At 55.9% G+C, this 139,421-nt stretch overlaps 2 protein-coding genes across 3 annotated transcripts; one reads left to right on the top strand and one right to left on the bottom strand.

The window, feature by feature from the left end:
- Positions 1–14,417: 14,417 nt before the first annotated feature.
- TSC22D3 (TSC22 domain family member 3) lies at positions 14,418–30,426 on the bottom strand. 2 transcript variants are annotated; one of them, XM_059482960.1, is made up of 3 exons: positions 30,035–30,426; positions 16,234–16,285; positions 14,418–15,663 (listed from the first exon to the last, which is right to left on the bottom strand). In XM_059482960.1, the coding sequence occupies exons 1-3, from the start codon at positions 30,355–30,357 to the stop codon at positions 15,418–15,420; spliced, it is 621 nt and encodes a 206-aa protein (XP_059338943.1). In that variant the 5' UTR covers positions 30,358–30,426; the 3' UTR covers positions 14,418–15,417. The 2 variants fall into 2 exon arrangements, with proteins under 2 accessions (XP_059338943.1, XP_059338944.1); XM_059482961.1 differs by lacking the exon at positions 30,035–30,426 and adding an exon at positions 16,572–16,769.
- A 45,599-nt stretch (positions 30,427–76,025) lies between these two features.
- Positions 76,026–139,173, top strand: MID2 (midline 2). The gene is made up of 10 exons (XM_059483092.1): positions 76,026–76,092; positions 91,273–91,994; positions 118,453–118,548; positions 122,201–122,308; positions 124,437–124,585; positions 124,993–125,120; positions 126,101–126,244; positions 129,647–129,808; positions 134,424–134,631; positions 134,801–139,173. Exons 2-10 carry the CDS (start codon positions 91,329–91,331, stop codon positions 135,201–135,203), a joined length of 2,064 nt encoding a protein of 687 aa, XP_059339075.1. The 5' UTR covers positions 76,026–76,092; positions 91,273–91,328; the 3' UTR covers positions 135,204–139,173.
- Positions 139,174–139,421: the final 248 nt, after the last annotated feature.

Raw genomic sequence — 139,421 nt, 5'->3', positions numbered from 1 at the left:
GTGATGTCAACATCTCTGTCCACCTCCAGCAACATCTTTCCCCATCTCAAAAAGTTGAATGAGTTGTAGGAATCCCATGGAAAATATGAGTCTGGGCTTTCCTGCCTGTGAGAGAAGTTTGGTGGTGACTCAGTGGCTGGTAACCAGGGCAGCAGCATACAAACAGGCAGTATGGAGCACGAGGGGGGCAAGGGGGTGCTGGATGGAGTAGGAGGAGTGCTGGAGACTCAGGGCAGCTGGCTCCTTGCCTGGCAATAAGGAGGCTCGGGGTATCTGTGCTGCTCCATGATGGCATGGGGGTTCAGGGCCTGCTTGAGAGCCACCAAGGAGAAGGTACTTTGTGATTCAGAGGAGCAAGACAAAGGTTTCTGGAAGCCTGATGCTGCTGTGTCCCGGTATGGGCACAACAGAGATTCCCTGGGATAGTCCAGGCCCTCCCAGCTGAGATGTTGAAGCCCAGGGAGAGTCAGGGGCTCTGGAAGCAGCTGTCCCTTTGTTTGGGTGCATTCAGTGGGTGGCAATGGGCAGCAGTAGAGCAGCTGTGATTTTGGGCCTGGTCTTTTCTTTGCCTTCTCAAGAAAACTGCTCCTGAAAAGCATCACAGCACAGCTCTGGTCTCACCTCCCTCAGGATTCCCCTGTTCACGAACAGATCAGTTTTAAAACGCCTTCAGCAGGTTCTGGGTCTGTGTGCTGGGACAAGCAGAGAGACCCTGGGGTGCCTGGCTGCGGGGGACACTCTCCCAGGAGTGCCCCTGTACACCCAGCTCTGCAGAGGCAGTGTGGGGACAGCCCAGCCGGGGGACTGGCCCGGGGCTGGAGCTGGGGAGTTGGGGGAGTTCTCCAGCAGAGCAGGGCTAGGGAGGGAGAACTGGGCACAGGGAGTTTTATGCAAGTTTAATAGAGGGGGATTAACATTCTCCAGAGATGCTGTGAGGATTTCAGGATGGCTGATCCTTGGGAGACATTGTTTGTACCCCCAAACCCACTCTCCTGATCTCTCCCCTGGCTGGTGAACCCTGGATGACTCCAGCTCAGCATCTCCCTGGATGGTCTGGCAGTGAATCAGGATTAACCTGAGGGTGCTGGGAAGCGTTTCACCTGTGAACAGGATGCTTAAGGGCAGCAGCGTCCTGGCCCTTGCTGGATGCCCTGGCGTGCTCAGGATGGAAAGCGAAGGAGGCAGAGGGAGCCTGTGCAGAGGTGGCTCTGCCTGAGTTACTGTCACTCGCACAGCGGGGACACTGCCAGGGGAGCTATTGGCTAATCCAGAACCGGGCTGGAGAGCTGGGGACACCCCATCTCCGAGCCTAAACGTGCTAATCGTGACCCAGGCTGCCGGATGGGCGTTCTAGGAAAGGCAGAGATGCCCAGGCATGGTGAGAAGGGGAGGTCGGGCAGCAGGCGGGGCCGGTGGCCACCTCTGAGTCACGGCCGGCTGATGACGTCGTGTCACCCGATTTTGTGGGAGGAAGCAGCAAACGCTGAGCTGTCGCCACAGCAACTGCTGTTTTCCTGCCCGCCTGGGGAAATGATGATCCCATGGGATGTACGTTTTTGGGCTGGACCCTCTGCCTTGCACACACTCCTACGTCTATCTCGGGCTACTCGCTGGGCTGAGTGGGCAGCGGTATTTTAGGGCTTTTTGAGCTATTTTGGGCCGTGCTGTGCGGGCAAGCGGAAGTGACAGGTGTTGGTTCCTGCTCCCAGAGCAACGGCCGCAGTGGGGATGGGGCGGCCGGGGCGGGGCAGGGTGGAAGGCAGCCAAAGGAGAGCCGGGAGGGCTGGAAAGATGCTCATGGCTGGGCAGCATGGTGGGGAGCTGGGAGGGATGCTGGAGAGGCTCCTCAGCCTCCCAGGAATACCGCCCTGGTGCAGGAGCTGTGGGATCAGCTGCTGTAGTGCAGCAACTTGTTTCTCAGCCCTGGGGATTTTTGCACTGTGTTTTGTGAGGTGCTATTTCAGGCAGGCCAAGAAGCGGGTTGTTTTCCGAGAAACTCCCTGGCTCCAGCAGGCAGGCATGTATGTGAGGGGACAGTGCCATCTGCCTGCTGGGAGAGCCGGCAGTGGGGCGGGGGCACCGCCATGGCACTGGCAAGGGGCTGCAGAGCTTCAGCGTCAAGGACGGACAAAAGGAGCTGCTGGGCTGATCCTGTGAGGAGTGAGTAAAACAGCCTGGAACGACCCGCTTTGGAGCAGCACACCCGGGTCTGTTTCCGCCTCTCCGTGTGAGCCTGGGCACATCCCTCCCCAGCACTCCCTGTGCTTGGCAGGGGCCAGCAAGCTCCCACTGCGAAAGCAGAAGTTGGCCCTGGCCAGGCCTGGCACAAGAGGAGCGAGTGGCAGAGGCAGCTGCACGTGGGGGCACGCTGGGCAGCGCGGCCACCGCGCCACCAGCCTCATGCTTCTACTGCTCCCACCCATCTCGGTAAACAAGTCCCGGGAACAGAGATCTGAGTCATCATCCGCCAGCTCAAAAACACCCAAACATGGTCATGGCCAAGCAGCAGCTCCTCTGTGGGCCAGGCGTGGAAGGGGCTGCAGCAGTGGTGCAGTGCCTGGGCACAGCGGGGTTCTGCAGGACCCTGCAGTGAGGATGCAGCAGCCCTTCCTGGGACAGACAGAGTCATCAGTGGGACAGCCCGAGGCTTGAGGATCTCTGTTATCCCATGGCTGTGATGCACCCAGCTGGACAAAAATGGGGATGGCCCAATCCTGCCAGCCCCCGGCATGTGGTGTGCATCAGTCCCTGCGGCACCAGGGGCACCTTCCGAATCTGCTCCTTGTCCAGGGAAGGATACAACAGACATGGCAAACACATAAAGAGACCAGTTTAAATAATTTTTTAACAAAGTCCTACTCTGCATGACTGCGCTCAGCAGCAGTATAACCCTGCTGGGAACAGAAGCTTTTTGGGTGTCCTAAGGCATGTCAACTTGGAGACCCAGTTCATGGGGTCAGAGCAAGGTAGGGGTGGGTCTGGACTGGGATCCAGCTGTCTGTGTCCACCTTCTAAAAATACAGGGCATAGCACATCTGGGCTTTCAGCCCAGGGGCCCTCCTCACCAGACTCCATCTATGCCAATGAGGCATCATCTGAGGGATCTGTTAGACCTGAAAATTGGGAGATTCCCAAAGGAAACAGTTTGCAGAAGCACAGTGCCTCTTTCCATGTTTACGGTTCATTAAAAATAAGCACTCATTTCTGATGCAAAAATTAAGCTTGAAACGGGAAGAAAATGTTTTGCATTTGATGTATCTGGGAGTTGATCCTTCTTGGAAGAGGTTTTGGCTGGAAAGCCCCTTCAACTTCTTCCAGGCCCCAGTGCCTTAGTCAGTACATGTGAGGACATGTGTTCCCCACTTGCACATGATCCCTCACCAAGACATCTGGATGGGATGAGGGGGATTCAGCTGAGGGGGATTCTGAGGACTGCGGACCCAGCTTTAGCAAATACCCTGGAACAGATTGCCCTGTGCTGCTCACAGCCGGTGGCAGAAGGTGTGGGAGCTGGTGAACAGACCCAGGCTGAGCAGGGCAACTTGCAAGCTCGTGGGAGGAAGAGGAGGAGGAGGCTGAAGGCTGAGCCCTGGCAGCATAACCTGCTAGTGATGGGAGCATCCCAGGATTGGGGTGCAATGAGATAGGCTGGAAGCAGGGGTACCAGGCCAGCCTCAGGGTTTGGTTCCTTCCCTCAACCTTTCCCATGAGCTGTCCACCACCATCTGTCCTGCTGCCCTGTGGAGGTAGAAAGGGAAAGGCATTTTTGGCCTGGTGCCCTCTTGTCACTGCGATGGGAGCAGCAGGCAGAGAGCAGCTGTGCTTATTTAGTGCACTGTGCCTGGCTCCTGGCACCTGCCTCCTGGACACCACAGGGCTGAGTGCACTGTGGTGATAGGCCTGTGGCTCGGGTGGGGGTCAGATGGCCATACACCTCCAAGCTCTCTCTTCTCACGAAGCCCTGTCAGCTTTCAACCCCCAGCTGCTGGCCCCTCTTGGCCATGGGGACTGAAATGTCCCCAGGGTGGTGGCAGGGGCTGGTTCTTCCAGCCCTAGGCAGAAGTTGGTGACCCCAAGACACAGGGCACAGATGCAGCCTGAGGGTGAGCACACTGGCTGCCAGATCCAGGCCCTGGTTAGACACCCACCTCCAAGAGGGGAATTTTGTCTTCTTGCCTGAGTTCCTGCAGCCCTGGAAGGTCTATGCTGGCCCAAAGCCAGTGCCTGGATTAATTAGTATGTGGCATTCCCGTGCTGCAGCAGTGCTGTTGGCAGCAGCCTCTGGCTGCCTAATTGCGCCCAGTGTGTGTGCAGAGTGACCCTTGCCCCTCTCCCTGGCCAGCCCTGCCACGGGGCCTGTGGGTCGCCTGCCAGCAGGGTTTTTTGTGGGGGGCAGGCAGAGGGGAGCAGAGCCAGGTCAGAGCTGTTAAAATGATGCGTTCCTTCTCTGTTTCCCCAGTACAGGAATTCTGAGCGGTCACAGTCTCAGTGGTTCAGGTACTGCTGCCCCTCACAGTCAAGGCACAGGTTCTCCATGTGTGCCCGCATGTCCCCACACTCCTTCTCCTAGGCAGGACTGCGTGGACTGCAGGCAGACCTGCTGCTGCCACAAACCCCTTGGTGTAATGCAGGCCTGCCTTGGAGCAGGGATTTGCTTCTGAGCTGAGAAGGACCTTCTTCCATTCCATGCAGCGATACAGTGGCAGGAGAGGTGTGAGCTCTGTCACGGCTGCACTGGAGGTGGTGAGGCACAGCTGGGGCTGCTAGAAATGCTGCGGGTGCTCCCAGGGTGCTCAGCCCTGTGAGAAACAGGAACGGCCCTGCTCCCCCATGGCATCCTGAAGGAAGCAGGCAGCTGGGGCAAAGCAGGAGGGATGGGTTCCCTCACTGGGTGCAGGCTGTGCTGGGTGTCTGGGTGGGTGCTGGGTGCTTCTCTAAGTGTGAAATTATAGAAGACTGAGCAGTTACAGGAAGCTGGGGAATGTTTCCCTTTGTCCAGGACAGCTGCTAAGCTTTTGGTTAATATTAGCTCCCAGGCACTGCTTCACCACCCCAGGAGTTTTGGCGCAGCCGTTTCACTACCTAGGAGAGCTGGCAGTTCCAGCTGTGCAGCAGAGCCCCTCCAGGACCTGGAGGTTGAGAATGATCAGGTGGCATGGAGGGAGAGAGGTGGGCAGCATTCCTGCTTCAACTTCCTGAAGGAGCAAAGCCCGGGCCCTGTCAGCTGGGCTGGGCTCCAGCACTTTGGGTTTAGCTCTCTGGCAGCACCAGCTCTGGCTGGAGAGGGGCTGGCACCAGACTGCTGTCCCAGGGTAATCCCTGGCCCTCTGCAGCCCACAGCCCAGGCCTGCTTGCTACTCCAACCCTTAATTCTCTAATTCTCTAACAATCACTCCTTAATAGTAGCCTTTTCTGGGGTGGGAGGAGAGCTGGAAAGCCACGTGGGCCAGTCCCATGACCAGGGCATCCTCCCTGGCAGAGTTGTGAGCAGCGACACCCACTCTGGCTGTACCCCAAAGGACAACACACCAGGCTTTGGGGACAGAGCGAGCTGGTCCCTGGCAGGGACTGACCTGGGGAAGAGGCACAGCCCTGGGAAGAGCAGGGAGCTTTGGAACTGTCAGCTCATCTCCAGACCCATCTGTCCTCTTCAGTCCTGGAGCATGTGTGGAACAGAGCACAGTCCCGGGCTGTGGGCCCTGGGGCGAGGGGCAGGCTGCTGTGAATACCCTCAGAGAGGGACAGAGGTTTGGCCATTGCCTAAGGCACTTCCTGCCCTGGGGCATCGCTTTCCCACTCCAGTGACAATGGTGATGATGCCAGCAGTGATGCAGTGGCAGCCAGCTGTAGCTGTTGCTGTTATTGTAATTACAATAATAACAATAATAACGATAATTACCCAGCTAAGGAGCCTGCATCCTCTGCTGCTCAGTGCTTTGCCCTTCAGGCTCTTTGCCTGGGTCCTGGCCCTGCTCCCCTTGGTCCCTGAGCCCTTCTACTGTGGAGGGACCAGAGCTCTGGGTGGTGTCAGCACCAAGGATTTCTGCCCCATATCTGCCACTGGACCCAAATTCCCAAAGTGCAGCTGCAGCAGCTTGCAGCTCTGCTCTGTGTGCAGCAGGGTCTCACCTGCACCTCCTGAGCCTTCAGCCACCCCAAAGGCTGCCTGGGGTACCTTGAGGCTCTGGTCCCACTGCGCATGGAGCCAGGCATGTGCCTTAAAGCACGTGTGTGTATGTGTCAGTGCCATGGCTGCAGCGCTGAGTATGTGTCCCTGCGTGAGTGCAATGTCCCACAGTGCTGGTGACACCAGGGCCAGCAGCAGCACCACCACTGCCATAGCCACAAAGGCTCCCTCTGCCAGGTAGCCCAAGCCCATGTCTTATGTGCCCCCAGAGCTGCCCCTGCCTCCTGGCACTGACCAGGGACCCTGGTGTTTGTCCAAGCACTGTCCCACTCAGCCCAGAACACCTTTGAGTCTGTCTCCCTGGAGTCACACCCCAGAAGTTTTCTGCATCCTCCTGGTTAGACAGCACAGATCCCTGCCACTGTGCTGTCTGTCTGTCTGTTTTGGGCTTGTGGGAGTGCAGCTCCTGTGTCCCGCAGTGACCCGCTCAGCCCGCCCGAGGCTGCCCTCATTCCTGGCCATCAGTGCAGGCTGTGCTTGTGAGCCTTGCTTTGGCCCCTGCAGTGCTCCTGTCCCTGCTCCACCCCAGCCACTCTCAGGCCTGAGCTCTGGCGAGGGAAAGGGGGCGCTCAGAGAGAGAAGGCACCTGACTCCCTGGCCCCAGCCCCATGGGGACCCCGGCCATGCTTGCCCGTCTTCCCTGCCACTCCCTCTTTCTCCCTCTTTGTGCCTGGCCAGGGTCGTGGGGACCTGAGGCAAGAAGGGCTTTGATGTGCAGCTCTGCTTGGTGCCACAGCTTCTGGGCACAGCGGGCTGGCACCAGAGGGGCCTGGGCCAGGCGGCCACTTCAGAGGTGCCTCTGGCTTACATCCCAGCATGGCGCTGCCTTGTTTGTGCCTGGTGAGGCCAGGACAGTCCCCCAGAACTTGGCTCCTGCTGTGATATGTTCCCAATAAGGCTTATGGAGAGCAGCAGGGCCAGGGGAAGCACTGCCCCGGGAGATCAGGCCTCATGTTACACAAGAGAGCAGGTGCTGCCCTGGGGATGGCGAGGGCATCGGGGGGACAGGGAGACCCTGGGGGTGGCCCAAGAGGCCGCACAACTACAAAGCCTCTGGCTCCTGCATTGCTGTAGCCATCCAAGAAATTGGTTTAATTGGGAGCTGCCAGGGCAGGAAGCTGGTCCCAGCTGGAAGCCACGGCGCCAACACGCAGCCCCGTGCCCTCGGCCCCTTCCTGCTGCCAGGCACGGGGCAGGGGCTGCTGCTGCGGCCGCGTGAGCGCAGCCCGGGCTGCAGGAGCTGCTCTGTGCTCTGGGCTCAGTGCTGGCCTGGAGACACCCACAGCGAGCTCTCCTGCTCTCTCCTCTCTCTGTAGCTGTCGTTAGGCTGATGGAGCCCCTTCACACCAAGGTGGGATTGCACTGCAGCTTGGACCTTATTGGGACAGAGACAAGGCCCTGCATGCCCTGTGCTCACAGCTGCTCACCCTGCACAAGCCCCTGTGCTGTGCATTCACCCACGGGCGTTCCCGGCCTGGCAGTCACCTCGCTGATGGAGGCCAGACAGACAGAGCCCAGCCTGGACTCTGCCTTTGCCCCTGCCCTCTCTGAGCCTCGAACCTTCCACAGTCCAAAGGTTCCCTCCTGGAGAATGAATTACAGACTGCTGGCAAGGCTGCAGCCATCAGCCTCACACTCCTCGGAGCTCCAACCCAGCTGCAATGCCCCTGCCACCACATCACCTTTGTCACTCATGGTCAGCCCATGCTCTGGGCGGCTGGAGAGGAGGCCAGGGCAGCTGAGGGCTTCCACACCCACAGACAAACCTTCCTACACCCTGGCTCAGGCACCTTGGGAGCTTCTCCCAAGTGCACGGGGCTATTCAGCATCACAGCAGCTCTGCTGTGATGACGCTTCTACCAGAGTTTGCTCATTGAAAATGGGACCATGCTGATGTTCCATGTTCCAGAGCACCAGAATGCTCCCAGCAGGTCAGGAGTCCCATTTCATGCCTCTAGGACCTTTGAGACAGGACATTTAGCTATGTTTGGCTCAGAGGTGGCCAAGGACTATCTTTAACTTTGACAGTGTATCTTCTGCTGTGGGCACCAAAGAATTACTGAATTGACTGATAGGAGAGTGCAGGAAGGTTGAGAGGGAAGTTTCTCCAGGGGTGGAGAGGAAGAACTGGAAGTGTTGTGCTGCTTTGCACTGTGCAAGTACAAACAGAGCCCATCCATTCTCCAGGAGAGCAGGGGCTTTTTGCAGCCCACTTTTTGCTATGTCTTCCAAGACCTGGGCACCCCTGGTGCCTGCTGCCGTGAGCCCTTCACCTGAGGTCCCCTTCTCTGAAATGCCAGGGTGGCTGCACAGCAAAAAGCAAAGGCCAAAAAATCGCTCTGGCTTGTGATCCCAGAGCTGGGAGATCTCCTGCCATGAAGCCAAGCCCCAGCCCTGCCGGGGTTACAGCCACCAGCTGCAGCAGGCCAGGCCCAGGCAGGGCAGTGCGGGGCAGAGCAGGGCTCAGACATGACAAATAAACTTGACCACTATGTGGCAGAACCAGCTGGAGTGGCCTTATGCCAGGGCCCTGACCTCCGGTGCAGCAGCCCGTGACCTGTCCCGTGGCAGGGGCCAGTGTCTCCAGTGGGAGCAGAGGGGCCATCACATCTGACTCCCAATGGCAGTAAGATCTTGCTTTTGCAGCGGCAGGGAGGGCCTTGGGGCCTTCTGGGGTTCTGCTCTGTCCCACTGCAGCAGACCACCAGCTGGCAGTGGGGTGGCCCCACACACCTTGGCTGTCAGCAAAAAGCTGTGCAGAAGTTGTCAGGACCTGGCACCCTGCCTCGGCCAGCATAGCCAGTGTTTACTTGGGGGTGTCATTTGTGTTCTGTTACTGTCCTGGTGGCTCTTGGGTAACCTCTATCCTGAGTAATCATTGACTGGCCTGGGAAGACTGGCAGGAGACACTTCAGATACCAGAGAGACCTGAGTGCTGAGCTCAGGGGAAAATGTCCATGTCACTGTCTGGAAACGGTGTAAACCTGGCACAGGGCTGCCCCCAGTGTCGCCCATAGCAAGATTAGGAGCTGTCTATGCCTGCCTCAGCACGGCCTGCAGGCAGCCCTGCGCTGGAGCGGCAGTGGGATTTGGAGGAAGTAGACGGAGAAGTTGGCCTTACCCAGGGTGCAGGACAAGCCTTGTCCCTCTGTTCTGCCCTCTGCTCTGGGAGCCAGGCAGTGTGGGCAGCTGCTTCTGCAGGCAGGGCACCACCCAGGCAGCTGGGGACTGAGACAGGCCATGGGCAGCCCCCAGATGTACAAGATAAGCCACTCATTTGCAAAGCCTTCTCCAATGGAGGCAACCCCTTTGTGACTTGTGTTCTCTTGTAAGCCCTGGCAAAGTCTGGAGCCTGGCGCCCAGATTTCCCACACTGATTTTCCTGGGGATTATGCTGTTTCTAATGATCAATTAAAGCAAATTGGCCAGGTCCCCCAGGCCCCTAAATCCCAGTTAATCCCTGGCACCTTCTGTAACTCCAAGTGCTCATTCATTAAATGGCAGTCCCATGGGGAAGTGTTTGCTCCAAGCGTGGCTCTTCCCACATGAAACCTTCCGGGTCTGGGTTGTTTGTCTGGGTTCGAGAACTTGCTGTTTCTAATTGTTTATTCTGGTGCTGTTTGCTCTGAACCAATCTCCCTTTCTTGGCTGGAATGAGGAAGTTCACTTTCTCAGGAACATTTTACTGCTTAGCTGCCTCCTTATCGCCACTAATGATCCCATTAACCTCCTAAGAGCTGTTGTGCTGGCTCTGGCATGGACAGGCAGGAGGCATCTCAGGTTGTTTGTGCCTTTTGCACTCTTGTCACCCTCCTGCATGACCCACCTGTTTTCCACCTGCCTCAGCAACTTTTGTCGACAGTATCTCCTGCTTTTCCCTAACACAATCCGACACACTCCATCCCCTTCCCTCTTCTCTCATCCTCTAAGCTTGTCTCTTTGGGGCTGTTTGACCTTGTTTCTACCTGGGAATCTGAAGTCCTTTTGCTACAGCAGTCCCACTCCCACAGCTGTCCCAGCCCTGGGGAGTGTCTGTCCCGAGGATTACACACAAAGCCACCTCACCACGGGTACAAAGCTGTGGCTCCCTGTGTGCTGACCCATGGCAGAATGGGGGCAGATGGCTCCTCACTGGGCTCCAGCTGGGTGGAGGTGACAGAGCAGCCAGCATGTCTGGCTCCCAGAAGCATGACACCCCTGTGCCACAGCTGGACCCAGCCAGACCAAAGTGTCACAGAGTCATGGAATCCCAGAATGGTCTGGGTTGGAAGAGACCTCTAAAGGTCATCTCCTTCCAGCCTCCTGCTATGGGCAGGGACAACTTCCACTAGACCAGGTTGCTCCAAGCCTCCTCCAACCTGGCCTTGAACACTTCCAGGGATCCAGGGGCAGCCACAGTCACTCTGGGCACCCTGTGCCAGGGTCTCACCATCCTCATCATAAAAAACTCCTTTCCTATATCCCGTCTAATTCTGTCCCACTTGTCCTATCGCAACAGGCCCTGCTGACAGGTTTTTCCCTCCACAGGACTTGACCAGGCTGGGGACACAGCTGAAGCCCACAGGGCACAGGCCATGGCATTATTTTTATTTTTGCCAATGGGAAAACTCATCCTGCAGCATAGGAGGATGTAGAAAGGACACCTGAGGACTGAGAGAATGAGCCAGCTGCTCTCCTTAGGCATCCCCAGCAGTGCTCAGGGCAGGGACAGGTGCTGTGCCAAGGGCAGCTGGTGGTGGTGAGGTGTCAGCAGGAGTGCAGTGCACCCTGTGTGCCCAGCACGCTGGGATGGCTGCGGTCTTGCTGCCAGGTTACTGCCTGCTGTTTGTTTCACTTCCTGATACCAACAAATGTCTGTGGCTGGGTGTCAGGGCAGGGTGCTGGGGACACAAACTGCCAGGGAACACCGAGTATCCATCCCAGCAGCCCTGCCCCGGCCCCTGCCCTGACAGGGAGCCCTGGGCACAGGCAGCCCCTGCCCTCTGCAGCGGGCTGGGCTTGCTCCAGCAGGTCCCCATCCCGCTGGGGCTGTGGGGTTGGCAGTGTTCCTGGCAGGGGGGGACAGCCCTGGCACCTGTGATGGGGCCAAAAGCCCTGAGGGGGCTGTGGCTGGCACTGCTGGCTCCTGGCCCAGCCCTAAGCAGAGGGCACAGGCCTGGGCTGGCTCCCCAGTTATGTAAGGGCGGCATGGCACTGGGACAGCACCAGCTGCTCCGCCAGGACTGCCTGTGCTGTTTTGGGATGTGCTGCCACTACCCCACAGGTGCCAGTGCCCGTTGGGCTGGCAGTGCTGGCAGAGGGCACAGTGCAGTGTGCCTGTGGTGGGCAGCCCTGCCAGCAGCTCCTGGCATGCGTGTGTGCTGGGAGCAGCTCCCTTGCCTCTGCCTGGGCCGTGGCCTGCCTGAAACCTCCTACCCAGCTGGGACTGCTTGGAGGCATGCTAGGGTCTCAGCCTGACTCGACCTTGGGAAAACCCCCTGTACAGGGAATGTGAACAGAGGGGAAACTGAGGCACGGCAGAAGGGTGGGTGAGCTGTGGGAATGGGCTGGACGAGGACCCTCAGCTCTGGTGCAGCTCCTCTGTGCCCTCCACCCACCCTGCTGCACAGGTTCTTGGCGGGTGGGCTCTGCATGCTTGGCTTGTTGCTGGAGCATCCTCACACTTGCATCTCGCCCTCTGCAGCTGTCCCAGCTGGGGCAGGGTCCCAGTGCTCATGGAATGCTTGTGCAGGTGTCCTGGGAGGCTGCTGCACACAGAGTTCCAGCACCGTGGCTGCCTGTGTAGGCTCCAGCTGGGTCTTGCTCTCACCATGCACCAACCCCCATGGCACTGAGCTGTGGCTCGCTGGGGCTGGCACCACGGCTTGTGCCACTCTCCAGTGAGAGCCTCCACTGTGCAGCACAGCTTCCCCTTTGAGAGGGCCCAGGCCTGGGCAGCTGTGGGGGGCTGAGCTGGATCCATGGGGGTGCGGGCACCAAGGAAAATCCCACACATGCATGTGTGGAAAATCCCACACATGCATCTGTCTGCACAGCTCCCGCAGGACTGGGCTGGGCTGGGACATGATGTTCGATTTGAGGAGCAAGGAAGCACACAGTGTTTGAGACACAGGGAGGGATGTTGCATAAGGCCCTTCTGCCTGGCTGGAGTGGAATCTCCCCAGGAAAACACAGTGAAGGAGTGAGAATATGCAGGGCTGGGGATGTCTCCCATATATCCTGGCCCTTGGGCAGACCCTCAAATTCTGCTGCCCTCCCTGTGCTGCTTCAAACCCCCTCCCAGGTGCTGCTCACCCGCGCTCGCTGCACTGAGCATCACCCACACAGGCTTCCCACCCTCTGCAGCAGCTTGCACCTCCCGAGCCCTTTTCTCTGTCATTCCCCTGAGCTGAGCCAGTTGAGGTGGACCCAGGGCTGGGCTGGGAGACCCTGGGGGCCAGGGGAGGCCGGGTGCGGGATGTCAGGGGGTGCAGGATGCCGGGGTGCTCGTTAACCCCTGCAGCACCGTGGGGCAGTGGGGAGGTGGGGGCCCTGCAAGGGCTGCCCTGTGCCATTGGCTGGCACTTTGTCACACCACGCCACAGGACGGGAAAGGCTCTGCCTACCCGTGGGAGGAAGGCTTTGCTCTGAAACAAGTGGTTGGGAGCGGGTGGCTGCAGTGAGCGCGTTTTGCCACAGCCTGTCCCCGTCTGCCTCTGTGCTCTGCAGGACCCCAAGGCTGTAGGGACGGTACAGAGGACGGGGAGAGGCAGCAAACGGGACTTCCAACACCATCACTGCTCCCCTTGAACACAGCTGGATTGAGGGTGCAATTAAAACAAATGTGGCACAGAGCTCATTGCTGCAGGCCAAAGCTTCCCCAGCCAAGAGGGGCCAGGATGGCCGGATCATTTCCCAGCACCCACCGTAGTGACCTGGACAGTGCAAGCACAGCTGGATCCAGCTGCCCTTCCTGGAGCAGCTGTAAAACCTGAGAGGCTGGCAGCACTTGGGGGTCTGCTGTGTGTGTCCCCTACAGGCTGCTGCAGTGCCTGTGTGTGCAAAGGATGTGTATGCACGTGGTAGAGGAGCCTGAACCTGTTTACACACACACAGAGGAAAAGTTATTAGACACACAGGGAAAGTCATCACACACAGGCACTCACAGGGCACATGTGTGTGCCCTTGCACTAGAGCACTTGCAGGGCTGCCTGCACAAGGCTGCTGTGGGGTCACCGTGTTGAGACAGAACAAGGAGGAGAAAGCCACCCAATAGTGATTTCAAGCCTGTAGCCTGTGTTTTGCTGTTTACCCAGCGTTTCCAGGGTGCCAACCACCCCCAGCTCTGTGACTCACACAGGGCTGGGACTGAACCTCCCTCACAACAGCAGAGACACAAAACTGTGTGGAGCTGTGCTGCTGCAGCACAGGGTATGGCCAGCTAGCTGCTCCCCAGCCCCAGGCACTGCTGGCCCAAGGAGGGCTCTGGATGGCCCAGATGTGTCTCTAGAAAACCCCACGGGAGGATACTGCACCTTGCTCCACACATCCTGCCAGCCTGGGGCTCTGCACAAACACCTCCAGGCTTTAACCTGCAGTAGCCATCAACAGCCCCAGAGATGGAAGGTTTGCACATTTTTTTGCCCTCCCTCACATACCCCATGGGGTTGAATCAAAAGCTGGCCGTGCCCTAGAACAGGGTTGGGGGATTCCCCACCTCTGTCCAGCACTGTCCAATCCAGATGACCCAGATGACTTACTCTCGTATTTTGAGATTATATCTAATGTCTTGAGATAGCCCAAAATGAAAAAAAAACCCAACCAAACAAAAAATATCAATGATGGCTGTGAGAACAAGAACACCAGAGGAAGAGCACAGCTGGGGGTACATACAGCTCCACACAGCCTGACAAGAGCCTCCTTTCTGCTTGTGCCCCCAAGTCGGCCCTGTACAGGTGAGACACAGGGAACAGAGACCTGCAGGTTCACAACACTTTTCCCTACCACACATCCAGCCCCTGGAAGGGGCTGCTGCCTGCTCACATTTCCAAAAACCCATCTTGGCTCAGCCAGGATCATCTTAGGGGAACTAAACCCCACTGCAAAGGTGGGGAGCTGCCAGGTTTTCTCAGCTGGAGAACAGCATCAGCCCAGTATCCTCACCAGTCCCATTCCAGCAATTCCCAGTCCCTTCCCCACTGCCACCACCCTCCCGCCCCTTCCCAGCCACAGACACAGCTTGGGGCATGGGTATATATAAAAAGTAGAGTTTATTGCCATTTCTATCTAGATTTACACAACAGTGTCACCGCTTCTGACATCAAAAGCAATGTCCCGTCACATCCCAGAGAACGGGCCAGGGACAGAGGGGAGCCCAGGAACACGGGCTGGCTCCTCCACCCCGGTGGGTTAGAGCACAGCCTGCCTTGTGGCTCTGCCCAGTGCTCAGTCCAGATCCTCCCAGTGCTGCCGCATGGTTCTGTCAGGTGGGATGCCAGAGAGGAGTGAATCTGCCCCCTCCTTGGTGCCACTCTCAATAGCTGGCTGTCCACTGCCAGGTGCTCACCATCCCAGTCCGCCTTCGAATGCCCCAGATGTTGAGATGGGCATGGCTGACCCAGAGCGGGCACCCCACAGCCTCAGAGGCACCTCGTGCACATGTTCATACATAGATACAGCTACAGAAGATGCCCAAACTAACAAAACAAGCTTTTTTCCTTGTAATCTCCACACTGCTGTGCGTTCAGCCATGGTCTACGTGCAGCTGCCACCCCTGGTGCTGCTCAGTCTGGGTTGGGTTCCAGCAGGCTCCTGGGTGGCTCACGGGACACATCTGCTTTGCTCACTAAACATGGATTTCCCTCCAGTGCCAGGCTTTGCCAGAAAGAGACACCCCCTGCAGCATGCAACCACGGCCTGGGGCCTGGCGTGCGCTCCTTCCAACCGCAGGTTACCGTCATGGTGCCAAAGACTGCCCACGCCTGCCGGGACAGGCACCCCAGATCTCCTCCTGGCACCTGGGGGGCGGCTGGATGGGGAGGGGGGGCCAGCTGCCCCTGTCTTCCTCGCAGAAGAGCATCCTCATGACGGAGATGGCCACTGGCTCTGTGGGCTGGCCAGGGCTGCCCGAGGGGCACGGCGCAGTGCCAGGGTCTGGCAGTCCTTCGTGTGAGATGAAGGTGGAAACGATTTTGCAGGAGATTAAGTAGAAAGAGTTCTGTGGCTCTGCCCACCCCGAGGACAGAGCCACCTTACACCGCAGAGCCCCCGGAGTGCTGAGCCGGGGCAGCCACCCCGGGGCTCTGCTCCTCAGGGCACAGCACCTCTGCTGGGAGCCGCGACTGGAACTTCTCCAGCTGCTCAGGACTGGCCAGGGTCTTCAGGAGGCTGTTCTCACGCTCCAGCTGGGAGTTTTTCTCCAACAGTTCCTTGATTTGCTCTTTCAGGACCTCCACTTCCTCCCGCACGGCATACATTAGATGATTTTTCACGAGATCCTGCAAAAGGCCAAGGAAGAGACCAATTAATGGAGAGTTAATGCTCAAAGGGTTGATCCCTTCTGTTCCCAAGTGCTGGGACAAATGCCAAATGGTGCAGAAGCTTTTCTCAAGGACCATCCCTCCCCACCCCAGTGCACTCTCGGAACCCTGGCCAGGGCTTGGTGCTCATCCAGCATAGCTCCCTCAGCCGCCATCTCTTTGGTCTCTCTGCATCCAGAGGCACTTTCCAGCCCCCTCACCTACTCCGGCATTTGGGGGGGGCTGAAGCTCCCGAGCACCCAGGGAACGGGAACCCGGCTCGGGCAAGCCCAGACCCCGAAAGTTCCCCTCCACGTCCACCCTCGCTGCCGGCGCACTGCGGAGCCGCTGGAGCCAATGAGCTTCGCGGCGGTCGCAGACAAAGAGGAGCTGTGCCTGGCAGCGCCATGGGGAGCGGGGACTCCGGTGGGCAGAGGGACCCCCACCCTGGGCCGAGCACCCCCCGGGAGCGGGAAGATCACCCCCGCGCACAGCACCCGCGGGGTGACGGGGAAGGTGCGGGGAGGAAGGGGCAGAGCTGCAGCTCACCATCGCCTGCTCGATCTTGTTGTCAATGGCCACCACGCTGGCTCCGGAGGCGCTGGAAGAGAGCGAGAGGCCGAGGGTCAGCACCGAAATCCTCCCTTCCCCAGGGGTCCGTGCATCCGCGACACCTCGCCCCCAACCAGCGGATCGGGGCGTCCTCCTCCCCAAGGGAATTCCTTAATTCAGGCACCGGTCGCGTATGTCCTTTGCTCCCGGAGTAGCGATGCCCCCCCACCTCATCCCCGGGGGTCGCAGCAGCACCCTCGGGCACTGGGACGCCCCTTCCCCCAGATCTCCGCGGCGAATGGCGGGGACGCAGGGCGCACCGGGGCCGCCCCTACCTGTTGTCGAGCTTCACGGAGACTACATCCCCCCCGAGCAGGGAGGAGAAGAAGGAGATGGAGAAGTTGTGGAGCTGGTAGACAGCCACCTCCATGGGGGACTGGTACATGCCGGTGCTCATAGCTGCGGGCGCAGGGACACACACTCGCACAGACGGAGCAAAACGCACTGCCAGGGCCTTCCCGCCGCCCTTGCTTATATTGGCGGCGCCCGCCTTGCCGGGAGGGGCGAACGCGGCGGAGACCGCCCGTCGCCCGCAGCGCCGCGCCGGGGGCTGCGCCGGTACTGCCCCCTACTGCCCCCGGTACTGCCCCCGTACTGCCCCGGTGCGGCACATTGCCCCTCAGTACTGCCCCCTCACCCCGGGTACTGCCCCCGGTACTGCCCCCCTACTGCCCCGGTGCGGCACATTGCCCCTCGGTACTGCCCCCTCACCCCGGGTACTGCCCCCGGTACTGCCCCCGGTACTGCCCCGGTACTGCCCCTCAGTACTGCACCTCTCTGCAGCCCCTCCGCCCCTTCCAGTTCAACCACAGCACAGCGCCGTCCAGCGCAAGGACCCTGCGCTTCAGCACCGTCCCCCCCAATCTGCACACCATTCCACACCCCTCGTCTGTTGCAAGCAGAGTCCTGGGACCCCCGGCACCCCTCGTACAACCCCCCATAGCCCACAAGCCTCAGCATCCCGTTCCTGTGCTCCTGGGCATCCAGGATGGGGATTCAGTCGGGGGGACACATGCATCTGCTTGGGGGCCGGGAGAAGGGGTGAACCCGGTCTGCATTTGGAGATGCAGCCTTTAGGTCCCGCACAGTAAGGCCCCGTGACTGTCAAAGAGAGGCAGGAAGGAAAGGGGAGCCATGGGCATTCAAAACAGAACCCGGGTGGCAAAATAGAAATGTGAGAGAAAAACAGAAAGGGGCTGCTAAAAACCGGGGTGAATAAGAGAAACAGGTATGTAAAACAAACGGAAACAGGAGGGACAAACAAGATAAACGAGAGCAGAGAAACAACCCAGGCGTAAAAAACAACTCCAGGAGGAAAAATGAAAGCCTGCACGCAGAGAAAACCCGGGATGCAGAACCAACCCAGGGTATACAGAACACACCCTGAAGTTGCAGAACAGCTGCGGAGTGCAGAACAGCCCCCAGATACAGAACAAAGCAGAGGTACAAAACGAACTCGGAGTACAGGGCAAAACAACCCCACGGTGCAGAGCCAAGCCTGTCTGCAGAACAAGAAATCTACGGTGCAACACATTGACCTTGGTTGCACAACAAATTCGGGCTACAGAACACGCCCTGGGTGCAGAACAACAACTAAGGGATGCAGAGCACACCTGCGGTCCAGAACAAAATCGGGCTCCGTAACAAACTCGGGAGCACCAACCACCACCAGCCCAGGGCGTCAGAACAGTCCGGGGTCACAGAACAGCGACACGGGGCGGGGCGGCCGCGCGGAGCCCCGAGCGCTCCGGGCACCGAGCGCGCCCTCGGCCCGGCGGCCCCGCCCAGCGTTGCATAACCGGGCTGCGGGAGGGCGCCCCCCGGCGGGCACGGCCGGCACTGCAGCGGCTGGGGCGGGGTCCGCAAGGCTGCGCCGAGCGGCGTCCCCGTGCGCGCGCCCTGCCCTGCCGCCCCCGTGCGCGCGCCCTGCCGTGTGCACGACGGGTCCTTCCCGCGTTCACAGACAGATTTATACACAGAGCAGGTGGGTCTCCTCCGAGAAGTGGAAGCAGCGCCCCTAAAATGCCCCCAGCACCCTAAGGGCTGGGCTGGCACTGCCCACCCCGTGCTGCCTCCACTGCCCTTGGCTGCCCACTTATCTCTGCCATCTGGATCTGGGGGGACTTTGCTCAGTGGCTGCCTGCTGCCCCTGACCCCGGGACCTCATTCCCTGCTGGGCGTGGCGAGGCTGATGCTGGATGGCAGACCCCACGCACGGCACAGTATCCAAGAAAGAGTTAGTGCTGGCAGGGCATGTGCACTCCAGGGATGCTGCAAAGGACACTCAGCACCCCGATCCAGGGGGCACTGAATATGACTGGCACTTGGCTGTTGGGAGAGGCCAGCGAACCCTGACTTGTGGGTGTGCTGCTGTGCCCCTTCCTCGAGCAGGGAGGGAGAGCAGAGTGGAATTTCCCCATCAGAAAGGGAAACTGAGGCACAGTGCAGCACACCTGCTGCTGGGAGCAAGACCTAGCCAGGCAGCTCCCCACAAACCCCATCTCAGAGCAGAGTGAGGATGCTGTGCCATCTGTGAACTGCAGCCGGGGCATATGTGGGTGCCCTGGGACATGCGGGTTTGATGTGGGGATATGAGAAAGCATTTTCTCCCTGGTGGGCCCATCTGGGACCTGGGGGAGGAATTGTGCACATCCCCCTGTGTCAGCACTACTCCGGCCCCTGCAAAGCTGCTGTGCAGGGGCTGAGCAGGGTGCTGGCACTGAAGAGAGTAGGCAGGTGTCTGTCCCCCAAGCCCTGAGGCTGGCCTGTGCTCCTCCCCTCACCCACACCAGGCCCGACTTACCAGTCCCTCCGTCTGAAGAGGCTCGGGGAGTACGGTGGCTGGAAGGCCATGCCACCCTGACCCTGCTCCAGCCCCTCTGCTCCAGATGCTGGCTCTGCCTGTGGCTGCGTGCCCCCAGCTCGCAGTGGCAGAGACAGCCTGGGTGTTGGCTGCATCCAGGGGCTCCAGCCACAGGGTAAACACGCTGGGAGATGACCTCAGCTGCACTCAATTGGCCCTTTCAAGGCCAATGGCCAGTGTGCCATCCCGAGCTGCGCGGGTGCCCCCCTCCCTGGGGAGATGAAAGGCCTCTGTGTGCACTTGCCCCCAGAGTGGCCGGTGGTGGGCTTGGTGGCAGCCCCTGGAACATGGATTTGTCCCCCCGCTGGTACAAGTCCAGACCACCCACACCAGGGGATGTGAACTGAGTTTGCCACGGCAGCTCATGAACCGTGCTGCTTTCACAGGGGAGAAGACAGGAGAGATGGGGAGAGCATTTTCTCCTACAGTTGGGCCACCTCCTGTCTTCTGCAGAGAGCTGTCAACAGCAGGGAGCTGGGGTGGCTGGAGCCCAGCCTGCCCCAGCCCTGGCAGCTGTGCCTCTGTGTCACACCTCCTGCAATATTGCCCCCCCCAGTCCTGGTTCAGCCTCCTTCCCAAAGGAAGCCCTAAATCATGAGTGGCAGGGACCGAGGGCTCCAGAGCCAGCACACCAGAGCCTGCCTGGCAGTCCTTGTCTCACAGCTTGAAGTTCCTGGTCCCTGCCTGGTATCTTTCTGATGCAGCACTCAGGCACCAAGGACTGAGAAAAAACCCCGGATATTTCTGCAGCTACTGGAGGGCAGCTAGAAAATGCTTTGGGGGAGATTACGTCAGGTCTGCCACCTCCAATATTTTTCCCATGGAGCTGGGACTACTGCAAAAATAAACTGGACTAAGTCACCGATTTCCCTGCAGTCCTCCTGGGTCTTTCCAGCCAGCACTGCTCAGGGCATGGGTTCTTCACTTAGGCTGGGCAGGATCTGTTGGCCTTCGAGAGGCCGCAGCAAGGGATGCTCTGGAGGATGAAGAAGCAGAAGTTTCTTTCCTGGCATTCAGTTAAATGGGGGATCCCTACACAGGCGATCAGGCTGGGCAGGGGGCTGCAGCCCCCTCGCAGCCCCACACCTCACATGGGGGCTCCTGAGTGTGTAGTGGGGTGCACACAACCAGGGTGCACCTTGCAGCCCCTACAAGCAAGTGCTGCCTGCACATGTGCGTGCACACACAGCACAGCCACACACCCATGTCCCCTGCATGCACACGTGTGTCTGCAGCCCACACGAGCGTGTGCTCTGCACACAGGGGCACACCCTGCACATGCATGTGCACCTTGGTGCACCCTGCTTGCACACATGTGTGAGCATGTTAGTTTAGTACCTGGAGCTGATGATCTTGAGGGTCTTTTCTGACCTGTGACTCTGTGACTCTGTGACACACACTTTGTGCTGCTGCTCTGCGTGAAGATGCACGAGCGCTGCTGGCACCCCCTGCACACGCTGCCCTGACTAACAGTGATGCCCAGCCCTGCCTGCACACCCTGCCAGCGGCACAGGGCACAGCGGGAGGGCACCCCCAGCGCTCAGGCATCACCTGCAGCCCTGCTGCCTCCTCCACAGTGTGAGCAGCAGGCTCCCAGCTCTGCTGCATCCTGCTTGGTGCCAGCTCTCTCCAGGAGTTCCTCTGAGCTGCCCCAATGCCCCCACAGCAGCAGGGTCCTACACGGGGCTCCAGCTGCACCCCAAGTGGTGAGGGGGGCCCCTTCCTAGCACACCACAGCCCTGGCCCTAGCCAGGCTGCTAGCAGCCACCTCCTCTCCCATCACCTGCTCCTGCTTCTCCAAGCACAGCAGGGTGGGCAACACCCACCTTGCTCTTCCCAAGGAGCAGGTCACCATGGACTCCCAGTTACCCCATGGCACCAGTGATGGGCGCTTGGAGCAGGCTGGGCAAGAGGGGACAATGGTGTGAAGTGCATCCCTGAGGCAGCAGCATGGCAGCTCCTGCATCTGCACACAGTGACAGGAGGGTCATCAGGCTGGGCCCAGCTTGTGTCTGTGGTTATTTTGGTAACAGCGACAGCAGCCGCAATACAGGGCAGTTGTGACACTAACTGTTGTGCTCTCTGGGGGAAAAAAGCACCCACAGTTGTCATCAAGCAGTGAGGAGAGGTGGTGACACCAGCCAATGATGATATCACCCCAGCAGTGGCCCTGCAGGACACCCCAAAGCTGCCAGCAGCCCCTCAGCCCTTACACAGCCTGTTCCTCAGCCCAGAAGGTGCCAGCCCCCCTACTGGGTGACACAAAGTGACAACCCCCTCCCCAGCAATGGGACTTGGAGCTCTGCAGCCACCACAGAGCTCCGCCAGGCTGGAGCAAGGGGTGACAGGGAGGAGGACGAGGGGATTATCTCTTGCTGCCTGGCATCCTGCACCTGCACAGTGCTGTGGGTCAGGGGACATGCCCTCTCCTCACAGCCCCGGGGACAAGCTGTGCTTTTGTACTGAGCCCTGTGTGTTGGACCTGCTCCAGGCATTGCAGAGCCACACACTGAAGGATGCTCCTGTCCTGGTAGTGGCCAATGGAGCTGGAGGGGTGGCTGGGGCTGCAGGAGCAGCCCTGGCTCCCCAGACTTGGCTCTCCCCCTGCTCCAGGCTGTGCTCATGGCTCCGTGGCACTTTTCCTGGCTTGCTCTCTCCCAAGGACTCAGCTCAATGGGAGGAAGGCCCTTCAGAGGGTCTGAGGCGTGGGAAATGTTTATAGCCTGGCCTCAGAGACACTGGAGAGCAAACTGGGAAAGGCGCAGAGCCAAGGCTGCCCAGGCTGCTCTGCAGAGCCAGATCTCCTGCTCCAAGGGTCAGAGCAGAGTGGGAGAGGAAAAGCTACTGCTTGCAAACACAGCTAAGAAAACTCTGCCTGTCACAGCCCCAAATCTGCAACTATGGTGGTACCAGCCAAGGGGCTGGGAATGCCAGCACCAGGGCATCCCTACCATGCTCTGCAGGAACGGGGGAAGTGTGGCTGGGGACACTGGTGATGGCTGGGGCCTGTGGGTGCCTCTGGCAGGAAGGGCTGGCTGTGGGACAGGGCCGAGGAGCTCCAGGTCTTGTCCAGCAGCTCCATCCTGGTTCTGGGAAAGGAGAGGTAGTGCTAGGGGCTGCCCAAGGGCAAACAGGCAGCTGAGTCTGCCCTGGAATCCCAGGATCCTGAACAGCAACTGCCTGCCCTGTGGCACTGGCGTGGGGCTTTTGTGCCAGTCCCAAGGGCTGTGGACCTAGCACTGCCAGAGCACACCGGTTGTCCAGATCTTGGTTTCCTCCTCCTGGGGATTCCCTGGCTGAGCTGCTCCCTGCAGCCTGGGACTACCCTCCAGCTCAGCTGGTGCCTCCTGGGAACTGTGTGAGACACACAGGAGCCCCATGCAACCAGGAGCCCTGTGACATGGGGACCCAGGACATGCCCATCAGAGCCTTGGAGGGGTCACAAATCCCCCAACTCAGGGCACGTGCTGCTCCAGAACAGCAGGTAACCCCTTCTGGGCACACCTGGATGTGCCTGGGCAAGGATGCACCCCCTGCCTGCAGAGCTGGTGCTGGTGGCCTTGCCTGGTCCCAGTCCTAAGCCAGGGGACACCAGAGTCACGTGCGGCCCATACAGAGGTGGTGGCCCCTGCCACGCTGGGGAAGCCCAGAGACGGTTTCAGTGAGGGAAGGCCAGAGGGAAGCTACCCTTGGGAAGGCTGACAGGGAACATGTCCTCCTTCCCTTCATGCCCAATGGAGGCAGAATGAGCTCTGTGGCCACGGGCAGGGGACACAGGTGACCCACCCCACCAGGCAGCAGGCATGGGCAGGGATTGCGGTGTGGAGACTCCTCCAACCTGTCAGGCTGGAGGCAGTGTGGGGTGGTGGAAGGAGCCCTGGTAGGCTCCTGTGTCCAGCTGTGGGGCTGACTGCTTCCTCTGATAAAGGTACTTGGCTGTACTCCCAGTTCTGTTTTTTTCTAGCATGCGAGTGCACACCCTCAAGCCAGCCTGCTGAGAGCTGCAATTTTTCTTTAACTTTGTCTCTGGACCCTCTTCTTCCTCCTGTGCCCCTAGCAGGAGTTGCCTCCCAGCAGTAGTGTGAGGACGGGAGGTAGAGAGGACCCAGTTTCAGCCATGTTGGAAGCCAGAGAGGACCCAGTTCCCTTCTCACCATGTTGGAAGCCCCCAGAATCACAGCTTCCCCAGGCATGCTGGTATAGGAGAGGAAGAGGAAAAAAGGCTCATTGGGTTATTACCAGCCCTGGATCCTGTGGCCAAACACCCTACCTTGCTGGTGTTTGTCAACACCAGCCCCGTGCTGCGCTGCCAACCCAGTGCAGACACCCTGGTGGGTACCCTGCCAGGGACTGTGGGGCACCCTCGCTCCTCACTGCTCCCCCCAAAGGGTCCCACAGCTGCCAAGTGCTGAGGTGAGAGTGCCAGGCATAGCACAGCCCAGTGAAAACCCTGCAGCTTTCTCTGAGCACCACGCCAGCTGTTGGGGCAGTGCAGCTAACCTCCACCATGCTACCGGCTCCCATGGACCACAGATGCCCAGCCCCAGGGAGGATTGCAGGCTGAACCCTTGTCAGAGCTTTAATCCACAAATCTGTCTGCAGAGCAAAGTGTTTCACACCCAGGGGCCGGGCTGGAGTGCTGTCACTGAACTCAGTGTTATCGCTCCCTGCCTACCTGTGCCCTGCCCCGGCGCTCCTGCCAGCCACGGCTCTGAACTCAGACCTGTCCTTGCTTCTGAACTTACTGGGTCATCCTGGAGAGCCCCAACTGCATCACCTCCATGTCCTGGGTGCTCTTTTCGGGTCCACTTTCAGGGCAGTGGGGATAGAGCATAGGTGGCTGCAGCACTGAAGGGACGTCCCACAGCACAGGGGCTGGCGGTGCCCTCGCACCCCACAGCAGGCACGCAGGGGCTGCCAGCCCGGGCTCTGCCCCCCAGCCCCTCCTTCAGCTCTGCAGGGATCCTCAGCCCAGAGAGGAACCCCAAAGCTGGGCCTCTGGCATTCTCCAAAAACAGTCCCAGGCCCCTTTTCAGGCAGGAGCAGGCGCTCCAGAGCCCTGCTAGGTGCTGGCAGCTGCTGCCCTGCGGCGTGCAGGAGTGCCCGCTCACTAATTGGGAGGCAGCTCGTTATGTAATGAGGACGGAGGCAGGGGAGCTGCGGGAGCTGTGCAGCACACCCCACGCTACCCAAATCTGCTCTTCCAGCCCAGAATAAGCCCTGTTTATGGAACCCCTCAAGCCCTTCTCTGGCCCCTTCCGCAGGTGCTGGAGCCTGGTGCTCTCCTGCCTGGCCCAACGCTCGAGGGGAGCCCCAGCAGGAGCCCCAGCAACCCCTCAATAGCCGAGGGACAGCTGGACCCCAGCCCCGCAGAGCTGACCCGGCAGGGGCTGGGGCAGAGGAGCTGAGCTCGGCTGGCACCCACAGCAGGTCAGGCAAGGACATGGAGGGCAGCACGGCTCCAGCAGAGACAGTTATTAATACCCTGCCTGGCCTTTGCGTGGAATCCCGGGCATTTCAAATCAGGACCTTCACTGAAACCCTGCCGTCACTGACATTTCAGAACAATAACAACGTGAAAGACAATCGGTTCCTGGCAGGATGCATACCTGTGGTGCTGCCGAGGCTCTCTGTGTGCCCAACCTCAGCAGCCAGCCATCACCTTGCTTGTGCCAACCCTTGGGAACAGCCTGAGAACACCCCCTGCCTCCAAACCACCCGGAGCAGTCCTGCTCCTTGTCACAGGCATATCACTGTGATGGTCTCACTAAAGGACATGGAAATGTCTTGTCCTGCCCCATGGCATCTACCACCCTCTGCCAATCTGGACAGGGCTGCCATCCCCAGGGAATTGCAGGTGAGGCAAGGACTGGATCCCACCCTGATCCTGGAGTCTGAAGGGCCCAGAGTTTCTTCTCTGCCACTAGAGTTGTTCTGCAGCAAAAGCCCCCTCAAATATATATATAAAACTCAGCACACAGACAGAGGATGATGTCCTGTCCCAAAGCCAGCCACGCTCAGCACCTGGATAAATATAACTCAGAGCTCATTTGCAAAGCATCGGGATGGGTTGTAGCCTCTCTCGCCTCTCCAGCCCTCTTCCCCCAGAACACACCCTGGGGTAAAGTTGGAGATGATGACCTCAGGAGTCTTTTCCAACCTAATGGGTTCTGTGATTCTCTGCCCTCTACCAACAGGGCCTCAGTCCTCCCCAAGGGCAGGATCCACCTGGAGCCTCACTGGCCTTGGCAGTGCACATAAAGCACATGGACCCATACATGGTCACGTCCCCTGGGCACACACACAGCTGCCAGGCTCTGACAACATATATCCCAAGCCTTTCCAAGCCCTTTGGTCCCATGCAGGTCACGATGCTCCCCCAAAGTACAGAGTCAGCTTTAACCCTCTTTGTGCTGGGCAGTGGCCAAGGAGGTGGCCTCAGGTCCCAGCACAGACGGTCCAGAATCAGGCCGTGTCTCACCAGGAAAGGATAATGTGATGCTGGAGAGAGGAGGCATGATGCTGGGATCAGGGCAGAGCCCTGCAGCCTCCTTCAGCTCCAAGCTCTTCCTCATCTTTACAGTTCAAAGCTGGAAAAAATCCTGTCCAGCCTTTTCCCCATAGGGCCATGCTGTCATCCCTGCCTCACCTTGGGACACCTACTTCTGCCTGTGCAGAGCCAAATGCCTGCCCTAGCAGATGGGTAGTGCTGGAGAATCCCCAGAGAACCAAGATGACAGGCTGCTGGGAAGCTGACGTTGGCATCACCAGACTGGCTCAGCTGTGCCAGCCCCCTTGGCCATAGCCTTGTGGTCAGGGGCAAATGATTCCCTCCCAAGGGGCTGGAGGGGCTGAGCATGGCTCTCCTGTGCTCCAGAGAGTACTGAGAATATCCTTCTGGAGGGAGCTGGGTCTTGCAGGAGCAGGCAGGGACGGGCATGGTGCATGGCATGGCACAGGCTGCTGCCAGCCCAGTGTGCTGTGGCACAGCCCCTGTGAGCCTGGTCTGCTGGGCCGTGGGGTGGGGGTCCCAAGGTATTGAGATGCCCATGGTGGAGACCAAGCTGAGCCAGCTGCCTGCCTGACATCTTCCCGAGGGTGGCAGCATTTGGGTATGCCAAAGTAAGCACCTCCCAGCAGTACAAGCTACTCCCTGCCACTGAAACAACATCTTCCCAGCACCTCAGTGGTGTGCAAGGCTTGCAACCAACACTGCAGGCCACAGGTCAGGCCATGTGCATCTCTGTCCTGTGGGAGCAAAGCAAAGAAAGCCCTGGTGCATGGCTCTGGAGGGCATGGGGACCCCTCCTGGCCCCCTCCATGGCAGAGCTCAGAGCTGTCCCAGGGCCAGAAGAAGGAGAGTAGCACAGCTTGGTCCTACACCCACACCTCTCTCATGCTCACTCATGGCCCCTCTCCCCATCAATGTGTCCTTGTTGCTTCAGCCCACTCGACCAGCTGGAATGCTTGCCCTGGCCCTGCCACCTCGGGATGCCCTTTATGCCCTGGCTGCTCTCCTCCTGCATTGCTGCTGCAAAGTGACACCCGACAGACAGGAACAAGTGGTGCTGTGACACAAATGCCACGCTGCTACTGCTGCCCTGGCAGCTCTTGCTTGCTGGCCTGCCCTTAAATTGGGAAAGGCAGTGCTGCCCTTGCTTTGCCCAAATTTGTGCTTCCCCCACCCCTCACACAGAGCTTCCCTGCCTCCCCGTGACTCCCATGGCTTGCCCAGGCCTGGGAGAAAATTGCCCTCAGCTGCTTTCATGGCTCAGACCAAAGGATGGGTCACTGCCCAACCTGTTGGGTTGGGCAGCAGCTCTGGCAGTGCCTACAGATGCTGTGGCTATGCAGAGGTGTCCCCTCACAGCCTGGAGCAGGATGGGCACAGGCTGGCCAGGCTGCCACGTGTTGCCTAGGAGTGGCTGGTGTGTACCTCCTCTTCCCACCCAGAGCCAGGCAGGTCTCGCCTGGATCACAGGCTAGCACACATCCAGGGGGCTGCTTCCCTGCAGGGCCGACCTCCTCCCACCCCCCTGGCTCCCCTCAGCCACCTGGCCCAGGAAAAGGTGGTCATGGGCCTGCTCCCCTGGCCTGCACTCAGTTGGGCTTGTGTTTGGGTCTGGGATAAAGTTGGCATTACAAAGGGATGGCAAAGAGGCACTACAGAGGGACAGCTTTCTGCCCACTTCACTGGCACCTGCAGGGAGAAGGTGTGCCCAGCCAGGGTGGTGGCAGCTGCCCTCCCTGTACCTGGTGCTTCCCTGGCACTCCTGAGACTTCCCTGGAAGGCAGTTTAGGATGCCCTGTGTGAGGACACGGTAGGGAGAAGCCCTTTCTGCACAGGATCCTGTGCACTCCTGAAACAGCAGGGCTTTCTGCAGGAGCATGAGCCCTGGAGGCAATTGGTCCAGAGCATGCCTTCCTTGTGCATCCCTAATAATATCCCTCCTGTGAGCAAAGGGTATGGAGAGCCTGGCAGGGACCACCCAGCCAGAGAAATCCCCAGAGACAGGTTAGACATGCTGAAATGTGTGTTGTCTCAGAAGCCCAGCACTGATCTGACTCTAACTGAGTTGTCTCCAGCCAGGCCCAGAGCCAGGCTCAACTCTGGGTTTAGGATCTTGGGCATCCCATGCTGTCCTGGATGTCAGCTACATGTGAGGATGTGTATCCACACATCTTTCCCCTCCTCCTGTGCTACTGTAGGAGCACGTCAGCCAAAACAATGGGCACCAAATGGTTTGGGTTCCCTGGTGCCAGCAGCAGGGTGCCCTTATCAGGCATGTTATCGGGGTGTTCCTCTGGCACCCACAATCCTCCGCTGCGTATGCTATCTCCTCTTGGATGTGTTGGCTCATTCCCCAGAAGGAGAAAGTTCAGGCTGCAGCAAAACAACTGCAAACACAGGTGTGGGCACACCTAGCTCCAGTGCCCGGGGCCATGCACCCAGCTCCCCCATGCTGTGCCACCTAGGGGTGGCAGGGGATCACCCAGGCAGCCTCCACACCGAGGTGCCCGGACACCGGGCATGACAGAGGGACACAGCTTTGCACCACAGCACAGCACAGCCCGTGACAAGCACAATGCATGGAGCTTCTTGGGACGCATCACACAACAGGCAGCAAGGAATGCCAAGGCACACTGACAGCGAGAAATCCCTGTCCCTTGGCATCTCTGCTCACTCCCTGCCTCACCAGGAGCACCACAGGTGCTGCTCCAGCAGCGATGAGTTTGAAAGCAGCCTGCAGTGCCCGTATCAGTGGCCTCTGGCCCACAGGCACTGTCACCGACTGCCCCAGCAAGCCGTCCAGGCGCTTGGCTCTGACCCCAGCCCTGGTAGCCCGTGCTAGGGACAAGGTCTTGCTTCCCCCTTCACCCACGGTGCCAACTTGCTGCAGCCTCCCGGGGAGGAGGAGAACCTCTCGCTCCTGTTCCTTCTCAGCGGGGCAGGTTCGCTGCTCCCCGTCCTGGCCAGGCACCGGAGCCTTGGCAGGTGTCCCAGCTCCTCCCTTCCCACCTGAGCAGCAGCTCGGCGTTATGTAAGTGCAGGAAGAGCAGGGCCGGCTCGAGGCAGCAGCTCTCGGCGTCAGACGCTGCTGGGCGAGGAGGCGGGAGCGCGCCGGGGCGGCTCACACGCGTGGGGCAGCCACGTGGGAGCCCACCCGCTGCCGCGCAGCCCGGGAGCGCGCCCACGCCGCGTGTGCTGGGAAGGGGATGCTGAGGTGTCTCTGAACGCCTGGGTGCCGCTCCCCGTGCGCAGCACCCACCCATGGCGGAGCAGCAAGCCCCAGAGCCGCTGCCCGCCGTGCCAGCCAGGCAGACATCTGTACCCGAGGCACCGATGGGCCACAGGTCTCCTCAGGGTACTGGATGTGTCCCACCTGCTGAAGACACTGGAAGTCTCGGGCACCTGCGGCACTACTGGCACAGCTCAGCTCTCTCGGGCTGAACTGGGGAGACCCAGACCTGCTAGCCCTCACACATGCTGCTCCCACACAGGGTGTCACCAGAGCCAGCCCCATACTGCGCCAGTGCAGGACCTGAGACAGCTCTGTCCACTCCTCCCCTCTGGGGTTCACCTCATCAGGGCTGGGGAGCCTCCAGAGTGGCAGCCCCCAGGACCCCCCGTTCAGCCTCCTCTGTTCTCACTGCTAGAGGAGGGAGCAGGGCAGACCCCGCAGTTCTGCCTCCTCAGTCTGCCGGGGATGGATGGGAGCAGCCCCCAGCACGTTCAGTTGGGGGACACAGGCAGTCTGCCCAGAGCAACCCCGAGACCAGCTCGGATAGGGCAGAGCCACTTTCCAGGCACGGGAAGCACCACTCCAGGCCAAACCTGTGTCCACTCCGGGGGAGGGCCAGGGGAGCTGCTGGAAGGACAGGAGCTGACATTGGGACTCTCAGACTCCCTACCCAGGCTCTCGGTGACACTCAAGATGGCTTTCGAGGCAGCACAGCTGCTTCCCAAGGAACCTGCTGCACTCTCCACGCAGGATGGGGCCGATGCCTGTCTGTCGCTGGACACTATCCATGCCCCTGCGGGCACTGTCTGTGTGGACAGAGGTAGCCAGGGAGATGAGCACACGGTCCAGCGGCCAAGACACACAGCTGGGGGCTGTTGTCACTGCCCGGCAGACACAGGGCACCACAAGACAGGCACGGCAGAGCAAAGCCACCCGGACCCGCACCCGGGGACGGGCTGGCACCACGCACAGACTCCGTGCCAGACGCGGCCTCTCCCCACCCAGATTCCACCGCCGCCGACACCCCCGAGCCCGGGGGTCACACGAGTCCCCTTCTCTTGCCAGCTCGGAGCCCGCTGCCCCGGGGCACTCGGCCCCCGGCAGCTCCCGGGCTCCTGGCGGTGACACCCACCTGTGGAAGAGGAGGAGGATGGAGAGCAGGGTCTGGTCGATATTCCTGTTGCAGATACCCTGGTTGAAGAGGTAGCAGGGGTCCCGCACGACGGGTTCCAGCGAGTCCTGGCGCATGATGGAGCTCAGCTTGTCGGTGTTGAGGTTCTGTCGGACCAGCTGCTCCCGCAGCTGCCGGAAGCTGCTCACGGTGGGACTGCCCGGGTTGTTGTTCTCGCCCCCGGCCCCCTCCTCCAGCCCGCTCCGGTTGGCCAGATCCAGGCAGCAGCTGCAGCAGTCCAGCCCCACGGGCGACCGGCACTCCTCCGTGGGCGACGAGGACATCCCGGGGGGCCCCGTGCCTGGCCACGGCGGCGGCGCCGGGGCCGCTCCCGGGGCCGCGGAGGGCGAGCGGCTGCAGGACGTGCCCGGTGCCGAGCGCCGCGAGCGGCCCCCGCCCGCCCCGCTCCCGTTCCGCCCGCCCCGGCCCCGCCCCGGCCCCGCCCCGGCCCCGCCCCGCTCCCGTTCCGCCCGCCCCGGTTCCTTCCCGGCCCCGCTCCGCCCCGCCCCCGCTCCGCCCCGTCCCCGTTCCGCCCGCCCCGGTTCCGCCCCGGCCCGGCCCAGCGCATCCTGCCTCCGCTCCGCTCCTCGCCGCTCCGCCCCGAGCCGTCGTTCCCCGGCAGCGCACCCACCCCGCGCCTGGGGCCGGGAAAAGCCGGCCAATTGTAACCTGAGGTGACGTGGGGTGACGAAGGGCCGCGGTGCCCCTTTCCCGGTGGGGATCCTCGCCCCGCTCTGTGCTTTCCGGGGGTGGCGCGGGCGCTGAGGAGGCTTGCGCTGCCCGCGGCATCACTCCCTGAAGCATTGGTGCGGGCAGCCCGCATGGCCCCGGAGACGGGACAGGAAATAGAAAAAAGGGGATTAAAGGTCCCAGGATGGGAGGAAAAGCCAGGAAGGACCTGGCTTCACTGCTGGGAACGTCTGAGAGCTGCCTCGTCCGAAGCCAAGCCAGGCATGAGTGGAACGCACGAAGCCTGGGGGCTGTGGATGTTGGGCACATTGAGAGTCTCGGCAGATGCCTGGGGGTCGGGGATATCCCAGGGGAAAAGGGACTTCTAGAAGGAGGAGAAGTGGCTTCCCGGCACTGCTGCATCTCAAGGTGAACACTTCTGCCACCACTGAACCGCACTGGGGGCTAGTGAAGAGTGAAGAGTGATTGGGGCACATGGTGCTGTCCTGGTGGGGCTGGGGTATGGGACAACACCTCAGGGAGGTGGGGACCACTGGCCCAGGACCCTGGGAATGAGATCCGTGAAGGCCACAAGGTACTGGCTTTGAAGAAGTGCAGAGATGGGGTGAGAGGGAGGCCGCGAGGTTGGGCTGGTGGTCAGTGAGCCCCAGGGACCAGCCCAGGTAGCCCTCACCCTTGAGAGAGATGAGCAGCTGGGAGCAGGTGGGGAAGGGCTGGGCAAGGGTCCAAGGAAGCAGAGCTGCCAAGGGGAGGAGCAGGCAGGCTGGGGAAGCCCGCCAGGGGCAGGCAGGATGTAGGGACAGCAGGTGGGTCTGTACAGCAGGGTTGCAACAGGGCTGGCGGAAGGAGCTTCAGGAAGCAGCAATAGGAGGATTGCAGCATGTCTGAAGGGCACAGGATTGATAAGAGGTAAACCAGGTCAAAATCTGGCCGGGAAAGCCACTAGAGCACTTGAAGAGCAGAGGTCCCGGTGGCAGCGCAGTGCCCACCAGCGTTGTTAACGGGGTAGCTGCTGCCACTGAAGAAGTGGTGGGAGCATCCAACTAACATTCCTGTTCTCTGCTTAGCATGAAGAAGGAAGATGCATGCCATGAGGATGAAGCAGTTTCCAGGCCATTAGTAACCTGGAGACTCATGAGACTCCCAGATCCACCACAGATCCACAGCTGGGATAGCGGCCACGGCGAACTTGGGCAGGGTTTCCCATGCCAGACCCCATCGGACCTGGCGACCGGCGGGATCCGACTCCCGCTGGAGGTGGCACCAGCCTGGGCTCCAAGTGTGGGCAGGGGAAACTGTAAGCCCTGGAACGATGCTGAAAACAAGTGAATTCCTAAAGGACGGACAACCCACAAGCTGCTCCAGGAGTGTCCTCTCCTTCTATGCGCTGGTGGATGCTGAGGGCTGTTTTTGAGGTGCTTCCTCAGCCCTCCTTGTGGGCTATGAGGGAAGGAAGGGAATTGAGTCATACCCATCTGCCCTGTAGCAGGGGCTAGTGATGTTCCTGGTGACCCCATTGTTGCGAGGACCCAGGGAAACAGGAGGGCGCTGAGATTTCTTCCATCCTTTGGGTTTCAGAGCGGCCCCCGCGAGCTGCGCCCCGGGCGGAGCGGAGCCCCACGGTGTGGGTGGGTGCCCGCGGGCCCGCGGGAGGCTGCTGCCATCCCGTGGGCACACAGGGAAGGGCGAGCTCAGGGCTGGCACCCCTTCCTCGGCCCCAGCTCCCCCAGCGGCTCTGCCCCGGGCCCCGACAGTGCTGGAGGTGGCTTCGGCACAGGTCGGTGACTCCTCCAGGCTCCTTGTGCCTTCTGGCTGTGCCTTCTCGCCCACGCCCCGCCAGCTGCACCAGAGCTGCCACACAGGGCTCGGGGCTGCTGCCCAGCCATCAGCTCCTTGCTCCTCATCAGCAACCAGCACACAATCATGGGCTACCACCTTCTCACGTGCAAGCCACGATGAGCTCTCTAAAGCCCCAGATCCGGGAGCCACATCCTGGTTCAAGGTGATCAGCTAGTGGTGGCAGCTGGAAAGTAGGTTTCCTATGTTTAGCTCTGGCCTTTTTGGGTCCTGCTGTTCATGGGACTGGGACAGTGCTAGTTTCTGCACACCTGCTTCCCTCAAGGGCACCCACGGTGCTCCACACTCACACATGTCATGGCAGCCCTAAGCCACAACTGGCACAGGGTAGCATGCTGGAGAGAGTGAGGACTCAGCTGGCTCTGGGGCAGGGCAGGGACAGCTTTAGCCCAGAAGCCTATTGCACTCAAAGGGGCTCCATGTTAACCCCTCAGCTCTGAATGGGATTCCCTACCCCTGGCTGAAATGCAGGGTGTTCTGCTCCCAGCTCAGGGCAGGGACTCCAGTCCTGCCTCAACTTCTCCTGCAGCCCCCTGGACAAGAGGGGGTAGTGGACTGGGAAGGAGAGAACAGGGGGAATGTGTGGGGCTGTGGGGGCCTGGGTGCAGCCAGCCCTGTGCCAGCCATGTCTCCAGCCATGTGCCATCTGTCTGTCTGGTGCCTGTCCAGGTCCCCCAGCCACAGCCCCTCTCCCCAGTGCTCACTTTGGGAAGGCCCTCCCAGTGGAGAGAAGAGGCAGCACCCTGCCCTGTTCTCAGGTGGTATCCAGATCACCTCTGCTCCTCAAAGACCCTGCTGCAGCTGGCTCAGAGCCAGGCAGGGCTCTGGGTGCAATCTGCCTTCCCTGTTCCTTGCCCGTTGGTGAGGTGGTGAGAGCTGGCTCATGCCGCTGGGCCATCTGCTCCAGGGGAGCCCACCAGTGCCAGGCCCCCTGCCAGGCGAGCCCCCTGCGCCTCCACGGGTGCTAAGAATAACCAGCGCCGTCAGCAGCCTCGGTATTTGCAGCACCGCCAGTGCCACCCCCATGCCAGCCTGCTGGGCACAGGATCCATCTGCTGCCTGACGTAAGTCACCAGCCGTGGGGGAGATGGGGGGGCAGTCTTGGGGGCCATGTGTGGCTCTGAGGAGGGGTCCTGTCTGCCTGCCCCCCCCCCCCCCCCCCGAGCTCAACAGGAGGCTGTGTGGGACATGGAGGTATTGCTGCCCAGCACCCAGCATGGGGAGCTGCCTGCCTTTCTTTAGTCCTGCTTTTCCCAGTGTTCCACAGACACCCTGTCCCCAGCTCTGCAGCACCCCTGGGAGATTGGGGCAGCCCCCAGGGCTGGTGCCAGTGGCTCTGCCTTCCTGCCTGCAGAGGGATGGGGAGCCAGCAGGCTCAGTCACCTGGAGTCTCCATGAAGGGAGATGAGCCGGCCCAGAGGTGGTGCAGAGCAGTGTGTGGGGCAGCTCCCCTGAGCACCAGAGCAGCTCTTTCCCCTGTGTGTGGGGCCACATGAGCTTCATGTGTTGGGCAGAGATCTGCAGCTGGCAGAGGAGTGGGCTGGGGATGGCTTTAGCTGTGGCCACTCTGTTATTGGGGGGTCCCACCTGGACTATTCCCCAGGAATGCAGAGCTACTGCTTCTCCTCTGGGACCTATATGAGCTGCATTTGCCCCTGTGCCCAGGCTCTGAGGAGAGGATTCTGCAGGGACACTGTGCTCCTACCAAGGGCAAACAGTGCAGAGCCTTCTTCCCAGGCAGTGATGGTGAGCCATGCAGAACCAGGCTGGGATGGTTTCTCTCTGTGTGACACTCCAGTAAATCATATAGGATATGCTGACAGCCTGGGCCAAGGCAACCTGTGGCATGTGGGGCTCCTTGCTCTCCTTTTGGCATGGGGACTCACACAGCCCCGGGAGTGGCCCTGGGCACAATGGTAATTGTCCAGGGGCATTGCCTACTGAGACAGAGGGTAGTGAGCTATTCCAACACAAGGCTTTTCAGCTCATTGAGGAGAGATTAAAACCAAGCTGGCATTTCCACAGGATTGATGAAAGCCTGGGGTTGTCTGGCAACAAAGCGGTAAAACTTGCTGTTCATCCGCATGGCAAGCACTAATTGGCATCGAGAAACCATCTTCAAGCTCTGTGAGGAGCGCAGCAAAGGGTCATAGGAGCTGCAGGGATGCACTGGGGGAGTATTGAAATCATTATGGCACCCAGGAGTGTGGGTGCTGCTGGGAGAGCATGGGGTGGGCAGGCAAGGCTCAGCTCTGTGCCACTTCGCCTGTTTGGAAATTGGGGTTTGGAGTTGAGCAATCTCTGCCCGTGGTTTGAAACTGGGGGCACTCCCTGCAAAGGACAGGTGAGGTTTGGGGTAGAGGTTCAGTAGGGATGGAGCCATACTGGTCGTTTGGGCATTTTCAGATTTAAATTTTTTTCTTTTGTAAAATAGCCTATGCTTCCCTCTGGTGGGGAAGAATTGCTATGCCAGGGGAATAAAGTCTATGGATGCAATTAGACATGTCATACCACAGTGAAAAGCCCTCCCTGGATGCCCACAGTGGCTGTGGGTGATGAGCCACCTGTTGTGCCACCCACAGGTAATGCCCCTGTCTCCTGTGCCTGGAGCTTTGCACCTACCTACTTTCCTGCCTTCATTCCTAGCCTGTGATTCTCAACACGTTCCCAGGCGTCAGGGAGGTTGCTCCCCTCGCTGGTTTTTTGTTCCTGCTTGGCCCAGGTGAAATGAACCCAGAGGGCCCCAGAGCTGTTGGCTCTTGCACCACTGGAACAGAGGACACGGCATGGTGGAAGCTTGGGGAGGAGGTGGGATGGCAGGGTGTGGGATGTGGGATGCTGGACCCCACTAGGATCATCCCAGGTCAGGTGCAGATGGGGCAGCTGAGTTGTTGCAGAGGATACACAAGGTGGTGGGAGCCATCCCTCCTTCCTGCAGCGGACTCAGGAGCACACAGCCTCCCAGGCACGAGTGTATGTGTGTGTGTATGTGTGTATGTATGTGTGCATACTTCCCTTCCTCATCCTCACCTCTGGGGGGCTTCTCTGTGCTCCAGCTGGTGTTGGCAGTCATGGCAAGTACCAGGAATATATTATTTTTGAAAGAATGTACAAATATTCAATGAGACATTACATCTTTCCTCCAAGACTCGTTACCTGCCTCCCCACAGCAATAAACTCCAGTTTTGAACGTTTTGAATTAAGAAGTGCTTTTGGCTGTGAGTCCCTCTTTCCAGCCCTTTTGGGGAAGGAGGAGCAGGGTGTGCTCAGGAGGTGAGTGCCTCAGGGCTTGCCAACACACCCACCCTGCCAGCTCAAAGCAGCAGCAGTGGATTTAGCCTGAGGTGCTGTTGCCTGGCACCTGCTGGTCCTGCAGGTAAACCCATTACTGGTGCCACCACAGAGTGGTGATGTCCCACTCCTCTGGCAGGGCTGCCTGGCATGTTGCTGGAGGTGAAGCAGATACATCCCCCTCCAGGCTCATCTCTGGGGATTGAAGGGTCACAGGATGGGAGCACAGTGGGCTGCAGGTATGTTTGTTTGGACTGTCCTGGCTCCTCCTGGCTGGGTACCAAGCAGGCCCTCAGACTCTGAGCCTTGTCTGGAGGGATTTTGGGGATGCCACCGTGCTCAGACCCTTCCCTCAGCCTATTTCTTTTGCCCAGCCTCCTATACCTGTCCTCAAATTCCCATGGTGGGCATGCAGCAGGTAGGGAGACCTTGGAGACCTTCTTGCCCTGGAAATCTGTGGCAGTGTCTCAAGGAGCAGTGCCTGATTTGGCCCTCACCTGTGGCCACCCTCGAAGACACAGGAGCTTCTCCTTCAGTCCCTCTTCTCCATCTGCCCCGTGCTCACAGCATGCTGGCACCAGGCAGGGAATGGTGTTTGCTCAAGGCTCAGTGTAAAATAATCCCCCCCACCCCTCTCCTGGGGTTGATGAGTGCCTCCACCTTCAGTTTGTCCTGTGAAGGTGGAAGAGCCTCAGTGTCAAAAGTTGCTGCTGGAGGAGGTGTGACACAGCAGCTGGGCTTCCAAAAACACCTAATTTGGGATATTAAAAAATAATCATCCCTGCAAAGCAATTCATTTCTCTGGAAAGCCCCTGCAGTTTTGGAATCGTTTCTTCCCTACACTTGTTAATTTATGGGAGACATTTTAAGTGTTAATTTACAGGAGAGATTATAACTTATCACAAAGCAGAAGCAGAAAAGCCATGGTTACAATTTCCAAGTCTGACTTTAATTAACACCACTGATGGGCTGCCCAGCTGTAGCAGTACCAGGATCTGCCACACAGTAAATCCTGCCTGAAGCAACTCACTCGAGTGACCGCAGAAATGTGGGCTTTATTAATATCAATAAAGTTGCTTTATGGCAATTTAACAATTTAGTCGTGCTCAATGCTTATCCAGTGGATGGCCAGGTGAGTGGAGAAAGTCTTGCCCGTGCCAAGTTTTCTATGGCCAAGGATGAAGATGGAGGCTGGCCAAGCTGTGGAGATGAGCTGGGCCTGTTCTGGCTGCAGGAATCGAGCACTGACCTGTGGCTCCAGCTGCCTGCCCCAATGTGTCTCGGTGCTGGGGTCTGTGGGGACGGTCCCACTCACAGCCTGGCCAGGGAGAGGCAGCACTGCCTTGCTGTGGTCACAGGGAGATGTTCCCTGGCCGCTCACTCCCTGAGACGCAGCCTCAAGAGGGGCAGCCCCGGGTGTGTGCAGGGACCTTCTCGGGGGGCAGCATGTACAAGGGGCTCGCAGCTCCCTGCGTCTGGTGGCTGTGCCCTGGGTGGTTCAGCAGCAGCACAGCACAAAGAACCAAGGCAAAGGAATAGAGAGGAATCGCTTGAGTTCCAAGGAAGTTTATTTCCCCAGGGGAGTCAGGGACAAGCGACCTCAACTGAGGCCAAAAGAACTGCTTTTAAGGAAGGGAGGGAATAAGGGGAGGACACAACTTTTCACCTACAGGAAGGCATTAGGGCAGGGGTGCACGGTAAGGGCTATCTAATAGAAGCCAAGAAGGGGAAGGAGCAAACCTTACAATCCAATCTTACTTTGAGGAAAGGATGAAGGACAGGGAACATCCAGAGTAAAAAGGTGTGCTATCTTTGACAGACAGGGGTAAGACAAGGGAATGAGGGAGGTACAAGCAGACTGACAGGGGGATTGACATACACTTGGTGGGAAAATCTTGGGGTAAACAACTCAGGATTGAACCATCAGGGAAGCCAAATGGGGTACGAGGAACGAACCATTACAAACTTATAATAAGGAATATTACAGAAGAACAAACTGTAAAATAACAGACTACCACAGAAAAGTAAACCTGTCACCCCCAGATCCTTACATGCTGAGCTGGCTGGCGTGGGGCAGTGCCATGGCAGAATGGGGGGCCTGGCTGCACCAGGGCAGTCGGGGGCTCCGAGCAGCAGCAAGGGTGGACAGTCCTTCAAGGTTACATAGAGAAGGAGCTGTACTAATTAATGATGTCCCTGTGCTGCTTTTGGGGAGGGAATGAGTGGAGCTGCGTGTCCCATCAGTGCTGGGGCAGTCTCCCACCGTGGAGATGCCTACGGTCATCCTGGGACTAGAAACTCTCTGCCATCTTCTTGGCAATGACACCAGAATGCACCCCTTGGAAGATGGGTAGGTGGCAGGAGCTAGAACATGATACACACACTGAGCTCTCTTCTGGAGGGTGCATCCCAAACCCTGCATCCAGCTGCAGAGTTGTTGTGGAACCAGCTGTGCTCCAGTGACACCCACATGGCTGACCTGTGCTGTCCCCCACCCAGATCCTTCTGGGAGAGGACATCCTGCTCTGTACAGCTCACCTGTCCCCAGCTGCAGGTGGTGAGATGAGCCGGGACCCGTGACGGCCAGCAGGTGCGGCAGGTTTGGGGCAGGTCCCTGTCCCTGCTCACAGCACAGGAAGAAGCAAAGACGCCTGTGTGCAGACACTGAGAGGCGTGCGAGAGCAGCGGCACACGGGGACACGGACACACGCGGGGGTTCCCCGTGCTGGTTCCCCGTTTCTATCTCCATCCCCGGGCAGCAGCCACGGGATGGCAGCAGGGCCCAGCGCTGCCGCCAGGGCCGTGGCTGCAGGAGCGGCCTGTGGGGCCCTGGGGAGCCTGCGGGGACCAGAGGGGGGGCCGGGCAGGCCCAGCGGCAGTGTCCCGGAGCCAGGGTGTCCTTCGTGGAGCCCGGTGGGATCTGAAGGGGAAGGATGACTGCTGGGCAGCGATAAACTGGCAGAGCCGGGGACCAGAGGCAAGGAGCAGCCTGGAGGCCGGACCAGGTGGGCAAGGACGGGTCCCAACCTCCCCAGGGGCGGGGGCACAGCACCCACCTGCCCAAAGGCGAGGGCTACGAGGTACCACAGTGTAAGGGATGCGATCATAGAATCATAATTTTTGTTGGCAAAGACATCTGAGGTCACTGAGTCCAACAATTAGCCCCGCACTGCCCTGGTCCTGTTTGGCCCACAAAGCCTCCTGAGCCTTTGATCCCAATCATTACAGACGTAATGAAAGCACTCCGGCTGCCATCCCTCTGGTGGCCGCCTGTGCAAACACCAGGGGGGAGAGCAGCCCTAAGGAATTAAAGTCTTCCCACAGATTCTCTAGCAAACGGCTTCTGATCCTACAGATGGCCTTTGCACAGGAGGATACCTCTGCACAGGCATGAGCGCAACCCCCCAGTCTGATTCAGATGTTTCACACCTCTATCATACTTCTGGACTTGGCAGAGAAAATAAGGTCCCAGGCTGTTGGCTGCTGGAACCCAGGAGAACATGGAGCTCTTTTGGAAATGCTTCCAGTGAATGAGGGATGCTGCTGGCTCAGCTGCAGAGGGCTCTTTGGATGAGAGAATGAAGGCTCTTTGCATCCATTGAAATGTCCCAGAGACGGTTCTGGGGTGATGACGTGCTCTCACAACTGAGAAGGGTTGGGAAAAGCACTCAGGGCAGCTGTAGCTGAGGACAGCAATGACAAGAAAGATCCGGGCCAGCATGGCAAGGTTGGTCCTGCTGGCAGCAGAATCCCTTGTTCCCATGCTTTTGAAAACAGGAAGCCAGTCCCAGGGAGATGGTGGGGAGGAAACCATGAGGGAGGAGCTCTGTGGACCCCTGGACCTTTGCAAAGGGCTCCTTGTTCCCACCTGGATTTCTGGTTCTGCTTGGACTCTGTGAGCTGCTGAGCTCTTTTTCTCAGGCAATGTCCCTAAGCCTCAAACAGGAATTAATGGGCTCATGAACGGAATGTGAGTCTGAGTGGTTTAGGGAGAATGTCACTTCTAACAGCTGGCGTGGGAACCAGGTACATGAGTGGCTGCAGGAAGGTGGTGGGTGGAAGAGCAGAGTCCAGCCTGGCTGCAGCTGTGTGGGATTCACAAACAGCCCCAAAGTGCTCATGAGGTAACTGGGGCACTGATGGGATTGGCACACTGTTAGCAGTATGGGGATTGCAAACTCCAGGGCTAAGTAAACCAGGTAGCACAGGCTGTGCTGTGATGGGCTACTATTCAACCAGCTGGGAATTGCTCATCAGAAGCTGGTGCAGAGCAAAAGAATAAACAGCATAAATAACTTTAGAATGAGGTAAAAGTTTGTTATAAGTTTAATGTAATTAAGGTAAATTAGTCATTACATAATGGTGAGACATGGACATGTAACAATGCCCTTTGGGTCAGTCTTATTTGCGTGGCCTTTATGAGTAAGAGCTGCTGGGATCCCTCTGTGGTGTAAGTGGGTGCACGATGAGGGGAGCACCTGCACCCTAAGTGATTGGACTTGTGTTCCTGAGCACAGCCTCTCTCACTCTCCAACATCCAGGCTGGGTTTCCTCAGGGACAGGAATAGTCTCAGCACAAAGAGAGAAGACAAGGCAAAATGCTTTCCTGTCAAAGCCTCATTATTCAAATTCAAGCTCCTCTTCAAAAACCAGAATGTCAAGAAACAGCACAGCTCAAGCACCAGTGCTCTCGTGGGAGAAATGTTAAAAGTGGGATCTTAAGTATCTAGTTTCTGTAACACAGGAAAGCCTTAGGTTGGTTGTGCCCTGATGGATTCCCCAGGATGACTTCAAAGGAGCCTCCCTCCCCAGCCCCCAGCTCATCACCGGTGTGGGGTTTCATCTGAGGAGCCAAAGCCCAGGAGACAGAGAGGAGCCCCTTAGAAGCTGAGGTCCTGGGAGGCCTTGGAGGGGTGGTTTTGGTTTCAACAGCACATGGTAAACCTCATGCTCAGCCCTTTCCATTTCCATGCTGTGTAACAGTCTCCCTGCTGCTCGCCTGAGTAGCGCAAAGGTGCCTGGCCAAGGTAGTGCCCCCAAGGTGGGGGGGGCACAAATGACCTTCCTTACCCCAAAGAACTTCTTTCCTTGAGCACTGCTTTGGGAGATGTGTGAGCAGGGAAAGACAGACCTGGTCCCTGGAAGGACAGCCCTGGTCCCAGACCCTCTCCTTGGAAGAACATCCTGCCTGCTCCCTGTTTGCTCCCTGGGGGACAAATAGCCCTGTTTGTCTGCTGCAGCCTGGCTTGTGCTAGATATCTTGCAAGGCCTCAATTTAAACAATGAGGGACTTCTGATCACAACCTGACACCAAATAAAGGACAAACCTCATACAACTGAGCTGGGCTGTATGTCCATTGGCAGTGTCCTGCCCTTGGGAGGCTGCTTGGGAATGCGGGCACTCCAGGGACAGCAGGGAACAGGGTGGCTCACAGGTGGATAGTTGTCTCCACGGGAGGACAGAATTCCCAGACCCAGACTGGTGCTAGGGCTCTGGCTGTCCCAGGGCTGTGTCTGGACTCAGCACTGCTGTTGCCCACAGGAAGGGCCTTGTTCCCAGGTCTCTGCTCCCATATTTCAGAGCTGGGGTTTTAAGCCCTTGCAATTTCCCAGTGAAGGAAATCCCTTGGCACCCTGATCTTTGGCACCCTTTGAGTGCTTTGCGGCATTCCTGGGAAGAGGGGTACCTGGCTGGGAAATGAAGATGATTTTTCTGCACTGTGTTCCTGTGGGCTCACATAAACCCATTCTAAACTCTCTGAGGATCCAGAGACAGGAGTGAGGAAGAAGGGCAGAATTCAGCCCTACCATCAGAAACAGCCCTTGCTTGGATGTATTGTCAAGCATCCTCAGGGCTCATCAGGGGTGGGAATAACCTGCTTTTCCTTCTCTACTGCTTCCTTTCCATTAGCATCAAGTTTCAGCAGTGTGCTGGCACCATGAGCTTTGGCTGCTGCTGTCTGGGACACTCCTGTGTCCATGTGAAGTCCTGCTAAGGCTGACCTGGAGGGGACTTCCTGCCAGAGCATAAGGACATGGACCTGAGGTGACAGCAGACATCTTGCTGGGTGAGAGCTGCCTTGGTCAAGGTTTGTTCAGCACAGATTGTTTTGTCCATTAATTGCTGGTGCATAACCAAGGCACATTCAGCATCAGGTGTATCCCACACAAGGGGCCTCAGGAGATGCTGATGGACCTGACACATTGAGCAGAGTCAGCCTGGTCCCTCTTGCCCCTCGTGATGTTGGTGCATGCTCTGGGTATGCCTTCCCAGTCTAGGACTCCTCCTGGCTCTCCCACATCTTCTGGTGCTAAGGAGGGTGTCAAGGGCCACGCTGAAGCATGGGGCAGACTCCCAGTCACCTCTGCCTCAGAGCAGTCCCTCACTATTGTCAGAGTGCTGCTCCGGTGTCGCTCCTGCAGAGCTGCGTGCCCCAGCTGTGTCCAGCTCTGGGGGCACGTGCCCCCCGGGGACAGGCTTAGGAGGAAGGAGCTGGTGATGCCAGGAGAGAGACACCAGCTCATGCTGCCAGCTGGATGCCTCAGCATAGCCAGAAAATGGCACCAGCTCCCAGCACTGGGCCCCCACCCCATCCTGGGGCACGGCTCCAGCCATCCTTACAGTGTAACTTTCAGGCTTTTAATTAAATGTCCATGAAACACTCATTCGAGATGCTTAATTTAAAGTGAGAGCTAATTAATTTTATGGGCCTTGGCCACCTCTGTTTCATTTCTGAGTTAATTCCTGGGCTGTGCTGGTGGAGGTGCAGAGAGCAAGGAGTCTCTGGCTCCTGGGACAGTCTAGACAGCCCTAGCTGTGAGTGTGGCTGGTAGCCCAGGCAGAGCCTGGTGGCCCTGTGTGGGGCTGGTGGCCCTGTGCAGGGCTGGTACCTCACTCAACCTCCTTGCCAGGCTGGCTCTCACTCCAGCTCAGCTGAGCAGGAGGAAAATAGGGCTGAGTTGGGCCCCTGTCCCAGCTGGTCCCACAGGGCTGGACTCACACCCAAGCACCCCATTCCAGGGACAGGCTCTGCTCTGCAGCAGTGTCCCTGCTTCCAGGGACTGGCTCAGCATGGCCTTGCCTCACGCATTGTTTGCCAACCTTGCAAGAACCTTTTCCCCCACTTCAGAGCGGATTTGCTTTCTCATGGCTGGCCTCCCCAAGACCCCCAGTACCTTTGCAATGATTCCCTTGGCCATGGGAGCTTGGAGGAGCTTCTCCAGCAGCATCTGCTCAGCTTGGGGATGCTCAGAGCACTCTGTCCAGCCTCCCAGTCCCAGGGTGTCCCTGATTATGATCTCATTGGGAAAAACATAGAGGGGCAGCCAGCCTCCACCTGCTCCCTACACCTGTAAGCCAAATGGCCACCAAGGGGGACAGCAGTGGCACTTGGCAGAGCCCCTTGCTGCTGGCTGCAAGGACGCTGGGAGCCAGCCCACGAGACCTGGAGAGCAAAGCTCCCGCCACGAGCAGCCCAGGGCTGAGGAAGGGACAGAATTCCCTGCTAGAGCTGACACCATGCCTGAGGCATGGGAGGAGAAGGTAGGAGGAAGGGGTGGCCTGTCTCTCCCATGCTTCAGACCCACTGGGAAGGGGCTGTGGGTGGCTCTGGTGAAGGTGTCCAAGTATCCAAGTACTGGGGTCCTGCTGGAGCCGCTGGCATGGTGACCCCATGCCTGCAGAGCTGCATGTGCTGGTGCCTGCACCACAGGGAACACAGATGGGTTGTTTTTGAGGGCCTGGCAGACCTGCAGTCTCCTACTTTATGGCTGACTGTAAAGGGCCTGCTATAAACTGTGATTGAAAACATGAATCATCTCACTAATTAAACAGAGTTAATTCCATGCCAGGAAATCTGTCTCCTTGTCAGGATCTTTGTTTTCAAATGGGAATAAATCTCAGGCAAAGCTAAAGATTGGCTCCTGAACACTTTATCACCAAGCAGCAGTGATTTATCCTGCGATTTACCATGGCACCAGAGAAAGAACAGAATTAATAATAAATATTCATTTCTAAGCCACATGTGATAGTTTGAAAGACAAGTATCTTCTAGCGAAGGCAGGAACCTCCCTTGGAATGGAGAATGTAAAACCCCCCTCTCCGAATTATTATAATTTTGAAATTAAGGGGCTCTTAGGTAAAGATATGAGCATAGGGATAATAGTTCTTTACTAGTATGTATAACAAGGCAAACAAGAGGGCATTCAGGGTTCAGGATTCCCGGGCACTCAGGGTTCCGCATTCCCGGGGCACTCAAGAGTTTGGGATTCCCGGGGCACTCGGGGTTCGGGATTCCTGGGACACTCCAGGTTCGGGATTCCCGGGGCATTCGGGGTTCGGGATTCCCGGGCACTCGGGGTTCGGCATTCCCGGGGCTTTCGGGGTACGGGATTCCCGGGGCACTCGGGGTTTGGGATTCCTGGGACACTCCAGGTTCAGGATTCCCGGGGCACTCGGGGTTCGGCATTCCCGGGGCACACGAACAGATGTTGCTCGGTCCCTCAGGGCTGAGCTCCAGCAGTGACGGTGATTTCTCCCCGCAGTAAGCAACAGCCTGCCCGTCCTCCTACGCCAAAGAGCAAGAGAGCAGCTGCCCCAGCTCTCTCTTTTTACCTGCTCCCCATCCTAGCGGTACCTCTGCCCCTCAGAGAGAAACTTTCAGAGAAAAAAAAAAAAGGTATAGTCAGATGCTCTATTCTTCTTCGGACTTCAGACACAGTCTTTTGTCTTTTTTAATTACCCATAAGTATCCGTAAGTACCCACTAGTTAGTTTCTTAGCAACTTATAGGAAAAAAAAATCTGTAAGTAAAATAAAAAGAAAAAAAAAAGGAGGCAAAAAAAAAAAAAAAAAAAAAAAAGAAACTCAACCCCCAACACCACACCAAGCCTGGAAATGTCTAAACACCCACCAGAGCAGCATTACCATTCCACGTTCGATTTGGCTCTGAGAGCAACTCGCCAAGGCCAGCCTGGTGTGGTGAGGAAGATGAGGGCACTTTGGCCACTGCCCTGTCTGGCAGGCTCGGTCAGGGGGGGTTGTGTGCTCCTCCCACGTCGGCTGGTGAGGATGACAAGGAGGGCCACAAAGAGAGCTATTTGTGCTTTAGAGCTTGTAGCAAAGCATCAATCGATGTGCTGCCCTACTCTGCATTGCACTGGTTCCTGCTGAGAGCAGTTTGGGTAAGGGGGGCTTGATGCTCATATCCCCTCTGAATCACCAGACTCTGGGCATGGCCTGATTCAAGGTGGGAAGGAGATTCTCTGGATAGCCTAGGTTTCAGGAGAGGTATGCAGGTAGCCCAAGTCCCCATCCTGACCAGGTCTTTGTTCACTGTGGCCATGAGCCTCTCTCCTCCTGTCCGAGCAAGCTGGGACTCATGCTGTCCTCATGGGGCATGGTGTACCCACGCTCTTTGCAAAGAGCCTTGGCACTTATGCATGACAGTAAATCCCTGCAAATGCTGCTTGCAGATTTCTTTCCAGTGCTGGGAGAGCTGGAGGACCACATCACAACGGTAATGTTAATATCACAATGGTAACATCACTATGGCTGCAGCACTGTGCAGGTACAGCAGCCTATGGTGGGCTTTTTCTAGTGGGGTCCTGTGGTGGGACCACAGGTTCTGCCAGCCCCCAATCCTAAGGCTGTGCCTGGTCCCACCAGCTCCCATTTGCTTGTAGTGCCTCATTGGTATTTACAGAAGGTTTCCAGGGAGTTACCTCACATCCACCAGTTAGTGTCTCAACAATGACAGAGGCTGCATAAACACTGGAACAAGGCACGAGCAAACAATGACAAATAGTGCAAGATGTTCACCTAGGAAGATCCTCTGACCTGTGTTAGCAGCATCTGCACAAGGCAAGAGAGGATGTGGAGCAGCTCAGAGCAGTGGGTGCTGCAGCTGAAGCCAGATGTTCATGTTACTACAATGAGGGGGAAGGAACCCCAGCCCTGAAGGAACCTCCTTCTCCTCAGCCTGCGCTCTCTGAGTGGATTTATTTGCATTCATGTCTTTGCAGCAGCTCAGCCAAGCAGCCCACAGCATGCTTGCAGTCATGCAGAGTGGACTCAGCAATGGCAGCAGGAAGGACCATTATGGTGGGATGTGACTCTGTGTCTTAGGTTGGAAAATGCAAGATGTGGCTGGGGGTGTGTATTCTATTACCATCTGTATTAGACATGGGGCAGTTATCCTCTGTTAATTGGGCCACCTGTTAAAACCAGGTGGGGCAGTTTTCTTTCTCTCTCCCACACCAACCCTCCCTGCAGGAGATCTCTGCTGTCCATGGCCACTGAGTGTCCCTGCAGGGCGGATCCAATGCCAGCATCCCATGGGGAGCTGCTCCGCCCAGGGGAGGAGCCAAGCATTCCTGCCTGGGCACAATCTGAGCCTGGCACAGCACAGCAGCCTTTGCCCCCTGCATTGCCAGAGGAGCAGCTTTCTGCTGCCCTGCATGGCCAGAGGGAGCCCAGGCCCATCTGCAGCAGCCCTGGAGCTGCAGAGGAAAACTCCCCCCTTGTACAGGATCCCTGCTGCAGCAGAGCCACAGCTGGCACTGCAGGAGGGCTGAGCCCCCATGGTATGGGGCTGGGACACCGCCCTGGCACACAGGGGACAGGGCATGGTCTCACTCTGGCAATGTTGTCTTGTATTACTCACATATCTTTGCCAAGATAGAGAGCTCCTTAATTTCAAAATTGTAATAATTTGGAGAGAGGGGGCTTGCATTTTCTGTTTCAAGGGAGGCTGCTGCCTTCCTTAGCAGACACCTGTCTTTTCAAACCAAGGCACTCTGGGATGCCAGAAGAAGCTGCTTACAGCTGGGGCTGTAGTGCAGTTGTCGTGGAACATCCCCAGATTGGCACATCCCCAGATTGGCTTGTCCACTGTAGATGTGGCCCCAAGCCCTCATCTGGTTTATAGAGGGTACCAAGTAGGGATGTCACTGCCTCAGGACCATAGGGCTCACCAGGATTCTGGTGGTGCATCCTTGTGCACTGCTGTGCCTGTATCCATCACTGCTTGAAGGCTGTGGAGAGACCAAACCCCTCTCAGCTCTGCCGAAGGCTTGGGGCTCCATGGAGGACCTGCAGAGAGGACTGGGGGACGTGCTGTGTCCCCCACTACCTGTTTGTCCTGCAGCAAACCAGGTTGGGATCTCTTCTTCACAGCCCAAAATCCCAGCACTACCCCAGTTGTTTTCTGCTGCCTTCAGAGCACTGGGGGGAAGGATGGGGGCTTGTCATTGTCAAAATGATGTTAATTGGCTGCTCAGACTTCCTTCTGCAGCCCACTCAGACTTCCCCTGAGCCACTCCAGTCCTGACAGAGTCTGCAGGTGCACTCAAGCCCGCTTTGGGACCTGGGGTACATCTCCATCCCATTCCAGAAGGGAACTGGGGAGCAGCCCCCTCTTGTCACTGCCCTGGGTATGACTGGGCACCTCAAGACTCACACTGAGAGAATGGGAATCAGGGAAGGGTTTGCACCCACATCCACACCCATATCTACACAGATGTGAGTGAGTGTGCTGTGACCCACCATGGCCAGTGCAGGGACAGGGATGTGCCACTGGGCACGGGGACGAGCATGTTTTGCTGCAGAGCGTGGCTGACATGGGGCTCTGCAAACCAGCTCTGCCATTCCAGGTGCTGGGTTTGCTCTGAGTGTCTTTATCCAGCAGCAGCAAACAGCAATGAGGTAATTAGAGCTAAACCATGGAGTGCAGCAGAAGAGCACTGCCCTGCGCTGCCGGGAGCTGTGCTGTGCTTGGAGTTGCTCTTCCCACAGAACTAGGCCTTGTCTCCTGCACATGTGCTGATATAAAACCTGCTCCCTCGGTGATTCTGAGTGACAGGAAGAAAACAACTTTATTACCTTGAAAAACCACCAGCACTCATCACTTCTGCTGCAAGGCAGATGGGCACTGCCAAGAGTGAGAACCAGCTCAGGAGCAGGCAGTGGCTGGGGGCAACTGGAGAGAGATCTGGCAGTGCCCTGGGGCAGCAGAGCTGTCATCAGCAGTGCAGGGAGCTGGGGGGCTCTGAGTTGTGCCTGGGCTTCCCAAAAAGCCCTTTCAACACCTTACTCCCTTTCAGCTCAACTACCTCCAATCTTCAATCCACAACTTGTATCACTGCCAGATGTTTTCTCCTGCTTTAAACAAGGGATTTTCAAGGAGATGATTTTCAAAACCCATTTGTATAGTGAAGAGCAGTAGATGAGAATATCACTGACAGTACAAAAGGCCTGGGAAGGATGTGAATGCTGCTGGAAAAGTTTTTTAGGTGAGTAGATGCTCAGGATTGTTTTGCCAATGTTTTCAAAGCATATGCCATTTATGCACAGGGTGCTCTAAGTCAGCTGTGATGGCCCTCAGGGGCTCAGTTCTTGCCTCCAAAACACACAGAGGGACTTATTAGAGAAAATTTTAACAAACACTTTTGATGGTTTCAACAGTTTCTTGCTGTCTGGGAGACACATCAGTGTGTCCTGGCCAGAGCATCAGGCAATACAACCTGCATTTTTTGTTGGCTACTACTAATAAAACAGCTTCAGAAACGGTTCAAAGGGTCACAGTCATCAAGAGGTCACTTGTGTTGTTCTAACATAGGTCTGGGGTGAAAAGGAAGGTTTGGGACCCTGGGGATGATGACATCCTAGTGTGCTGGTGAGGACTATGAGGGCTGTGGGCCCTATAGGTCCAGGGGTAAGTACAAGGATGATGCTGTGTGTGGCCAGGATGATGCTGTGCATGACCAGGAGGCTGCTGTGTGGGGTGCAGGGGGGGATATGGCTGCAGCACCAGTTAGGCTGGGCTCTCTGGTCTCAGGGTGCTGGCAGAGCAGGCTGACCAAGTGTTCTGGGGACCTCCACAGCCCTGTGCTCACTTTCCCCCCTTCCTCTGCACCCCATCCCATCCCTGTTCTGTTTCTGTCAGTCTCCGGCTGTTTCAAGCTCTTTTCCAGGGTGGGCTGTCAGGCTGGCTGTGGTTTGAAGCAGAAGCTCCTGACATACCATAAGCACGTGGTGAATGGAGAGAGTCTGCAGGAGCAGTGGGAGATGTGGTGAAATGCTGCGGGAGCAGCTTTGAGCTGGCAGCAAGGTGGGAGCCCCTGGAGTGAGGAGTGGGCTCTGTGCAGTGGCTGCATCCCCTCAGCACCCTGAGCAGGAGCCAGCTGCTGGGATACTGAGAGGCTGGGCTGGGGCTTGTGGAGGAACTGCAGCATTTGTAAAACCCTGGCAATGTCCTTTCTGTGGTGAGAGCCATCAGCCTTGCCTTCACCCTGCACCCACTTGTACCTCCATGGCGACTGGTGGTAGCTGGGGACAGCTTTACCCTAAGACCAGCCATGCTGGGAGGCAAAGCTCCTGCACCTACAGTGCTGGGAATGTTGCTGCCCTGTTTCTGTGCTTCCAGCAGGCACCATGGGCTCCCTGCAGCAAGAAGGGTAGCTAGTGGTTCTTCTCATCTCCTTCCTGCACAACAGCATGGATTGGCAAAAGTGGGTCAGTAAGGGGGTGAGATGTGCTGGTTCCTCTCTTCTGGGCTTTAGCTCAGCAGCTGGGAAGCCCAGCACCCTCCGGCAGCCAGAGCCTCCCGTGGCTCCTTGTGGGCTGGGGGAGATGGAAGAAGAGCAGCGAGTTCCAGATTAATTGCAAGTTCAATGACTGTGTACATGAATATTTAATTATCTACATCTGCCATGAATATGCATGATATGGAGATGTGAATGGGAGTCAGCAGAGAGGTGGGTTTAGGCAGGAGAGCAGAAGAGGTCTGGAGTGGGAGGAAAAACTGGAGCCAGCAGCACCAGCTCCCAGGGAACCCACTTGTCCCTGCACTCTGGCACACAGGGACACCAAATGGGTGGAGCTGTGAGACTGCAGGGGACAGCCTGGGGCAGGCAGCATGGCACCAGGGTGGTGTTGGCACCAGGAGTGGTGTGTGGCACCAGGGTGGTGTGTGGCACCCAGGGTGGTGTTGGCACCAGGGTGGTGTTGGCACCAGGAGTGGTGTTGGCACCAGGGTGATGTGTGGCACCCAGGGTGGTGTGTGGCACCAGGGTGGTGTTGGCACCAGGGGTGGTGTGTGGCACCAGGGTGGTGTTGGCACCAGGAGTGGTGTGTGGCACCAGGGGTGGTGTGTGGCACCAGGGGTGGTGTGTGGCACCAGGAGTGGTGTTGGCATCCAGGGTGGTGTGTGGCACCAGGGGTGGTGTGTGGCACCAGGGGTGGTGTGTGGCACCAGGAGTGGTGTTGGCATCCAGGGTGGTGTGTGGCACCAGGGTGGTGTTGGCACCAGGGTGGTGTGTGGCACCAGGAGTGGTGTGTGGCACCCAGGGTGGTGTTGGCACCCAGGGTGGTGTGTGGCACCCAGGGTGGTGTTGGCACCCAGGGTGGTGTGTGGCACCAGGGTGGTGTTGGCACCAGGGTGGTGTGTGGCACCCAGGGTGGTGTTGGCACCCAGGGTGGTGTTGGCACCAGGGATGGTGGGTGCCCGCGCTGGTGAGACCTGCTGGCTCACACACATCTGCACTGTGCAGAGCAGGCTTATTCCTTTTGGCAGGGAGAAGCAAGGACACATTGAGAACTTCCCTTTGTGTTTGAGAATATATTTATATTTCCCAGCCCTCCTCAAGGACAGGATCTCTCAAAGAGCTCCAGAAGTGCCCCAGGTCACCAACAGCCAGCAGATGCTCCACAAGCCAGGCACCCCAACACCGCAGCCCAAGGCATTGCTGCCAGATAAGAATAATCTTCTCACAGGAAGGAATTCCTCCCTGTGGGGATGCTGAGGCCCTGGCACAGCATGCCCAGAGCAGCTGTGGCTGCTCCATCCCTGAAGTGTCCAAGGGCGGGTTGGATGGGGCTGCAGTGAAACAGATGCAGAGCAAGGTATGCCAGGGAAAGCCTCATATCCAGTTCCTGTGGGATTGTTATGGGGATTGGTGTTGCTGGGGCCAGGCTGACAGAGGTGGGTACTGGGGTGCTGTGTATCTGTCAGCATGGAGCTTTTTATTACTTGTAACTACAGCATGAAATAGCTTTGTTTTGGAGTTTTTTCTGGCATTAGGAAAAACTATTATGATATGGGGACGAGGCTGTTACTCTCCTTAATTTTCTCATCAAGAACACTGTTGGTGGCTCCTGGGGCAGAAGGGCCATGGTGGGGGCACATCTGTCACTGTCCCCTGTCTCTCTAAGACCGCCCAGCACCTGGGCATCCCCGTGAGGTGGCTCTGTGCCAGCCAGGTCTGTGCCATGGGGGGTGTTACATCTCTTAAGCTTTCATGAGAACAGCTCAAGAGGAACAAAATATACTGCCCCAAATTCTCTGGAAGGATTATTTTGGTTTAAAACAGCATTTCACATCAAAATACATGAAATATATACTCTAGCTTCCTCCCAAAGAAGAAACAAATGTTTCCCCCAGCCCAAGCTTTGGTATGAATGTGGTGGTGAAGAGCCAGTGCCTCCCCAGTTCCCAGCAGATGGGGATGTGCAGGGAGAAGCTGGCTCTGGAAAGGGCTCCCAGCCGTTCCTGGAGGATGGGAGGAGAGCTTGTCTACCGACACCCCAATGCTGCTGCTTTTCCTCTCCAGCCCCTGTTTGAAAGGGATTAGCTGAGAACATCAGAAGCATTTGCTTTCCAGGACTGTTTGATGTTCCCTGGGGCTGGCTGTGTGTTCCCTCTGGAGCACACAGAGGAGGGCACCCGTGTGCTGCCTTAGCTCCTCACAGGGGCCCTGCTGGGCCGCGAATTCGCTCTGGGGCTGCAGCTGTGGCCACATCCACTCCCAACCAACAGAGCCATGAGAGGGTTGCAGTGGAACTCAGGGCTCACTGGTGGCTGCTGCTGTGGCAGAGGGTCCCACCAACCCCACCATGGCCACTCGTGCCATCCTCCAGCCCCTGTCCCTCCCAGTCCCACCAGGGAAGGCATCTGATGGGTCATTGTCAAAGGGACTCTTGGGTTAGGTCTCCTTTTCCCTGCTGCTTTTGCCAAGGTGTAGTAGGCAGTATTGATGCTGAACACAGTTCTTGGATTCTTTTAAGCATTTTGTTTCCCTGCACTGCACAGATTGCAGCGCTAATCTTCTGTTCTGAAAAATCATTTAATATTTCTGAACCCACCATTCCCCCACATTTCTTCTCTGGAGTCCTTGTTCCTCATGATGTCCTGTCACATGCACATCATTTCTGTAGAACAACAATCTTTGAGAAGGAAATAAATTACATCCTTTCAGTTCTTCAAATAACAGGAGTTGCTCTGAGAGTTCCGGGATTATATTTCCTCCTTCAAGGTTTCTATGCAAAATGATGTTGCTGAGGGATGGACACAAAGAGGAAAAGGCATTTGCCACAGAGTGTGCACCTGGCTTGGGGCTGGCAGCAGCAGCTCACAGGTGAGCCCCAAGGGGTTTAGAGAGTGCCAGCAAGCCCAGGGACAGGGCAAGGGCAGGACCACAGCTGCTGGCAGCTGCATCCATCAGCCCTGTGCCATTACATCAGCCCTGACCACCAAAAAGCCTGGAACCTTGCAAAACTCCTCTGCTGAAGGATCTGGGGCCACCTTCCCCCAGGAATGTGCCTGTGTGACCTTGTAAGGACCCAGTGCCAGGACACACTGGGAGTAGAACTTGCCTTTCTGCTTTGCCCAGTCAGCTTTAACCCAAATCCTCTGCAGTGTGTTTGGGGATACAGCTGCACACCAATGCTGCAGCAGCAGGGCACAGGGAGGGGACAGGCAGGACATTGAATGGAGTCAGTCAGACTGAATGGACGATGCTCAGGGGGAGACCTCTGGCCTGAACCAAGGGCTTGGACTTTGCTTCTGTGTTTGATCTTTCGCCCAGGGAATCAGGGAGGAAGGGCAGGATTTTCTCTGGCTTTGGCAGCTTCTCTTCCTGCTTTTACAGATCTAGGTTAATAAATAAATCAGTGCAGCTTATTTTCCAGCCCAGATCTTCTGGTGCCCTGGTTTGCTACACTGATGGGTTTGTTCCCATCAGTGAGAGGTGGTAGGTGAAGGGCAGTGCACCCATGGGAGACCAGATTCCCTGTGTGCCCTTGGGCCAGACCAGTGACTCGGGATGTGCTCAGGAAAGTGTCACATGGATTAATGGCACAGTGGCCCTGGGGTTGTGTCTGGAGCGGTGCTGTCCTCTGCACCCCTGCCTTGGGAATGAGGGTGTCCATGGAACCCCTCCAGCATCTTGTAAACTTGCAGCAACAGCACCTCTGGTGCTCAGGTGTGGCTAAGAGGATGAACACACCTGCTTCTGCCTCTGGAAGATTAGGGAAGAGGAGGACAGGTGCTCATCACCAGTCCCTTGAAAGTGGCGGGTGCAGAACTACCTGCACTGGTGCTGCAAAGAGCCCACCTGCAGCACAGAACCACTGGCCCTGAGGAGCTCAGAGAGCTCAGCACGGAGCCTGTCCCCCTGTTGGGGTGCAGGAGAACAGGGCTCCCCCAGGGGCTCCCTTCCATGTGCCCAGAGCCCAGCTTCCAGCCCAGTGCCACTGGGGTACCAAAGACCAAACCCATGAGACCTTTCTCAGCTGGTAGAGGCTGCTTGTGAGCCAGAGGGGATCACACTGAGGGGACACATTGCAAGGGGACGCTCTCCTTGACTCAGTGCTGTCCGAGTGCTCTGTCAGTGGGCTGCAAGGAAAGAGGGGGGGATTTCAGGCTGCTGGGGTTTCAAACATCAATAGAAACATGGCAGATGTACAGAGTGGTGGGAGCCAGAGGGGAGCAGGACTGGCCAGGGTGTGGGTGCAGCTCCACTCTGTGCAAAGGATCCAGCTGCTCCTGCCTTTGCTCCGGAGCCAGGACGCCTGTGCCTGTCCTGTGCACGGCAAGATGCTGAGGGGTTGGGAGAGGCTTGAAAGCCAGTGACAGGAGGGTGGGCTTGTCAGGAGGACTCACATCAGCCTGTGAGAGCACAGAGGCACGTGGCAGGGTTGCTGGGCTCAGCTGACCATGGGCATCGCTGCCTCCAGGCTGCTGCCGCCGGCGTTCCCAGCGCTGCTCCTGCCTCTCGGGCTCCCTCCCGGCTCCGTCTCCTCACTGGAGCTCCTGGGGCCGCCTTGGCTGGAGGAGCACAAACCCTCGCTCAGGGACAACAAGACTCCCTAGAAACCCATCCTCTAGAACACAGGAGCTGTACGTGGGGCAGAACTGCTCCCTGCTCCCAGAAAACTCACCTGGGAGGAAGGAACAAGCAGCCCACATGACCTTGGTGCAGGGAGAAAGGTTCTGCCGGGTCTGGGAAGGGGCTGACACATGAAAAGTGCATCTCTGGCCCCCAGTAGCATCATGTTCTCTTACAAAGGTCTTTAAGACCTTTTATTCAGAGATTGGAGACAGATGGCTCAGTCCACTGTGCTATCAGGGAAGGCAGCCCGGGGGGCGGGGGCCAGGACACAGACCCTGGTGCCACTGGTGCTGTTGGTTCCAGGCAGTGACGTGGGCAGCAGAGGAGCTCAGGGGGCAGACAGCTGCTCTGAGGCTGTGCTGTGCTCTTTGTCTCACAGCAGCACAAATGCTCTCTCTCTCTCCTGCTGCTCTCTCACCGGTCACTGACATCAGAGCCATCAGCACTGAGAATATCAAAAGTTTGGGAAACTGCTGGGGTGGGAATGTTGGGGATGCTGGTCGGAAGGGTGGGGATGTTGTGCAGCACAGCCCTTGCTGCCAGGCTCAGCTGCTAACATGCCCCAGCAGTATCCATCAGTGATCAATGGGTTACTTCAGTGTCAGGTGAAGGAAGAACAGGATGGGACAGAGTGGAGAGGAAGCCCCACACTGGCCTCTTGTGCATTAAATCATGCCACGAGTCCTCAGCAAACCTCTGCTCCACTGAGCATGGCACCTGGGAACCTCAGTGGGTAAATTGCTGCCCTAACACTGCACATCCCATCACTTTTTTTCAGGACCTTGTGAGAGGTCATTCAGTACCTGTCAATGCTGAAAATGTCTCTCCTCAGAAGCACACAGCACGCCTGCTTGCAGATCCCACCCAGGAATGACTGCCAGGGGATGTGGTGGGAGGAGGTCACAGATGACCAGGACTGGGCATCTGTAACCCATGAACTGTGCAGGTAATTGAGTTCCTTCACAGCTGCCTCTCCCTATGGACAGGGATAGAGGTGACTCTTGGCTCACGACCTGTGCTAGAGTTTGGCTCAGCTCCAGCCTATGGGCAGCTCCTGGCTCCAGGCTCTGGGCTGTGAACAGTCCAGGAAGGGGGAGAACGGGGTCAGTGCAGAACAAGCCCTGCTCACAGTCACCATCTCCTCCCTGTCCTTGGACCCAGCCAGTACAGATTGAACCAAGCTGAGAAATCAGATGGCTGAAAAATAACCTTTCTTTCTTGCCTTTCTTTTTCTTTTTCTTTGGGTTATTTCTCAGCTGGGTTTGTCCCTGCTCTGGTTCACAATGCTTTGCCCCTGCTGTGGGTCACAAAGGATTGGGCACAGCAGAAGAACAAACTCCTCAAACTGTCCCTGGAACCATGGGAGGTCTGTGCCAAGCTGTGTCAAGAGGAACAGGCGCATGGGCTGGGGGCCAGTGTGATAACCCCAGAGCTTTCCAGCCCAGCTGACACCCTTGTGTCCTTCAGACAGCACTGAGGGAATTCCAGAAGGGATAGGAGGCTCTGAATCTGGGCTGCAGGCAGAGGCAGAGCCAGTCCTTGGGGCACAGACAGCAAGCTTTGGGGTTTGTACCCTGGGGTATTGGAAGCTGTGGCTGCCCCATGCCTGGAAGTCTTCAAGGCCAAGTTGGACAGGACTTGGAACAACCTGGTCTAGAAGACAGTGTCCCTGTCCATTGCAGGGAGGTGGAACTGGATAAATTTTAAGGTCCCTCCCAAACCAAACCTGTCTGTGATTCCATGATTCTATGATTTGTATAATGGGATTTGTACTCTGTATTATTATTTGTACCCTGGGATATTGCTGTCTGAGTTTTTAGACATCCAGCCTGAAAACAAGGAGAAATACAAGTGCCCACCATCTGTTACCAGCAGCATCCTTCCCCTGATTGTTTGTGGTTGATGCCAGTCACCAGTTACCCACTCGACATGTAAGTGACTCTAATTGAAATTTGATTCTATTTTATGGCTGACATAATCCATATGTGGTTTAATTTTCTATCTTCTTTTTCAGCTCCAACGATTAAGTCAGGGCTGGGGAAGATTTGAAGCAAAGTGGCAAATATTGACCCTTCTTTCCTAGAGCCCATCCTGCCCTGAGCTGGGTCCCTGCACGGCCAACCAGGGACCTCAAGCAGCCAAAGGAAAAGAAGGTTTTTGTTACCTGAACAAAGTGTCTGCTCAGCTGGGTGTGGGGTGACCGGGTTTGTCTCCCAGACACAAGGGGACTCCAGCAGCCCTGGCTGAGGGCTGATGACCATCCTCATTCTGCTCCTGCTCTGACAGCGTGGCCAGGCTGGGGCCCATGGCACTGTGGAATTCCTGACATGTTCCCAATGTTTGTATTTTCTCAGAGAATTCAGTGAGGGCGTTAGGTGTGAAGAATGGATCTGCCTTGGAAAGGGAGGTGTTACCAGGATGGTGATCTAAAAGGAGTCAGCAGAAACATAATCAGAAACCAGACTGGAACTAAGCTGAAATCTTTTTGGTTTTAACCCTGGGGACTGCCATGATGCTGCAAAGCAGCTGCTCTTCCTTGGGAAACAAGGAGCCAGCTCTCCTGTATCCTGATGGAGAGGGATCAGTGCCAGGATCACAGCAGCACCAGTAAAGAGGGCTGGTTTTTGGACTCTCACCCAGTTCTCTGATACTCAGTGTTCCTCTAGACCAGGGACATGTAATCTGGAGACAGGGGCAGCATTTCCAGCGGGCTCTTTGTGCATGGTTCCCGGGGTTCCCTGCCTGGCCCTGGCCCCAGTGCAGGTGTGTGGGATGGCCAGTCTGACACAGCAGCTCCACAGCCTCCATCTCGCTGTGCCATGGACCAGTGTGGAGGGAAACAAACCCAGTGTGGGCGAGCAGCAGAGCCAAGGCCAGCACTCCTGGGTTTTGCTTTGATGTGTGTTTATTTCCAAAGAACCTGGACTGAAATTAAAAACCTGGATGGAGGAGAAAAGGTTTTTAATAGCAGTGGGTCTGCTCTCTTCTGGTATTACCAGCACTGGCAGAGATTTGGCCTTCCACACAGGCTGCCCAGCAGACTCACAGCCCTTCCTATTCCCCGCTGCCATGAGATATTGCTCTGGTTCCCAGTGCCACATGCCAGCCCAGCTGTGCCTGGTTATGGTGGTGGCAGCTTTCTTTGGGAACAGATGGCTGACTCCCTCAGCCCTGGTGGCATTAGCTCCCCTGTCCTCCTCACTAATATTCACGTGTTTTCCCCTCTCCTGGGGCTGCTGCCCCTCCGTGCACTCCAGTGAGGGCTCCCAAGGGCTGGAAACATTCACAGCCCACTAATGAGGACCCTTGTCCCTGGTCTGGCTAACAATTAGATCTTGCTTCAATTAGTGCAAGAGAGGTGACCATAGCTAGTCAGGCCTGAGTCCTGATGGCAATTTCCCTGCTGGCCAAAGGAGAAAGGAAACAGAGGTGCCAGGGAATCCCTTCTCTTCCTGCACACCTTATCCAAGCAGCCCCAGCCACATTGCCCTCCCCAGACTTACAAATCATTGAGCAATGGGCACAAATTCATCTACTACATCAATTAAAACAGCACTTCCTCATATTTTTTTCAATTGCAGAGAAACAAAAACAGTGCTAGGAAGGTATATAATTATGGCTTATGATGGCAAATTTTACATCTCTAAATTGGAGTGTTTAATTCAATTAGCCGTTATAAAGCTCTCATTTTGCCCTTCAGATATTAATAAACTCAAGAACTTACAACTCACTGTATTTGCAGCTCTCATCACCCCAAACTGCTGTTATTTATATGTTTCTAAGCTGTTTCTAAACAGAACAGATTTTTATTGCTCTCTGGCCCTATGCCCAGAATGAATGGGCAAAATTTTGGGGAAAAAAATTGAAAACTGAAAACTTCTCTTTCTGTTTTTATCTCCTTTGCCCATTTCACTGAGGGGTGCATGAGCTGTGAAAAAAACCCCAGAGGTTAATGCAGTGGGGTTGTGTCTGAAACCATTCGGGAATGTCAGAGAGGAGCATCCTGTGGGAGCTGGACAGGAGCACTGCCCTCACCCCGTGTCTGCCATCATGACACTGCTTTTGGGAGCTGCTTCTGGAAATGGGTTTTCTCTGACCCCTTTAGGTTGTGTGCTGTGGGGCAGGGCTGCAGCACACATGGACACAACCCAGCCCTGCCAGCACAGGGGCCGAGGTGTGCAGGCAGAGTTCAGCAAACAGGGTTGCCAAAGTGTGTGTTTGTTCACACTCTCTGGGGATGTTGGCTCAGCAGCCAGGCCCCAGAAGGATTTTATTCCCAGGGCTCCGAGATGACCACAGGGTGATCTCTGGAATGACTCAGAGCATGCTTGGCTGAGCTCAGGCAGCTGTGCCCAGCTGAGCTGTGCTGTCATGAGATACAGTCCTGGAGGTCTTGTCAGCTTCTTGTTTTTACTTGTGGGAAATTGGGATAACTGGGGGAACCCAGGCTAGAAACCATCCGGAAACCATCTGTGATGCTCCTGGAAGGCTCCCTGCCGTTCCCTGTGGCTCACCATGTCCAGTCCCTGGGTGCCCACACAGCAGGATGCTCAGGTGCAGGAGGTTTCCCACACACACTGGTACAGTCAGGCCCTCTGTCGCCCCTGAGGAAGGCAGTGCTGCATTAAAACGGAAAGAGGGAAAATTCAGGTTAGATATATGGAAGAATTTGTTCCCTGGCAGGCCCTGGCACAGGTGCCCAGAGCAGCTGGGGCTGCCCCTGGATCCCTGGCACTGCCCAAGGCCAGGCTGGACACTGGGACTGGAGCACCCTGGGAGAGTGGAAGGTGTCCCTGCCATGGCAGGGGTGGAATGGGATGAGCTTTAGGGTCCCTTCCAACCCAAACCATTCCATGACTCTCTGTCCCCAGAGGTGTGTGGATAATGGGGGTTTTGGAGATCACCTGCCTCGCAGAGGTTTTTGGAGCCTGGTTTTGCCTGGTTCCCAAAGCTACAACCCTTACTGGCCACGCTGAGTCAGTGAGGCCCCTGGTTTGATCTGTGCCTTACAACTGAGTCGAATGGTGGCACGTCTCAGGTCACTGTGGCTGTGGGCAGGTGTCAGGGCTGAAAATGGGGGCAATCTGCTGTGTGCCAGTGTGGAGCCCCAGGCAGGCACTGCCTGCACAGCCCCACACACTTGTCTGGGAGCAGCGCCTGGCAGGGCAGAGCAGGGGGTGGAGATGTTTCATAACCAACAGCAGTGGAGGAGATGAGGAGTTGGACACACATTGCTTCAGACATGCTTCTGACAATCCTCTAGCTCCAGACTCTTTCAACTTTAGCTGGAAAAGGTTGAGCTATTAGTTCATGGTGCAGAAGAGAACTGCCCAGGGCTCGTGGGGCCAGGAGGGTGATGTGAAAGTCAGAGAATTCTTTTGTATAAATGTTCTTTATTTTCCACTCTTTCCCTAAGTCCCTGAGGCTTTTCAACTTTTAAATCTGTACTCTTGTGTGGCAGCTGCATTGACCAGCTCTGTAGTGTCAATAACCCATGTCACACAGCATTCTGGAGGGCTCATTGGCATTGGGGAACACAGCAGCTCATCCTGGTGCTGGGATCCACTTCCAGAGTTGTCTTCTAACCTAAACTGACTTGCATGCATAGGATGGGAGCAGTGGGAATGCTGAGGACTGGAAAGAAGGATCAGTGTCAGACCAAGCTGAGGATCCAGGTGAGTTGGAGCCTTGTGAAAGAGCATCACTGCTGTGAAAACAAGCTGCAGAGAGGGGCTGGGATCCAGAAGAGCAGAGGAATATGTCAGTCTTGGCACAGTGAGCTCTGAGATGGGCACTGAGTGTGCCCTGGAAAGGCTCCTTCCAAGCAGGAGGCACCTGTGGCACTTCTGTATCCCTGTTTGAGAGAGGCAAGTGTTCTGAACCAATGTTGAACAGGTTCAGTAAGAGTATCAGAAATGAGAAAGCACATGAGGACCAGTGATTTGTTTGAGGAGTTCAGGCAGTAATTCTGTCGGCAGGTTATCAGAAAAAAGTGCTTTGATTTGCAGAAATTCCTTCATGATTCTCAGTTATTCAGAGCGCATTGTGCTGCCTCAGCACTGCGGAGGGAGCTCTGTGCAGTGCTGGCTGTGGTGGTGCCCTGGTCCCATCCTGGGGGCTCAGATCATTGCCTGACATGGTCCTGTGCAACAGCTTCTGACCAGGACTCCAATGCAGTGAGGGGAAGAGCAGCAGCATCCCATCCTGCCTGAAGAGCTTTCCTTGGGATTTCTCACACCAGGGATGTGTGACCAAAAGTGTGACAAATGATTGAGGTGATGCATGTCTGCTGTCACCCCAAATGGTAAGCTGGTGCGGCTTTCTGAAGTGGGAAATTACCTCTGAAGTGGGAAAACCTGCTTTTACAAATGTTTCACAGAAGGAGATTAGCAAGTAAGCTGGGGACATGAGGTACATCCAGCTGTCAGAGCAACTGTGGCTGCCCCATCCCTGGCAGTGCCCAAGGCCAGGCTGGACAGGGCTTGGAACACCTGGGGACAGTGGAAGGTGTCCCTGCCATGGCAGGGGTGGAACTGGATGGACTTTAAGGTCCCTTCTGACAAAAAGCATTCTGTGATTCTGTGACACCTGGGAGGGGCTTTTTGCCAGCTGCATGGTGGGTCCAATCAAAGCTGCCAGCTACAACCTCAGCATGCACAGACCAAGGAATTTTTAAGAAAGCTGAATAAAATGTGCAGCATGACCATTGCCATTCCTGAGTCACACGTCAGTAGCACGGCTCTGAATCCCAGCCTCTGCCAGATGGATGCTGGGCAGTCTTGGTCAGCACCACAGCACTCACCTCTGTCTCCTTCCTGAGCACCTATCTCCACATTGTGTGAGATCCTGGCATTGTTTTTACTTTGTTTGCAGAGATTTTGCTAAGGAATCCCCAGCAGTCGAGTGCTACACAGAGCACTGGGGTGAGCAGCTCATGGGCATCAACTCCAATTGGCCAGGCCAAGACACCCATGAGGGCTTAAGCTGCCAGCCCCAGCTGCCCCACAGAGAGCTTGAGCCTGCCCCACACATCCTCCTTGAGGGCCAGACTTTTCTGTTGAGGCCCACTCACTGTCTATCATTTTTGACACAGCCACGAGGACATTCAAAAATGCTTTTCAATGAAAACAAAACCCAGCATTTTTGTTTAATCTTTTGGTGCTATCAAAAGCTGCTCACTGCCCTATTTTTAGCTCCCCCAGAACAAGCTGCATGAGCTGTGAAAGGAGCAGCATGTTGATGAGGGGCAGTTATTGAATGCCAGCCTCCCACTGCTCCCCCACACAGGCTGAGCCCAGCAGGGCTCCACACTGGGAATCCCTCACTCACAGGGCCCCAAATGGGGGTCTTGGTCTCTCCTTGCTGTCAGCATGAAGGGCGAGTTGGCAAAGACCTCTGAGGTGTATCTAGAGCTCTTGGTTCCTCATCAGCATCTCCCTGTTGGCAGAGAGCAGTCCAGTGGAGCCCAGCATGCCAGGGCATTCATGGATGTGCTCAGCCCCTGCTGAATTCATTCTGCCTTTGGCTCAAGGCTTGAGCTTAGGTGTGCTGGGAGAAATTCCCATTGTGAGTCCTTGTTTGGGAAAGAGCTGCTCCCTGGAGAGTTTTGTCCCAGTGAATCACCCTGGAAGGAGATGGCAATGAAGCACAGCTGGATGTTGGGGAAGGGCAGCACTTTCAGCTCCCTCAAATATGCTACTGAAGAAGGAATAAGCTTGACCCAGATACATGAAATAACACGGTCCCTGAAAAAGCACTGCAGCAAGAGCTAGAATTCCACATTTATTAAAAAACCAACTTACTTGCTGTCCACAGATACACACCCCAGATCTAGGAATGCACTGGGATACAATGGCATCAGCATGGGCTGAATCCAGCTGATGCACTGCCATGGCTCTGTGCTGGGGCTGTGCCAACACTGCTGCTCCACTTGCCCTCAGCATTGCATCTTTTTTTCCTCTTGAAGTCCAGTTTGGGCAGAAAACACAGGAAGCATCTCCTATGCCAGACACCTGACAGCCCTGGATTAGTGCTGGGCATGCAGACTGTGCACTGGAACTGGAGACAAAAAATGCCTCAAATTAACTCCTCAAAGCCCAAATCCTGGAGTTTGCAGCACCATAGGAACAGTGATGATAATTCCTGAAGGTTTATGCTCCAGGTCTGGAAGGGATGGGCTGCCCATGGCACAAAGGATTTCTAAGTGTTTCATGCTGGCCATCCATGTCTGGTGTATTCACTTGCTGTGCACATCTCCAGGACACCTACTTGCCCTTACCTGGGTGTGTTTTTTCTTCTTTGCAATGACTCTTCCCCTAATTAGGAGCCATAAATATGATTCTACAAAAATTTAGGTTAGGCTCCATGTGTGATGGAGGGAGGACTTTGTACAGACAAATCAGCTTTAAAGCTGCAGAGTGGAAAGGGATCTTTGCAGGGGTTTTAATCCCAGAATGTTTCAGTTCTTTCCAAAGAAAGAAGAGAAAAATGAAGAGACAAGGAAAGAACCATCCACACATCTCTTTTAAAGCCACTAATGGAAGATTCCCCAAGGTGCCCAGTCGAGCTGGAAATCCTCCTGCATCACTTCTTGACAGCTCCTGTCTCTGCTGGAGTTGTTATCCCAGACACGTCTGTGTTTTGGCACTCAAGAACTGACAGACATTGCTGGCACCCAGCTGGACCCAGGCTTGGGGGTCATGCAGACCCCTGTCTCTGACCCATCTTTTCCCTAGGTGTGCCCAGGACAGGTGAAGGTTTTCTCTTTTTCTCTTTTCTCTGACTGGCATGGTTAGTGATGGAGCCAGTCCAGCTGAGACCTGTGCTCAATGCAGTGGCCATCGGGGCCAGGAGGGACAGGTGGGTCTTTGCCATCCCCGCACACCTGAGCTGACACAAAGGCACAAACCATGTCCTGCTCCTGCCTTCCCCTTGCCACGGGCTGTGGGGATGTGTGATGTGCACCAACAGCTCTCCAAATTTCCAGAGGGCTCATTTTATGCCCCTTCTGCATTTCCTTGGAGGGGTGCATTGATCAAAGTGTTTTGATCAAAAGGTGTCGGAACACTTGCAGAGATCAGCTTAGAGCCTTTTTGTACCGTGGGTACGGGAGAGACCCCACAGTGCCATGCTGCACCCACAGGACATGAATACAGAACAGCCCTGTGAGCACCAGCAGAGCAATGTCTGGCACACTGAGCAGGGGTGTGTGTCCCAGAGCACTCACTGCACCACAAGCAAGTTCATTAGCAAGCAAGTGGCCCATCACTTAATCACCTGTGTGGTGTTATTGACCTTGTGTCCAGGCACAGGGAGGGAGGTCACATTGTTCCCAGCACCCTGCTCTGGGACAGTGTGTTTTTGCACTGGGAGAAAGGTGTAAAAGCCTGTGGTTGCTCATCTCAGGCACTGCCAGCCAGCCCCAGACAAGCAGCTTGTTAGTTCTTATCTAAAACCAGAAATCTGGATGGAAACCTGAAAGCAAAATACCCCAACCCTCTGAAAAATGTCTAGAACAGCATCAGAGTGTTTCCCTCTCCAAGGCAGCAGCCACTGGTAAATGAGTATATCAATAACAAATGGAAGATGCATCAAAAAAATGAATAGTTGAAGTTTCTTTGCCCCGGCAGGTCTGCCTCATCCCCTCATGAAGCCAGGACGTCACACGAGGTGGCTGGTGGTACTGGCAGGAGATGCCCACAGTCTGCACAGAACTAGCATGGGAAGAGCCAGTGGTGATTAATGCCTCGCACTTCACCCTAGAGGTCCCTAAAGCCTCCTGTTTGGTGAGTGTTCCAGCACCTTTGGTGTTGGTCTGGCTTTGTTCATGTCTAAGTTGCAGTAAAACTGCCAGAGGGGGTACTGGAACACTGTACAGCTCTGTAGGCCATGTGCAGGGCTCTGGGCTCTGTGGGGAGGCAGCATCCCTGTCTGCCCCCAGGACAGAAGCAGATGTGTCTCCCAGGCAGCTGCCATGGGCAAGGATATCATCTTCCCGTGTATTTCTGGTGGCTCTAAAAAATAATTCCAAAGAGATCTTGGCATCATCCTCACTGTTTTTCTGAGAGGCGTCCCACAGCAGGGACCCCTCCACCCCTGCAACCAGTATGGTCTGACCAAAGGGTGAGTGTTGTGTTGTGTTTGTATTTGGCATGTTTATTGTTTGATTTGTGGTTTGGTAGTCCTTTTGGGTTTTTTCTCCCCCTGTTTTTAGAGTGACACAGACCTGCCTTTGTTGTTTAATTGAGCCAGGTGTCGTTTATCTGTTTGTTATTTAGCTATTCCCTGCCAAGTTTCAAATCTGCCCCCGCTCCATCCAGTTGTTAACCCCTCCTATCCCAAGCAGTTTTCCCCCCTTGAAATCCTTCGCTGGTTTATCCATTGTATTCCCTGCCCTGTGTTCCACCTGCAGCTCCCCTGATTAGCTGAACGTTGTATCCTCCCTTGAGACCTCCCCCCTTTATGAGCTGCTGTTTGCCCCCAGTTTGGGGCTGGGACCCCAGGACTCGGGGAGTGTCACATGAAATAAAGCAACCCCGAGCCCCCGGCCCGTGCCGTGCCCCTGTGTCCCTGCTGTGCCTCCGCTGAGAGAGGGGGACTGCCACCCTCCCTCTGTCACCATCCAGCCGGGACATGCGAGGAGCGGTGACATTCCTCGTTATCCACAGGCACAGGACTCCACCTGGGATCCATCCAGCAGCTGTGGCAGGTGGTGACCATTCTCCTGGTCCCTTTTCCAAGGGACTGAGTTGATTCCTGTGAGCCATGGAACACATGGGTTCCTGCTCCCCACGGCTGGTCTTGTGGCATAACTCCCTGCTCCTGCCCATGCTGAGGCTCCTCATGCAATCTCACAGCTGCCCTCCAGCCTTTTGAAGAGTTGAGGATTTGGGCCAAAGGATTTTAACTGCTGAAGGCAAGTCATTCAAATGGGACCACAGGTCCTGGCCAGGGACAGGGAAACAGCACATGTGCTGCCTCTGGAACAGGCTATGGAGTATCCTCTGCCCACAGGAGAGCAGCAGGAGGAGGAGGATGCTGTGTAGAGTACGGGATGAGTCCTGGTGGAGCCACAGACACTGAAGTTAACTCCTACACTGGGATGTGTGGCTCACTCCTCCTGCTTGGCATCATTCCCAGAGGTTAATGTGCCCTTCAGGAGGCCACATTGACCCCTGCTCAGCCGGAGGCAAAGAGCACCCACTGCTGTTCATGCTCTAGGGCTGCTGGAGACCCTCTGAGCCCCACATGCCCCACACACAGAGCTGGGAAGGGAGGGGAGGGACGGGACTCACCACAGAGGGATCAGACTGTGCTGTGGCCGGCCATGAGGGTGCTTTCCAGGAGCAAAACTCCTGTGGGCAGCAGGCTGACGCCAGTTTCGGGGCTGGGAGGTGCTAGAGCTTATCCTGACTTGCCCCACACAAAGCCAGGCAGTGATCCCACCTTGGTTCCCCTCAAAGCACCTTGGGTCTGAGGTATGTAGGGTGTCCAACTCCTCCCCAGGGTGCTGAAAAAAGAGATGAGCCAGTGCTTCAAAGGCAGCCCAGAACTCCCGGGGTTCTGTAGGTGATTCACTGCATGTAGGAAGCCCCTCTCCTGCTCCAGTGCTGCGACAGATTGTGCTGCCAAGCCCAGCTAGCCCAGCTTTGGCAGCAGGACTGGTGCCAAGAATGGGGAGCAGAACCATGGCTGAAGACAGGATCACCACAGGCTCCCAGGGGCAGGGCTTAGGCCAAGTGCTGTTGCACGGCCACTTATGTGCTGCATCTGGCCACTGAACAGCAAAATGCCTTGAAAAGGCACTGGCTGGGGACAGGCAAACTGCCACAGGAATGCATGTGTCACCTGGAAAACACAAAGCAATGTCCCTGCACCCACATTGCTATAGCTGGACAGAACAGAGCAAAATTATCTGTAAAGGCTTATCCACAGCTATCCCAGCATTTAGGGATGCATTGTAGACTTTCCTGGGAAAACATGCTTAAAAATTCTAATCTGAGCCTTGTACTTATCTGACCTACTCAGCACCACATGATCTGTGCAGCAAATCATCTGGATACCAAGTAATTACAGCCTGGTGTTAATAAATGAGCAACAAACTCATAATTATCTGCAGGAGTTTTGATGAATGATTTTTGGAAAACCCTCCATGACTCTTGCTAAGTTTGGAAGGACTCAGATCCATCTGTGCCTGTGGGATGAGGCAGTGGGAAGGAGGGTCACGCCTGGCACAGCGCGGGGCTGCCGCTGATGTCCTGGCTTACAGGGAGAGTTCTGTGCCCCTCGAGGTCTCTGTACAGCCCCAGCTCTTGGTTCCTGTGGAGCAGGGCAGACAACCCGTGCTTCTGTGTGCAGAGCACAGGGACAGTGGCACTTGGGCTGGCCCTGGGTGGCTCTGGTGGCCATCCAGTGCATCCACCTGGTGTCCATCCAGCCGGAGGGGCAGGGCAGGCACCAGGGTGAGGGGCTGGCAGGGAGCTGCCCTGCAGTGCCCTCGTCCTGACTGGCTCCCAGCATGGCTCCTGCTGCGCTGCAAAGCCAGGAGAGCTGCCTCACACCCAAAAAGGGCTTGGCACCAGCTGATCCCAGCCAGAGATAATGGCAGCACTGGGAGGGAACCCAGCCAGGGCTGATCGTGGCGCAGGCAGCGGGCAGGGCTGTGCAGCACTGCTCTGCAGGTGTCCAGGGGCACTCCCAGGGCCTCTGGGGGATCCTGCTGGGGAAAATCCCACTGGTGACATGGAGGGGGTGAGGCCACCTTCAGCCAGACCTTCTCCTGCAAACATCCCTGTGCTCATCCCCGCTGTGCTCAGCACTGGGTTAGGTCCCCCTCAGGTGACCCTGGGCTCTGGTCCCCCAGCCCCACATCTCTCTCTGTGTATGGGGATGGAGATGGAGATGAAGGCTGAGGATGAGGCCAAAGCACACATCAGCTCAGCTCCATCGCCTCAGTCTCCCATCCGTGGTTTGTGCTTGGGCTCAGCACACACCCAGTCCCTTGGGACTTTTCTGGGTTGTGCTGCTGCTCCCATCAGGACAGGCAAGCCCTGGGAGCATGTGGCATTTTGTGGTGATGCCCTGCAAAGGCTATGGGCAGCTCTGGAGCTCCTCTGCCCACTGCAGCCCACCTGGGGTTCCCCTGCAGAAAGCCTGGGGAGGAGCTGAGTTCAGCCCAGCCCATTGAGCACCAACCCCTTCCAACAGCAACATCCCCCAGAAAAGCAGCATCCTGTGCTCTGAGCCACTCTTCTGCCCTCCTGAGCTGGTGGAAATACTTTTTGCTAGACCTGTAAACCTTTGTGAGTGGCTATAAAGTTGCAAAAACTCACCCAGGGCACTGCAGTGGCTGTGAGGACTGACCCAGGCCCTCCCTGGGGCTGCCTGCTGGAGGGGGCACCAGGCAGCACAGTTCTGAACACTCTGCTCGCTATGGAAATGAATTGAAAGCAATTTTTCCCTCCCTCTGTCAAGCCAGCAATGTGTTCCCCAAACACAACTCTCAGTTGGCTGATGGGTGTCTCAGAGGGCTTCTTCACTGACAGAGTGAAACACCTGAAGCAGAAGTGCTCTCCACAAGTCCTCATAGCCCTGATTTGTGATGATTTATCCTTGGCAGTGAGGCAGAAGCCATTAGGATGGATGTGCCTGTGAAGGAGCACATTTCTCGTGAGAGCTGCAATTGCAATAATGAGCTGTGTGAGAAGGAGACCAACTTTTCCAGCAGCAGCAAAGCAGTTCCACAAACCTCGGGATGCAACCAGCATGAAGGGACTGTGTTGGGAAGTCTGCTTCCATCAAACAAGCATCAGATCTCCTTAACACCTCATACTGACATTCTCTTTGCAACTGTGAGTTGCTGGGAAGGCAAGAAACTTGCCTTACTTTAAGTAGGTGGTGAGGTATGACAATCCTGCTGGAGCTTTAAAAGTAACAAAAATAAGTGTGAGTGCCCTGCTCTGCAGGAATTTGGTGCTGGCTGAAGACTGAGATGCTCAGATAGCTGCACAAGGGTTTGGTCAAGCAGGAGCCTCTCTGGAAAACAAGGAGATAAACCACCTTCATAACAACTTCTGAGCCCTTAGATGTAAAGTTTTTACCCTTTATCTCCATCCAAAAGAACAATATTTTTGTTTTGCCATGTCAGCTGAGAGTGGGGTTAGCCGGGGTGACCAGGCAGCTCCCCACACTGATCAGCTCAGCTCTGGGTCCCATCTCTCTGGAATGAAGCACAGGCTGGTGGTGCTCAGAGCTGGTGGTAGAGATCCCACCACAATCCTCAGCAAATGGTTTGAGTTACTAATCACCCTCCTAATGAGCTGAGTGCATTGTGTTTCCCCTCTGAACTGCTGGTTGATGCTCCCAGCTCAGCTTTGTGCCAGACCTGTGCTGGGTGAAAGAAGCTTTTCCCACTCAGTGTCAGCTCCCCTCGCAGGTTTTCACGGGCTGGACTGGTGTCACTGTGTCCTCTGCTATAGGAAGTAGCTGAAGTTTTGAAGCTTCACCAATGCTTTTCAGCTTCTCTGCATAGTTTCGGCTCCCATAAGGGATGTCCCTTCCCTTCACCAGCCCCAGCACCAATGCAGGAAGCAAGACAGTCAGTGTATGTGTACACCTGTGCATGGTTCCATCCTCCACCTCCTCTTCTTCCTCCTCCAGACTTCAATTTCCCATCAGGCCTGAACATCCCTTTAATTTGGAGCCGGCACACACAGCTCTGCTCCCGAGCCCCATGCCTGCCGAGGGAGGAGCAGAGCAGCAGGCACTTGCACCCTGTTGGACCTGCTGGGCCTGCAGGTGCCTGTTCCACAGGGAATTCCTCTCCTGACACCGGGGAGTCACAGCTGGCTGGGGGAGGAGAGCGGAGGAAAAGGGGCTGGAGCTCAGGGAGGCTTCACTTGAACCTCACACGTGGACCTGAGGGCTGACAGCCTGTCCTGAGGGGGCAAACACACTCATGGGCAGGGTCCTCTCCCACCAGAGTCAGCCACATCCATCAAGGTCCTTGTCACCTCATGCAGCCTCACTTACTGTGCTTTCAGCATCAGTTGCTCTCCCAGCTCCTCTCACTGAACAGCAGCACATCACGTTATCCTTGAGATGAGCTTCTCTTGCTCTGATTTGCATTTTGTTCTGTTCTGCATGGCCTGCCCCAGTCTCATCTGACTGGCTTGCCACAGCTGGACACAGTGAGGCAAGCTCCACTCTCCAGGCTGCCCAGAAGCTCTTGGCCTCTGTCCTGGCTGAAGAGGAGCCAGCTCCCTGCCCAGGGCTGTGTCCAGCTCTCTCCCCGGGTTTCTGCTGTTCCTAAGGTTGGCTGCCTCCCGGGAGGCCTGCCTGCTCCTGTTGCCCAGATAAACATCTGGGCTGCAGGCTCGCCCTCCCCACAGGGTGCCTTGCAGCAGCTCTGCCTGTGCCCCTCTGTGAGAGACTGTGGGCAGCCAGCCACGCTCATGAGCCAGCCTCGAGCCTCTGTTCCACAGCCTGATTCTGTAACTGCCCTCAGTGTGCCTTCTGCTCCCTCCTCTGCCTCAGTAACAAAGACAGTGCTGTTTAGGACCATGAGTTATTTACTGAGGGTGGGCAGTGGGCACAGGACAGCCTCATGGGCCCCCCGCATAGGGATGGGCACCTGCTCAGCCAAAACAGGGATCCTGCTCTGGCAAACCTCAGCCCTTGTCTTTCCAGTTCCCTGCCCAGCATGTGCTCCCATCCAGAGGTGCTACTGTGAACCCCAAGGGAGGATCTGCTGTCTTTTGTCCCTCCTTAAAATCCCTCAAGCTCAGCATTCATTTTTCTTCTCTCTACTTCCAGCTCATGAGGTGTGAACAGGGAGGAGGAATCACTTGCTGGGTGCTGCAGGCAATGGAGTAGGGGAATATATAAGCTGGGAGAGCACATCTTTCCTTTTTGGAAAGTCTTTGATGTCCTTTGAGTGCAGATGATGACTGTTGAGGAAATTCTGAGTGCTCTGAATTGAGCATATTGCTTTTTTCTGGTTATAAGCCTGACCTAGGTCTTACTAAGTGCATATTTACTTTGTTTAATTGCTAAGATAGCCTAATGCTGGGGTGAAAAAACTATAGCAGTGGAATACCTGTTACCTGTCAGTGTGTGAAGCTCAAAGAAAGTGGGAGGTTCATGCAAACATGGAAGGGCTGCCCCGAGTGTGTGTGAGCCGTGAGCTGGGAAGGGGGAATGCTCCTTGCAGCATGGTGAGTCAGGGCAGCCCTGGTGATGCCGGGAGCTGGCTGGGGCTGAGGAAGGCTGGTTTGGCTGCTGAGAGCTGGCTTCTCTTTTGCACAGCACAGGGGTTACCTGAAACATTCCCCAAGCCAGCGTGGTCACTGTGGGAGCCTCGTGACAGCAGCCTGAGCTATCCTTGGCTAGGACCTGGTGAATGCAGGCGTGGTGTAACCTCCCTTTCCCTTTGTGCTATCACAGGGATATGTGTGCACAAAGGGACATTCTCAAATGCAGCTTTGGAAATATGTCAGAGGAAGGAGAAATTCTCATAAAAACGCATTAGAAATCTCTGGGCTTTGAGAGCCAGCATTGCCCTTGGAGGCTCCATTGAGCAGGTCCAGCAGCTGAAATCAAGTTCCTGGGGAACACTCCAGCAGGGCTGCCCTGCTCCTTGCAGTGCATGTCCCACTGAGAGCAGTGCTGTGCTCTGGAGTGCGTGCCCTTGGGAGTAACTCCTGTACTTCCTTCTTGTTTTATTTCCTACTCGATTGTTTGGGGGGTCAAAATCGTGTCCTTGGGTATGGAGGCCAGTAAACCATCTGGGAAAAGCTTACCCCACTCCCCTGGAGGGACAGCCCTTAAGCAACAACCTCTTGGTCATGGCAAAGAAAAGAGGCTTCCTCCAGAATGCATTGTTGTCGTATGTTGATTCCATGTATCCCATTGGCCTTTCCCCTTAGTTCTGCTCCTGTGCCCTCATCTCGTTCGTTCTGATGTCCTGCTCCACCCCTCGCTATCCCTGTATAAACCCCTGCTCTCTGTGCCTGAATGGGTTCTTGGGGCCTCGACCTCTCTGCAGTAAGAGCTCAATAAAGACCCTGTGGGGAGCCCCAGAGCAGGGCTCCATCCCTCCCTCCCTGCTGCCTGTGGAGCCCCAGAGCAGGGCTCCATCCCTCCCTCCCTTCTGCCTGTGGAGCCCCAGAGCAGGGCTCCATCCCTCCCTTCTGCCTGTGGAGCCCCAGAGCAGGGCTCCATCCCTCCCTTCTGCCTGTGGAGCCCCAGAGCAGGGCTCCATCCCTCCCTCCCTTCTGCCTGTGGAGCCCCAGAGCAGGGCTCCATCCCTCCCTTCTGCCTGTGGAGCCCCAGAGCAGGGCTCCATCCCTTCCTCCTGCATCACTCGTGGCTGTGGCAGCGAGACGTGCCTGTGTGCCCAGGATGTCCTTTAAAGCCTCTTCTCTGGGAAGGTCGGGGCACTCGGCCACCTGTGCCCACCACAGCCCTTGGGTGCAAGGCTGGACAGGCTTGGGCCCTTTCCATCCATGGGCTAGTGCAGGTGCAGCTCAGGCCAGCACAGCCAGCTTTGTGCATGGGATGTTGTGCGGAATGCAGAATTACAGGGGTGTGGCACTGACCCCTGAGCTCCGCAAGCATCATGCAGGTTTTTCCCACATGAATGTGTGACAGTGGGGACCCAAAGCCCAAGGATGCCAGGGAGAAGTACAGGCAGGGTGTCATCCCTCTGCATGCCTGACCTGACTTGGGAGCCTTTTCCTTGGCACAACAGGTCTTTGTGAGCAAATCTGCTGCTGAGCTCCAGCATGGGAGAGTGCAAATGGCATTGGCAGCACAGAGATGTGCAGGAGATGGCTGGAAACCTGGCTGGATAGTTCTCACCTATCAAAGCCTGCCTCCCTTCCCTCTTGAGGGTCCTGGGGGACGGAGGCAAAGCAGGGGATTGCTCACAAACAGGATGACACAAACATCCTGTGACCCTTCTGAAAGAGCTGGACTGGATTAGGGAGCATCCAGGGTTGGTTTGAATGCAGAAGAGGGATGGACTTGGGAAAACAGACTTTCCTCTTCAGAAATCAACCTCAGAGCCTGTGAAATAGCTCATCTGGCTGCTGGGGCTTTGGCAGGTCTGTCAGACCACGGGGCCTTCATAAAGGTCTTAACGCTGCCACTGAGCCCTTGCGTGAGGATGAGGCATCGCTGTCATCCAGCAGAGTAAATTCCGGGGCGGGTGAGCGCTGCACCTCCCTCGCCATGGGAGAGGTGGAGCCGGTGGCAGGCTCTGAAATTCCAGGCCTCAACATGAGGTGGTGCACAGCATCCACTCCTATCCCTGCCCTGCCGCTCCCTTCGCAGCAGGATGCCTTTGGGGAAAGCTGGGGATAAAGGAGGTGCTAATGAGAACTGGAGAAATGAAACCATCAAAATGTATAAAAGAATCGAGAAGAAATTCTTCTGGGGGAATTCATCCACCCAGCCCTGCTCATCTCCACGCTGCCTGCCTGCTCTTCAGAGGGAGTGAGAAGATGGATACAGAACTTAAAAGGATTTTTTTCTTCTGTGCTTTCTACTGGAAGAACAAATTTTCAAGGGGGAATCCTGCTTTATAACCTCGTGTTATTTATTCAGTCGGCATCCCAGGCACATGGCACAACTCAAGTGTTTCCATTCCTGTCTGTGCAATGAGGATGTGAGTGCAGACCAGCCTTGGGCGGGAAAATCACAATTCCCTGAGTCCAAGCAACACACTCACAGCCGTGTGATGCAGGAACTGAGGTGGTCCCTATTCAGAATGCACAGGTCCTAGAAGGGCTGCTGAGCACTTGCCACTCTGACAACGACACTCCTTTGCAGGCAGATGATCCCCCCACCCTGGACTACTACATCAGTGTGAGGAGGTCTACCCTCCTGCTGCCCTGCAGCTCATTAAAGAGCCATTTGAACCCTACCCCTTCTGTGTTTTGAGTACATGCACAGACACGACACCACAGCAATTGTAAATATTTTCCCAAGGTCACCTCTGCCGATTAATGCAGGATCCCAGCTAATCCAGTACCCATCAGGCCTCGAGGGAGGCTGGCATCTGCAGTGATCCATGAGGAAAACTGTCTGAGGGACTAGAATATACTGTGTCTCTGAGCTATGATCTGATGTGTCCCAGCCCACTGTGGGCCTTGGCATTGGGTCTGTTGGGCAGCTGGAGCCGCAGCTGAGCACACCCAGCACAGCCCTCGCCTGGGGAGCGCCAGCAGCAGCCACATCCTGCAGGGCAGAGCAACCACAGGGGCTGGTCTGCACTGGGCAGCCCCACAAGCTGGTTCCCAGTGTGCACAGGAGACTCTGAGCCTGATCCCTGCTGTGACACCCCTGCAGCTGCTCCCTGGCCCTGCTCACGTTGCAGTGCGGCTGGCACTGGAGCTGGGAGCTAGAGGGACGTGGGCACACCATGGAGCTGGCCAGGCCACCCCTGCGCGGTGCCACCATCTGGGCTTTGTGGCTTTGTGGCTTTGTGTCCCTGGCTGCTGTGGGAAGAAGGCTGAGGCTCTCAGAGATCAGGGCTGAGCTGCCACTGGTATCTGCACTGCAGTGAGTGCTGGGCACTCAGGCTGTCACCCAGAGTCCCTTGGTGGTGGGACTTTGTTGTGACCTCCAGCCATCTGCTCATTGTCACCAGTCTCAGTTTCCTGCAGCCTAATGTGCCATGTCTGGGGGCTACATTTCTCTGCTGTTGCCCAGCCACGGGCTCCAGCTCTGCTCAGAGCCTGAACCCACCCTCGGCTACCTGCTGTGGGCTACGGGTGGCTCTGAATTTGGAAAAGTGTCTTTAATTTCCTGCCTGTCCAAGGGCCAGAGGATGGGGCTCTGGTCAGACTGTTCACTCACCTCTGCACAGGCACATAGACAAAGGCCGGTCCCAGGACAGCTGTAGATTCTGTGATTTGGCCACAGCTGCCTGGGCTGTGCTTTCACTGCTGAAAATCAGAGATGGGGTTTAATGCAAACAACATGGTGCATATGAACTGCCCTGTTGTCAGACTCTGCCGGAAGCAAGTATTTGTGATCTCTCTGCACAGTGAAGCAGGTGAGAACCGGGCCAGCCATGGTGCAGGAGGCAGCCTTGGCTGCTCAGCGGCCTTGCACGTGTCCTGTCTCACTGGAGAGCCGCAGCAGGAGAGCTGCCGTGTGCCCGGTGTGCCCTGCACAAACACGGGGTGTGCGTGCGCGCGTGTGTGTGTGTGTGTGTGTGTGTGTGTGTCTGTGTGTCTGTGTCTGTGTGTGTGTCTGTGTGTCTGTGTGTCTGTGTGTCTGTGTCTGTGTATGTGTGTGTCTGTGTGTGTGTCTGTGTGTCTGTGTCTGTGTATGTGTGTGTCTGTGTATGTGTGTGTCTGTGTGTGTGTGTGTCTGTGTGTGTGTGTGTGTGTGTGTGTCTGTGTCTGTGTGTATGTGTCTGTGTGTCTGTGTGTGTGTCTGTGTGTCTGTGTGTGTCTGTGTGTCTGTGTGTCTGTGTATGTGTGTGTCTGTGTGTGTGTGTGTGTGTGTGTGTCTGTGTGTGTGTCTGTGTCTGTGTGTATGTGTGTCTGTGTGTCTGTGTGTGTGTCTGTGTGTCTGTGTGTCCGTGTGTGTGTGGGGGGGGTTGTGTCTGTGTGTGTGTCTGTGAGTGTGTGTCTGTGTGTCTGGGTGTGTGTGTGTCTGTGTGTGTGTGTGTGTCTGTCTGTCTGTCTGTGTGTCTGTCTGTCTGTGTGTGTGCAGTGACGGTGGCACTCAGGGCTGTGTCTGTGTCTGTCTGTGTGTCTGTCTGTTGGTGTGCAGTGACAGTGGCACTCAGGGCACATAGCAGCCCCTGCTGCTCCCGGCTCTCTCCCGGCACCTCCCCCAGCACCTGCCCGGCCTCACCTTCAGATGCACCAGGAGCCTGGATGTATTTTTCCTCAGGTTTATTTTTAAAAGACGGCTCATTTTACACTCTGGGCAGCCTTCAAATATAAATAACCTGTGCCACATGTCTCCATATTACGAAGGAATAAATTACAGTTCTGATTCCCCCTCCCATGTTTCCCTTTGATGTTAGTGCTGTGGGTACATATATATGTGCATTTCGCAAGTAACAATCCACCCAGAGCTGGTTTGCTGTATGGAGAACACTGGGCGGGATGTCCCTTTGTGATGCTGAACCAGGTGGTGAAAACCCCATTTAATTCATTTTTCACTTTGAAAAAAATAAATGTGTCGAAAGGCCCGCTGTCAAGGTAGCAAGTCTCACCATAAACACATGGACATACAGTGCCATCCATCGCTTGGGAACTCACAGCTCCCCACATCTCACAGGGACACACACTGCCCCCCATCCCATGGGAACACGCGCTGCCCCCACCCCACAGGGACCCACACTGCCTCCAAACCCACAGGAACACCGAGTGCCCTCCATCCCACGGGAACACGCTCTGTCCCCTGCCCACAGGGGGCACACAGTGGCACCGATCCCGTGGAGCACACAGTGTCCCCAGCCCACAGAACATGCACTGCCTCGAGCCCAGAGCGGCACCCAGTGTCCCCAGAAGGGTACCCAGTGTCCCCAGAGGAATATGCAGTGTCCCCAGAGTGGTACCCAGTGTCCCCAGAGTGGCACCCAGTGTCCCCAGAGTGGTACCCAGTGTCCCCAGAGGAATATGCAGTGTCCCCAGAGAGGCACACCATGTCCCCAGAGGGGTGCCCAGTGTCCCCAGAGTGGTACCCAGTGTCCCCAGAGGGGTGCCCAGTGTCCCCAGAGAGGCACACCATGTCCCCAGAGTGGCACCCAGTGTCCCCAGAGAGGCACACCATGTCCCCCCGCCCCGCGGTGCCGCCCAGGCCCGGGCGCGCTCCCGGCGCCGCTGCCGCGGCCTCACCTGCGGCGGGGCGGGGCCAACGGGAGGGGCGGGGCCGCGCGCTCTCCCTGGCCCCGCCCCGCCCGCCCCGCGCGCGCCGCCGCCGCCGCCGCCGTGTCCCCGCGCCTCCAAGATGCCCGGGCAGCGGCAGGGAGGCTCCCGCGGGCCGCCGGTACGTACCGGCGGCACCGGGGCGGGCGGGCGCACCGGGGCGGGCCGGGGGGGCTCCCGCGGGCCGCCGGTAGCTACCGGCATCGGGGCGGGAGGCGGCACCGAGTCGGGGAGGGGATGCCGCGACCCGCTGGTAGGTACCGGCGCGGGAGGAAGCACCGAACCCGGCCGTCGGGGCCCCGGCGCGGCCCTTCCCGCGGGTTTGCAGCAAGTGCCGGGGCGGGGGACTGCCGCCCCTCCCGGGAGCCGTTGCCGGCTCCCCCCGCTCCCTATCGCCTCTCCCCGTTGCCGAGTGCGTCTGCCGGCCGGCTCCGTCACCTTCCGCCGCTTAGCGGGGAGACCCGGCTGGCCTGTCCCCGCTCGGGGCTCCCCGCGGCCTTCCCGTTCCGCCGATTCGCCGAGGGCCGTCCTGCTGGGGAGCGGCGGTGCGTTACCGGCGGGGCTACGAACCGGCCGGCTCCCGGCTCCCCGCCCGCGGCTTTCGGGATCCCGCGCACACCGCGTCGCGCCCCCGCCGTTCCGCCTCAGCCCGGGTCTCACGGCGGGGACTGGCGCGTCCCCTCTCGCTGCCCAGCCCCGCGGCAGCTCCCAGCGATTTGTGGTGCCGGGTCGTCGCCGCCGCCGCAGAGCCGGTGCGGGGCCGGTGCTGCCCTGATCCTGCTGGGCCCCCCACACCCCTTCTCCCAGCGGGGCTGGAATCTGGTGAACTCCGGGGCCACGGAAGTTAATCGGTAGCGGGCTCCGTGACCGGTGCTTCGGAAGCCACAGAGGAGAGACACGGCCGCGTGCGGGAGGTGTGCCGGCGCTGCCCCCCGGGCACCGGGGGTCGGGAGACGTGTCCGGGGTGCTGCCCGAGCTTTGGGGTGTCACTGCTGGGCGGGCAGCGGAGTGCGTTTGCTTGCGCCGAGGACCTGTGCAACTGCTGGAAAACGTGCCCGAGTGTCACCTCGTTCTCGCGCTTTATTTTCCTGTTTTGCCTCACAAACATGCCAGCCGCAGTTTATTGCCCCTGTGTGCGCAGCTGGCGAGGGCTGGAGCACAGCTGGCGAGGGCTGGAGTGCGGTGAAGGGCCGTTCTGTTCTGCCCAGCGGTCTGCGGAGTTTCCGGCGAGGGCAGATGGCTCCGCTTGCTCCGTCATTCCCTCAAGTCCGGACACGCCGGCGTTAATGGCTCCTGCCCTTCCTGGCTGCCGCCCAGGTCTCCCCAGCCAGCCCGGAGGTTTCGGCTCGGCTTTTGTTGTCGGAAGGCGGCTTCGAGGAGACCGGCTCTGCCGGAGGAGCTGCCGCAGCCGGGCGGGAGCTGGCAGCGGTGCCTGGCGGAGCACAGGGCACTGTTGGCTCCCGGGTGGCAGGGGGGCATCATCGGGCAGTGTCTGGCGAACCTGGGAGGTGCCACCGACCTGTCGGCCTGCCAGGGGGGCGCTGAGTGTGGGCTCGAGCCGCTCCCAGAGCCTTCTGCAGCGCCCTTCCCTCCTGCACCCCGGCGGCAGCGGGCAGTACCCCTCGGGCTGTGCTGGAGGGGCTGTGCAGAGCTGCCTCCGCTCCCCCGGCTGGCATGGGCTCCGTGCTGAGGTGGTCTGTGCTGCATTTCACCGTCAAAGAGCAGACTCGAGGCTTGGCTGGTGCCCCTGACCGAGGGGTAGTAAAACTGGCCACAGTACAGAGGGAGGGAAGGAGGGAGGCTGGCCCAGGCAGCAGTGCTGGAATACCCTCGCACCGAGAGGCTGCTCCCTGAGGGTGCTCCTGGGAAGAGACAGTAAGTGCAATAGCAATACAAGGAGGAAGGATGAATCGATGCCAACGACAGCAGCAGCTGTCTGGGTTTAGGCAGGTGGCTGCAGAGCCCTGATGTGCTGGCTGCTGCGATCCTAGCTGGGTCTGTGCCCTGTGCAGCCTCCCATGGCGGCTGGGAGGCCGTGCCTGTGCACAGCCCACGTCCTGCCTGGCTTGGAAGTGCTGCTTTGCAAAAGAGATGGAGCTGCAGTGGGTGATAAATGCCTGCCTTGCAAAGCATGCACCGGGTGAGCTGTGCTGGCCCCCAAGGTCCAGGCACGGCTCAGGGCTGTGTGTCAGTGTGTGTGCCAGTTTGTGAGCAGAGTGGGATTGGCCCTGGGACCATGTGAGATGGATAAATGACTTAGTTTTAAAGCCAGGATTATGTTGTCTCCTGCTCCATCCCCTCCATGGATGGATAGGTGTTTCCAAACCCACGCTGCGACTCCCCTGGGCTTTCTGTGGGCTTCTGAACTGTCACCTGGGGCTTCTGTACTGGGGAGGGGCGCCTTAAGCCTTTCAGCTCCTGGGTCAGGCCCTGGCTTTAGGGGGTTGGTGCATCCCAAAGGCTGGTCACTGGAGAGACCGGGGCTGTTCCATCAGAGATGCTGGAACCAGAACTGTCTCTGCAGGCTGCACAGCTGGTTCATTAAAGGAAGCTGATGAGCAGTGTGATTATTTTGTTCCTCTGTAAGGATTTGCCGCTGCCAATCGCAAACCCACCTTAGCCTGCTGGGAACCCCTCTGAGCCTGGTGCTCCCCACATTGGGGTGAGGGGGTCTGTGGCTGCTCCCCTGAGCTCCCTTCTGGATGGGGACAAAGCCTTGGGGAGGCTGGAGCCTGTGTTGCTGCCTTCCCTTGTTTTTGGTGTTGTTTGCCTGGAAAGTGAGTGTGTGTTGCAGCCTAATGAGGCAGCCCTGGCAGCCCCTCTGAGCAGCGAGCACCCTCGTGGGGATGCTGCTGACCAGTCTCGGGCTGCTGCCTCCAACGCCACCACTTGCTGCTGTGGAGCCTGGCTCCCAGAAATGCCAGGGCAGGGAGGTCACCAGCAGGAGAATGCTGTGTCTGTGTGGCTCTGAAAGGCGCCTTGTGCTGTGCGAGGGCGGGGGGCTGCAGTGGCGTGCAGGGAACATCGCACCCCTGGCATCCTGGGCGCCTGCGCGTGCTCCTACACAGTGCTGGAAACACTGGGTTGGACCTTGTGCCAGCGGCCCTGGACGTGCCTCTCATCCTTGGTGCAGGGAGGGGCACGGTGCTGAGCCCGGAGCTTGTGGCTGTGTCATCCTTTGGAGAATGCAGGACAGAGCAAGGCGTGCTGCAGCCCTGGCCCTTGGGGTGCCACTGGTGGGGCCCTGCCAATGCTGGCAGGATGTGGGGGCTTCATCTTCTGCCCTTTGCTGTCTTTGTCCCAGCCCCTGGCGCAGGGAGCATGGCCAGTGGCAGAGCTGCCCTTTCTGTGCCTCTGGATGCACTGCACTTCCTCAGGAAACAGCCACTGTGCTCGCTGGCAGTCCAGCCCTCTGCCTTGCTCTGGCCCCCTGCCCTGTGACCAGGATGGGGACAGCCTTGCCCTTGTTTTCTGGGGCTGCCAGCTCACTGCCATGGGGAAGGCGGCCCCCAGCCCCCAGTAATGCCTTTTAACACAGCAAGGACAGGAGTGGGTTGCTGGCCCCCAGGCCTGCTCCAGTGACAAAAACCTGGGATGCTGGTGAGGGGGTCAGGCTGGACCACTTTTTATCTTCTTTTCTTGCAGTCTCAGTTCTGTCATGCCAGTCAGCCTCCGTGCAGCTCACTGATCCCCTTGTCACTGTGGGCTTGCCTTCCTCCCCCAGCAAACAAACCTGGAGTGCCCTGGGTGCCAGGAGGGCAGGGGATGTTTCTCTGCTGGGGCGTTCCCTGTGTTTCAGCGCCGCTGTCATCCCTGTCATGGAATCATAGAGTAGGCTAAGTTGGAAGGGACCCATCAGGATCAGTAAGTCCAATTCCTGGCCCTGCACAGACACCCCAAGAATCTCATCATCTGCCTGAAAGTGCTGTCCAAGTGCTTTATGAGCTCTGACAGCCTTGGGGTCATCACAGCTTCCCTGGGTGGGGGGAGACTGTCCCAGTTTCCAGTCACCTGCTGGGTGAAAAAACATTTCCTGATGTCCAGCCTAAATATCATGTCCCTGTCCCCCTTTCCCTCCCCCTGAATGATGTCCCTTTCTCCTATGCCTGTTTGCTCACAGGGGTGTGGGCTGTCCCAAATGCTCCCAGTGCTGCACCAGTGACTGCTCCCAGAGCCCAGCACTGGGGAGGGGACACTGCCCCACTGCAGTGCCTCAGGCCCCCATTGCCCAGCTGTGTGGGAAGGCCTGATGTGTTCTGTGTCTGCTCCCACCTCAGCCAGCGCTGCCTTGCCAAGGTCCAGGAGCATTTTGGACTGTGCTGAATCCGGGGAGTCCCTTAAAGTGGAAAAGGCTTGTGGTGATTCTGATGGAAACTGTTTGTTATTGAAGGGGAGGCTGCCTGGGAGGTGCCAGTGAGGGGCTGCTGCTGCTGCAGGAGCCCAGCGCTGCCGCCAGGTCTTCCCGACTGGGTGGTGGCATCTGATTTGCTTCCTTTTGGGCATTTCCCGTGAGATTTCCGCCCTTGGACAGGAAAAGGGTGGAGGTGGGATCTGGCTGGAATGGAATCTCAGCCAGAGCAGCCTGTGAATGAATGGGGATGCTGCTGCCACTGTGTGGGTTAAACAAGTTACGAGTTTTTTACTCTCAGTAGTGTGAAGGGAAATGGGGGAGAGGGAGAGGAGGGGAAAGTTGTGGGAGTTTTTTGTTTGTTTGGAGGAGTTGGAGTTTTTTATTTTTTCTGGGATTTTTTTACAGATGTTGCAGTTGGATGCTACAAGCTCTCAGGTTTCAAAACTGTGTTTTATAGATCTCACTATCCGGTGACTGCTAGAGAAGGAAAACCCACACCCACAGGCTTGTGAAAAGCCAATGTGAGAAATAAGTGGAAACTTGCTGCATCACTGAGAGTCTGAGGGCAGATCCAAGGGACTCGTGCTGCATCCATGCAGGAACACACACAGCTGGTCTGTGTGCCAGCTGTGTCAGGGATCCCCCAGCTTCACACACTTTCCATGGGATTCCAAATGAAAGGGCTCCTTGCCTTTGCAGAATGTCATTATTGTGTTTATAACTGAGATTTGTGTCTCAGAGAGAAATGAATTGCTCAGTCTATTTCTCGCTTTGCAGATGCAGGAAAGCGACTACTACACAAACCCAATCTTGAATTGGTTGACTGAAGGGGGAAAATTGCATTCAGGCAGGAGGCAGAGGCCTGGCTGGAGTGGGGTTCTGTGGGGGCACAGGGGAGGTGACAATGTGCCAGCTGTCACAGGTGGAGCCTGCAGCATCCTCTGACACCACAGCAGCAATACTGAGGAATAAATTAGCTTCCTTTTTCAAAGAGACACAGAGCAGCTTAAATGCATTTTGTGGATGATCCTCAGAGAACCCCACAAACCTGGTTGTGTAACAGGACTGAATGCAGCGAGGCAGGGAAGGGTGGTCTCAAGGACGGTCAGTAACCCAGAGCAGGGGTGGGCTGGGGCAGTAGCACTGGCCTTTGAGCTCAGGGGTGGGGCTGTGAGCAGCTGCTCTCCTTCACTGCCCCCTGGGCCTCCTCAGGGGAGCAATGGGCGGGGGTTTTGAACTGCATGGTGACCTGGCTCACCATTTCCCTAAGGAGGCTGGGGTTTGGACTGGGTGCTGTGCTGGCTCAGGCTGCCCCCAGCACTGTCGTGATGCTGCTGTGCTGGCTCTGCTGGCTGTGGTGCTGCTCAGTGCTCTAGCACCTGCATGAGGCAGACCACAGGCCTGCCACACTGAATATATATCTATACACATAACACTATCAATTTTTTAAGGTGGAATTTTTTAAAACTCTTTTGCTCCTGTCAGTACTTTCCCAAGCCTCTGGCCACCATTGTGGTCAGTCCTAGAGTGACCCTGCAGAGTGCTGTGCTCCCTCCAGCGCTGCAGGAATTTGTGTCCACTTGTCATTCCTCAGCAGGTGTGTGCTTTGCCTGTCTGTGGAGCCGCAGTCGTTTCCCATGGGGAATCAGGAGTGTCAGGTGCTCTTGGAGGCACCTTGGTGGGTCAAACTCCCCAGGGCGGCTCTGGAATCGTCTGTGATCATGACAGGTGCAAAATTTGGAGCGTTTTGGGCTCCTTTCAGATCATTAAAGAACTTATCAGTGTGTGAGAGCAGGTATTGTCTGTGCCCTGCCTCTTGTCGCCAGCCAGAAGCCTCTGCCTCTCTCAGGGAGCCCACAGGGAGGGAGCAGGGATGGCAGGAGGAAATTACCTTTGCAGTTACCTGCTTCATGTCCTGAATTGCAGCTGAGCGGAGCTGAAAGGGATGGCAGGCAGATCCAGAGCTCCTGCATGCTGCCAAAATTACCCTGGCTGCCCCTCAGAGCAGGGAAGAGAGCTTTGGAGGGATGCAGTGTGGTGGAGGCAAGCTGGCTGGGGACAGGGGTAATGGAGGCACCAGCATGGTCCAAGTTCTCCACCCAGCTGGGTGGGGATGGTGGACTTGTTTAGTGTGCTCCGGGATGCAGCCTGTGCTGGATTTGGGCTGTTCCTGGTCCATTGCCACAGGCTGAGCCATGGGGTGATGGGGTGAGCTGCGTGGTTCTCCCCTCGCTCTGGGAGCTCCGTGCCTGCCTTCAGCAGTTAGTCCCCGTGCTGGCATGAGCCGTGGAATCCATGTCCTGCAGGGGCACGGCTGTGCTGGTGCCCTTGGCTCAGGAAGCCGCTCCTGGGTGGCTGGGGGAGTGAGCCTGGGGCTGGTCCCAGAGGATGCAGTGGTATTGCTGGTGGAGCATCCTTTGGTGTGCTTCATAACGTGTGAATGGCAGCACTGTGGGTGTCGGTGACATTCAGAGCAGACCATGGGACATGGGGACAGCCAGTGGCTCTGCCATACCTGTCCGTTCTGTGTGCTGGAGCCTCCTCCTCCTCTCTAGAGATCCAGCCCCTTGACCGGGGATATTGCAGCGGGAAGCTGAGCCAAGGGGAATTGGTGCTTTTTTGTTTATAAATCTATTTTATTTTGAGATGATGGGCAAAAGTGCTCCTGTGCAGCAGTGGAGAGGCCTCCCCAAAGAGATGCTAATGGCTTTGAGTCACCTCAGGGCGTGGGAGCATTTTGTCTTGAAAGGCTTTAAATGACCTGTGTAATGCGCTGGAAAAGTGTCCAGGGAGCGCTGGGTCGCTCTGTCATTCCGCAGCACCAGGAGGGGGACTGGGAAATGTGGTTGGTCTCTGGAGCGCTCCTAAGGGACTGGGGTAGGAAAAAGGATTAAAAGTTGCTGTAGATTGAAAACAAGCCCTAGTTGGGCCTTGGGTGTGATGGAGAGGAAGTGACTATGAGGAGCAGATCTGGCTGGCTGCGGAGGGAGCCGTGGGGGCCGTGGGTCCCTTCCCGCAGCGATGGGAGCTCGCTGTCCCTGCGCTTTGGGCAGCGCTGGCACGGCTGGCTGTGCCCTGCTGGGAGCTCCATCTCCAGACCTCCTGTGCTGGGACCCTCCGGGCATGGCCTCGCTTGAGCCGGGCTGGCTCTGAGAGAAACATGTCTGCGAGACCTGTGCTCGTGTGCCTGGGATGGTGAAGCCCCTTTGGAAAGAGGCAGCTTTCCTCCTTTTAAATCATTAATCTCTTTTAGGTGGCCCGGGAGCCCAGTTATGCCAGTCTGAGTGCCTCTTCCTGAGCATTGCAGGGTGGGAGGGGGGTGCAGAGGGAAGAAGGAGGGTGGAAGTCCAAAATATCTGCTACCTGCTTTGTTTCTGCCCTGGGCATTAGCGCTAATTATCCCCCTATTGTGTCCAGTTCCTGCAGGAAGTGTTGTTTATCCTTTCAGCCTCCCAGGAATGCAGCCCGAGGAGCTGTGCGGATATATTTAACCTTGCGCAGAGCAGCACAATGGCCCCTGGACTGCCGGGTCCCGCAGTGTCTCTGGGAAGTGCAGCCGATCTCGCTGTGGGCCGGGGAGGCTGGAGGGGTCGGGACAGCGGCCAGGCCCCGGGCTGGCTGCACAGCCTCCGTGCGGTGGGGCCGGGAGCTGCCAGGGGGTCGGAGCTGCTGCTTTTGCGGCTGCACCGAGCAGCAAAATGGGACTGAGCCGGTGGCATGGGCAGCGTGTGTCCCACGGGCTGGGCTGGCATGGTGCCGGGGTTACGGGTGCTCCTCGGAGCTCCATCAGCACGCTCGGCAGCCCCGGGCCAGCAGGGACGTGACACAGCCTTGGTTCAGGCAGCAGCTCCCATCCCCTCTGGAGCCCTTCTGGCTCCCCTGGCCCCATTCAGTTTTCTCCCTTCCCAGCAGGAGTCAGGTGGTGCAGAGGGGCAATGCCCAGAGCAGGTTGGGGGTACCATGGTGGGATGCCCCTCTTGGGCTCTGTGCCTTTGCTGGGCTGAGACTGTGCTGCGCAGGGGGAGCCCCCGTTCTTTGATTGAGGATCTGTTGTTATTCTACCCCCCAGAAAACATCCCTGCAGCAGAGCTTTGCCTTTTGCACAGCACGAGGGGTCCTGGGGAGCGCTGGTGCGGGGCCAGCTCCTTGCTGGGGTGCACTGGCCCCTCACTGTGGTCACGCTCATGTGACAGCAGCACTGCTGCCTTCCCAGGTCTGGGTCTGGTTTCCTGGCTGTTTCCCGTGGTGGGCTTTGCCATGAGCTCAGCCCTGCCTTCACTGTGGTCATGTCTCTGCCCCTCTTTGAACTCCCCTCCTCTGTGGGTGAGTTGTGCCGGTGTCCTGCGCTGGGTGTCCTCTAGGAAGCACTGGAGTGGGGGTAAACCTGGTGTGCCCCGTGGGGTGCAGACCCTGAAGGATGCTGGTCCCCTAGTACAGCACTGGGGCTGTGAGCACAGGAGCTGGCTGCTGCTGCTCCAGCCTCTGGGGAGACCAAGGGCTTTGCCTTGCAGTGCCCTCCTCCTCAGCAAGGCAGACCTCTATGCCGAGCTGTGTGATCTCTGCAGCGTCCATCTGGGGGATAAGAGCCGTGACTTGCTCTGGAGCCCAGAGATTATTCCAGAGCACCATATGCCCTCCCTCATCCTTGCTGGGCCGGGGGCTGGTGGCTGTGGTAGGAACGAGGCTGGGCTGGAGCTGCATTGCAGGCGGTGGCTGAGGAAGAGGGGAAGGATGCAGAGCCACAGGGTGCGCCTAGAGAAAGGCTCAGATCAAAGGCTGCTGCCATGTGTGCTCTGGCAGGAGCCAGCTGGGAGCGGGGCTGTTTTCAGGAGCTGCTGGGTCTGCTCGCCTGCTGCACAGCATCAGCTGCAGAGGTTGGCAGAACAGGGTGGCAGGAGAGCACAGAGCTGCAGGAGAGGTGAGGGAGGGGAGGGGTGGTGAGACCTGGAACGGTGGGTTCTGTGGCAGGAGCGGAGGGACAATTTGCGGGGGGTGGGGGGTGTGGTGGCAGGGCTGCCAGGGCTGTGTGAATGCTGGACGTGCCACTTTGGTGGCATGCCTGCTCACCAGCTGCTTTTCCCAAGGGCCAGGCTGGAAGGGGGTCACTCCCTTCTGCAATGGCCTGGTGGGTCTGCTCCTGCCAAAGCCTTGTGCCTGCAGCTGTCCCTGTCAGTGCCACGGCCCCCTCCCAGCCCTCAGACCCCCTGTGACCCCCTGGCTTCAGCCCCTGAGCTGTGGGGCAGCTGCTGGCAGAGAGGCAGGGACTGTGGGTTTCATTGCAGGGGGGATGGACGGACGGACGGACAGACAGACATATGCAGCATGTGGGAAAGAGGGTTGCCGTGGTCTGTGACCTGCCAGAGCCTGAGACTGGCTGCTGCAGCCCCAGGTCTCACGGATTAGGGAGGCAAGTGCTGGGGACCTCGGGGAGCTGCTGTCTTCCCCAGGAGCTGGAAGCAGCTGTGCTGTGCTCCAGGGCTCTGCCACAGTGGGGGGACTGGAGAGGTGTCCTGAGCCTTTTGTGTCCTGTCAGCCCCCAGGCCACTGATGGAGATGGCAGGGGAAGGTTCCTGCATGGTGTCAGGGGGAATTGCCCCATAATGTCCCGGAGAGCAGTGTGTGCCATGGCTGCCTGGGGTGTCTTCAGACCCCTCCAGCTGATGGGGAATCCACGTGGCATGATTCCTGCTGTATGGCTGCAGGAGCCAGGGAGCAAACTGCAGGCAATGCCTTCCTGATCCACCCTGCAGCTCAAGGGCTCCAAAATGCTGCATCCCCTGGGAGCCCCATGTGGACCCAAGCTGTGCTGGGGTCCTGTGGGAGCACTCCAGGAGCTGTCACCTTCCCGGGCGCTATTTGTAGAAAAGAGGCAAAATTTTCCCTTGTGCCAGAATATCACTAGAGATGAAAAAAGGATCTTTTCTTCGTGCTTGCCTCTCTGACATCATGGAGGTGAATGAGGCGGAGACCTTGTAGGCTTTAGCTGGAGCATCCTTGTCCCGTGCAGAATGCCCAAGACAGCCCTTCCCCACCTTGGAGCCTGACAGGAGACATTCAGGAGTAAAGGGATTTTGTGATGGAGCAAAATGGTCTCATCCCATCAGTGAAGGCAGTGATGAGGGTGAAATTCCCAGAGGGAATAAGGTGCAGTGCAAATGGAGGAGTTAAAGAGCACAAATGGCCAGTGCCTGCTGGGCTCTGGTGGCTCTTCTGGAGTGTTCAAGAATGAAGCAACTGAACTGCCAGCACACAGGGGTCTCTCATTGAAGTGAACTACTGCATGGGAACCAAGCCTCCTGGCTCTGTCCTTCATTTAAGAGATGCACAGAGAGCAGTGGAAATTATGTGGAGCAACCTTGCTTTAGCACTAAGCAAATTGGCTTGGAAAATAATTAAAGCTGGTTATGGAAATGCTGGTTCAATTTGATGGATTAGGGGCAGCAACACAGGCTTTTATAGGGGGAATTCAGTTTAACTGCAGCAGGTGATGTTCTTTTTCTAGTATGGCAGTGAAGGGCAGCTGGGAGACAGATCATTGGGATTTTCAGAAAGCCTCAGACAAATCTGGAGTTCTTACAGTGGGAGTGTTCTGTTTGATGTGTTCAGGTGTTCTGGGAGGGAGGAGTAGAGGCGATGATGTGGCCAAGGGGTGCTCTGTGCTGGCTGCAGCTTTGAGCTTCAAATTTGGTGTTACATATGCACAGCTGATGGAAATAAAGCACAGAAGGAATGCGTAACGGTGGATGTGAATTGGCTGGAGGAGCCTGGAGGCCTCCCCTCTCGCTGGGGTGCCTTCCTTGGGTCAGAAGCTGTTGCTGATGATGCAGCTGGGGCTGTGTTCCTCCTAGGACGCTGTTTCTCCTGGACAGGCCCATCCCAAGGGCAGATCCAGGCCGGTTGGTTGGGAAGGCTGAGCTGGCAGGAGCGCAGGGTCATTGGCAGAGCTGGGGAAATGGAGGGGGGACCTCTTCCCCCTTCCCCTTGGGCTGCAGGACGGGTCCCTGGAATGAGATACACGAGATGTGGCTGCTGCACGGGCTGTTCTGTCCTCCCCTCAACACTGATCCGGGTTTGAACTCGTTTTCCCAAGGACAACAAAAAGGATGGAGACAACTGCTGCCCAGATTTTGTATCCTGCTGTCACTGTGCCAATTAAGGAAAGGGTTGCCATATTTTATTACTTTTTTCGTTAGTGCACGGGTGGAGCAGCATAGCTCTTCTAAAGCCTCATTCTTGGAAGGAGCTGAGCAATCTCGGCTGGAGCTTTTTTGAGGGGGAGGGGAAGTTAAAAAAAAAAAGAGGGATAAAAAGGGGAAGGGGAAATAAATAATCATATTTGGTGCAGAAAATACCAACCTGCAGAATTAACATTTGTCTGAACACATCTGGATATCCTGGTGTGGGACTCTGAAGGCTGGCCAAATTCTGCCCTGGGTTGATGCTGGGGAAGACCAGAGGGAATTTTATGTGGACTTGGAAAACATGGGTAAAAATGGGGCCTGGATGCTGCTCGAGAGGAAAGCATGAATTTTGGATTGGATGCCTGTGGCCTCAGGTGATGTACACCAGGATGTCTCCCTCCCAGGTATGGATGGGGTGATGTGGGCAGCATCCCTCCTTCCATGTCTCTCCTTCCTTCTTCCCTTGGTGCCAAACCTCTGCATCTCTCCTGGCAAACCCGTGAGCTTGAGGCAGTGATGAAGAGCTTTGATATTGTGAAAATAATTATCTGGGAGAAGAGGTGGGGGAACCCTTGTATCCAGGATCCCTTGGTGTAACTGGCCAAGGGTGACCCATGCACCCTCACCACGCTCCTGCTGCCCCAGGCTGGCACACAGAGTTTGGAGACCACCTGGGCTGGAAGTAAAAGCGACGGTCACTGTGTCCCAGAAGACGTGGCACTGGCTCTGCACTGGCCCTGCATCATCCTCAGCTCTGCCCCCCTGGGTTTGCTGCCCTTCCCCATCTTTTCTGTTAGTCATTGATTTCCCACCCCCTCCCCCTTTTCCCTCAGTTTTGGGCAAAGCTCAGATCAACACAGAAAAATGTTTGGTTGGATGTCACATGCTCTTAACCTGCTGCTGCTGCACATTGTCATTGCAGGCCAGCATGGACAGGGCCACTGACTCTTGGGCACAAAGGACACAGGGCTGTCTATAAACAGTGGTAGTATTTTACAACTTTTATATTTAGGGAGTTAATGACTCTAAAGAAAACACATTTTAATCTAATCAACTATTCCATGAGCTGTGTCAGTCCTGGACATCAAAGAGAACATCAAAGTGAGAGGCATGAAAGGCTCTGCTGGCAGCATGGCTGCTTTGCCAGGTGTAGCATCTTGGAGCAGGGCTGCCCTTCCTCCTCGGAGGGGGCTCCTCCAGCAGGGCTCCTGCAGCTCCAGGCAGGCTCCTGTCCCTGCTGCCCCACTGCCTGTGAGCAGGCTCCTGTGCCTCCTCCACTCCTCTGAGAGGGCTCCAGTTTCTGTCCCAGCCTGAGGCTCCTCTTGGGTCCGTCACAGGTCATGTCCCAGCAAGGAAAACAAGATTAATGTACAAGTGTCCCTCAGTAACAAAATCAAAGGCTGTTTAAACTTCCTGCATTGTTTTCCCTTGGATAGCAATGGAGCTGCATGTGAAGCCTGAAGTTGGATATGGGAGTGTGAGATGCTGCTCTGTGGGACATCTGGCTCTGGCAAGGTGTTGGGGAGCCTCTCACACCAATCCTGACTTTTAAATTTTTTTCCCAGTCTTAGGCTATGAAACAAATCCTGTTCTTGTCCTTTCTTCTTTTTCATCTTTGTGTTTGCTGACCAGGGAGAACCCATGAGTGATGGGAGGCAGGAGGGGCTGTGCTCCCAGCTGGGCTGGCACAGAGACTCTTGGTGCCAGGGTGGCACAGGCACTCTTGCCCCGGGGCTCTTGGTGCCAGGCTGCAGCTCTGGCACAGGGAGAGGCCGGTGTGGGAGGTGCCCAGAGCACTGGGGGTGTATGGGGACCCCTCATCCCCAGGCCTGCAGCACGGGGGACCCCCTGGATCCAGGGCAGCCCAAGTAGGCAGCAGGCTCAGGGCCAGCAGCAGTTTCCTTCCCGCTGCTTTCCCATGGCTGCAGCAGCTCCCAGGCTTCAGAAACCTCTGTGGGCTGTGCAGAGGAAGCTGCTGGGAGCCCTCGTGCTCCTCTGCTTGTTTGGATCCAGCAGCTTCTCCACTGTCACTCTTGGGGAAAAGAAAAATAGCTTTAAATGTGTGTAATGTGTGTGCAAGGCTGCATTTGGCCAGCAAGAGCTGCTTCAGCATGAACGTATGAAAATATCCAAGGGATTTATTTTATAAGCCCCTTGAGCTGGTGCAGGGAAGAGCTCAGGGTTTCCTCCAGGCACTTGCACATCCTATTTCAGACAATGGGGAAGAGATGGTGCAGTGGGGTGGGGGTGATGGAACGGATATGTTCAGTGGGATGGGGATGGGCATGGCCCAGTGTGGCACCTGTGCAGTTTGCCATTTGCAGGTGCTAGCAGCAGCCTGGGGCTTCCAGCAGCCAGACCCTCTCCTGCTGCTGGGTTATCCCCCTATGCTTTGGTTACAGCCCTTTTTCACAGAATCCCAGGCTGGTTTGGGTTGGAAGGACCCTAAAGCTCATCCAATTCCAATCTCTTGCCATGGGCAGGGGCACCTTCCACTATGTTGGGTTGCTTCAAGCGCCCTCCAACTTGGCCTAGAACACTTCCAGGGACCTAGGGACAGCCACAGCTTCTCTGGGCAACCTGTGCCAGGGCCTCCTCACCCTCACAGGGAAGGGTTTTTCATCTTTTCCCCAAGCAGCGCCTGTGCACCACACCAGGGTGTTCCAGGGGTGAAAACAAGGCTAGGTTGGAAGCAACCGTATTGCTTCCCACAGGGTCAGTTCCTGCAGCAGTGCCAGGGTGAGGGGTCCCTGTGGCTGTGACTGAACAGGGCTCTCCTTGCATCCACACTGAGGGAGGGACACCACAGTGGGCATCACTCGGAGCCTGCCTTGCTGTGGCTGAGGAAACCAGGAGGTACCACTTGTGCACGGGGTGGTGGGTGAGAGAGGAGAGGCAGGATCCGGTTCCATGTCACTGCCTGACTGTTTGGGAACATGCTGGGATGCTGGCAGAGGCTGGGTAGCACTTGGGATGCAGCTCCTGGTGCTCTGCACACGAGAGTTGGGAGCAGCAGGTTGAGTTGCCTGCTGGGAGCTGTTTTCCAGCCTCGTGCAATGGAAGGAAGCTAAAAATACAGCTTGTTTGCCTCCAGCTGGAGTTGATTTAGGTATCCCTGGCTGTTGTGGAGTGCAGCAGAGGACAGCCAGTAGTGGAACTTTGCCAAGTATAATTTCACTGCTATGCCCTCCCCACCCTGCTCCAAAAAGCAATGGCCAGGAAAAGCAGGGAGCAGGATGGGATGTTGAGAGCTCCCAACCTGCTCTGCTCAGAGTTTCCACGACATGATTTGCCTTTTCTCCTTCACGAGAAGCAGGCCTGGAGCTGCTGGAGGGGATGTTAAGAGGTTTTTCTGTGCCATTCAGAGCAGCGTGGAATGCCAGCACGGCCACGCCCTGGTCTTGGCAGCACACACCAACACAAACATGAAATCATGTGGTTTCTCCTGGTTTTGTCTCCAGCCTTGTGGTCCAGGTCCTGCCCTGGCTGGGCTGGAAGGTGTGAGAGGAGCTGCTTCTCCTCCTCTCCCATCCCCTCCATGCGGCTCCTGTCCCACTGCGACTCCAGGCTCTGCTCCATGTGGGATGAGACAGCTCCAGCCTGTGTTTGCAGGGGCCTGGCAGGGCTGGAGTTGACAGCATCAGAATGCAAAGGGTGTCAAGGTGTTGCATGGGTGATGTGTCCAACCCCCCAGGCACCTGCTGCTGGAGGAGTGGAGCAGCCCAGGAGTGCAGCTACAGTCTCACATTTCTGCTCTCCTTCCTTGCAGGTTCCTGACCACCTTCCCCGGTTTTTGATGCTGAATCAGGATTGTGTTAACTAAAGATGGAAACACTGGAGTCAGAATTGACCTGCCCAATCTGTCTGGAGTTATTTGAGGACCCCCTCCTGCTGCCCTGTGCCCACAGCCTGTGCTTCAGCTGTGCCCACCGCATTCTGGTGTCCAGCTGCTCCTCCAGCGAGTCCATCGAGCCCATCACCGCCTTCCAGTGCCCCACCTGCCGCTATGTCATCTCCCTCAACCACCGGGGCCTGGAGGGCCTCAAGAGGAATGTGACCCTGCAGAACATCATCGACCGCTTCCAGAAGGCGTCCCTGAGCGGCCCCAACTCCCCCAGCGAGAGCCGCCGCGAGAGGACCTACCGCAACAGCCCTACCATGTCCGTGGCCGGCGAGAGGATCGCCTGCCAGTTCTGCGAGCAGGATCCGCCCCGCGACGCCGTCAAGACCTGCATCACCTGCGAGGTGTCCTACTGCGACCGCTGCCTGCGCGCCACCCACCCCAACAAGAAGCCCTTCACCAGCCACCGGCTGGTGGAGCCTGTGCCCGACGCGCACTTCCGCGGACTGACGTGCCTGGAGCACGAGAACGAGAAGGTGAACATGTACTGTGTCGCTGATGACCAGCTCATCTGTGCCTTATGCAAACTGGTGGGCCGCCACCGGGACCACCAAGTGGCGTCGCTCAGCGATCGCTTCGAGAAGCTGAAGGTAAGGATGCAGGGTTCCTCCAGAGCGCTCTGAAGCTGTCTCTGAGTGGGAGCGGCGGTTGCAGTGAACGTGATGTGAACCTGCATGGATGATATTTGACCTGTATGAAGTTTGAATTCCCTCTCCATCCCCGTGCATTCTGAATAAGCCTGCAAAACACTTTTCATTCCTTTTTTTTTAAATGAAAAAAAAAAATTACATCAAGTCCCATCTGAGGTCATGCTGGTGAGGTGTGACTGTGGCAGCAGTCATGTTCCCATTAGAACCCTGCTCATGTCTTTCTCAGCTGTGCTACCTCTGGCCTTTCTCCCTTCATGTTCCAGGCTCATTCTGCCCCAAAAGTGCGTTTCTGGGATTTTTGACCTGTTCATGTTCGGAACAAAACCACTCTCTCCACTCTCGTGTATTTTGAGGGCAGAAGGAATACTTCAATGCTCCAGCAAAAACACAGAACACTTGGGGTTTTTTTTGTGCAGACCAGATTATTTTTTCCTCCTTGTTTTTAAACAAACTGGTGCCTGGAAAGAAATCTTCCTAGATGTCCAGTTTCTTGGGCTGGTTTCCCACCTCCCCATCTCCAAACTCTCCTGAACTTGCTGCAAGGTGCCCAGTGCTGTGACTAAACAGCCCTGATGGCATGAGGAATGGGATGGGATGTCCTGGGTGTTTCTTCTTCCTATTCCAGCCACCAGGTTTGGCTTTGGGCTGGTGCCAGATGGGGCCTGGGGAGGCTTGCTTTGCCTGCCTGTCTCCCATCTCATCATCCTCACCTAAGCTTCCCTGGTGTGCAGAGCTGCGCCAGCAGCCGTGTCCATAGTCCAGGACATTCTTTTTCCATGAGGAAACGTCTCAATTAGCAAATTGGAAACCTTCAAAAGCAGTGACCATGTATGTTTGCATGCAATAAAACCTGGGCAGAGAAATTAAAACCCTGGAATATTCCTTCCTGATCCAGTCTGTGCCAGCCAGGCAAATCCTTTTGAGGAAGCCTAACAGGTTGCCAGAACACTTTTCCCTTTTAAATAAGTCTTAAGTGATTCTGGCCATGGATGGAAGCTCTCTTCTGCTGAAAGCATTCTTCCTGTGCTGTTCATCCTGCCCAGCTCCTCAGTCTCTGCAGGGCTGGAGCTGCTGGAGGAGCAGGGCTGAGGGTGGCCACAGCTGCCTGGAGAGGACCTCAATGTGTGTCCTTCTTCTGGTTCATCCTCCAGCACATCCCTGCCTCTGGCTGTGCCTTGGTGGGGCTGGTTTTGGGTGACTCCTGTCCTGATACTCTTCCTCCACTGCAGAAAGTGCTCAGGATTGATGCCAGGCTTCACCAACAGAGCCAGTATTTGTTTTGGCATCTTGTGCCATCTCTTACATGGCCTCAGTCCAAGCTCTGACCACTGTGTGCTCCTTGGCAGCAATGAAAATCCTTGCAAGTACCTGAGATACTTGAAATCCTTAAATGTGTGCTGACAGGATGCTGCTGCCCGGGAACCTGTGGCCAGTGGAGCAGCTGCTGCCTCGCTGGCTGTGCCCCTGTCCCTGCCCACGGGGGCTCTGCCCCTCTGTCCCCTCCTCAGGACGGCGCTGCTGAGCTGGGGGCTGCTCCCAGAGCTCTGCAGTGTTCTCAGGCAGCCAGCAGTGAGCAGATGCACTTAATCCCTGGCTTTGATCCCGCATCCTGAGTGAGCTGGGAACGCCTTTCAAGTTAGATTTTTTTGATGAAAAATTGGGTTTTTGAAGTGAGTAACTTCCTGTTGTCAGAAGGGCTGTGCTTTCCACAGTTATCTTTGGTGGGGAATTTTTTTTGTCTCTTTAGAAGAGCTGAGTGCCTGAAACTGGACTAGTATGCGTAAATGAGAAACCTTCTCCCAGTGCTCCCCTTTCTTCCAAGCTGGTTTTACATCTAAAGTCTCCAGCACATGCCAGCAGCCTGACTTCCCTGTGGATGCTCTGCAATGATCCATCCATACTGTGTTATACACCTCCAGATGTTTTAGGAACCATCATTAATCCCTTTAATGCATGTGATGGGTTTATTTTGTGCATCTTCAACTCCATTTGTTAATGTTGTAAATTACAATTCCAGCCAGTGTGAGCAGTTTTCTGGATTTAAGCAGGGGCCATGGGGATCCCAGGCAGGATGGGGCAGAGGATGGAGTGCTGAATCATGTCCAGGAGCTTTCTGAAGCTGGGGTGCCAGGGATGGATGCGGTGGCATTTTCTTTCCCTGGCAAGGTTCATGCCAAGGGTTATCAGCTGCAGATGCCATTCCACGGTTCTCTGATTGCCCAGTGCAGGCAGCACCAGCACTGCTGCTGTGTGAGCATGGCTGGGAGCCTCCAGCAGGATGCTGCTGCTGGTTTTCCCTCTCTGTGGGTGTGGGATGGCTCGAGATGCTGAGCACTGGCTGGAAGTCGGCATTAAAGACGAAATTAAAGCTGTGTGTAGATTAAGAGCAAAACTAATGGCCTGACCTAGATACAGCGAGTGCCCAGGACAGCAGTGCATTATCTGCCGAGTGAAATCTCAGCCAATTATAAATTCAGATTGCTAGAAATTTGTAATTGGCATCCTCTCTGCAGTGCCTGCCTGGGTCCTGCCCGTGCTGCTGCCACGCTGAGGCTGGGGCAGGGCTGCACTGGGGGATACAGCAAGAGCAGCTCTGTGTGCAGAGCTCCAGCTGGCTCCCCCATCCACGATTCCTGGTGGAAGGAGTATTTGAAGAAAGGATTTTGCCTTAATTACTGGCCACTGTCGGTGGCTTTACCATGAGCTCTGCTCCCTTTGAAGAGCCAGAGAAGGGCCAGCTCTGAGGAGGCTTTTCCTTTGCTGGTGCTGTGTCTTCTGTAGATTGACAGGCTGGAAATATGAAAAAGAAAGAGAAGTGTGGTGTTTTGTAACACATCTGCTCTCTGCTGGAGAAAGAGCCATGAGCCAGGTGGAAAACCCATCCCGTGTTACCTGTCAGAGCAGCACTGCCTCCCGTGGGGCTGTGGGAGTGAGACCAGGATTAACAAAGCCTCCCTGTCCTGACAAATTGTGCAGAGAGCTGGTAGTCATTCCAAGGCTTTTAGGAGAGTGGTAGGGTAGAAAATTGAGGAAAACCCTCCATCACGCTTCCCCATGGGACTTGTTCACCTGGGAGCTGCGAGTGTGTTCCCACTAGTTCCAGGTGAGTCACAGATTGCTGCTTGATTTATAATTTACTGCACTGCCATGGTGCTCAGAGGAATTTTCGTGTGTATATCTCTATTTCTTCACACCAAGAAGAGTCAGCTGAGGACAAGGGCTGCAGTTGTGACTGCTGAGACTCCCACAGAACAGATGGGGGCAGTTCCCAGCAGGAACAGAGTTCTGGTGGTGTCGGAGCTGTTGGCACCTGAGCCCTGAACCAGGGATGCTTTGGCTGCTTTGTTTCCAGACGGGGAGAGAAGGGGATGCAGCCCCAGCCAAAGCTCACTTCAGGTCAGTGCTGCTGGAGGCTGGAGCCCCCACTGCTGTGGGGACCTGAGGAGGGAACCCGTGTCCCCTCAGGTGCCACAGCCTCAGCTGTGCAGCCCCCGCTCAGCCATCAGCTTCCCACCAGCTCTGGGTGTTTTCAGTGTTATCTCAGAGCCACTCTGTTATCCAGTGACCTCCCTGAGCAGGGGCACTGTGCACACGCCAGGGTCCCACCACAGCGTTCTCGTCTCCATCGCTGCCCTCAGTGGCGAGCAGCAAGTGCTCAGCTGACACTGAGCACCCAGATCATCCTCATCCCTGCTCAAATATTGATTGTTTGGAGGTCACGGGGGCCAGGAACCAGCGCTGAGGGCTGGGATCTTTGATAATTTGCTTTGCTTCCCAGAAATCTTCTTTTTAGGGAGAGTTTTCCTCTTCTACCTTATTAATAACCAAGCTATTATGGATATTGAGTTAGCAGAGCTGCAAACTGCTTTGATTAGATTAATCTCTCACTTTTTCCAAACCTACATTCACATCCAAGATGATTTCAATGTTGCTATCTCAAGAGCAGTTTGAGCTGGAAAATGAAAGCATAAAACTGTGTGAAAATCCCTTGCTGACTCTATGTTTGGGATGGGGCTGGAGGATTCATCTCTAGCCTTTGTATCCTGGGAGATGGCAGCCCAGAACTGGAGTCCAAGCTCTCTGGAGGGAGAAAGATGGTTTGTAGATGAGGTTCTTTTTAAATAACAGGTGTTACTTTCTTTGATCAAAGCCCTTGTGTTTCTGCAGCAGGGTGTGGTTGCCTGTCTGCTTTTCCCTTCTGCAGGTTGTTGAGCTGTTCAGAAAGGCCTCTCTTTCAGGTGACCCTCTTGCACAGAGGGGCTGTGCAGGTTGTGAGTCTCCATCCTTCCCCTCCAGTGGCTGTATTTCTGGAAAGCTTACAGCTGCTGCATTTTATATTTTATTTGGGTTTTTTCCCTCTTTCTGCTCCGGGCACTTCAGCCATGTCAGTGACAAGCCCTGCCTGAAGGCAGACTGTGCTGGGGCCAGGGGGTCACAAGCTGCTTGTGTTGGAAGGTGCCACCCTGGGAACGCCTGATTTGGGGGAAACAAAGTCTATTTTTGCTTTTAAAAAAGGCATGGCCAGCAGTTTTGGACAGTGTAGCCCTACTTGAAGGCTGGGCAGCAGTGCTGGCCGGGGAGTAGCACTGGGCTGCATGGTTGGGTCAGTGGGCTGTGTGCCCTTGCCCCTCCTGGGCTGTGCCCAGGGCTGTGTGCCCTTGCCCCTCCTGTGCCCGGGGCTGTGTGCCCGGGGCTGTGTGCCCTTGCCCCTCCTGTGCCCGGGGCTGTGTGCCCTTGCCCCTCCTGTGCTCTGTGCACCGTGGCTGCTGCGAGGCCACCAGCGCTCCTTGCCCTGCAGCACCTCCCTGGGAGACGGAGGAGCAGCCATGCTGTCCCTCTCCCCACAGCTGGCAGCCCTCCATTCCCCAAACAACCAGCAGCTTTGCTGAGGGATTGATATTCCTGCCCTGAGTATCTCTTGTTTAATATTCAGGATATATTGCATTTGGGCACAATGAATATTCAAGAGTGGGAATGAGCAGAGCTCAGCTGATGCTGCTGGCTGAGCGCTGGGGATGATGCTGGCTCTTCTCAGGCTCTGTTTGGTGATTCCTGACATGTGTGTCCCTGAAAAATGGGTCCCAGCAACATTCAGTGGCTTTGAGTAATTTGGAAAGTCGGCTACGTGCAGTTGAGTGTCAGATGAATTTCTCAGAAGGCTCAAAACCTTGCTCTCTGATACTGAATATTGCTATTATTATCACATTAGCCTGTGAAACACCTGACAGGTGTAATTAAGTGATTTTACCTTGACAGCTGATGTGTTGTTTTTTTTAAAAAAAAACAGCTTGGAATATCCAGTTGAAGTAGTATGATGTGCCTTTTTGTAGAAATCAATATGCAGTAGCAGCACATCTGCTGATAAATCCTCCTGTGTCAGGAGTGGAGATGGATCTCAGGGACCTTGAGAAGGAGGAGGTGGGGTTACCTTATGAGCTGTAGGCTGGTTCTTCCGAGTGTCCCAGCTCCTGCTTTGTGCTTTCAGCATCTCCAGGGAAACCATCCTCTTGCTGGAAAGTGCTTGTTGGCTACTGTGGAGCTGGGCACGTCCCCCAGAGCTGACAGATTCTGCTCCCCATGGGAGCTGTGACCTTTCATTGGACCTCAAAGGTCTTTTCCACCCCAAAGGATTCTGTGAGCAGCAGCAGATCAGCCCACCTGGGTTTGATCTCTGTCAACAAACAGGTAGGTCTGTGATGAGGAAAGCAGAGAGGTGTGTCCCCAAAATTTTCTGAGCTGGCTTCCAGATGAACAAGTTCCTGCACCTCTGGTACTGCTCCTGAGCTCCTGGCTGGGTGGTCGTAGGAGGGGGCAGGTCTGGAGCAGCTGGGGAGCCCTGTTCTGGCAGGGTGTTGTGCCCCTGCCGTGGTGTGTGATGTGCAATGGGAGCTTGTAAAGTCTGTACGTGTGAGGTGGAGCTTTATGGCAGGAGGTGGAGGCTGTGCAGCCAGGCTGGGTGGCAGCACTGCAGTGGCACCGTGTGAGCTCCTGCTGGCTTGTTCCTCTGAGGAGGCTCTCAGTGCCCCTGAGCTGCCTGTGCCCTGTGCTGGGCTCTGGCCATGCCCAGCAGGACTGGGGCTGTTTTGGGGGTTCACAGTGTCTGTGGGAGCCAGGCCCTTTGGGGCATAGATCAACGTCCTTGGCCCTGATGCAGAGTCTCAGGTATGAGGAGCAGGGATATTTCCAATTATCTTAGTCTCTATGGCACGGATTAGGCATCTCCTGGTCTTGCTGCTTGCCTTCGCTTCATTTGGCTGGCTTGGGAGAGTATTTTGCTGTGATGGGAACACGTCCAGCAGTGTTCTGGGGAGGGATATCAAACACCACCACCGGTGTGAGCTCCCCTTGGCTCTGCCCCCGTCAGCTCTGTGCATGTGGGGCTTCATCAAATGTGCTCCAGGATGAGCAGCCGAGGGCAGGACGGGCTCCTGCCCCATGGCCAGAGGTGCAGGCAGCCAGGGAATTGGGTGGGATGTCCCAGCAGGAAACACCTTTTCCTCCTGAGAAAGCAGGATGGAGATTTATCCAACAGCTATCCTGTGCACCCTGCCATCTCCTCTGAGCATAGCCCTTTTCGAGCCCATTCTGAGCACTCCAGCTTTTCCAAGCATTCACATCTGCTTGTAAAAGGCTGGGATTTGGGCATTTTAGTGTTCAAAATCATCACGATATGCAGCCAAATACTTGTGAGCCAGCTGAACCCCTTTGTGCTCTTGTGCACATCTCTGGTTTATGGGATAAGCTCAGCAAATAATGTGCAATAAGGTGTGTGTCATGCAGGATGTGCCAAAATGATAAATCCAGATTCCTCCCTTGTTTCTCCAAAGGGCTTTTGGGAACCAGACATCCGGTATCCAAAAGAAAACACGCACGGGTTGTCTTTCAGCATGAGTTCCTTGGGTTTGTTTGTTTATTTTTGTGATGATGGTTATTGGAAACTAAAGGTCGAGAGACAAGAGAGCCTGATGGATGTGCTCACTGCAGCTTTGTGTCCTGGCTAGAGTCGGATGCTTGTGGTAGTGATCCATAAAAATCCAGCCTATAATGGAAAACATGAAAAAAACAAGTCCATTCTTTGGCCTGCCAAGGAAGGAGCCGTGTCCTGCCTGAAGCTCTCCCTGTACTATGGAGAAGGAGAGGTTTCCAAGTGGTTCAGGGGTAATGGAGCTGCAGCATGATGCCTGACAAAACCCATACCTCTTTCTGAAGTGTGTTTGTAAAGTTTCATCTCAAAATAACTCACCCTGAGTATTTCCATACTTCTCAAAATGGTGTTTTTCCTGGATAACTGGTGCACAGAACCATTTTTTATTAACACTGGATGGAAGATTGTGAGTTTATTGGGTGCAGAAGTTGAAAGCTGGCTATTCCCTGATGGCATCTGCAGGCATAAAGCTGGGCCAGGATGTTGGGAAGCTGTGAGCCCGTGGTGCAGTCAGGAACGCTGATGTTTTAGGGGACTAATGACTGGGTTAAAGGCAGGAGAGTCTGAGTTTACATCGGCTTCCAACAGCCATGGCTTTGTTAGCAGACTCCTGGCAGTCAGATCCAGCAGGAAGCCGCACAAGGCTGAGAAATGGAAGGATGCTTAGAGAGGGTGTTAAGGAGAAAGCAGCTGGAGCAGGGGGGGTTTAGGAGTGTGTTTTAGGAATGCTGTTTGCAACATAAACTCACTGGTTTTGTTTGGAATGTGCCAGGTGAGGACAGAGCAGGTTGTTTATGCGTTGCAGAGATGGAGGTGAGACATGTGTTGAGGCTTTCATTGCAGTCTCCTCCCAGAGACTCTCAGGCACCAGCACAGGGACCATGAGGTATTGTCCTCCAGTGGCAGGGCTGGAGAAAAGGATGCAGTGGCATCTCTTCCCCAGCCCCCTGGGGAAACAAGCATCAATCTACCGGCAAAAGCTAGGGGGTTGCAGTTCCTACCCTTCAGCTCAGGAGGCTCTGGAAGTGGTGGGAAACAGGCAAACTGAATAAACCAAGGACTCAGCCCCTCTCCAGGGTCTGTGGAGCAGGGCATGGCAGGCAGTGTCCTCTCACCAGGCAAGGTCAGGCTCTGCCCACTCCCACAGCCTGTGTGTATCTGCACTGTGGCTTCCACATGGCATCACGCTGCTGTGGGCCTTGGCAAGCCCCTGCTTCGATGCCATCCCAGGGGCAGATTGCTCCTGGGGTGCTGCTGGGCTTCTGTGCCTTTGGAGTGCCAGCTCTGAGCAGTGCAGCAGCTGCAGGGGACATCCACAGCTGCTGGGGTCACTTTGCAGTGCCACGGGCTCAGAGGGGGCTGGTGCTGTTCCACTGTTGCTGGAGGAGTCCTGGGGTTTTGCTTTAGTCTTACAAGTCACGAGATAAAAGGGTGAATTTTTAGCAGAGCCAGGCTGCAGGTGATGTGTGCGAGGCTGAAGTCTCCCACTGAGCATAGTTTGCCCAGTCCCATGTGTGAGCTTCCATGTGCCAGCTTGGCCACCCAGGGGCCAGAGCACTGCCCTTGGGAATGCCCTCTCACCCAGGGGCCAGAGCGCTGCCCTTGGGAATGCCCTCTCACCCAGGGATCAGAGCACTGCCCTTGGGAATGCCCTCTCACCCAGGGATCAGAGCACTGCCCTTGGGAATGCCCTCTCCCTTCCCTAGGAGCATGCCCACAGGCCCTGCTGGGCTTGCTGAGTGCCACTTACTGGGGACCAGAGCAGTGCTCAAAGAGGAATCTGGTGGTGGTCCTTGGGCTGATGCTTCCACTGGAGACAAAGTGCTGGTTGTTTGTTTCTTGGTCTTTTCTATGTTTAGGCTTTCCTTGGACACATCTCCCAAGCACCCCTCAGGGGAAGCCACCCTGCAGGCAGCATTCCCAGCAGTTCATCCCCATGGAAGCCAGTGGTTTTGGAGGTGGCAGAGACGCAGTTTGGGCATCTCTGTTCCTCCTTCTCCTCATCACCGTCTCTAATCCCTGCAATCTACCTCAGGTGTAGCGTAGTTGTTATGCTCTGAAGAAGAGAAATTATTGTCTTGAGTTCATTTTTATCTGTTTTCCTGATGAAATGAGAGGGAAATTTCTTGTTTCCCTTCCCACACAGTGATAGTGTGGCAACTGAAAAAAAATCTACATTAAAGTTTAGGACTGGGAAGAGGGTGAAGGAGGGTGGGACAGCCTGGGGCTGGTCCCAGGAGCCCGAGGCCTCCCTCCATAGCAGGGATCCCCTTCACCCTTTGCAATGCCCCTGCCTTGGGAAGGCCAGGCCTCTGCCCGAGACTGCGTTTGCCCAACCCCTTCATCTCTTGTTTAAATCCAGCATTTCTGTTTCATCTGATGCCACTCGGTTCTTAAAGCTGTGATTCTGAATTTCACAGTGTTCCTTGTCAGTCCCAGCAGGAAATATGTTTGGGACCAGTTGGGAAACAGAAGGGAAAAAAATTACCAGAAGGGGTTTGTTTCACTTCTTTGATCTGCATTTATTTATTTATTTATTTATTTATTAGCAGAAAGCGCAGCGAGAGCACAACGCATCTCTCACAATCTGTTTGCTGCTTGCTGGGTATTAGAGAATGACACCAGCTGGGCTGGTAAAAAAGTCTTAAAAAAGAATAATCCCAAAGCCACATTAGCAATTAAACATGTCACTCCCTGAACTCTGGAGTTTAATCAATTTTCTTCCCACTTTTTCTCTTCCCTTTTTTTTCGTTTCTCTCTTGCTTTGTTTCTGGGTTCTGGTCGGAGGCCGTGCCAGATGGGGGTTGTGCCTCAGACTGATGCTGAGTTATTTTATATTCTCCTCAGGATTAATTAATGCAGTGCATGGGCAGCTCCTGGGTGACAGCTCCGCTCTGAGGGGCGTGGGGTGAGCGGGGCTTTGGGTCAAAACTCTGAGTGGGGGTTTGAGACACTGAAACATGGAGTCCTTAACGTTGGAAAAGACCTTTGAGATCCAGCCCAACCGTCAGCACCATCAGCTTGTTCATCACTAACCCACACCCTGCCAAACCATCCCATGGTTCTAACCCAGCAGCAGGGACAAAGCCCCTTCTGTATGGGACCAGAGCCTTGAGAAAGAGGCCTGGGGAGCCGATGGGGTAACACACCTTCCTGTCCGGGCAGCAGGAGGGCGGCAGGGGCGGATCCCCAGCCCCACCTGCCCTGGGGGGGCTGCAGGGCCAGCCCGGGGGGTTCCTGTGCCTTCATCCAAGCTGGGTGTGAGCAGAGCAGAACGGAGGTGCCTGGGAGGCAGCCCTGGCACTGAGCCCCTTTCACTGCTGGGCTGAGGCACAGGGAGAGCGAGGAGAATGAGGGAGAATGGAGAGTAATGAACGTGACGGTTTGGGAATAATTTAAATCCAAGTCATGCCCAGCCAGGGAGTTTATTGTTCAAACTGCCCACGGCTGAGCTTCATGTAACTTTGGGTTAGTGCAGGGATCCTGCACACCTCTAGTATGATCTGTGGTGAGTTATTTAGTGCTCAAAAGCTACTTTTTATCTGTTGTAAAACACCATGAACAAAAAATAGAAATTCAATTCTAATGGGGCTGTTCCAGAGCCCAGGCCGAGGCCTCTCATGGAAGCTGCTGCTCACAGCAGCCCTGCCAGCACATAAATCTGTGGTGTCAGAGGGAACAAAAAGTTCCCATTGGCAAAGATCGTCTCTAAAGAAAGATGAGGGGACTAATGGAGGGAAGAAAGGGAGGAAAAGCAAATTAGATCAAGGTTCAGTGGGTGACCCTCAGGGTTGGGGCCTGCCAGAGAGATCAGTGTGGGAGGGTTACTCTTGTGCCTTGACACTGTTCAGTGCTGAAATAGTCTTTAGACCCATTGGTGGATGAGCAGGAAGGGGCTGCTGGAGCCAGGTGGGGCCAGGAGTGGGCAGGGAAGGGCTTGGGAGCAGGATTCCTGTGTCAGCCTTTCATTATAATAACTCAGGATCTGCTGCAGAGAATGGCCCAAGTGTTTTGGCTGATGCAGCTGAGCTCCTGATGTGGTGACAGAGGATACAAAGAGATGAGGCTCCGATTTTCCTGGATGTGGGAATTCCTGTTGTTCCTTCCATGTGCATAGTCTTCCTGAGGTGTTGCTCCACTGCTGAACTTGATGGGGAGCTGCTGCAGAGACCTTTGGGGTTCCCAGACTCTCTGTCCCGTTGGGAGCTGGGAGTCAGGCCCAGACCCCGAGGAGCTGGGGTGCTCTGTGCAGCTCCCTGTGCTGGTGGTGCTGGTCTGCTGCCCACCAAGCCAGGCCCCAGTGGGACTTACTGGGCTGAGGGGTGCCTCTGGATCAAGCTCCATCCCAGCTCTCCCAGGGGATTTGGGAAGCCCCTCCTTTGGGAGGAGAGGGGACGTGAAATCAGAATTGTGTCAAATCAAGCATCCCAGGGCTGGTGTGTGTGTTATGCTGAGACTTTGGAGAGAAGCTCAAACGTTGACTCAAATCCGCTCCAAAGACTTGGGAAAAAAAAAAAAAAAAAAAACAAACCAAAAAAACAAAGCAAACCCACAAGGTGTTTGTTTATTTTCTGAAGCTCTTGGGATTTTCCAGCCAGCCTCATGACTCCCTCCGGCTCTGTGTGACTCACTGGGATGGAATGGAAGGCCTGTGCTGGGCAGCCAGGGTTGGTGGGCAGGGGACCCAGGGGCAGGGGCTGCTGCTTCCCCCTCCAGAGCCCTTGTCTTACTGCTGCATGCCCGTGATGGTGGCTCCAGCCTGACCCAGGTCTCTCTCAGGGAAACAGCTGGGTGCTCTTGGTCCACCCTGGGAAACCTTGTGCATGTGGAGATGGTTGCAATTGTGAGGAGGGGGTGACAGCGATGCTGCCCCCTTATCAATGCCCCTGAGGGTCCATGGGTGGCCCTGGGTCCTGCCTACAATGCTTGAGGCTCCCCCTTACTGGCTATATCATAGAGCAGATCTGTTTCCTTTCTGGTGCAGAGGAGGGAAGGAGACTTTTCCTTTTATCAGAAATTGATGGGCTTTTTCTGGAAAAGTGAGCAAGGGCTGATGGGAGTTTTGCACTTCACTGGGTGCAGCTTTAGCCAAGTTTGAAGCAGCTGGAGCAGGTTTTGGCATGAGCACTTACCCTGTGCTCAGCACGAAGGCTCCAGTGGTCCCTCCCCTCCGTGCTTCCCAGATGTTGTAACTCTTGGAAAAGCCTGCCTTGGGTTGGTTCCCGGTCTGGTTCCCGAAGGTGCTCTGTAGAGGCTTGGGCAGCGCCATGGCGCAGGGTGGGGAGCTCGTGGGGTGCCCCTGGCTGGTGTGTGCCCATGGTTTGGGGGGCGAGGAGGGCAGCAGGGCTGGCTGAAGGCAGGCTGGGCACACGGGCTGGCTCTGCATGCCCAGAGCCGCTGCCCTGGGGCACCTGCCAGCAGCGCCCCAAGGCAGCCCAGCCCCAGGGCAGCCATGGCAGCAGGCCGTGTGCTCCAGGAGGGAAAACCTGTTCAGGCATTTTCTCTCGTGCCCATTGCCGTAAGGCATTGTGCTTGAGTAATCCATGGGGCTGGTGCCCAAGATGTGCTGGATAAGCTGGCACTCACTGGCAGCCCAGGAGTGTGTTGGGATGTGCTGGAGGAGGCCGTGGGCTGGGACCCCCGGGCTGGCGTGGCCTCAGCCCATCGGGGTCACCAGTGGTGCCCTGGCCGTGCAGGGGAAGGGCACAGGCTTTGCTGGCCCAGGATCTCTGTGGCAGCCATGGTGCCACTTGGTCTCGTGGGACTCTGGGATACAAAGGCTTTGGAAATTCAGTGTCCCTTCCACATCTCTGCCAAGTCCCCTCTGGCACCCCGTGCATTGCAGAGGCAAAAGGAGTCCCCAGGCAGCACTAAGGCTCTGGCTACAGAGGAAACTCCAAAAATGCTGTGTGTGCCACTGCTTGGTGATGGTTTTGGTGACTTTTTGGTAGGTTTTGTTTACTTTTCCAGAAGTAAAAGAGCATAGGGATAAAGGCAGAAGGACTGGGACTCTCTGCTTGCGTGTGCACAAGGGGTTAAAGCCTTCTCCAGCGTTGGCACATTCACCCTGAGGCTCAGTTTGTACCAGTACATCTATCTCAGCATCTCCAGCGCTGGTTTGAGCAGTCTCACCGTGGCTTTACATAAGCAACAAATCAGCCAAAATAAGCCCCATCCCAGGCAGTTGTTGGTGCGTTGTTTCTGCTTCTCAGAGAAAGCCGGGGGTTTGCACCCTCCTGCGTGCTTTGGCAGCGCCCACACGGAGCCGTGCCCGCCCGGGCATGGCTGGGCCAGGAGCAGGAGCACTCCCGGTGCCAGCTCCCCGCGTTCCCAGGATCCTGCCTGCCTGCTGCCCCCGCAGCCAGGTGCTGGGGCAGGAGCCTGGGGCACAGCTTGCGTGGCTCCGAGCCAGCCAGGGAGAAACCCGGGGCAGGTTCCCCGGGAAATGCGGGATGAGCGTGGGGGTGAAGGTGCCCCTGGCAGCTCTCACACTGGGCTGCTGCTGAGAAGGTGGAAAAGTTGGTTCAGTGCAGGCACGTCCCACCCAGAGCAACAGCTTGGGAGGAGGTTATTTATGCAGCAGTCTCCACGGGGTTTGTGCTTCATAGGATCACAGAATATCCTGAGTTGGAAGGGACCCACCCCTTCTGGCCAGCTCCTCCACTTTTTCCATCCAAATTTGTTCTTCTGCTAGGGGAGGCAAGGAAGGGAGACCCAGGTTGTGGTGTCACCCTCCAGCCCATGCCTGATGCTGCTCCATGCCAGCCTCTCACATCAGGAGATAACTGTGGGTGAGAGGGGAGGTCTGCCAAGGGGCTTACTGGGCTTAATTGTCCTCATTTACTCCTGTCCTGCCTTTCCCAGCAGTGGGATGTGGGTTTCTAAACCATCCTTGGGGGGGGTCTTCGTGCTCACTTGGGCAGTAACATAGCAAGGCCCCAGTGGAAGAACACTCATCAATGGCTCCCAATGCTATTCTCCTTTGTCTTCAAGGTATTAAGGGAAAGTATCAGGTTGTTTCCTTCACCCAGGCTGTTCCCTTGTCAATCCAGAAAAAATAAGGTTGCCAGGGCTGCGTAGGGACGTGCTCCAGGATCATCCTGGCTGTCCTTGGGGTGTTCAGGCATCTTTGGGATGGGGAGGGCATTGTATTGCTCAGTGCTGTGCCTTCCTGCTGCTGCTGCCCACCTCGTGCCAGCTCCCTCCATCGGGGTCGCTGCTGCCAGGTGCCACCAGGAAACCCTGGTACCATCAGTGCTGGGTGCTGCCTCTTATGGCCCCGGTGCCTGAGTGCTCACACCAGAGCAAGGTTTGCAGCTGCCTTTCACCCCTGACACTGAAGTTTTGTGACAATTAATCTTGCTATTTATATCGGTCTAATTAGCAGCGTTATTAATATTATCGAGGCGCCACAGTGGTAATTATATGTCTGCTTAACAAGTGCTATCAGTGCTGTTCCAATCCACTGTGATTCCGCCTGACATTATCCCACCATTAGCATTGTTTGTTGTGTGCTGCAGAAGATAATTTGATGCTCCTAATCACTGCAATCCTCATTAGCAAACTGTCCCCACGTGCCCGAGCTTTTGAGAGTGATGCCACCAAATGCAAGGGATGTTTCTCTGGGAAATCTTCCCCGTTTGGGGGGTTTCCTGTCCATCAGAGTCTCCCTCGGAAGGGAGGGAATCCTTGGAAGATCCTGCCCCCTAAAATATGCAAGTAGATCTTTGCTCTGGCATCTGCAGGAGCTTCTCTGGTGTTTTGCCTGGAAAACGTTTTAAGCTGAGAGGAATCCTTTGATACGGGGCAGGTGAGGAGATGTGTGTGATTGCTGGCACTGTCCTGCTGCTGCAGAGGTGGGGAAGGAACGGGAAAGGCTCCTGAGAGCGCGCAGGAGCTGCAGCAACGGGGAATTCAAACCCAGCTGCTGGAGCATTTGATCAGCTTGTTTGATCATCAGGGCTGGGAGATGAATGTTCAGGGCATGCTGGGAGAGGGAGGGATCCCGAGTGGCACTCTGGGCTCTGTTCTCAGGCGCTGGCAGCCAGCTGAGGGCCCCTTTTCAGCACAAGCCCCTGATGGGGGAGGCTGTGGAAAAGGGGGGGCTGAGGAGGCAATATTCAGGAGTCCTGGCAATGACCCACTTGCCCTGTGTCATGTTGGGAGGGGCTCCCTGGGCCAGGTGGTTCTGGTACTTCTGCCTGCCCAGCTCAGTTCCTGCGAGTGGGATGCACCCCAGAGGTGGGATGGCTATCACAGCCCTGGAGATGGTGTTTCAGCCCAGAGATGGGTGTCACATCTTCCAGACGGTGTGTTTCAGCCCTGGAAATGCTGTCACAGCCCAGAGGTGGCTGTTGTAGCCCAGAGATGGGTGTCACAGCCCCAAGATGGGTCTCACAGCCCCAGAGATGAATGTAGGCAGGGTGGTTTCCTTCCCTTTGGGTTTCTGACTGAGATTTTCCTATTAGATGGTCCCCCCCCCCATCCTTGGACATTGTCACCCAGCACAACCTCTTCGTCTTCCTCCTCCTCCGTAGCCCTCACTCCCTGTCCACTTCCAGCTCTCATCCCTTCCAGCATGGATTGTCTGAGCTTTCAGACTCTGCCTGTACCCAGCTCCCAGGTGGAGGAACTGAGAATTAATCCATAGGGACAGGAGCTGGGTGCCAGTGCCATGGCAGGTAGCAGTGAGGTGCTGATGAGTGCAGTAGGAGCATGAGGAGGACGAGACACCAAACAAACCTCAGGCTGGGACAAACAGGCAGGCTGGAGCCTGAACCATTTGCAGGCATAATTTATGCATTTATTGCCAATTAATATTTTAGATTAAAGCTTGTTCTGCAGTGTAACATTTTAGATTAGAACTGTGTTCTGCAGTATTTTGGCTCAGTGAAGCTGAATCCTGTGTCATGCTCACAGCACAAGGCTTGGTGTCACCCCTGTCACTTGTCACCGACCTCTGGTGCCAGGTCTGGCTGATCTCTGCAGAATAATCTCCTGTGACTCCTGCCATAATTTAAAACGCAGGAGCTTTAGCTTCACACTCGGCTAATTTTGTATTTGTAATTCAAGCCATTTCTTCCTGGTGTTTAGGTGTGAATTAGGCGTGAATTCAGCCACTTTATGTGTTTCCCGTTCAGTTTGGGAGCAGCCAGATCTCAGTCTTGATGTGCAGCCCAGATAGCGAGGAGGTGGGGAACAGGTATCTTCTTCAGAATTCTTCCTTACTTTTTGCTTAAATTTTGCTAATTTAGTTTGGGAGGTGAGATAGGAATTGAATGAAGTGATTAGTAAATCTTTGATAAGCCCATTATCTGGTGAAAATCGCAAAGTAGCTTTTTTGATGTTGAATGGAACCAGATGTTCTTTGGGAATGTATGAATCTTCCATGAGTTTCTCTCTAGCACTAAACTCCCTGCTCAGTGTATTCCCTTTGAATTGCATCTCTTAATTTCTGCCACAGAAGCTTGGTTGTTTATTATGTGCGGGATAAATGACGTGCCAAATCCCAGATTTCCTTTAGCAGCCTCAGATGGGTGTTTGTGCCCCTGAGGTTATGTAGATGCTGCGAAAGGCTGCTGGAGCCTGTGGAACCCCAGCCGTGCTCTCAGCCAGGTGTCACAGGTGCCCACGGGATGGTCCCATGGCTCCTGAGAACACGTCCCTGTCACAGGGCTTTGCCTAATGGAGCTCTCCTGGTTGTGAATCACACAGGGAGCCCCTGAGGATGAGGAGGAAATTTTAATGGAAAAAGTGATGCTCTTTCAGGCAGTTTATCCTCTTCTGCCTTTAGTAATTGTTGGTGACACTGAATCTCCTGCTATTCAGACACACCTGTGTACCTCACAGCAGTATGTGTCAGGCTTTTTCCCTGGAAATTCCATCTCTGAGTTCTCACACACCCTGAGAGAATTCCAAAGGGCTCTTCCCAGCCAGACAGTTACCTGCAGCAAGATCAGTTAACGTGATTGCAGTGTCCTTGGAGCACCCCTGGAGACTGCTGTTCACTGGAGTCAGTGTCTTGCCCTCCCCTGCCTTTCCCTGCCCTGCCCTTCCTTCCTTTTACCTGCCCTCCTCTTCCCTCCCCTCCCCTCCTCTCCTTTCTCTCCACTCCTCTCTTTTGAGGAAAACTTTGATGGTGCTCTTTGCCTACCATGTATTCATTGAACTCATTCAAAAGATGCATCTTCTTTCCACCAATTGGCTCTTCCAAGAGGATATACATATTTATGGAATGAAGCATTTTCTGTCTCTTATACTTTGAAAGGGTTTTGTTCACTTTGGCATCAGAGCCAGCAGTGCCAGGGTGCTGGCTTATGCCTGACAGTCAGTCCTCAGATGTGGGGCTCTTAAGATGCCTCATGGTCTGATCTCTCCTTGAGCTGTGTTGTTGTTGGTTTGTCCTCTGGTTGTCCCTCTGCCTTCTGACAGCCCCTCCAGGCCCATGGTGTGTTCTGGCTCCTCATCCTTCCCCATGCCTGACACTATTGCTCTGTGTTCCGGGCTGTGGGTTGTGCCTGTCCTTGGGAATCTCTGCCCTCCCAGGGTTGTGGGTGGCTCCTGCCTTTCCTTGCTCTGGGGCTGCTCTCCCTGGCAATGGGACCCTGTGAGCCATCCACCCTCGGGGGTCTGGCAATCCCCACATCTGGCAGGATGTGCAACAGGGATTTGCTCACCTGGCTGTCCTTAGGACAGTGAGGATCTTGGGAAGGATCTGCACTGCTGCCAGCCCTTGGATCCTACAGCTCCAGCAGCAGGAACCCAAGAGGTAGAAGGAACTTGCTCCCTTGCAGCCTCCACAGAGCGATCCTCCTGCGCAGGGAGGGCTTTGGGCATCATCCCCAGGGCCACAGTGACCCATGGGGGTGACAAATGAGTCCCTTTTGCTGCACAGGAGAGACAGAAACCTGAGAGGATGGAAGGCTGTGTGGTTGAGACTGAAGGAGCAGGTGGACATCTGCAGTGTCTCCTTTCAGTTTTTTTCTCTCTTTCCTCTATTTTTGTGGAGAATAAAGTAGGATCATTGTTAATGGCTTACTTTACTGACAGAAGGGATTTTTCAGGGAAGCAGGAAATCCAGTGACATTCAGCTCCATTGGGGACAGCAGAGCTGCTTCCTGGGCTCCTACCAGAATGAGCTCTGGGGTTTTCTGGGGCCGGCTGGGGGAACCATGGCTGTGGGGAGCTCTGGGGCTGCTGCCAGCACTGGCTTCTTTTGCTCACCATCACCCATCCTGCAGTGAACTCAGAGAGGGGAAATGAGGAGCTGTTCCCCTTCTACCCTCGGGCTGTGCAGCTGTGGTGGTTCCTACAGCAGAGCATCAGAAAATGACCCCTCTATAACTCCTGGTTTGGAAGGAACCAGGAATTACTCACTGGAGAAAAATTCCTGGAAAAAGGCATTGCTTGGAGCACTGGAAATCTTTTCCTTCTACTCTGTCTTTTTAAAGGAATAAATAAAAATAGTGGGAAATGCACAAATATGCTCCAGGCTCACTGTAGTTTGGGAATTTTTTTATAGCAAATGTAGCACATTTAATAAGATGTCTGAAAATCACATTCTTTTAAGCTGAAAAACACACGGCCTGAACTGGAGAGAAAAATCTTGGTGTTTAACTAGGACAGCTCCGACAAGCAGATCATGCTTAGATGACTTCAGGAAAAAAACTGGCTTGTCACAGTGAGGACGAAGTTAATAAAATATTTAAACCATTTTCAATACTTCTGTAATGGTGCAGAAAACCAGGATAATATGCAAGCGGAGAAGAATGGCTTTGGAGAGACTGAAGGATGTAAAGACTGAAGGAGCTAAATCAGCCATACACATTTCTGCCAGAATGAACCTCTGTGATGCCCAGAGGCTGCCCCATCCCTGGAAGTGTCCAAGGCCAGGGGCTTAGACCAGCCTGGGATAGTGGAAGGTGTCCCTGCCCATGGCAGGAGGTGGAACTGGATCGGCTTTAAGGTCTCTCCCAACACAAACCATTCTAGGATTCCCTGATTCTGGTGAATGCTTGGGGAACTGGGGGAGCTGTCCAGATGCAAACAGCTGCCTTGGGTGCTGCTGGCCCCATCACACCCATCGAGGCAGCAGGCAGTGCAGGGTGCCATTAAAATGTCCCCTTCAGTCTCTTGGGTGTCCTGTGAGAGCTGCTGCCACCCTGCTTGTTCACAGGTGGGGATGCCTGGTGCTCCAGCAGCTGTGGGCCTCACATGGGCCCTCTGACTGCTGGGGCCCAGGGGCTGCCCTGCCACACATCCTGCCTCTCCATGGCCTGGAGGTGGGTGCCAAGATCTGTCCCAAAATGTCTTGGTTTATAAGGAAGGATGCAGGAGAGGGAACACCCAAAAGTTGCTGTGCTGTGGCCTGTCACAGGAATGAAAGGAACCAGCCTTTGCTGGAAGGGTATTTGGTGGAAGTGTCAAGCTGAACTTGTCTTTGGGCAGCTCCTGGTTTTCTCTTCCAGGAACTGCAGAAATGTGCTGTGCTTTGCCAGGCTTCTGCCTTGTGCTGACTTTTGGGTGGAGTCACACACTTAGGATGGAGGAGAAGGTCCGGTCACCCCCTAACAGGGAGGGTGTCAGCTGCCTTATTCCCATCCTTTTTCTCATAGCCAGGAAAACAGCTGTTGGGAGGAAGGAGTTAAAACTGGAAGATTTAGTGAGGAGGAATACTTTTGCTCAGTGGCCTTGCAGCTGGGAATGCTAAGAACATCGGTGTGGGAAAACTCATTTATTATGCCAAGTGTTGTTCATCCTCTGCCTGTTTTGAGAAGTAGAATTCCTGTGTAGGGGTAACACACTTTGACAGACATGCTGGAGCCTCCTGCTGGGAGACAGGGAGACCATAAAAACACAGCCTTGTGATAAACTGCGTGTGCACAAAGCCCTCTGATACACTGGGGCACGCAGCCCGGCCTGCTGGGATGAGCTGAGCCTACAGGAGCAGTGTCCCCGTGTGTCTGTGCTGCCCAGCAGTGAGGTAAGGAAATGCATCTACTCCTGGAATTTCCACTGTGGCTTGGTGTCCCCTGGTTACCTGTGTGTGCTGATTGCCACCTGAGCCCCATGTGGGTGCTGAGGAGCAGCTGGTTCCATGGGAGACATGAGGAGCAGCTCCTTCCATGGGAGACACGAGGAGCAGCTCCTTCCATGGGAGACATGAGGAGCAGCTCCTTCCATGGGAGACACGAGGAGCAGCTGGTTCCATGTGAGACATGAGGAGCAGCTCCTTCCATGGGAGACGTGAGGAGCAGCTCCTTCCATGGGAGACATGAGGAGCAGCTCCTTCCATGGGAGACATGAGGAGCAGCTGGTTCCATGGGAGACGTGCGTGCGTGGCCGAGCTCTGGCAGCAGGGATTCTCTCCCACCACAGCCATTTCTCTTGTCTCTGCCTTGAGGAGGACAGCCATGCCAAGGACTTCCAGGTGTTCGGACTCTTACAGTATTTTGCCTGAAGGAATATTTTTGGAACCAAAGCCCCTGCTGCTGTTAAGTAGCACAGGGACAGGGGTAAACAAGGAACAGGCAATGTGCACCCTGGAGCTGCACCAGGCAGCCAGACACAAACCTTGCCAAGACAATGCTCAGACCAAGTCTGTAACTAATCAGCGACTTTGGAGAAACAACACCATTAAAGTAATTTGTGTGACTTTTCCCCCTTGTGACTTTTCCCCAGGATACTTTGATTTACAGGAGAACTAGCAGCACTCCCTGGCCCTCGGGTTGTCATAGGAGCAGGAACATTTGGTCACATTCCTGGGTAACAGAGGCCAAAGAGTGAGGCACTGGGAGGAGGTGAGTGGGACCCTAGGTCATTCCATCAGCAGGTGATGGAGCAAGTTTTACCTGCAGCCATTTCTGTCCCTCTCATTTCTCAGCTGAGATGTACCCTAGAAAGGGAGGAGCTCTGCAGGCATAATTAAATGCTGGAGCTGCCACGGATGTGTGCGCTGGTAATGGTGTCCCATGGGAGTGTGGGTATGAGTGACACCTCCCCATAGGTGAGGCAGCTGCATGACAGATTCAAAGTGTGCTTTTTAGCTCACATGGTGGCACAAGCAACAGGATTGCTCCCCAAAAGCAGGCAGGTTTGGGCGATGCTGGTTGACTCAGCCCAAGGGAAGATGCCGCAGAAGAGCCGCCAAGACACAAATCCAGGCTGTGCTGATTCGGCGGCAGCACGTGCAGCGCCTGCAAATCCCATACTCAGCTCACCCTGCTTGCTCGAGTTTTCCTCTCAATTTAAATTCCCAAGGAAACACAAGACACAGATGCAGCCCACGCAGGAATGCTGTGTGGAGGAGCTGGATCCCACCTGCCTGCCTGCCTCCCTGCCCAGCCCAGCACAGCTGCCCCTGTGGGCTCTTGCAGTTCCTTCCTTTCTTTCATCCCATTTACAAATTGGAGTGTGGCCACTGAAGTGGTGGATTTACCCCACTGTGGGCAGGATGCAGCCTTAGGTCGTGCCAGGCTGGGATTACCCCGTGCTTTCTGTGAGGTGGAGAGGCTGGGGCCACCCCAGCTGGGCACCGGGGACATGGCTGGAGCACTGTGTGCCCACGTAGCATGGGTGACTCCTGCCACAGGGCTCATGGTGGATGTGGCTGGGAGCCCTGGCTGTGACAAACCTACCCCTGTGCCACCTGCATCCCCAGCCCTGCTCCCCACAGGGAGCCTCCCTCCAGAGCTGCTTCCCAGCTGAAGGTGAGTGTAGAAAGAGCAGTCAGGGTTTAAGCCTAATAGATCATCAGGGATTAAACCTGATTAATGGATTTGGAGCTGCTTTTTGATTGCTCACACTGATCAGGGGACATGGGGCTTGTCTCCCCACCCTCAGGTGTGTGTTGGTCGAGTGCATCCCCCTGGTCCCCGTCCCCTCCATGCCGGGGTCACTGCCAGGGCCCCTTTGCCTGGCTCAGGCTCTGCCTCTTGACTCTTCAGCACCACCAGAGCCCCCTCCCACCCCCATGCTCTGCAGAGCCACTCGGTTTCTGGGTCAGCTCTGCCAGTGGCTGACAGCAGCCCCAAATGCTGGCAGAAGTTTCAGCTCTTACTCTGTCTGTTTGGCTCCAAAGTGACTTAAAATGCATTAATGTCACACATGGCAGCCCAGTGCTGTCCCTTTGTCACTTGTGCTGTTGTCTAGGGACATTCTCTGAGTAAAGCCTGGTAGCTGACTGGCTTTGTATATTTTTCCCCAAAGTTTTTTATTTTCTTGGTGGTGGGAATTTAGCTAAACATAGATTTGTGGAGTCACAGAATGGCTTGGCTTAAAGGAGACCTTAAGCTCATCTTGTCATACCCCTTTTCCTGAGCAGGGACACCTTCCACTGTCCCAGGTTGCTCCAAGCCCTGTCCAACCTGGCCTTGAACAGTACCAGAGATCCAGGGGCAGCCACAGCTGCTCTGGGTACCCTGTGCCAGGGCCTCACCACCCTCCCAGGGAACAATGTCTTCCATATATGTAACTTAAATGCCCCCTCTTCCAGTTTGACTCACCTGGATGTGCTGCTGCCAGGGCTGGCAGTGAGCAGTGCCGTGGTGAGCCCTCTGTGCAGCCATGGCAGGTGGGAGTGGGAGCATCCACTGGCACAGGAGCAGTGTCAGGCTCTGGGCCTGCTGGGGCCACTGAGAGGAGCCTGATCTGTGCAGTGCTCTCAATGCCTTGCAAGTGTCTAAGGCCAGGTTGGACAGAGCTTGGAGCACTCTGGGGTAGTGGAAGATGTCCCTGCTCATGGCAAGGGGTTCTATAATATGAACTTTATGGTCCCTTCCAAGCTTCTGTGATTTTAGTTTGGCAGCGCAGAGGCAGCTGCCAGTGGAGTGAGAGCGACAGCCCCACTGTCACTGTCCTGTTCCAGAATCCCCCCAGAGCAGATGGGGTTGGAATGACCGTGGTGGGAGCTACCTGCAGATCACCCTGTCCAGCTGCTGCTTCCCAGAAAGCTGTGCCAGCATTCCCGAGACAAACCACATCAGTTCCATCGTCCCCACAGTGGGTGCCTGGGGCAGCAGGTCAGTGCAGAGCAGTGTTTTGGCCAGGAACGGGGACATGGGTGGAGGTTCCCACAGCTCCAGTGCGATTACAGCTGTCTCATGCTATCAACAACGTTGTGGTTTTAAAAAATGAGCAACTGCCTCCAGAGCTCCATGGCAGACTCCTGATGCCCTGGGCAATGTCCTGGTGACGTCTGGCTTCCCTGTGCTTCTCCAAAACAAGTCAGAGGACAGCCAGCAGGAATCGTGCCCCGTGCTGGGACCTGGCAGCACATCCTCAGCCCTGAGGGCTTGACTGTGCATCCTGAGCATGGCAGCGATCCCGATGGGATCATTCCCTGCCCTGTCCAGGTGAGGCTGGGGAATGCTGGTGCCTTCCAGGAACTGGTTTTCCTGACACTTTGGCATGCATTTTGAGGTGGGTTTGCCTTGGTGCCTGTGTGCCTGCACGTGGGTTTGTGGATGCACACGTGATATGTGTTTGTGGTGCGCAGGAGGATCGGGGCAGGGATTCGCCTCCATTACTGGAAGTGATTATAGATGAACAGGGGCAATGAGAAAAGCCCTGAGTAAATCACTGGAAGTATCACTCTCCAGTTTTGGCTGCCTCCCCATGAAGATAAATGCAGAAACCTCTCTGGGGTAAGGCAGAGCCAAAGGACACCCTCCCTGCCATCGTGCCAGGCTGAATCTCTCACCCGTCAGAGCAGTGCTGAGGGATGGAGCAGATACCCACCACCCCTGCATTCCTAGGGCTTTCCCCAGCTGCAGGGTTCTCCAGGTCCTCCCATCCCACACCCACAAGTTCATGCCACTGGAGGAGATCTGAGGCTTGCATGGCCCAAACCCCTGGGGGCTTGGACTCCCCTCAGGTCTGTGTGGCATGTGGGGAGCCTGTTCTTTGGCCACCTGTTTGGGGCTCAGAGCCTGCTCTGTTCCATCTCTCAGCTGGTTAAAGCCACGGGGCTGACAGCATTTCTCAGAGTGACCCAGCTGCCAGACTGGTGCATGGGCTGGGGACCGGCCATGGAGGCCAGCTGTGGCCAGGCACAGGCAAGGTTGTGTTTGCACAGGGACCAGGAGGACACCACGTATTTATACTTCCTGAAGTGGTCTTGAGCCCGCAACCTTGATGGATTCTTCAAACAGAGAAATAAGTCTTTAGTTTAGTTCAACTGCTTGTTTGGTATTTGGAGGAAAAAAGAGTTGTGTCCCATTGTGCCCATAACTGAAGAAACGTGAGCATTGGTACTTGCAGGTCAGTGCTGTGTGATTACTCTCCTCTGGTGGACAGTGTAAATAAGCATTTATCGTGTATCTGGTGACTGGCAGGTGAGGGGTGCAGGTGCTGAGCTGCTCTGCTGGAGTTGTGTCAGGCTTTGACCCTGTGGGTCCCTGACACTCGGCGTGGGGGAGGCTCAGCCCTGTCCCAGGGTGCCTGGGCACTTCCCTCTCTGGTGCTGCTGTCCCTGGGTCACCCAGGCCCTCCTCCCTGCTCAGCACCAGTGACTCCTGCTCAAGGCCTTGTTATCACTTTTTCTCACTTGTCTCCCCATTTGTAGAGAAATCACCTATTTGTATTTCAGGAGAGAAGGTGGAGGCTGGTGGAAATGACGGGCATTTTATAAAGCAATTAAAACCCAACCCCTGTAATTGCTGCAATTTATATACACCTACAAAATAACCAGCTGGTGTGATCCAGGCTTCAAGCCCATTTTTTTAATTTCAGCACATCAAACAGATGGAAACATGCCATCTATGTTTTCCTGGGATGCAGAGGGGTTGGCAGCGAGGGTCTGTGGGTGCACTGAGGGGCAGGGGAGCAGCAAAGGGCTGTGGAACCATGGCTGACACCAGTACGGCACCTCTGATTGCCTCAGCATTGCAGAGAGGATGTGTGATGAAGGGCTTGGTGCTCAGGGACAGGCTTTGTGTGTGTTTGTGGATGAGAGGAGTGATGCCATCCCCTAGAAAACTTGGGATGCTGCAAATGGGGTGTGGGCACGCGTGCTTCAAAGCTGTACCCCAGCCCCCCGCCCTGCCCTCCATCACAGCCTGGAAGATTAAAGCAGATCGGTGCGAGTTCAAAGCTGCAACCTCAGTGCAGCCACACTGGTGATGAGGGAGGTAATTAGCAAGTGAAATGTTCTTTGCTGTAGTGAAATGATGTTTATAATATTGGGTTATGAGGAGAGGGGGGTGGGAGCAGCTGGCTTTTCCATTATCCATACAGCCCCACTCTCTGCAAACCCTTCTAGCATAGCCAAGGCTCTCTGGGTTTTATTCCACTTCTCCAGCCTGTTCCTGCATTCTGCCTTGCTTGCCCTTGGCCAGCAATTTTCAGGGTTGCAAATGAGCTTGGGATATTTTAGGAGCCAGTGGTTTTCCAGGAATGAGTGCTCTGCCTGTGCTCTGTGCCTGTAATTCAAGTTCTCCTGGCTCAGTAGCCCCCAGTTACCCACGTGTACGGAGAGGGGCTGTGTCTATGGGCCTGCTGGAGTCAGATGAAAGCCTCAGACTGCAGTTCCTACTTGCAGATGAATGAACCACCTCAGGGACCCTCTTCCAGCCCTGGAGTTTAAAATATTAATAGGATATCATTTCCTGACAAGCACTGCAACAAGTAGCGAGTGCTTTGTTGTAAAGCATTCCCGTTAGCAGAGCACCTGGAACTGGCAATGCTGTGTCTCTGGAATTGTTAACACCCAGAAACTGTCTTCCCCCCATGGCCACAGGTATCAATATCCCCTCAAATGAGGTCTTCATGGGTGCTTCACTGGATCCCCTCCTTCTCCCAGAGCACTGGGCCCCAGAGCAGGCCCTGCATCCCCGTCCTCTCAGGTCATGATCTGCTGGCAGAGATCTGCTGGCCATGGGCCACTGGTCATGACTGCCTGGTCAAGAGCTGCTGGCTGGGATCCACCAGCCATGATCCACTGCTCGTAATCTTCTGGCCCAGATCCAGTGGCTGTGATCTGCTGGCTGAGGTCTGCTCTGCTGAGCAAAGGGCAGCGTGGCTGGGGAATGAAAGCCAGCGCAGTGCAGCTGAGCTCTCCCTGCCTGCGCCATTGTAGCTCCAGCTGAAGTGGTTGGCAGAGAAGACATCCCTCTCCCATGGCTCATCAGGCTTTTGTTCATCTCCCTCACCCTGTGCAGAACAAAATTGATGATGAAAATAGTCAAAATTTGCTCTCCAAAGGAGTGGCAAAGAGCAGGCACCCATGCTGTCCTGTCCAGCTGGTGGCAGCCCAGGGTCACCGCAGTGCTGGGCTCAGTGTCTCCCGTGTGGCACAGCCCCTGGCACGGGCAGGAGCTGCCCAGGACCCCCAGAGCCTTTGCCCAAGGTGGTTCCAGTGTCCCTCTCTCAAGCAGTGTACTTGGTGGCAGAGGGTCTCAGCTGCTGGCAGGGGACTGGGGATACTCCAGCTTTGCTGATCTGTTTTTCCTCTTTCTCCCATTTCTGGACCTGCAGCAAACCCTGGAGACAAATCTCACGAACCTGGTTAAACGCAACAGCGAGCTGGAAAACCAGATGGCCAAGCTGATACAGATCTGCCAGCAAGTGGAGGTGGGTGAGACCAGGGGGGCTGGGGAGGTGCCCGGGGCAGCTCCCAGTTCTAGGGGAGCAATGCATGGATCACACCAGGGTCCTTTCCTGGGACTTCCCTGGAAGCAGAGATGAGTGTGGGATAGTCCCAAGCAGTGGAGCACACAGGGGTGGTTCCCAGGGGTCTGAAGGAGTTGTCATGATTGGGAGCCACTGAGGAGAGACATGGGCTGCTGAGCTGGCTCCAGGCAGCAGGACCTGCCTGCTGCTCTGTGCGGGGGAGCAGCTGCTTTTGGTGGAAGACTGAGTGAAACTGAGTGTGAAAACAGGGCTCAGCCAAGTGACACTGAGCTTGTAACAAGGCTCATCAGCTGGGTGACACTGATCCTGCAAAGAGGTCTCAGCTGGGTGACACCGAGCATGCAGCAATTCCTTGAACCACAGCTTCCCTCAGGACTGAACCCCAGGCTGCTTCCAGGACCCCAGCCATGGATTCAGGGGGAGTTTGCAGTGCCTGAGAGAACACAACAATTGTTTACTTCACCCACAGCACCCCAGGCCTTGCAGGGTGTGCAAGTCCTGTGCCTCCCCTGCACTCCCCCAAGCCATCGCATGGGGCCAGCAGGATGCAGGGATGCTGTGGTGGGATGTGGGGATGTTGCCTCAGGATGCTGTGGCAGGATGCAGGGATGCTGCAGCAGGACAAGGGATCCTCCTGTGCAGGGTGGAGCCATGTGCCCACAGCAGAGCATCGATGATGCCTTTGCCTAGGGAGCTGCAGCTTGTCCTTCACCCCCTGAACCTCAGAGCAGCTGGGGTTTGGGGCCCTGAAGGTGCTTCAGGCCCTGTGGTGTCTGCAGGCAGCATCAGCACTTTGTTCTTCACTCCCTCAATAATGTCCTGATGATCTGGCAAGAGGAAGTGAGTGCAGGAGCCCTTTTTGTGAGTGCCAGCAGGGCCCAGTGTGCCGCCAGCAGCTGGCAGCCACTGACACAACGTGCAGAGAGAAGGAGGAGGGGACTGAGATGCTCTGAACTTCCAGCCAAATTAAGGAGCAGAAAAATCCCACTTGGCTCTGCAGCACTGCTGGCCTTCTGTATCACTGATGTTGTCCTGCTTTCCCTGCCTGTGCATCACTCTGCAGTGGGAATGGCTTTGTTGGAATGGTCTCTCCTGGGCTTCCTCTTCCCCAGGGCTCAGTGGGCTTGGGCTGATCTGGGAATACAGATGGCAGGGATGTTTGGCAGAGAGAGAAGGAGCCAGGATGCCCTTGCAGAGCTCTAGTGGCAGTCAGCAGCCCTTGCTGCTCTGATGGGCCATGCTTTGGCTCTGAGAACCCACCAGAGATGGAGCAGGGATGTGGCTGGATGTCCTGGATTCCTTTGAATCCAGCTCCAATGTCTTAATGACCTGACATAGGATAAATTGAAAGATATTTGGTATTTCTGTCTGATCCTCAGAGTCTGAGACCTCTAAGCTGTCATTTTTGTCAGAGTTTGTGAGTTTTCAGCTTTGTCAGACGCTCTGCTTAAAATAACAGTTGAAATAACATTTCTCAGCTCAGTTGAATGCACAGCCAGGCCCTTGGAGGCCCCTTCGCAGAGAGCACAGTAAACTGTGAAGCAGAAAATATCTGTGCTCTCCATCAATCTGATTCCAGGGAATTTTACTTCTGAGATATTTGCAGACATGGCACACAGGCAGGCACATGCAATTCCCATGTACTCTGTCCCCCAGAAATATCCAGTGTAAACCTCATGGCATGTCCAGAGAATGGTGCCACCAACACCTTGAGGGACAGGGCTGAGAAGGGCAGAGAGAAGAACCCCAGAGAAGGGCACTGCAAGTGTCCCCTGAGCCTGTGCTGCCCCTCAGAGTGACTCTGGTGCATGGGGGGGCTGTACTGAGAGAGGTTGAAATGGCCAAATCCTCTGGCAGTGATGGAAATGTGGACCAAGGAGGGCAGATAACCCTCCAGAGAAGCTGAGTTTGTAAAACAGGGATAGTACCAGCCCAATGTCCCAGTGTGGGGAGAGCAGAAGCTGCAGGTGTGCTGTGGGACTGTGTCACAGCAGCCTCAGTGGGAGCTCCTGGTGTCCCCAGGGCACAGCTGCTGCCCAGCCAAAATCCTCTTGAGGGCTGTGGAGGTGGGATGGGTCCTGTGGAGCTGCCAGGAGGAGGCTTGCCTGCCTGTGAGTCAGGCTGTGGGCTGAGATGCTGCTTCTCATTTCCAGGAGGTGCAGGACAGAGCTGGTTTATTCCAGGACTGTTGTCCCTAGCACATTTTCCCCCAGCACTTGGGTGGGTGAAATATTTTTTCTCTCCCTTTTCACAACTAAAAGCTGCCCAGCTTTCCTGCAGCCATAGCACCTGCTGAGTGTTCACCCCAAACCCAGCATTCACCTGGGAGCTGGTTCATCCATGCAGAGTTCTGTGGCCACTGTCCAGGTGTTTTTGAGCCAGGGCTTTGCCAGTGGAGCAGTCCTGGTCTGCAGAACCCCCTCCATGCTCTGCTGGCCCTTTGAGGGAACCCAGCCTCGAAAATGCTCCTGTTTTGGTAGAAGGCAACTGGGAAAGGGACTGTGATGTCCTTTGAAACTTCACCTGTCTTCAGCCCCCCTAAACATCAACATAATTGAGGGTAGATTTCTTGCCCTGGGCAGGCTGTGGATGGCTACAGATTTACATTGCCCTGTAGCCATCCTGGAAGGGGAGCACTCCAGGCCTGAGCTGGACTGTTGGACAGCAGCTGGTTGGAGGGATGGACCCAGGGCCAAGCTGAGGTGCCCCAATCTCCCCTCCTGTCCCTTGGCCTAGCATTTCTTTCTGGCCCCTTGCTGTGCACAGCCTTCAGCCTCACTCTCATGTGTCCCAGAAGCTGAAAGAGGAGCTCCAGGTTTGTGCTCCTGGGAAGCTGGGGTGACAGCCATCCCTGTGGGCACACAGCTTTGAGGGACCAGGGTGCTGCCAGCTCTGCCACGGCAGCAGTGCCACAGCAGCAGTGCCACGGCAGCAATGCCACAGCAGCAATGCCACAGCAGCAGTGCCACAGCAGCAATGCCACAGCAGCAGTGCCACAGCAGCAGTGCCACAGCAGCTCTGCCACAGCAGCAGTGCCACGGCAGCAGTGCCACAGCAGCAATGCCACAGCAGCTTGCTGCAGGCTCCAAACCCTGGGACTGTTCCCCACCCCCCTCCACATGCAGCAGATTGGGAAGATTTTCCACTGTTTTTCCTCAGTGGAGCTCTCTTTGCAGACCATCAGCTGTCTCCCACTCCAGTGTTGCATAATCTGCTGGCCAGGTTTAAAAAAAGATCCTGTAGCAAAAATGTGGTTCACTCTAGGCCGCCTTGTTTCAGAGGGATTTGGGAGTATGAAATGAGGAAAACTGATTTCTGTCCTATAGTGTGCTTTAATGCAGTGCTAGGGCTAGATTCCTCTTCCATGAAGTGCATTCCCCCTTGTCTTGTCCTGTCCATCCTCCCATGGATACTGCTCTTCCCTGGAGGCAGAGAACTGGAACCTCTGCTTGTGCCCCCGCTGCACTCTGTGTGTGTGCACTGCTGTGAGCACACACATGAGAGCATGCTGTGTGTCCCTCCCAACACCTGTGTGTCCCTCCCAACACCTGTGTGTCCCTCCCAACACCTGTGTGCTGCTGTTCCTGGCCAGGTGAACACAGCCATGCATGAGGCCAAGCTGATGGAGGAGTGTGATGAACTGATGGAGATCATCCGCCAGCGCAAGCAGGTCATCGCCGTCAAGATCAAGGAGACGAAGGTGAGGGGTCCCAACTCATGTGTCCCTGGTCACAGGTCCCCTCCTGTGGGGGTACAGGGTCTGCTCCTCCTGTCTGGGAGCAGCATCCCGCAGGCAGTGGCGCTGGGACGTGCCAGCCTCGGGCAGAGGGGCTGCAGCAGCGCGTGGTGCATTGCCATGAGGGGTTTGCTTTGAGCAGCACCCGTGCATCTCCTTGTCAAAGCTCCATCTGTCCCCTGGTGCTGCCCTCCATGCCACCCCATCTCCAGGTGTCTGTCACTGCTGCTGCCCCAGGGCTCCTCTGCCAAGGACAAAGCATGTGCTGCTTGGAGGAGGAACAGGCCTGTGTGTTGGTTAGCGTGACAAGTTGGTGCAGAGGCTTGGATCACTCCAGACAGCTTCCTCAGGGCTCTTCACCACTGTGGTTTGAATAGAATAATGTGGAATTAATATTGAAGGACCATAGTCCAGTGCTGCAGTGAGAGCAGAGGCTGCATGCTCTGCATTGCAGCACAGCTGAGGGGGAGCTGCTTCTCACCCTCATCTTTGTGGGAGTGTTGGACCTTTCCTCCAGTGGCTCCAGGTGTTTCCCAGTGGTTTCTATCTGTAGCATCCCACTCCACAGGGGAGGGACCCAAGACTCAGAGATGTTCATGGTTGAAAGGAATGACAAATGGGTCAGGGTCCTGGGGGCACTGCCTGTGCTTACGGGGGGGGACCTTTTTATAGGTAAGTTTTGCCTTCCCTGGGAGTTCTCACCTTCTCTGCAAATCAGTTCTCATGCACAGTCCATTCTTCCAGATGTTTCTGGAAATGGGTCAGAGGCTTCAGGGGTCTTTTGTGGTCTTGATTCCTCTACAGTCCATGCCACTGCTTCATCTCACTCCTGTGCTGTGTTGTGCTTATTGCCAGGAGCCACAGCAAGGATGTTTGTCCCAGGACAGTGCTGCCCTACCTCCCTGGGGCCCTTTCTCGAGTCCCAACAACCCTCAGCTGGCTCTGCAGAGGTACAGCTGTTGATGTTTGAGACATCAGCCTTACCTTCTGGGCTCTCCACGTGCAGCAGCAAGAGGGGTGGAGGGCCATAACTCTGAGGGTGCCCAGGAGAGCTTGCATGACCCCACTGCTGTTCTCAGTGAGCTTGGGTGTGCACTGGGGTCCCACCACGGTACCCATGGCCAAGCCCCAAATCCAGATGCTGCCAGGCAGCTGGGAGCAGGTTCCACCACGTGTGTAGGCAGCAGAGCCCCCGGCACAGCTCCAGGACATGCTGGCAGCAGAGGGAGCTTTGAAATCCTGCTTCTACCCCAAGCACTCCAGGGAACATATTTCATGTAACGGTGCCGTCTGCCGGCCCATCTGTCTGTCTGCTTGCTCTTCCCACCCTCTTCCTTGACTCTTCCAGACTCTGCTGTCCAGTTCCCGCCATGCTTAGAAAGACCTGGAAGCTCCAAGATGTTGTTTTCCTACAATTGGCAGCTGGGTAGAGGTGAAGGGCACAGATTAGTGCCCAAACCCTCCACAGAAGCAGTGGAGAAAGGAGTAACCTCTAGAGGCTGTGGCTGATTCAGAATTCCTCCAGTTGAGGAGCGAGGAATTCTGCTTTCCTGATGGATTGCCATTTGGTTTTCCATTTGTTCTGCCCTGCTTTGCCTGACAAATGGCCCAACACGTGCATGGAGCCTGGGAGAAGGGAGGGGAGAACATGCAGATTCTCTCATACCTTGGTCACCCAGCAGTTCAGTTCAGCACTTGTGAATGTGATGTCTTCCATCAGCTCTGTAGACACTTCCCCTGTTCCTGAGGTTCCCTTGCCTCGTGCTGAGTGACTGGCAGGGGCTCATGGCAGCCTGCTCTCCTGGGCTGGCACGGGGGGATGCTGTATTTGCATGGCAGGAGTGGAGGAGGATGTGTTGTTCTCCAGGGTCCAGCGCATGTGGGACCCTCAGAGCAAGCACAGGCTGTGCCCTGGGGCTTTCCCACCCACAGCAAAATCCAACATGGAAAGTGCTTTGCTGAGCTCCCTCCCCAGAGCCATTGGGACATGCCCGTGCCCTTCCAGTGCTCCTTGCTCGCCGTGAGCAGCTGCTGGCCCAGGGTTCCCTCTGTGCCTCTCAGGCTCCTGAGCCCCTGTCCCTCTGCCCGGCAGGTGATGAAGCTGCGGAAGCTGGCCCAGCAGGTCGCCAACTGCCGGCAGTGCCTGGAGCGCTCCACGGTCCTCATCAACCAGGCCGAGCACATCCTGAAGGAGAACGACCACGCCCGCTTCCTGCAGACGGCCAGGAACGTGGCCGAGAGGTGGGCTGGCCTCGGGACCTGCTGCTGGAGCTGGCCCTGTTGTAGGTCCCTGCCCAGAGGTGAACCAAGTCCCCTGCAGTCACTTCCCTGGAGATCCCCTGCCATCCCTGCTGCCCTCACAGGACTGGGCTGCATGGCAGGTCCTAACAGTTCTGTGGAACCATGTCCCCTTCCCTGGGGCAGGAAAGTGGTGGAAATGCCACTCCAAAGGGAGTTCAGGGGCCAGTCAAAGCTGTAAACCCCAGGGGTGGAGCCCTCCCACTCTCAGGGAACCCGTCCCCAGGGGCAGTGGTCTGTAGGTGCAAGCTGTTTTCCTGGCAGCAGGTGAGGCACAGTGAGGCTGTCCCCATCCCTGTGCCTCCCTCATGCACCCTGTTGCATACTGATGGTCCCTTCTTTCCTTCCAGGGTCGCCATGGCAACTGCATCCTCGCAAGTCCTGATACCAGATATCAATTTTAATGATGCCTTTGAAAACTTTGCTTTAGATTTTTCCAGAGAGAAGAAGCTGCTGGAGGGGCTGGATTATCTCACAGGTGAGTGCTCAGGTGTGCTCCACTCTGTGTCTTCCCCTCAGTCCCCTGCCCTGTGCTCCACCAAGGGCTGGCAGACCTATTTAAGGACTTAACCAGTAACAAGCACCAGGTCATCTGTGGCAGAGCGGGGCCTGTGCTGTCCCCAGGACAGTGATAGGTCCCCATCCTCCTGTTTCACCCTGCTGTTCCTGGAGGACCCACGGAAAAGACCAGAAGGCTTAAAAATTATGGTCTCCATGACCTGGTGGGGGAGGCTGATGTCCATAAGGATGCAAGAAGGATAAGGATTATATGAGGGTTCATAAGGATTACAGGGGAGGAATGATGAATTAACTAATTATTATACTTCTATGGCACTCTGTGCTTTAACATTTCCATTCTTCTGCCCTTTTTCTGGGTCACCTGCTTCTAAATTATGAACCCTTCTGGGTGGGACCTCAGTGGGCTCCTCAGGGCTGCCCTGATGCCCCAGCACAGACTGATGGCTGCCCTCGGGGGTCTGGGAGCAGCAACAGCTGCTGGATCAGCCTGTGCTGCAGCACTGGAGGGATGAGAGCTCCAGGGGGCAAGGACATCTTCACTCACCCAAATCCGATTTTATCATCATGAGGCAGATCGGCTTTCAGTGAAAGATTAGCACAAGCATGTCCAGATCAGTTATGGGATGAAATACTTACTCCACAACCAGGGCAGGGAAATAAGTGGATTTGGAAGTGGGTTCTCAGCCTGTTTCAGGGTGGGGGTGTCAGACCTGATGGAGCAGCAGTGAAAACCCTGTGCTCTGACCTCTGGATGCCTTGTTAAACTGAAAGGTTCAGTTCAGTGGGAAACATAATGACGGATTAAATGAGAGAGGTTTTGGTGTTGAGAGTACTACTGCCACAAGCCCATCTCAGTCCTAGCATGAGTGGAAAAGGCCTGGGTTTTTAAGGAAGGAAAGCCCAGACTGACCAAAGTCTGTGGTGTGTGCCATCCCACAGCGCCGAACCCGCCGTCAGTCCGTGAGGAGCTCTGCACAGCCTCCCACGACACCATCACCGTGCACTGGATGTCAGAGGATGAGTTCAGCGTCAGCTCCTACGAGCTCCAGTACACCATCTTCACCGGCCAGGCCAACTTCATCAGTAAGTCACCTCACTTCCCTGCAGCAAGGAGTGCCATGCTGCCCACACAATCTCCAGCTGCTCCATCCCTGGAAGTGTCCGAGGCCAGGCTGGAGCAGCCTGAGATAGTTGAGGGTGTCCCTGCCCATGGCAGGGGGTGTCACTGGATGAGCTTTTAGGTCCCTTCCAACCCAGAGCGTTCTGGGATTCTGTAAGGAAAAGGTTCCCAGTTTCATCAGTGGTTTTAAAGGCTGGGTATTTATGGAGGAAACAGCAGCAAAGGATCTACCAAGGCCTAGTGGATCAGAGCAATAGACATCTCCTCATGTTGGGGGGGCCATCCCTGAGGTGCTCTGGTCTGCACTTGGTGTCATCAGCCCCAACTTGGTGAAGCATCAGGAACATTGGAGGCTCCTGTCCATCTCACAGCTCCCAGATCCATGGATACCTGGGATCATACGCAGGGCAGCGCTGGCTGCTCCATGGCTGATAACTCTGGTGGTTTATAAACCCCTCTGGAACAGCTCTGATGCATATTTCCAGGTAATTTTTCATGAAAATTACTGCCATGCCTCGTTGTTTTTTCCAAAGCACCACAGATTTGTCTCACAGGAATGGGATTTGATTTGAGGGCTGAGGACAGAATCACTGATGGTCTGTGAGAAAGTTTTATTCTGGGTTTTCCTAGCAGCACTTGCCGTTGTCAGAAGTGCTGACCAGGGCCCTCAGAGTGGCTGTTTGGGCTGCTGTCAGTCTGTCCCCCTGGACGGAGGACCTTGGCACCGGCAGCACGGTGTCACGGAAGGCTGTGCAGTGCACTCTGAACTGTGCAGGAAGCTGACAGAGAAAGCTCCCTGTGACTTTCCAAGCTGGATCTCACCTCCCCAGCCCTGGCCCAGCCTTTGTCCTTGTTTTGGAAAACAAGATGATGCATTTCCCTTCCATGGTAGCTGTTGGGTGCCGGTGCTGCCACAGCCAGACCCGCCCTGCTTGGCTCTCCTCTCCTTCCCAGCTAGAGCATGTTGTCTCCAGCACTTGGTCCTCTAGAAGCCTGGAGAGCTCAGCCACCTCTCTGGCTCTGCTCTTGAATGTCCACCAGCTCCATGTCCCTTGCACTTCCAGCTGTGGACAGGATGGGGACTTGCTGGTGTCACCCTGTGGTTTTGGTAGGGAGGGATGTCTGAAGGTCCCTGTGCTAGCTCTGTGCAGTTTGGGCTGACAGGTTGCTCAGGGTTGCTCCTTGAGGAAGAAGGACTGTTCAGGGATGGAGCATCCAGTGCTTCCTCACCCTCAGCTAGGAGGATTTTGCCCTTTTCCTCTCAGGATTTCCCCTGCTGCAGCTTGTGCCCTTGCCTGGGATGATGCCAGGGAAGGATCCACTCTCACCTTTTCCCACATGCCACTTTGGACACATGTGGCTTGGAGTCCCATACACCAAGGGACTTGGGAATGAGTCACCTGCCCACCTCTGGCAGGTGGGGCACAGGTATTGGGAAAGGAGCTGTGGAGACCATGAGGGTGAGGAACAGTGAGGGCAGTGCTGGAGTAGAGCCCAGAGGGTCATGTGTCAGAAGTGTCCTCCTTGGCCAGCCGGCAACCTCCAGTTGCTCTTTGTAGGACGAGTGAAGAAAACATGAGTTAAATCCCTGAGAAGAAAATTAGTAACTTACTGTCCCTTGCAATAGCACAGTTTGGGTCATGGGACTGTGTGAGCCCTGGCTGAACTCATGTGAAAAGAGTTCAGTTGGAACACTGGAATGCTGAACAGGGCCTGGGACCCTGACCAGGAGAGGAAACACCTTTCCAAGGTGTGCAGAGTTGGCCTGTGGAATCCATCCCCTTCACACTTCCATCAAAGCCAAGAGTTTGGCAAGAGCCAGACATTTTTGTGGAGGATGAATGCTACAATAAAAGGGATTTTTTTAAAGCTTTGGTGAGGGTAGGAGCGAAGAGGTTAGTGTTCAAGACCAAGCTCTTTGAGGTTGTTTTGCAAAAGAAACCTGCTTGGAAGGTCAAGTCCTTCTCGTTGTCATATCTTAGCCACCTTGTTCTTCCTGATGGAGCAACCCCAGCTGGCCCTTCCTGCAGGAAGGTGACACTGACCGGGCCGGGCTGGAAGCTGTGCTCCAACGGGAGCAGCTCCGCGTGCAGGCTGCAATCAGGATCACATCTGCTTTATTTTCTACTTACATCACACTCCTCTGTGCCCCTCGGCCATTCCCATGTGTATCCCAAACCAAATTCAGGATGAGATGACAGGGACTGCAGCCTGCCCTTGTCCTGCGGCTGAGCCAAGCGCTGAAGATAAATGAATTGGAAGCTGTTGCAAAAAAGGTGTGGAGCATTCCCAGCTCCTGCCTCCCAGCCCTGCATGTGTTGATACCCCCTCTCCAGTCACCCCAAATTCACAATGCACTTCTCACCTCTCACCAGATCTAGGAAGCCTCCAGCTACTTCTTCCACGCTTCCTTATTCCTTTTGGCTCAAAGCCTGTGCTGTGATAGCTCTTCTGGTTTCCCCTGAGCCCCAGAGCGTCTTTGTCCCCCAGTTCAGCTACTCAGGTGCTCGTGCCAGCTGCAGGTGATCTTCATCCCAGTGATGCCGATGGCAGGAGCAACCTGTAGCACTGTGTAAGGCTTTTCCCCTTTCCTGGAGCACTGTGCCACCCCAGCTGAGGGACAGCACTACATTTCCACACATGCCAGACCCTGTAGCTCTGACCCTGCAAATCACTGTAGCAGTCAGTTTGGCACCTCCATGGTCTTGGATTCTTCATTCCTTCCCATTTCCAGAAAGAATTCAGCCTGCTGAATGGCTTCCAAGTGTCTGGATCCCTTCACTGGGAGTTCATTTTCTTTGAACCACTCTGCAGATCAGTCTATTCAGGGAGCCAAGCATCAGCCTCTCTTAGCCATGGATTATTACTTCCCACGGACTGGGCAGGAGGAAGATTCAGTTGCAAACACATTGATTTGGGTGCAAATGCATCCCTTTCTGCTGCTGGAATTGCATACTGAGCAGTAGGGAGGTGTCCTGTGGGACACAGTGATGGTGGGGTGGTGGTGGGAGGATGGTGGCCATCACCCCCTCCCAGGCACCAACAGCTTCGTCTGCCAGCTGCCCTGGCTGGAAGGTGCTGCTGGCTGCATTTCCCTTTGTCTGCACCCTTTCCCCATCACTTCCCATGGCAGCATCCCAAGATGCCAGCGCTGCAGCCCTGCTCCTGCCTTTGTGTGATAATGGAAGAGATTCTGTGTTGCTGGGATTTATCACCTCTGGAAATTTCCCTGCCACTCTGAACTCCCAGGCAGGTGGTAAATCCTTCCAAGGGACACATGGTCGTGAGCTCTGCATTAGCAGCACAAAAGCTTTGTATTCTGTCCTCCCCTGGGAATAAATCTGTGCCCCTCTCCTGCACTGCAGGTCTCTACAACTCCATGGACAGCTGGATGATCGTCCCCAACATCAAGCAGAACCACTACACAGTGCACGGGCTGCAGAGTGGCACCCGCTACATCTTCCTGGTGAAGGCCATCAACCAGGCAGGCAGCAGGAACAGCGAGCCTGCCCGCCTCAAGACCAACAGTAGGTGCCAGGCACTCAGCTGGCCGTGCCACGTGGGGAGGAGAGTTTCCAGGGCACGGGGGTGCCTGGGGTATGGCTGGGGGCTCCTGGTGAGCAGGCAGTGGCTGGCAGTGGGATGGAAACACTGTTGTTAAATCACTGGAGTGCCCATCTCCCTTGGTGCTTCTGTTCCTTTTCTACCTCAGGGATGGTCTCCTGATAGCCCATGTGGTGCCAGGGGCTCCCATGACCTCTGCTCAGGTCAGCACCCATCCCTGGGGCCTTAGGTCATAATGGTCCATTCTTCTGGTGGCTTTACATCCCTGGGCTTTTTGGGGCTGATGCAAGGGGTCACAGAGCAACTGTGTTCTTGTGTGTGGCTTAGCCTGCAGAGGGTTGTGGTTTGGAAAGTCATAAGATTGAAAAGTGTGTCCATGGTGGTGGATGGAGACTTTGCAGCCACACACAAAGCAGAAGATTTTTCTTTCCAGTGCCCTGGGGATGCCAAGGAAGGTTAAATATGTTTAGGGAGGGCTGAGCTCTGACAGCAGTGGAGCTGTACCTGTCTGTGCTGGCACAGACAGAGCTGCAGGGTTTGTGGTAGGAAACCTTTTTCCACTGAAAGACAGCAAAGACAGCAGAAGCAGTGGCACCCATGGCCTGAAGGGTGACACAGGAGGGACAGTGTGAGATGTTGGGAGAGGAATAAGTTGTCTCTCCAGGCTGCCTGCCGTGTGCTCGTGCCTTCCCAGTGCTTGCATGTCTCTTTGTGGTCCTGGTGAGCACAGCCCTCCCATCTGTCCCTCTCCCAACAGTTGCTTCTGCCTGAGCAAGGCTTTCATGATGATTTATCACCTCTACCTCCTCCTTTTCTTTGCGCGACATTAAACTGAATAAAACAACATTGAGGCAGTGGAGCTGAGGGAGCTGCTGAAGAGCAAACTCCAACCCAATCTGCCTGTTCATTAAAAATTTATCCCTCCTGCAGCTGCTGTTTCTCAGTGCTTCCCTGGCTCTGGGAGTGAGGGCTGGGCGGCCTGGGAAGCTGGGAGCAGGGGTGGGTGCCCGTGGTGGCAGCTCCCCCAGCACAGGCTCTGCTCTCTGGGATCTAGCCCAGTGCCAGCCACCGAGCTGCCAGCACAGCTCTGAGGGCTCCTGCCTGGGGATGGACTGGCTTCAATCAGAGTCCTGCCAGGTGCTGAGCCCCCCTTGCTGCAGGGATGTGTCTGCAGCAGCTTCTGCATGCTTGAAACCTGGAGCAGCCCCACCTGAGACAGTGCACAGGTTATGTGTGGTTGTAGGGGTGCTAAAGCCCCTTCCACAAGGACCTCACTTCCCACTCAGCTGTTGGGCAGGAGAGGCATGTGGTATTGATGGGCACATCCCTCTCTGCCACCAGTTTGGTGTTCCTTTGCCATCTGTGTTTGTGGAAACTTCTGAATTCCTGAAAGTTTGATTTAGTCATATATATTGATTTTTCTCCTTCTGTGGCCATCCTCAGGTGACAAGGGCTCCTTTGGGTGTCTGGTGGTGCTGCTGCCCTGTGCTGCAGCCCCAGCATGCCCCCCCTGGCTTTTCCTCCTGCTGGTATTTGGGACCAGGGCTTCTCCTTTTGCAGTGGATAATATTCAGAGGATATCACACCCATGCTTTCCCACTGTAACCTCGGTGGAAGTGTCAGCAGCTCAACACAGAAACAGCCCATTAACATATTTCACAGCCTGTTCTGTTCCTGAAGGGATGTCTGGAGAGATCTCTCCATGGCCAGAAGGTCAGTGTCAGGACACATCGATTTCCGCAGCATCAGCGCTGTCAGTGCTGGCACTACATCTGCATCCCTGAACAGAGCAGCTTGGAAGGACAGGTTTGGTGTGGTGTCAGAGAGACCATCTTCTGCTGAGGCTGGGCCTGAGCAGGACTTATTTAGGAGCAAGTGGCCAAAAGTAGCTGAAAGTGCTGGAATGCCGGGACAGGCCCAGCTCAGGCCATAAATAAAGTGCAGGGAAATGGGTTTTACAGCCTTTGCCTTGGCCACTGCATCCTGGCCTTATTTTCCCTCACAATTCTGGCTTTTCCTGATTTCTGCATATCTTGGCAAGACCTTAATGTGCTACAGGATGGCTCCATCCACATCCCATATGAGACATCAGGAGTGGGTTTGATGCCTGAGCAATGGGCTGCGAGGTCACTATTACTGACTGAATCATGTTAGTGCAGGTGTTTTTAAAGACAGGATGATCCGTGCAAAAACTTCCCAGTAGGGAATCTTAAAATTTAGATGTATTTATGGCTTTCCTATGACTTGATGACTCAGCATCTTTTGTTTCTTTCTTTGCTGAAGGTGATGTCTTCAGGGAGGATAGGATGGTGCTGGCAGCTGTGCACTGTGGGTGTCCTGTGCCCTGTGGGTGTCCTGTGCCCCACATGTGACATCTTAGATGGCTGGTGGGTGTAGGGACCCTGCCACTGCAGGCAGAGAGGAGGCACAGAATGCAGGAAGAGCTGCCTTTGTGTTCCTGTGTCCCTGCTGCTTTCTTTGCCCTCTGGGCAGAACGTGGTGGGTGCCTGCAGCATCCTTGGGTGCAGAGTTCATATCCATCCCTCCTTTCTCTCCACACATTTTCAGCCAAATGCTGTCACCAGCTGTCCACCCTCTCTGCAGCCAGAGGAGTGGGGCAGAGAGGAGCTGCTGTGCTGCAGGGCACCAGTGGCACCCCTGCACTGACCCCCCCATGGGCTGGGCTGCTGGGCCTGGATTTGGCTGAGTGTTGGATGGCGTCTCCTGCTCCTGGGGATCTCATTCCAGTTATTTCTCTAGCTGTTACGTAAAGCAGGAGGCAGCCTGTCCTCGCTGTGCCTCTGGGTGGGTGACAGGAGCGTCCCAAGCTCACTGTGATGGGTGCAGGAGCCCTGGGAGGGAGCAGGTCTGGGGTCCTGCACGGTGGGGATGGAGCTCCAGCACACACCTCCCTCTGCCTGGCTCCATCCCCACATTCCGCTGACCTTGACCATGTTCCTGGCTCCTCCTCTTTGCTCCCTCACACCCAGTGCCAGACAGGATTTCCTCTGCTCTGCTCACTCTGGCTCTGCTGGGAAGGGAGGGCTAATCCAGCTGATAAATGCTCCAGGGGTGCAGCCGGCTGTGTCCAGCCCTGAAGGCAGCTGCTTCCCCACAGCTCCCGAGCCTCATGCAGGGATGACAGCAAAAGGCTATCAGGAATATCCCAGCCAGCTGAATTTGTGGGATAAAGGTAATCTGAGCGACCAGCCCAGGAGCTACGTGTTAGTGATGAGAGGAAACATCAGTGATGAGAGGAATCATTGCAAGGCTCGGCTCTCTGCAGGGCAGGGCTGGGGAACAGTGACTGGGAGGCACAGAGGCTGCTGGTGCTGGGGGAGCAGGGAGTGAAGGCTGCAGTCAGAACCCCCCTTCCTTTGGCAGCTCCCATGCTGGGCGGTTGAGGCTGGGACTGTTATGACCTCTGTGAAGTCTATATTTTTTCCCAATGCCAGAGTGATATTTTGGGAAGGGTAGCAGGTGCCTGGCTGTGTTCTCTGAAATACCCTCCGACCCCTCCAACACTGCCCATCACGCTCTCTGCCAGTGCATGCAGCTCAAGCACTTGCTCCAGGACATGCTAGCACAAACCAGTGATAAGGGCTGGTCTCCACTTCTTCACACTGACCTTAGCAAGAGGTTGCCTTCAGAAACAGAGCTGTGAGTGTCTCTGTCCTGATGGAGCCAAGTATTTTTATACCTCACTTCCTCAGAGCTTGTCTCTTTGCATTACTGCCAGGAAAAGATACAGCAGAAAGATCAGAGCAGCCAGAAGAAGGAGGGGGCAGGTCACTCCCAATTTGCAGTTTTACTTTCAGGCTTCTCAACTCAATTATTCAGCAAATTGGGCTCCAAGGAAAACCAGCACGAGCTACCATCAGGTTACAGAGCACAGCACAGATGAGCTCCGCTCTGCAGCTGCAATGGTCACTGATTTTGCAGCTCTTTGCAGACATTCTCAGGTGTCCTGGGGTTCTCCTTGTGTGTTTCCTGGCTTTCCAGGGTTTTCAGGCTGTTCTGGGGGTCCCCAGCCCAGGCTCGGGACCCCATTGACGTGGTGGTGTCATTGTTTCTTCTTGCTGGGTCTCTGTGCCTGCAGCCAAAAATGAGAGCGTGAAGGAGGACACAGCTAGTCATGCCCTGAGCTGGGTACCAAAACATGAGGCTGAAGATATTGGTAGAACTTGGGGGTGTTCTCTGCACCTGTCACTTGCTTTGTCCTGAAGCAGGTGAATCCCTATGGAAATGCTTTCTGGTGCCTGCGTGCACTTTACTGCATCTCACATGAAACCATAGCAGCAAAACCCGTCTGAACTCAATTTACTTCTTTGTAGCATCTTGGGGTTTTGTTTGCAAATCCAGGGATAGACTGAGGACTTTCAGAGGGAAATCATGAACAAAAAAGGAGTCTGGTTGAAGCTCTGGGACATCACCCAGATCTGGTCTGGTTTTGGGGAAAACACCCAAGCAAACCACCATTAAATATGCAAAGCTGAGAACACGGGGTGTGAAGAAGCCCCATTCCTGCACCATGATGCTAATAACACAAATCCTAATCCTTGTGTCTCCTCCCCACAGGTCAGCCATTCAAGCTGGACCCCAAGATGGCTCACAAGAAGCTGAAGATCTCCAATGATGGGCTGCAGATGGAGAAGGACGAGAGCTCCTTGAAGAAGAGCCACACACCAGAGCGGTTCAGCGGGACAGGCTGCTACGGCGCGGCCGGCAACATCTTCATCGACAGTGGCTGCCACTACTGGGAGGTGGTGGTGGGATCCTCCACCTGGTAAGGCACCACCTGTGTGAGGGGGGATGCTTTCCCGCTCCAGCCTTTGCCAGAGATGCCCACCCTGTGCCCTTTTACAGCAGATGGGCTCTGAGAGCACAGGGTGCTGTAGCCATCAGGGCTGGGCCGAGGCTGGAGGAAGCTGAGCACAGCTTCTCCTCTCCTGCAGGTATGCCATCGGCGTGGCTTACAAGTCAGCCCCCAAAAACGAGTGGATTGGGAAGAACTCCTCTTCTTGGGTCTTCTCCCGCTGCAACAACAACTTTGTGGTGCGGCACAACAACAAGGAGATGCTGCTGGAGGTGCACCCGCAGATGAAGCGCCTCGGTGTCCTCCTGGACTACGACAACAATGCCCTCTCCTTCTACGACCCGGCCAACTCTCTCCACCTCCACACCTTCGAAGTCTCATTCATCCTGCCTGTGTGTCCCACCTTCACCATCTGGAACAAATCCCTGATGATCCTCTCGGGGCTACCTGCCCCAGATTTCATCGATTACCCCGAGCAGCAGGAGTGTAACTGCCGGCCCCAGGAGTCCCCATACGTGTCAGGAATGAAAGCCTGTCACTAGGCTGCCCAGGCCTGCCCGTGCCCCGTGGCAGCACTGGCCATGCCGGTGGGTGCAGGTGGCCAGAGCTGCCCACTGGCAGCCGTGCCAGAGAGCCACTGTGGCGCCCGAGCAGTCGAGCACCATCCACACCCAGCTCCATCTTACTTTAATGGAAAAAGTGGAGGAACCTCAAACCACAGCTGGAAATGAACTGCTGTTGGTGAGCTCCAGGGTGTGCAAGAGTGGCTGGAGCAGCTCTTGGCAGCTGCTCCCATGTCTCCCCAAGAAGATTGTCACCTGGATGGTTCTGTCTTCCCTTGGGGGGCTGGAAAGGCCAGGGCAGGTTTCAGGGTGACCTGAGGTGCCGTGGTGGTCAGGGAATGGCTCGTGCGTACCACGAGGCACAGATTGGGACAGGAGGGATGGGCTCTGGGGCCGCTGACAGCTGGGGTAGGGACCCAGAGCACTGAGCAGCACTTGCCAGGAAGGACTTTGCTTGTGGCTGAGGCTCGGTGTCTTCCCTGGTGGGATGGATAAGGCTTGGAGCACTCGGTGAGTGCTGGCAGTGGCTGTGGGGTGGATGGTGGCCCTGTGGAGGGAGGGTGGTGCTCTGTGGCATGAAGATGGCACTGAGGGTGTTCCTGGGGCTGGCTGTGCTGCAGATGGCATGCTCCTGATAATTTTCGGGGTCCTGCAGCAGAGAGCCAGGGACCCCCAGCCCACCATCTCCTCCTTTGAGAGCTTCCCAGTATCCAGGGAGGCCGGCATCCTTGAGAAGCTTTGGCCCTTGGCACAGAGGTTTGGCAGCTGCTCCTTCCCGACACAGTGTCTGGCCAGCAGTGCCCTGCTCCACATAGGTCTCCATTAGTGCCCTGTCTGGTGTCCCAGCAGCAAAAACTCATCTTCCTACTCTAAGCCCACAGTAGAGTCCTGCTCAAAGACTACCTCTATGCTCTGTGACCCAAAATCTCAATTAATTACACTGAATCTTGACTTCTGGTTTGTTCTCAACCATGCCAGGGGATTGGACTGGGTGCATTTTAAAGATCCCTTCCAGCCCAAACTATTCCATGATTCTGTGGTGGTGTGAGTGTGGAGCCATCCTGTTTATTCCATGGCAGAGGAACTGACTCTGTCCCAGAGGCTCAGAGACCCTGGTTACTGGGAGCTCTTGGGCTGTCTCCAGTATTCCCAGTAACCACAAGCACCAAGTCCCCTGGGCAAGCTCCAGTCTCCAGATTTATTTCAGAGGCCAAGAGGAGCTGGGCTGGCACACAATCCCTGTTGCCACCATGGGGGTCTGTGGCACAGTTTGGGGCCAATGGGCATGTGAGTGTCTGGGACATTGTGGGGCAGGGATTTCAGGCATTATGGTGGCCCAAGGCAGCTGGTGCTTGGGCTTTGCTCTGAGACATTTGAAGCCCCTTTTCCTCCTCTAGATGTGGTGCCTTGGTGGCAGTAGGAACCACTGAGCTGAGACCACCCAGCTCTGCCAGCCTTGTGATGGGGAACTGCCCCTGCTTGTGTTTTCTTCTACAGCAGGGTAACCCACCTGATTGATCCAGGGTAGCCATGAGATGCAATTTGTTTGGACTTTAGCAGGTTTTAGCAGTCTCTGACAGGATCCTTCTGGACAAAATGTCCAGCCCACAGCTGGATAAGCACATCGTGGGGTGGCTGAGTAACTGGCTCATGGGTCAGGCACAAAGGGGGACATTGGGCTGGCACTAGTCACTTCTGGAGTTCTGAAGGGCTCCATCCTCGGCCCTGTGCTCTTCAGCATTTTCATTAACAACCTGGATGCAGGACTGGAAGGGATGCCAGGTCAATTTGCTGGCAGCACTAAGCTGGGAGGAGCTGTCAGCTCTCTCAAGGGCAGAGAGGCCCTGCAGAGAGACCCAGAAAATCAGACAGATGGGGAATCACCAACCATGTGAAGTTTAACAAGGGAAGGTGATAAATTCTGTGCCTGGGATGGGGCCACCCTGATTGTGTTTATGAACTGAGAGGCTGTGGAGTGGCTGGGAAGGGCCCTGGGGTACCTGGTCCAGTTGGATCTCAGTCAGCCAGGAGGGAAATCCCTGTTCTGGGGGCATCAGGCCAGCTGGAGCAGTGAGGGGATTGTCACGGTCTGCTCAGGGCTGAGGCAGCCTCACCTTGAGCCCTGAGGGGAGTTTTGTGCACCACAATATAAAAAAGGCATGAAGATATTAGAGAGTGAGCAAAGAAGGGCTGTGAGGAGGGAGAAGGGTCTGGAGGGGTCTTGTGAGGAGTGGCTGAGGTCACTTGGTTTGTTCAGATGGAGAAGAAGAGAGGGGAGGCCTCTTTGTCATCTTGAACTGCTCCCAAGGGGGAGTGGGAGGGCAGGTACCCATCTCTTCATTCTTGTGACCAGGGACAGGACTGAAGGTAACGGCTGGAGCTGATCAGGGGAGGATTAGGCTGGATGTCAGGAAAGGGTTTTTCTCTCAGGGGGTGGTGAGGCACTGCACAGTCTCCCCAGGGAATGGTCATGGCCCCAGGGCTGCCAGAGGTCAAGGGGCATTTGAACAATGCTCCCAAACACCGGGTGGGATTGTTGGGGTGTCCTGTGCAGGGACAGGAGTTCAACTCAGTGATTCTGATGGGCCCCTTCAAACTCAGCCTGTCCTGTGATTGTAAAGCCCAGGCTCGGGGAGTGAGTGCCTGGCTTGGACAGAGCTCTTGGGGCTCATCCCATGGGGGCTGTGCCAGAGACAGCTTGAATTCATCTGGAGCCAGTTCAGAATTCATCTGGTGACCCCTCCCAAGAGGATGCATGTTGGTGAGTCTGGTGGTGACAGCTTTGCCCAGGAGGAGAGTGTTCCCCAGCATGCCATCTCTGTGTGTCTGGACTGTGGTTTTTGGAAGAGGGAGGTGGGCAGCACCTCGGGGAAGGATCTGCTGCCGGCCCTGCCAAGCTGAGAGGGCTTTCCCTCTGATGCAGGCTGCTCCCCATGGTGCCTGGCAGGGCAGGCACAGGGGCTGCACCCCTCCTTCTTGGCTCCTCCTGACAGAGGAGCAGCTCCGTTTGCTTCTGTCAGCCCCGGAGTGCAGGAGCTCAGGGAGGGTGCAGCAGGGGCAGGCCTGCCTTCCCCACAGCCTGGCTCATGCCCCCTTTCCCTCTGGGAGGTTGGATCACCCTTTTAAGTTGGATGTTTTTCATGGGAAGGTCTCATGGAAGTCCCTTCCGCTTGTGCCGGTCCCGTGGGGCAGCTCGGCCTGTGCCACCCCAGGGGGATGCCAGGCCCTGCAGGGGGGTGGTGGCCCTGGCAGTGCCAAGGACGGTGCTGGCACTGCTGGGATGGGCTCAGGGAGCATCCTCAGCCCAGCGACCATGAGCCCTTATTGTGACATTTGCACCTGATGAAATTGCACTAATTGTGGGACCCCCTGGCCCCCACACACACGTCTCACACCCGGCCCGATGGGGACTGGGGGAGCCCCACACCCCGAGCCGGGGCTGGGGGCCTTTCCCAGTCACCCACATTGTCCTCTTGTGGTACTGAAAGCAGAGCCCACCCGATTGTCACCGTGATTTGGGGAGCACAGCCCCATCCTGGGCCCTGCTGAGGACATGGAGGGAGGGCAGAGTGCTGCTGCTGGTTCCTCTGCTCCTGGGGACACCCACTTTCAAGCTCGGGATGTGTGGTCTCCTGGGTCCCCTCAGCCTCCCTTTCCACGTGTAACATTCCTGCTTCCATTTTACTTGGGGGAGGGCTGTTCTTCCTGTTGGGTTTTTCCCTTTTTGTTGGTTTTTTTGCAACTTCTTTGTTAACATGTACATATATATATATATATATATAAAATATAAATATAAATATAAAAATATAATATAATATATATACATTGCTGGGTATGTCTGTGTGTGGGGGAGGCCATGAGGTGAGGACAGCCCTGGGATCTTCTTGCTGGCCATCACAGTGTTCCCCAAACCTAGCAAAACATATGGCCATGCATGCACACAGCAGAGGGGATTTGTGGTACCACCCAGCAGCACTTTCCTTGTGCTGGGCTCAGCCCAGCCTGGAGAGCCTGTGGGGTGGCCAGGCACAGGGGGTGCTAAAGCTCCATCCAAAAACATCCATACACGTAAATATCGAGCACCCTGCTGCCAGCCTCTGGATAACGTTCCATTACCCAGGACACTGCGTGTGCCAGTCTGCCCTTTTCCCAGTCCTGGATGGCCACAGGGGCTCTGGACATCTCTGAGTGCCAGCT

This window comes from Ammospiza nelsoni, chromosome 15 (genome assembly GCF_027579445.1).
Source record: "Ammospiza nelsoni isolate bAmmNel1 chromosome 15, bAmmNel1.pri, whole genome shotgun sequence".
In the NCBI taxonomy this organism is placed as follows: Eukaryota; Metazoa; Chordata; class Aves; order Passeriformes; family Passerellidae; genus Ammospiza; species Ammospiza nelsoni.
This window is presented reverse-complemented; position numbering and strand designations above follow the sequence as displayed.

Bases quoted from the DNA above. Each gene is read 5' to 3' on its own strand.
- TSC22D3 (XM_059482960.1), bottom strand. From the start codon at position 30,357: ATGTCCTCGTCGCCCACGGAGGAGTGCCGGTCGCCCGTGGGGCTGGAC. The intron at 16,286-30,034 runs GTGGGTGTCACC...GCTCTCTTCCAG, and splicing joins ATCCTCCTCCTCTTCCACAG to CGCCTCCGGAGCCAGCGTGG. The intron at 15,664-16,233 runs GTGAGCTGCAGC...GGCCTTTTGCAG, and splicing joins ACAAGATCGAGCAGGCGATG to GATCTCGTGAAAAATCATCT.
- MID2 (XM_059483092.1), top strand. From the start codon at position 91,329: ATGGAAACACTGGAGTCAGAATTGACCTGCCCAATCTGTCTGGAGTTA. The intron at 122,309-124,436 runs GTGAGGGGTCCC...TCTGCCCGGCAG, and splicing joins TCAAGATCAAGGAGACGAAG to GTGATGAAGCTGCGGAAGCT. The intron at 124,586-124,992 runs GTGGGCTGGCCT...CTTTCCTTCCAG, and splicing joins GCCAGGAACGTGGCCGAGAG to GGTCGCCATGGCAACTGCAT.